This window comes from Capricornis sumatraensis, chromosome 4 (assembly GCF_032405125.1).
Source record: "Capricornis sumatraensis isolate serow.1 chromosome 4, serow.2, whole genome shotgun sequence".
NCBI classification, from domain to species: Eukaryota; Metazoa; Chordata; class Mammalia; order Artiodactyla; family Bovidae; genus Capricornis; species Capricornis sumatraensis.
The window spans coordinates 75,697,095-75,841,273 of record NC_091072.1 but is presented as its reverse complement, the minus strand read 5'-3'; the positions used below and the strand labels follow the sequence as shown (position 1 = coordinate 75,841,273).

Here is a 144,179-nt window from a genome sequence, read left to right as displayed (position 1 = left end):
ATGAAACTTCTATATAATCTGGCTTCTCCCCTCACCTCCTCAAAGCAGTTCTCTCAAGGGTTACTTGAGATGCTGTCTCCCGGGCTTGAAGGCCTAAAAATTCCCACCAACTAAAGCGTAACTCGCAGGTTTTAGGTTGTGACTGTTCTTTAAGTCAGCAGGTGATTCACTGCTGCAGGCACACAGCACAGGTGGGGAAAGCGGGCAGGACCTCATATGGCAGTTTCTGCCTGGAGCAGCACAGGCCCTAGGCAACAGGGAGCTACTGAGAGGCACTAACCAAGGAAGTGAGTGCACAGCACATGGAGAATTGTGGTGTGTGGAGGCCCCAGTGCCTAGGAGCTGAGCAGAGTCATTCTGTGATGGGCAATAATGTCATTAAGAAACTCCAGAGGCTTCTGTTCAAACAGATGATTGTAACTGATGAGAGAGCAAACATGGCCTTAATGGATTTGCTTGTGGCAACTACCTGTTTCTGGATATTAAAATCCACATGCTTGGCCAGTTCTTAGCTCTGCTCTCATGCCTGCTACACCCTCATCTTTCCTCTTCCATCTGCCCTCTGCCCAGCTGTGGGACTGCACAACCCAAGGTGCCCAAAACACCCAGTACTTTGTATTATAATGTACATAGTGGTCAACCACTTTACAGAGGAGAGAGCAGAAGGTGGATGTGGGTGAGGCGCTTGCTGGTGAGTCTAGAGCAGAGGGATCCCAATCTACCATCCACTTTATGACTTCAGAACGGGGCAGCTCCTCTACCCCCAGCCAGGCTGCTTGCTGAATGGGGAGGCTTCTGCTCCACATGATGCTCATTCCTGCAGAGGGCACACGTGTGACCGCACAGACATGCCATTCCTTCCTTATGACCTGAGGCCAGGCATGAGGAGCACCCTGCCCTGTAGGGATTGCAGTCATGGGTCCACATGTGGGTGGGTGTGCCTATAACTGAGAGGAAAGCACCCCCAGTCAAAGCCCCCCAAAGCTGAGAGACAATCACATCCCAGAATTGAGGAATGCCCAAGTGTCATGTGGCCAATCTGGCCTTAAAAGGCAAACTGCTATCATCCAAGTGTTGATTTTTTTAAATTAAATTACACATTTACAATCCAGTAGTCAAGCCCCCTTTTCAGCAGCTTGTAGCCCTCAGCCTCAGCTTTTTTTTTTTTTCTTCTCTCTGAGATCTAGTTTTTAGCTTCAGATTAAGTCCCATTATGGACATAAAGACTGTCCCTTTCATACCCCAAACTCCCTCTCAGATTCCCTTTTCAAAGCCTGCACACACACGGTGAACAGGGCTTTATTAACACAGTTCTGCAGATCTGTGAGCTAAAGATTTAGAATAATGAGGATAGGAGGGGCCTGCCCCACGTGGCAGGGAGGGCAGGGGATGGTGATGATTCACCTAAGTGTCAGGCAGTAGCCGGAGGGCAGCCGCCAAAGGGCTGAGGGGGTGCAGAGTAAGTGGGTTAAATGGTTAATCCAGCAGCCTCGGGGAGGGCTGGCCCTAGAGCAAACCATCAGTGTGGGAGAGGGATAGTCTCCAGTGCCTGGACTCCACCGTCTAGAAATCGGGGCTTTGGAATAAGAACACGGGTTCAAAGCTGCTCCACCACTTGGACGGCTGTTAAAAGCAAAATGAGCCTGTTTTCTCATGTGTAAAACGGGAGCACTGAGACTTCTCTCAGGGTGTGTGTGCTAAGTCACTTCAGTCATGTCTCTCTGAGACCCCATGCACCGTCTCAGGTCTCCTGCATTGGCTGCCGGGTTCTTTACCGCTGGCCCCACCTGGGAAGCCCCCTCTGAGGGTGGGGAAGAGAATTAAAAGTGAAAGTCGCTCAGTCACATCCAACTCTTTGCAATCGCCTGCCAATCTCCTCTGTCCATGGAATTCTCCAGGCAAGAATACTGGAGTGGGTAGCCATTCCCTTCTCCAGGGGATCTTCCTGACCCAGGGATCAAACCCAGCAACTTTCAAACACACAACACTGGGTTGTTAGCTACAGTCACCCTGATGTACATTACATCCCCAGGATTTATCATATAGCTGGAAGTTTGCACCTTTTGACCATCTTCACGCATTTCACCCATTCACTTCAACACCCTGCCTCTGACAACCATCAACTTGTTCTTTGTTTCTGTGAATTCAGTTTATTTTGTAGATTCCACACATAATTAAGATCATAAATATTCGTCTTTCTTTGACTTATTTCATTTATCCTAATGCCCTTGAGGTCCATCTATGTTGTTGCAACTGACAAGATTTGCTTTCTTTCTTTATGACTCAGTGAGATTCCATTGTATCTATATACTGCATCTTCTTTATTCATTCATCTGTTGATGGACACTTAGGCTGTTTACATATCTTGGTTATTATAAACAATGCTGCAGTGAATATGGTGCAGGTTTCTTTGACATTGTTTTTGTTGTCACTAAGTCGTGTCCAACTTTTTTCGACCCTGGGAACTGCAGGATACCAGGCTTCCCTGTCCTTCACTTCAACAAGGGAAGTCTCTGCTTTTTAATATGCTGTCCTTCCAAGTAGCAAGCATCTTTTAATTTCATGGCTGCAGTCACCGTTCACAGTAATTTTGGAGCCCAAGAAAACAAAATCTGTCACTGTTTCCACTTTTTCCCCTTCTATTTGTCACGAAGTGATGGGACCAGATGCCATGATTTTAGTTTTTTGAAAGTTGAGTTTTTAAGCCAGTTTTTTTGCTCTCCTCTTTCACCCTCATCAAGAGGCTCTTTAGTTCCTCTTCACTTTCTGCCATTAGAGTGGTATCATCTGCTATCTGAGGTTGTCGATATTTCTCCTGGCAGTCTTGAGTCCAGTTTGTGATTCATCTAGCCCAGCATTTCATATGATGCACTTTGCATATAAGTTAAACAAACAAGGTGACAACATACAGACTTGACATACTCCTTCCCCAATTTGGAACCAGTCTGTTGTTCCATGTCCAGTTCTAACTGTTGCTTCTTGACCTGCATACAGCTTTCTCAGGAGGCAGGTGAGGTGGTCTGGTATTCCCATCTCTGTAAGAGTTTTCCACAGTTTGTAGTGATCCACACACTCAAAGGTTTTAGCGTAGTCAATAAAGCAGAAGTTTTGTTTTGTGATCCCCTTGCTTTTCCTATGATCCAACAGATGTTGGCAGTTTGATCACTTGTTACTCTGCCTTTTCTAAATCCAGTTTGTACATCTGGAAGTTCTCAGTTCATATACTGTTGAAGCCTACCTTGAAGGATTTTGAGCATTACTTTGCTAGCATGTGAAATGAGGGCAATTGTATGATAGTTTGAACAATCTTTGGGATTACCTTTCTTTGGTATTGGAATGACGACTGACCTTTTCCAGTCCTGTGGCCACTACTGAATTTTCCAAATTTGCTGACATATTGAGTGCAGCACTTTAACGGCATCATCTTTTGACATAGTGATTTCACTTCCTTTGGATATATTCCCAGGAGTGGAAATGCTGGATCACACGGTCATTCTAATTTTTTGAAGAAGTTTCATACTATTTTCCACAGCTACTGCACAAATTTGCATTCCCACCAACAATGAGTTTCTCTTTTCCCCACATCCTCACCAACACTTTCTCTTGTATTTTTGATGACAGTCATCCTGACAGGGGTGAGGCAATACCTCGCTGTGGTTTGGATTTGCAGTTCCTTGATGATGAGTGATGTTGAGCATCTTTTCATGTGTCTGTTGCCCCTCTGTATGTTTTCTTTGGAAAAAACGTCTATTCTGTTCCTCTGTGCAATTTTGAAACAGATTTTTTTTCTTTTTTTTTTTTTTTTTGCTGTTAAGTTGTATTTCCTGATGCTGTGTTGCTGCTACGCTTTCATGTGCGACTCTTTGCGACCCCATGGACTGCAGCCCGCCAGGCTCCTCCCTCCATAGAGTTTTCCAGGCAAGAATGCTGGAGTGGGCTGCCATTTCCTCCTCCAGGGGATCCTCCCAACACAAGAATCGAATCAGCGTCTCTAGTGTCTCCTGCATTAGCAGGCAGACTCTTTACCATTAGCGCCACCATAGATGAGTGATGAATGGGCCACATTTAACACACGGTTTTAATTATTAAAATATTACACACACATTATTGAAACATGAAATTTCACCTAAAGGAGAAGAGATTGGTAAGTCCCATCCCCAGAAGTGACCGCTATGACTGTTTTTGTGCATATCTCTCAGGCTCTGCTTCTCTCCTCTGTCTCTCTCTCTCTCACACTCAAGCAGATTCATTTATATCTATGCTGATGTCACACAAAGGTGGTCTTATAGATAGGATCCTGGGTGCAGACAATTGGTCCATGTACATACACAAAGAGAACCCTGAGGTCTCCTTGTCATCAGACAGAGACCCTACACCCACTTTCGTAGATGCACAGGATTCGTCCATCCATGTGGACTAAAACTGATGGATCCCATCCCCATCTCCATGAACATCAGTGTCGTTGCCAATTTCCTACTATTTCAACCAGTACTCTGATGTATCTTTGAAAAATTGAGCAAGAATTTTAGTGGGGCCAGCTCTAAGGGTGAGCACTGCTATACAAAAATGTACGGTGGGACTTCAATGGGTCCTGCACACTGTTCCTTCAGAGGAGTGTCTATTCACTCTTCCATCGAGGGGATCTACCGTGGCCTCTGAGTCTTCTTCACTTTGTCACCAGGGCTGGTTGGCCAGACTAAAACTGATCCAGTGTTCTTTTTCTGGAACCATGACTGACACTTTACCCCATTTTTACAATCTTGATGGATTTAAAGTCCACTAGATGAGTATGATCAAACTACTCTTTATCTGTGTGGCTTCTTTCACTTGGGATGTTCATCCATGTGGTAACATGTATCAGTACTTCATTTTTTTCATTGTGCTTAAACATAGATAACATTTACTATTCAAACCATTTTAACTATGCTTTAAATTCAATGGCATTAACAACATTCACATTGTTATACAAATATCCTCACCATCCATGTTCAGAACTTTTCAGTTTTCACTAGTGAAACTCTGTAGCCATTAAGCTCTACTTTTCCTCAGCTCCTGGCAACCAACAGCATTCTATGTTCTGAATTTGACTTTTCTGGATACCACATACATGTGAAATCACATTCTTGTCTTTTTGTGAGAGTTATTTCACTCATCATCATGACTCCAAGGCTCATATACATGGCAGCATGTGCTGGTATTTCCTTAGTTTTGAAGACTGAACTACATTACTTTGTATATATGCCACATTTAGTTTGCCCATTCATTCATCAGTGGATACCTGGGTTGCTTCTACCGTTTGCTCTTATGATTAATGCTGCTATGAATATGACTGTACCCATATCTGTTCTAGTCTTTGCTTTCAGTCTTTTTGGTATATATCATGTGAAATTGATCATACATTAATTCTGTGTTTAAGTTTTTAAAGAACTACCATACTGTTTTCCACAGAGGCTGAACCATTTTACTCTATTCCTCCTATGACAAATAATAATGCTGTGTATGGTATCTATCCCATTTTTGTTATCTTTTGGCCACACTGTGCAGCACGTGGCATCTTCGTTCCCCACCAAGGAGTAAACCTGCACCCCTGCACTGGAAGTGTGGCGTCTTAACCACTGAACCATCAGGATTCACTTAACCTCTGGATCTGCTCCATTTTGCTGATCTATTTACCCACTGATGGGCATCTGCACTGTTTCTGCCTCTGGGCTCTTGTGAACAGTGGTGCTATCAATATACATGTGTACAGCTGTTTTCAGTTCTTTGGGGTATGTATCTGAGAGCAGAGTTGTTGAACCACATGCTAATTGTACATTTATGTTGTAAACATAGGTTGTGCCTTTTCCCATTTCCACAGTTTTTAAAGTTTCCAATTTCTCTACATTGTTGCTAACATTTGTTATTTTTAGTTTTCTTGATTATAACCATTTTGGAATATGTGGAGTTGTTGAATACTGATTTTAATTTGCACTTTCATCATGACTAACGATATTTGACATCTTTTTTTCTGCAATGACCATTTATATCTCTTGTGTGAAGAATGGTCTACTGAGGTCATTTATCCATTTTAAAACTGGCGGTTTTGTCTATGTTGGCATACTCTGGATAACGTTTCATCATATATTTAATGGGCAAATATTTTCTTTCATTCTATGGGCTATACTTTCACTTTCTGAATTGTATCTTTTGATGCAAACAGATTTTTAATTTTGAGGAAATCCAATTTATTTTTTCATTGCTTGTGCTTTGCTGTCAGATCTACAAAACTGTGGCTAAATCCAAAATTATGATTTATCCCCATGTTTTATTGGAGCGTTTAACAGTTATCCCTTCGTGTCTGTGTAGAGTTGATTCAAGGACACTTGGGCATACCAAAATCTGCATGGTATTTGCATATAACCTAGGGACGCCTTCCTATATGCTTTAATCCAGCCTTCAGTGAAAAGAGAAAAACATCTCAGTAGATGAAGACGTGAGCAGTGCACTCGGCCATCTACTTTTTGTGGAAGGAGACATGGCCGGAGGTGAGAATATACACAGATTCTTAAGCAGCAACCAAGGATCTGGCTGACTGGTCAGGAAATTGGAAGAAAAGGGATTAGAAGACACAAAGAGGGTGAGGTAAAGATACATGACAAGACATGAGAATATGAATCAAACATGAAAATGTTTCTCTGTCACTTGTTAACACCCACCAGAAAGCATTCTCCACTTAAAAATGGCACTGGAAAACCAAATAGACAAAGTGGCTTGATCAGCTGATGTTAACTATCCTTCATCATCACCCTAGAACTAGGACAGATACACAAACGAAGCAGACAAAGATGGAGATTATACTGAAATGGACTCCAAGTTATCACCTGGCTACTGTCCCCTCCAAACGTCTAACCAGCCACCAACAGAGGCAACACTGAGCCCCTGTTATGCACTACCCCTCAACCACACCACCTTCTTGGTAGTAAGCAGAATATACCAGGCCCTTTCAGTCCTTCAAGAGCAAGTGATACATCCTCACAGGGATGTACCCTATTTCAGGTACAGGTTTTGCCTTTCCTGTTCACAGGGCTTCAGGCAGCACTTCAGGCAGCACTGCAGGCATGAAATTCCACATGACATATCACCTAAGGAATCCACTGCACAGCAGAGAATCAACTGACCGTATCACACACTGCACCATCCAGGAGCAGCTGGCCTTAGACAGCCCTGGAACAGCCTACTGAAGGTACAGTTGAAAAACACCAGCATGGAGGAAATACTTTTCAAGGATGGGTGCTATCCTTCAGGACACAGTTGTTCATTATTTTAGTCGCTAAGTTGTGTCCCATTCTTATTGTGACCCCATGCTCTGTAGCCCACCAGGCTCCTCTGTCCATGGGATTTCTCAGGCAAGATTACTGGAGTGGGTTGCCATTTCCATCTCCAGGCGATCTTTGCAACCCAGAAATCTAACCCGGGTCTCCTGCATTGTAGGTGCTGAGCCTCTGTGGAGGCCCTCTTCTTCAGTACGCACAACATGCACTAAATAAGAAATCTCTATAAACTGTTATGTTCCTCTGGGAATTAAAAAATGGGCTTGGGACCAGGAGACAGAAGCAGAGTAGCCCTGCTTATTACAACCATGACCTGCTGGGTATTTCCACCTGACTTTAGGCTCTGCAAGATTATAGGTCCTGATCCCTAAGGCACTCTTGCCGGGAAAGATAGGATCTATTCGTTGTTCAGTCAAGTGTGTCCAACTCTGCGACCCCATGCTAGGCTTCCCTGTCCTACACTATTTCCTGGAGTTGGCTCAAACGCCTCTTCACTGAGTCAATCACGCCCCCAACCACCTCCTCCTCTGAAGTACCACCAGGAAACTTCAAACTCTGTCCAGGATAAGGAGCTCCATATCAGGATAACTGACTGAACAGCTGAACAAAGTAGGGCTCCAGCTCCATCTGTAGATCTACGCTGAGGCCACAGCTGCCTCAGGATGCTGCCACTAAAGGCAGGCCATGTCTTCTGACAGGTAACCTTTGCTTAGGGACTACCATGCAACAGCTATAAATGCAGCCCAAGTAAGTCTCTTCCTACCAAATCTTAATTACAGAGGATAAAACCTTGGAGCGTAGTAGCTATGTGTGGCCTTTTCCAAACACTTCACTTTGCATTTGCAGACAAGTGGCCATCAGAATCTCTGGGTTCTAGGATACAGGTTCCATGGCCTCTACTCCACCCTCCGGCCCCCGCCAAAGGTACCTGAACCTGTTAATTTATAAAACCACCAGACTGAGTGATGTGGATGCTAGCAGTTTGCCAGTAATTTTTTAAAACAATGCAAAGACGGGACTTCCCTGGCAGTTTAGTGGTTAGCACTGTGCACTACCACCCCAGGAGAGCGGGGGTCTTGTTGGGAAACTAAGATCTTACATGCTGTGTGGTGGAGCGAAAAAAAAAAAAAAAGGGAAGAAGATATGTTAATCCCTAATCTTGTTGCAGAAGTTTTTCAATCTGCTTAAGGGATGTTCGTGAATAGTGTAAAAAGTACTAGACAAGAAAGCAGTGGGAACAAATAAACTGGAGTATACAGCAAGCCCTATTAAAGGCGATCTCAGGATTCATCTGACAGGTCTTCTGAGTCACTTCTTCACCATTCCCAGTAAATAAACTAAAGCCAAGGTGATAACGTCACTATGTAACTTTTCTCCATTCCAGTTTTTACAAAGGGTAACTTTTTGGCCTCCCTGTCATATTACATTATGGTGAGATCACACACTCCTAGCTTTACACACACACCCACACCCACCCACACCCACTCCTAGCCTTAGAGGATTTTGAGACAACAATCAGCCATTAATTGTGAGAAAAAAATGTGAGTGGGAAGAGAGAGCACAGAGGATGAAAAATTCCTCCCATTTGGGAGGAATATGCAGAAATATAACTAGACAAGTAGGTTTTAATAAGGGAGCCCTTTCCATTTACTTATTACAGGTTTTTAAATCTTTTAACTGATATCTGTCTTTTCCCTTTCCCATCAGACAGCTCCCAACCCACCCCCACCAACATATAGACACCACACTCTCAAACACAAACAAAACATGCATTCAACTCCTTGTTTTATATTTTCATAACACTTTAACATTTAATAGAAACTATGTACAATAATTTTTTATTGTATCTTACATAAGATAGCCACTACAGAAAGTTACACAGGTTAGAAGCAAGATGGATGGTTTAGGAAGGCCCAGTTCTGTGGGCTATTTTCTCAAAGACTATGGGTCAGACAGAGTTCACTGAGGAGAGGAGCTTCAGAGTACCCAAGGATGAGAGGTGAGGAAAGGCTAAAATACAGGCTGCTAGACAGAAATAACCAACCACTGGGTCCCTCAACATCCCAAGACTTGGGAAACAGCATTACAAAAACCTCTCTTCCCTTAGGCACAGTCTCCAGGACGCTCAATCCCAGCAGCTCTGATGGGAATCACCTACCTCTCCCCCTTGCATGGAGTGGGAAGACAACCACAGCCTGTAGACACTATTGGTCCCTGCCCCCAACATCTGACTAGAGCACTCGATAACCCAAAAGAAAAACAAGGTAGTCTGGACTGTCCTTTATAGTGAGAGACGGGTCAGAAATACTTGTTTAAAGAATGGGAAATACAAATCCTCCGAAGTCAACTGGTTCCCAGAACAAGCTATCAACTAACAGAAGTGGGTTCCGGCTTCCCATTTGCAGTAGCTATTCCACTCTGAGACAATGGTGCAGGGGCTTTCTCAGAATTTCGAGGTCCCTGTGATCTGCACCCATCTCCAGCCATCTGCATCTGGCCCTGTTAAAACAAAGTCAGTTTGGTTACAAACTCATCCATTGTGGCCTGCAGCATGAATCTGACTTATATAAAGCCCATGTACAGTAAGCAACCAGAACAAGACAGCAGATAGAAAATAACTATGTAGTTGCTCTTCCCCATACTTGACTATTCCTGGCCCCTGGAGTCACAAATCATTACTGGTAGCGTTCCCGAGACTCTCCCAATGCAAAGGAAAGCTGTGGGTTGTTTCTTCCAAATGAAATAGCCATTCCCTGCTGAGGTTCCAGAACAGCCGACAGATCACACAGGAAGACAGTGCTCTGGGCCTCTGTTTGAAACCAACAGCTATAGTGTAACTGCAGGTCTTCAGTCAGGGCCATGAGTGTCCCAGCCAAAGCTCAAAGAAAACAAATCACACTGCTTGTGCTTGACTTTATGCTGAAAACAATTCTCATACTGAACTCTCCCTTAAATCAACAATTTACCTACATTCCTTGCCTCAACCTTCCCTGGTTAACCAAATAAATTTATGTCCTGCTCTCCCAGATATGGGGACCAGGGGCTAGTAAATGTTCTAAGGCCCATCTGGAAAACTGCATCCAGGGGCACCTTCACAGCTAGTGGTGACAACCTCAACCCCCGGGAGTACATGCCAGCCAGAGCCAGCATGGAGCTCTCTGCCCGGCTGAAGTTATTCTTCACTTGCCAAAATATCCACTGGGCCTTCGGCAATTTCTTTGACTGGATGATCTTCAAGGGTTAGTGAAGGATCAAAAAGCAAGGGTGAAGGAGGGCACTGCATACCGTCACCCACAACATCCAAATCCTAAGAAAAGAAAAAGAAGAAAACCTATCAGCAACACCAAGTGAATCAACAAGCTAGAGTCTGCCTACTTTTAGCAACTCTCACAGCAGTTCTCCCATCCTTCCCTCACCCCTTGTCTACCTTTAAACAGTAACAAATGTGCGTGCAACAAATGGGAGGAGATCGAAAAGTACTGATTCTTGTTGCCAAAAATAAAGCACAGACCACTATAGTAGCTTTTAAGAGTATTTTTTAAACAAGAAAATTCAGGAACAGAAAGTAGAATGGTAGCTACCAAGGGCTAGAGACAGAGGCAATGTGGGAGTTACAGTTTAATGGATACAGTCTCTGTCTGAACTGAGAAAAGTTCTGTGGAAAGTTCAATGGAAATTGATCGTGGTGATGACTGCAATATAGTTTAAATGTACTTAATACCACTGAATAGTATGTTTTAAAATGGCAAATCTTACATTATAAATATCTTACCACAATAAAAAATATTTTAAAGAAACATATACTGGGAATTCCCAGACAGTCCTGTGGTTAGGACTCTATGCTTTCCTTCACTGCCAAGGGTGTAGGTTCAACCTCTGGTTAGGGAACTAGACCTGTGCAGCACCCGGCCCTCCCCACTACAGGCATTACTTCTAAGACTAGCTGTAGTCAACCTCTAAGTTCATGAGCGATGCATCTAAAATGGACAGCAGCATAATTATAAATTAAAATGAAATACTGCCTTAACAGATTGGACAATATGAGACCACTTGATAAATATTCTAACAGCCACAAAGCCAGCCATTGAGTAAAACAGGAAGAGGTATAGGGAAGAAAGAAGGAAGACAATAAAACTCGAAAGTCCTTCTGAATGGCCAGGAAACATTCTGGTTAAGTCATTATGCCACAGAGAGTAAATTCCTGATTTTTAAACCTAACATAATCCAACTGCCTTTTAAAATACACACATGACATTATATTCTACAGACTATGTTTCTTCCAGTTGAACTGGCTATTCCCACTGGAGGGCTGACGCCAAGAGACCATAGGAAGACAATGCTCTCGGCTCCTGTCTGAAACCAACAGCTACAGCAAACTACTGGTCTTGATTCAGGGCCTAAAGCGCTATAAAAGCTCAGACAATGTGTCAAATTCACTTTCATGCCTCTGCTTTCTAAGCTTTACTGCTAAACTCTGCTTCCCAAGAGCGAAAACTATCCAAGGGTTTAAACTGTCCTGTGTTCAAGGCCCTTTACAGAGAATCCATGTCTCCAGTAATTCAGCTTCTTCAGAAAAGCGAAGTTCTATGCTAAAAATAAGTCTTAAGAATTCAAAATCCTTTCCATTGGTTTTGATCACCAAAACAAAGAATCATATCCTTAAGGTAAAGGAAGGAATATAACTTTGAAGCCTTTGACTGTGTGGACCACAACAAACTGTGGAAAATTTAAGAGATGGAAATACCAGACCACCTTACCTGCCTCCTAAGAAATCTGTATGCAGGTCAGGAAGCAACAGTAAGAACTGGACATGGAACAGACTGGTTCCAAATTGGGAAAGGAGTATGTCAAGGCTGTATATTGTCACCCTGCTTATTTAACTTATATGCAAAGTACATCATGTGAAATGCTGGATGAAGCACAAACTGGAATCAAGATAGCCGGGAGAAATATCAATAACCTCAGATATGCAGATGACACCACCCTCATGGCAGAAAGTGAAGAACTAAAGACCCTCTTGATGAAAGTAAACAGAGTGAAAAAGTTGGCTTAATACTCAACATTCAGAAAACTTGTCATGGCATCTGGTCCCATCACTTCATGGCAAATAGATGGGGAAACAAGGGAAACTGTGTGTGTGGGTGTGTTTTTGTCACTTAGTTGTGTCCGACTCTTTGAGACCCCATGAACTGTGACTTGCCAGGCTCCTCTGTCCACAGGATTCTCCAGGCAAGAATATTGGAGTGGGTTGCCATTTCCTTCTCCAGTGGAAAAGTGATTTTGGTGGCTCCAAAATCACTGCAGATGGTGACTGCAGCCATGAAATTAAAAGACACTTGTCCCTTGGAAGAAAAGTTATGAACAACCTAGACAGCATATTCAAAAGCAGAGACATTACTTTGCCAACAAAGGTCCATCTAGTCAAAGCTATGGTTTTTCCAGTAGTCATGTATGGATGTGAGTTGGACTATAAAGAAAGCTGAGCACTGAGGAATTGATGCTTTTGAACTGTGGTGCTGGAGAAGACTCTTCAGAGTCCCTTGGACAGCAAGGAGATCCAACCAGTCCATCCTAAAAGAAATCAGTCCTGAATAGTCATTGGAAGGACTGATGCTAAAGCTGAAACTCCAATACTTTGGCCACCTGATGTTAAGAACTGACTCATCTGAAAAGACCCTGATGCTGGGAAAGACTGAAGGAGAGAGAAGGGGATGAGAGAGGATGAAACGGTTGGATGGCATCACTGACTCAATGGACATGGGTTTGAGTAAGCACCAGGGGTTGGTGGTGGACAGGGAGGCCTGGCGTGCTGCAGTCCATGGTCGCAGAGTCGGACACAACTGAGCAACTGAACTGAACTGATAAAGGATGTGCTAGACTTAAAGCTGCTCAATCTGAGCAGAAACATAAGGAAAAGGATATAGCTGGCTACCTAACATCTATTTCAGATGTGTTAAGAAACTTCTGTACACAGAAACCAGTGTTCTCACACCGTTAAGACTATTAACTACTGGGACTCCCTGGCAGCCCAGTGGTCAAGACTTCATGCTTCCACTGTAGGGGGTGCAGGTTTGATCCCTGTACTTGTTTCAAGGAACTAAGATCCTGCATGCTGCAGACAGAAGGGGGGAAAAAAAAAACTGTGAACTGTTCTATCCAGTTCTTTTAGTATGCACAATTATCATGCACTTGATCCTTGCACAATGCAGTGGTCAGGGGCCACAATGTCCAGTCAGAAATCAGTGTCCATGGTTCTGTACCCTCAGATTCAATCAACTGCAGATCATGAAGACTGTAAAAAGTATGCACTGGAAAAAAAAAAATCTGCATAGTAAGTGAACCCACACAAGCTCAAGCCCATGTTGAAGAGTCAACTGCATAATTAACTAATGTGAAATTTAAAACAACCCACATAAGTAATGTGGCAAAATGTTTCAAAGTCTCGAAATGACAATGGCATAGAACGTTTTCAAAGAAAAATAGATACTAAAAAGGCTTTCTTCACATATTGAGTGTTGTCCGTTATGAGAATTAAAATTGGGAACAGGAACCTAAAATAAGAGGAAGAAAGGATCAGCAGAAACGCCTAACATAAGAGGAATATGTGGAGACATACCAGAACATAGGATAGAATCCACATTTTGTTCTGATGTCAAATACAGAACTCAAACAAACAAACAAACACAAAAAGAGAGCAAGCTCAAAGTAACAGGATTAAGGTATTAAATTATTATTTGTCAAATATCCTTAGATCAAAGGACAGAAAACAGGCAAGTGTTAATGTCTGATACCTGGTCCTCCCACAAGTTACCAGAAATTATTATTAAGTTACAGAAATGATATCTAAGAAAGAACATAGGAGGATTGCTGGGTGGAATTCACATAATTAAGAAACTATTTTTTCCCAGTAAGACTACAATATTCAGAATTTATGGGAAGACAAAATTTCTTTTATAAAACTGAATTTGAATGTGTTTCAACATTTTCTGGAGAATTTTTACCTCCAAACAATAAAACTACTTTTTAAATGACCAATGTGGTTCATCTAAAGTACAATAATACGGACATAATAGATGATCAAGTACAAATAGCTAATTATCACTTTTAAGCCTCTAACAACAAAGGTCCCTCTTAAAAACCCATTAGATTCTCAAAAATGAAGTTACTTCTCGTACATTCTTTCACATCTCATAATCACTAACATTTTGTGTTATTATTCTCTGAAAATCAAACAAGAATATAATCTTCAACAAACAGTCATATTTTCTCAGATCTAAATCATCAAGTTTGAGAGAGAACACTTTAAAATTAATGACAAAAACAAGTGAAAGGGGAAACAAAAGGGTCAAAACAGAAATGGCTCTAGAAATTAACAATCACATGAAATAAAAATTAACAATAATCTAGTACATGTAAATAAAACAAGTGCTGATTTCTACATATATACATTACTATGTGAAAGGAATCTGGCAACATAGTACTTGATCAGATTGTTTTCAAAACAGATAAATCTGTTCATGTTACTAAGTTTTTTTTTAAAAAAAGGAAAGATAGTACCTCTTTGGGTTTTCTTTACATGTAAAAATGAAGAAAAGTGGACAAAAATTTGCCCATCAATCTAAGGCTATCTATTCAACACTCTCTTCAACACAATCTCACTGGAAAACTTTGGAAAGCACTAGAGTATAATCTCTAAGATTCTCATATCCTAAGAATCTGTTCGAAAGAAAAAAATTTTTTAACTGTTTTTACTTTTTTTAGCTGTGCCATGCACCTTGCCAAATCGTAGTTTCCCCACCAGGGATCAAACCAATGCCCCAGCAGTGGAAGTGGGGAGTGCAAACCACTGAACTACCAGGGAAGTCCAGAAAGAAATGTTTTAAAAAGAAATCATAATCAAGATTACAACCAAAAGTATAATTTTATTATCATAAAGTGACAAGCATTAATATACTAAGCCCACAGACAGTATACAATCAAAAAAGAGGGTAAGGAAATTTATTCAGTTCACTCTTGTTTTCGGGCCACACCACTTGGCTTGTGCGAACTTAGCTCCCCAACCAGGGAATGAACCCAGGCCACAGCAGTGAAAGCACCCAGTCCGAACCACTGGACCTCCAGGGAATTCCTTGGAATCAGCTTACTGATTCACTGAATCTGTTTACTGAATCAGTACCACTTTTTAAGATATTAGCCTTTCCTGATGTATCTTTTTAATGAGCAATACTGTAGGCCATCCAAATCCTGCTTCTACTCCTACACAAACAATACTGCAACCTTCGCTAAATTTTCTATTTAGATTTGTCACTTTAAATATGCCATGGTTATATACAAGACATCTTATTAAAATCAGAAGATTTATCTTCATAATAAATAATGGAAACCTTTACTCAGAAAGCTAAAGATTAAGCCAAGTGCTAAAAAGAGAGAGGGAACGTCAAATGATCCCTAAAGTGAATAACATAGTAGGGTAGTGCTAATTAGGCAAGCAAATACAATGAGAGATGCGTTTAAGAGCGAGGAGCAGACTGAAAAAGGCAATGAAGTGTATACACTTAGAAGGTTGTCACAGTAAATATTTAAAGAGTTCAATGATATCCAAGTCTGTTCACAAAAGAATCTTTAATAACTATCAAAAATGAAAAACAGTAGGCAGAGCTAAGTTTAGGGCTGTTTTTTGGGGGGGACACATTAATCTAAAAATGATAACCCTGACTACACAACCAAAACACTTTGCACTGCTGAGTAGATATTGAAATTCATTTGTATTGTTAAGATTCTAGTGAATTACCTCGTGAATGGGCACCAAATTTCCCAGCTACATAAATCCCATCACAAAGAGCCTTTCCTCCAACTTCTCTTAGTTTATAATTTCCCTTATCATGCCCTCAGAAAAACTTCTGTAAATTTAAACTGTCTCCAAATGAAAGTGTTAACATACAAATATGACCATACATATCATTTCAAAAACTTATCAGTTTTTTTCTTTTTAAACCACAAATGACTAACCTAGTCTCACCATTAATAAATAAGGCCTTGCCTCAAGGGCCAACCAGAGCAGAGCTTCTCTAACTTACATCACTGAACTCCAGAGGTAAACTCTCAGTGGGCTGAAGCTCGGCAGCACTCAAGTACAGATCCATGGGGCCGGCTTCCAGATCGTCTGGCACAGACAGTACCTGCTCGGGCTTATACATCTGAGGAGGCAACTGGAAATGCAGTGGGCAGCAAGGATCCTCAGAAAGGCTTACAGGAACTGGTTTGTTGCAGGGTACCTCTTCAGACCCCTGGCAGCATTTGAAGAGAACCTGATTCGTGTCCTGACAAATATCTGTAGAAAAATGGTCAAGGGAAATAAAATGGATCTATCCAAGGTACAAAATAGCTGTCTGCCATGTAAAATTCAAGGTCTGGACTACACAAGATTATTAGTTACATTTGATACAGAATCAAATGCAGGTAACAATTTTTAAAGTTATTTCTCAAACTTTCATTTCCTAGAGTAATTCTAGCTCTACCACTAGTGTAAAGCTAGTCCCCAACCTCCATTTCAGGGTCTACACTTTAGAACAGACACTAATCTCATTCTCTCCATGAGGGTCAAATATGAAACATTTAAAAACACAGTGCTAAGTGTCAACAGTAATGATCCTAGAGATCTATACCTATCCAGAAGAAACATGTCAGGGCAAAAGCAAATAGCTTGCAGAGGCCCCTGCCTCTGTAAGACTCCTTCCAAGAGTCAAAAGATACAATGTTATTTCTGCTGTTAAGCAGATGGGCAGAAAGTTGTTTCTATTTTTTTAAAAAAACATTTTGAACTGTGTTTCCAAAATGTTTATTACATAAATTTGTTTAAAAGAAGCAGTGTACTGGGGAAAACAGAAGCTCTAATAATGTAATTAGGTATCATACTCTAACAGGAAATACTTTGCTTTAATAAGGGCCCATGGAAAGAAGTACTCCAAGTACACTCCAGGAGCCCTAACAACTTCTATTATGGGTAGAAGCATAAAGGGGCTATATTTCCAAGTTGGCAAAGAAGCGCTGTAGGATGAACGAACAATGAAATCATGATTAGATAGCAAAATTTCAGAAGTCAGTCTACAAAATCTATTTTTCTCAAGTTTTAGCATTTCCTGATATCCTAACTACAGTTGTTTTCCCTAAATTAATAGACAACTGTCATTTCAAATTTGGGCTCATTTTTTAAACAAGAAAGCACAATTTTCTATAAATTGATTGTACCCAATTTTCTATAAACTGCTTATGCAAGTATGGGTAATTTTTAATCCTCCAAATTTTAAGGTAACTTTTTACAGGTAAAAAATCTAATGTACATTACAATTTTTAAGCCAAATAAATCTCTTGAAGAAAGTTACTTTTTTTAATCCATTCTTAGAACTTGCTAAACTCTCTAAAACGGAGTTGGCACAGCACTGCCACCACCGGCATTATGGCCATCTGTGTGCTGTAGGATGCTTACTAGCAGCATTCCCGGCCTCTGCCCACTCGATGTCAGCAGCACCCCCGCCAGAGCCATGACGGACGAATGTCTCCACACGTTGCCAAGTGGGGACAATGGCCCCAGCTAAGCACTACTGCTCTCAAGGTACAGGATATAGCTCACTGTAAACAAGTAACTATCGAAATGAAAACCAATTATCAAGTGAACAACAAACTGCAATCTCTGTGTGCTTAAGAAGCCCAACCTTGTTTAAATTATCAAAATCTTAAATGTTAATCCATTAAATGTTTTAATTAGAACTTTTCATGTAATTCAAAGGACTTTCACAAGCCTCTTAGTTACTATCACAATATCCCTGAGAAACCTTCTACCCCCCTCCTCCCACCCTTTCCTTTCAGATGGGGACAACAGACAAAGAAGGGAATGGTTGACCTACAACTAGAGACTGGGTCCTTCACTTTCAGTCCAGGGCTCTCTCCATTAGACCAGAGTAAAGAGTTAACAGGTCACCAATGGCAGTCGCATCCTTCTCTGGGATAAGGACTTAAGGAAGGGTAAGTGACTTAGGCAACCATGGAGCAGAAAGGAAAAGAACATAAAAGAGAAAAATACTTCCCTTCTCTTTTCAAATACACTTTATGTTCAACTTTGCTTTTTTAAAATATTAAAATTCTAATAAACTGAGTATAGTGCAGTAAGAAAAAGCCTAGAATATTCTTTAATATCCATAAGTTGGGTTTTTGCCTTATAAAGTAATTCAAGGCCACTAAAGAAAACCTTAAAGTACAAGGCAGAGGGAAAACGGCATTCATAACCCCACCATCCAAAAATAGTCACATTTCTGTCATATTCCCTCCCAGTATTAGTTTCATGCAGTTAAAACCATACTCTACTGAATTCCATATTCTATTTTTGTCACTATCATTTTCTGGTCATTCATAAACTTTAAATATGTTAAATTCCTGAACATATTCCATATTACATTTTATCAAAATTTTCCTATTTTCCATCCCTGAAAATTTTAAGGCTGTCTCCAGTTGGAAGAATTTTATGTAAAAATATCTTCTTAAATTCCCAGAGATGACATCAAAGAACATGAACATTAAAAAAGAAAAAAAAAATTTATGAATATTGTCAAACTGCTTTCTAAAAAGCCTCTACCACTTTACAGTCTCACTGGCAGTGTTTAGAAGGGCCCATTTCACTATTTCCTCACAAACTTTTGAAACTTACTAATTATATTTCATACATAGATAAGTATCAAATTTCTAGATTAGGGGATTCCCAGGTGGTCCAGTGGTTAGAACTCAGCACTTTCACTGCCAGGACTTGGGTTCAATCCCTGGTCAGGGAACTAAGATCTCACAGGCTGTGGCAGTGCAGCCAAAGAGAAAAACAAAATGCATAGATTAAAAAAACTTTCTTGTTTTCTTACTTCACTTATTTATAGTGAAGATGAAAACTTTTCAACTATCAACCACTTCTTTTAATCTGTCCATAGATAGCCTTTGCCCAATTATGTTTTCAGTATTTATCTTTAGTTTTTAATTACTCTGTATAAAAATTTTATATACTGATATCAAGGACATAATCCTTTATCAGACATTTGTTACAATAATAAACTCGTATTTAATAAACAGAATAGAAAAAAATCAGTTTTCCTTTCAAAAAAGAAAGTTTTCCTTCCATTCTTACCAAAGAAAATACATTTTACTTTCCAAATATTTGTGTATTTTGCCAGGCAAATGAAATCCAGCAAGATTTATGCTTTTCATATAATAAAGATTATATTTTAAAAGCACATTAACTATGAAAGTTACTTTTCTCAATGTTCATAATGTAGATCCACTTTCACAATCTAAGACACAACTCAAAAAATTTTACAACCGAATTATAAATGTAAGTTTCCTGTTTGAATGAAAACTAAAATATACAAGCCATGGCCCTGACCACACAAAAGGATAATATTCAAAGACGGCTCACAGTTCAGAATCATCCCACTGTTTTCGGATACACAACAATTTTCTTTTATAGTAACTGGACTTAACATTATAATTTTAATGAAAAAGTTAAACCAGGGATCTCTAAATTTTGGAATCCTAGTATTAATCAACTACAAATAAGTATTAGCCCCTATCACCAATGACTGAGATGTTTCTTTCTAATGAATTGACCATTACATTTCCAAGATCCGAAATGGCCAACAGACCATAGAAAGAGACTTCTTTAGGCTCCTGTTTGAAACCAACAGCTTCAGCAAACTGCTGGCCTTGATTCAGGGCCAAAAGAATACAAAGATCTTCAATTAACTAAACTATCACAGATCCCCACTAGCCTTCAGATTAGCTAGCAAACTAAACAGAGCCAAAAAGATACGGGTAAGGCAGTGTCTGGTCATTGGAAGAGACTGATTGGAACAACGAACATCATCCACAAAGGCCAAGCATCTCTGACTGGAACGAGTGGTATGGGCCTAAAATGAGAAAACGCGTTAGTCAAAATAAATTATCTATCATTTAACAATTTATTCACCGATGCTATGCAAAAGGAAAAAAAAATTCAACCTCATGTCCAAATAACGAGCCAACCACAATCTGAAATACAACTCCTCCGTATTACAAAAGTGTGATACACAGGCCTAGCATTTTTCAAACTACCTATCTTTTACTTATCTTAAGTTGTAGTCTTATGCTGAGCCTCAAAAAATATGAGAAAAATGGAATTACTCTGACATTTTGTTTAAAAATAGTTTTAAACAAATTTAAAAATGATCACTTAACTTGTTTCATCAAACTTACTGACATTCATTGTTATTTATTCTACTTATTTCTCTGCTTTCTAAAACAAGTGTCACAAACTGTTAGGTGTTCTGTGCCTATTTCTGAAGTGAAGATTTCTGAACCAAGTAACTTAAGAAATCTATAAAAATCCTTCAATATGCAGATGAAAACAAGAGTCCAGGGAGGTTCATTTATCAGAGCAGGCACAGAATTGATCAGAAGGGAACTAAAACCCATGTCTCTGGACTCCCAGGTAAGTGCTCAATATAGCCCATGTCCAATAAGTTAGATTTCAGAACAAAACTTTTGAAAGTGAGAGTTAATCGTTCAGTCACATCCAACCCTTTGCGACCCCACAGATTGTAGCCCACCAGGCTCCTCTGTCCATGGATTCTCCAGGCAATAATACTGGAGTGCATAGCTATTTCCTTCTCCAGGAAATCTTCCCAAACCAGGGATCAAACCCAGGTCTTCCATGTTGCAAGCAGATTCTTCACTATCTGAGCCATCAGAGAAGCCCTATAAGCCTAGTAAGTTAGATTTTAGAAACAAAACTGTACAACAGCGTTCACCGTAAAAGCAAAGTGTTCTCTGTAAAAGCAAATGTATACACCTTAGAGGTATATACACAAATTACCTGTTGGGCGGCACCATCTGTGGCCAGCATTCTGCGCTCCTTCAGCTGCCTGTGTAGTAAGGCTTCCACTCCATAGCGCTGACGATACCGACGAAGACATTTTAGACGCTTTAAGTTTTCTCGTTCTTTGGCCAAAAGTCCCTCTGGGCCAGTCAGGAGACTACTACCTGGAAAGTCAAAATAGTCAAGATGTTATCTGCCAAGCAACCAAGGATGCATCTTCAAACAGTTTCAGAAGCAAATCCTTCTCCAGTCCAGGTAACAAAAAAGAAGTAAATCTAACTACCAAATTCACATGTTGATTAAACCCATGACAGGTTGTTGGAACTGGCATAAAACTTGCCTAGAGCTTCATGTTCCACTTTGCGATTGTGTAAGTAACGCCGCTTCTTCTCTTTGAGCAGATGCTGAAGTCGTTTAAACTGATCAATGTACAAAGATTGCAAACGAATAAGCTTCTCACGCATAATCAGGGCCACTTCTTCTGCTGTATAGACACCAGCATGTCTAGAATAAGATGATTTAAAAAGGATAAGAAGGCACAACAATAAGACCCAAGCATAAAAGAAGCAAAGAGTAAAGGTTAGACTTAGGTTTGCTATTCAACAAGCAGTCAGTGCTAAGATAATCACCTTACTAAATAAAAATGTTTTCACAGAATTTTATTATCGTTATTAAAAAACAAACTACCCAAGAATGGATACTAATGTATGATCTCAAAATGTGGATAAGGAAAAATGTTTCATTATGCTCCCCAGTTATTTCCATTATGTTTAAACAGGAGTAAAGATACAGAACACTCAAAACTTCTATTAATCTAGTCTTGTTCCCTTTAATAATTTAATACAGAAAAAAATCACTTACCAGTAAATTAAAGTGTTAATTTAGTAGCATGTATCTCAATATATTTTAATTAAAGTACAAAAGATCACAAACAATTACAACTTCTAATTTAAAAGTACACTTTTAATTGGTGGTCCAGTGGTTAGGATTCTACGCTCTCACTGCTGAAAGGCCTGGAATCAATCCCTGTTCAGGCAACTAAGATCCCATAAGCCACAAAGCATAGCCAAAAATAAATAAATAAAAATAAGCTACACTTGTATTTTGGAGTTTATACCAGCCCTCAAAACACTGATCCCAATGGCTAGTCAATGTCCTCAGCTCATTCTCTTGACAATATTCTGAAAATATAGTACCCTGGAGAAACCCTTAATTGCCAAAGACCTAGATCCACATCAACTTTATTAAGCTTTGCCACCAACTATGAATTAACAAAACTTAAAAAAAAGAACTTATTCTGGAAAAAAAAAAAGCTAGATATATACCTTGACTTGATACTCTCCTACTTTGATCTAGTAAAAATTATTTCTATTATTTAAAAGGCAAAATATACATGAACTGTATACTAATTTTAAATCCAAAAAGTATGTGCTCTTTAAAATTTAACTCTTAAATCACTGAAATACACAGAATAAAACTATTAACTTTAGGACTGAGAGCAAATAATCTCTGCCAAAAACTTCTCTTAAATATAAACAGGAAATAATACCTGTGTATAAGAAAAGTACAACTACAAAGTACTCTGAAATTATAAAAACAGCAAAATCTAAGACTCAGAAAATGTGAAAATTTCAAAACTATCTAATGTTTAAACAAGGTGATGAGGTTATTCATATTCAAGAAAATGGGGCATATCTGCATTAATGCCTGAATCCCTAAAATATTGAGGCCTTAACCTAACATCATTTGTTAAAATGAAATTAATTTCATTGTACCCTCAGAAGAGAATTTAACTGGGGACTACAATTTACAACAAATCATTTGGGGAGGCAGATGAGCATCCTAACTAAGGTAAATGCCTACTGCTGCTGCTAAGTCGCTTCAGTCGTGTCCGACTCTGTGCGACCCTATAGACGGAAGCCCACCAGGCTCCCCCGTCCCTGGGATTCTCCAGGCAAGAACACTGGAGTGGGTTGCCATTTCCTTCTCCGATGCATGAAGGTGAAAAGTGAAAGGAAAGTCACTCAGTCGTTTCTGACTCTTAGCGACTCCATGGACTACAGCCTACCAGGCTCCTCCGTCCATGGGATTTTCCAGGCAAGAGTACTGGAGTGGAGTGCCACTGCCTTCTCCGAGGTAAATGCCTATCATGTGACAAATGTGTCATTTATTTAAAGATGGAGCCACAAATATTCACAGCTGGTTTTAATTTTAAAAATCACGTACTAACTCTTCTTGCTCTGATACGCACAACTATAAGTCTAGATTTATTATTAGACCAATTTCAAAAGAGGGAATCACTTATTATATCGTGTTAAATTGTTTTTGCCCTTTGTTCCTTTTAGGGGAAACTGACATCTAGCCCTTTTACCACTTATTATTTCTCATAAAATTAACTGGTATTTTGTTTCATGTAACAATCTCCTGTAAGGGCTTCCCTCCTAGCTCAGTCGGTAAACAATCTGCCTGCAATGCAGGAGATCCAGATTCAAATCCTGCGTTAAGAATCCTGGGAAGAATTCCTGGGTTGGGAAGATCCCCTGGAGAAGGAAATGGCAACCCACTCCAGTATTCGTGCCTGAAGAATTCCATGGACAGAGGAACTTGGCAGGCTACAGTCCATGGGGTCGCAAGAGTTGGACACGACTTAGCGACTAAACCACCAATCTCCTGTATGTAAGTCAGGTTAGCGTAAATGTGGATCAGTGAAGACTGACCCACTCTAGATTAGCAGAGACAAAATAAAGTTTCTGGACCTTACAAACTGAGTGTTTACCACACCCAAAGACAATCACTTAAACAATCAAGTATGGCATTTCCAGAAGCACAATGTAACTATATAAATTACATCTATATCTATCTATATCCACATCTATATATATATATATAATATCTGTATCTATCTATCTGTGGCTTAGTATTAAGTTTCTACTGTGAAAATATCCTGCTAGAAACAAGCATTTCTTCTCAAACTACTTACATGGACTTTCCAAACAAGTAGTTCCTGAATAGCTCTCTAAATTCAGATTACTTAAAATAGATGAAACTATTCTACTCAGAAAATAGAACCCTAAATGACTTCTTATAAAGTTCAGAATCCAAGGAATGAAGATGCTATTCTAAGAATTTGTCAAACACAGTCAAGTCTAGAAATGCATCACCCCTCCCACTATTTAAGAGTTCTTCCACCTAAACTGTCAGTGGGAAGTATCAAGAGATAGAAGTCAGGAAAAAACAAAAACTAAACCCAAACTATGAGACACAGAAACATTAGACTTCTGAGTGGCAATGTTCTGTAACTCCAAAGCGATTGTGGGTTAGGTAAAGAGCAGAACCTTAGTAAGATGTAATTAGGACAATTACCCCTAGGTTTCTAAATCAGTTTCTCTTTCTTAGGCATGAAACCAAAGGAAGCTCTTAAACACCTTTTTTCTTAAACATATAAAGGTAAATAAAATATAAATTAATCAGAACTTTGGGGGTAAAAAAGTTGTTATTCAAATATAATCAGTTTTTTATTCCTGAGGTTTAAGTCAAGAACAAATTCTCATCACTCTTCTCTGATCTCTACCCACCTCTCAACTCCTATGTCCAAGAAATCTATTTCCCCCCTGCATTTTCTCACATGTAGAATTTGATGTCCAAAAATTTTCCCAAATTACAAGACTTCTAAAAAAAGAATTGAATCCTATTCTGAGGCAAGATGGTGATGAATAATGATACTTCAATATGCAGAAGCTATTACTGCTCACAAATAGCTAAGCTATCTTCAACCCTCCTAGCTTATTAATCTATTAACAGCATGCAGTACTACAATCCACATACTACCTTCTAAAATATGTTAAAGCCCTATGTGGAGTTACAACTTACTTTAGGGGATCTTCTTGATCACTGTCTATGCTATCAGCTTCACTGTCAGGGTCACCTCTCCATGTCTGATCCACAGTAATGGGTTCCTGCTCCCCATCACTCCAGCTGTCTTCATCTGAGGCAAGGAAGGGAGAGCAGCCATTAAGACTTCCCACCTCTGTAACTCCACCACACAAAACTAGATTACTTAACACACCAATCCAAATCTTAAAATTAAAAATGCTTAATACAGAAGCACTGGCAAAGAAATATACTTCCTGAGTATAAGTACTTATAACACAAATGAGTTAACCATAGCCTCAAAAAGACAGAAAGGTCAACTCAAAATTATTCTGTTTCCTGAAATTATCTTACCTCACAAAGTAAAGTATAAAAACAGCACTGAAAGAGTCATAAACTCAGGATAAAGTAAACCTAAGCACACACTAATTAAAACCAAAAAGACTGGTGAACAGCAGCAGTCCTGAATTCTCCCAAACTGGCAATGAATTAATAATAATATTGTACTTTCAAGTGCCACATATGTTCAAGGCACTGAGATAAACCAAAGTTCTCTGTTAACTTTCTTCCTGTTTTTTCATTATGAGAAAGAAGATCCTTACCCAGAATTCGGCTGGCTTCACTGCGGCTACTTTCTGGAGTCTGAGACCCCAGCTCTGTCTTAGCGTAGGAGCTCAGCTGGCACAAGAGTGTTTCACCCACAGGCCCTGGATTAGTCTTTTTCATTTGCGCATGAAGTGCCAGGGCGTTCCTCCGAGCATGTTCAGCACAGAAGGATACCCTAAGGAGACAAAATATTAACGTTTCATACTCATGCTCCCTCTTACAAGAGTTCAGTGATTTCCACAGACAGTGATCTTTAGATCATTTTCAGGCAAGCAAAATGACTATTATCTTCATTTATAGATTAAAAATGCTAGTGAGGCAGAGTAATTAAACGGGCAAGGTCAACTCATTTGGTATTACTGAAGGGAAATGCAGGTTAACATATCCTAGTGATCTATCCATCTAAGGAAATATTCCAACTATAAAAATGCTGGTATCATTTTGCAACAAGTCACACTGATCTACTTTCATCTCTCAAAATTGGTTCTGGGAGGCAATTTTACATTCTATAACACTTCAAAATCAATCCACTGTAGGTAGTAAGATGTGGGACACAATGCAGAATTATCTAGCCAAATTATTTGTGCATGGATAGTTTAAATGATGAAATCTTTTCCTAAAAAAAATACACATGTATACAATTTTGCATTACCTAAGATTCAAGGACAGCCAGAAGAGCCATGGAACGTAGGCTTAAGAATTTATTTTACAGGGCTTCCCTGGTGGCTCAGCTGGTAACGAATCTGCCTGCAATGCCGCAGACCTGAGTTCGATCCCTGGGTTGGGAAGATCCCTTCGAGAAGGGAAAGGCTTACCCACTCTAGTATCCTGGCCTGGAAAATCCCATGGACTGTATGGTCCACGGGGTCGCAGAGTGGGACACGACTGAGCAACCTTCACAAGGTAAAATTGCCAAAGAGAAAATAAAACGGCCCAACTAGGAGATGTCTCCTCGTTTTCACCATTTAAAAAAATTTTCCAAGGATATATATATAACTTCAATTTTACAAACACGTGGCCTAAAAAACTTGGCGACTTTTTCCAAGGCCACATCCTGCCACATCTTCCTCTCACTTAAAAACTAAAAGTACATACGACAGTATCTATCTATCTGTCTCTCTCTCTCTCTCTCTCTCTCTCTCTCTCTATATATATATATATATATACACACATACCCATCTTTCTTCTCAGGCTTTGGGGCAGCACTGGGACATCTTTTTCCGTTCTTCGTCGATATATAACTACACTGCTTGAAAGGCGCATTCTTGTCTTCAAGGATATGCTTAATGCAAAATTCCTGCCCCTCCAGACGAGGTTGCGAACATGGACGATGAGTAAACGAACAAGACAGGGGCTCCTGAGATCTGGGCACTGGGGTGATCCTCCCCCGATTGGTCGGCAAGACGTGAATCCGAATCCTGTTCATACCAAAACCTGCAGGGCTGCACAAAGATCAAAAAGCCCTTAACCTTCCCGAAAAGCCCAGCTCCACAATACCCGGGCAGACTGCGCGCGGCTTCTAAAACGCCAGGCCGAAGTCACGCTCCTTAACTGCCTTCCGCCCAAGTCTACCAAGATGTTACTGAATTTGCCTCATCTCAAGTTCTCTGTCCAAGCCCTCCCCCAACTCAGACCACAGCCACGTTGAAAGTATCTCAAGGGCTCGCACGGTCGCCACACGAGGGAGAAGCAGCAAGAGGCGGAAGCGCCAGCTCCTGCCGCACGCCGCGGCGCAACGCCGCAGAGCCACCCGCCCCACCCCTGGCCTCCGCCTCCCCGCATGCCGCCTTTGTCCCGGCCCGCCTCAAAGCTGAACGCTGGGCCCTGCCCATCCTCGGAGGCCAGTGCAAGCGCCATTTTGTCCTAAGACTCCAAGCACAGGCGAATCTGGGTCCTGGAAGCCAAGAGGAGTAAAGCGCCCCTGACGCTGATTGAGACAGAGTAGCAGCTCGGAACAAACAGAAGGGGCGAAGCAGCAGCCTAACTCCAAAACCGAAGAGCAAGCACAGCCGCCATCTTACCCCTGCCGCTGCGCCGCGCCACTCGCTTTCTGCCAGCGCCAGCCACTTCTAACCATGCCTTTCCGGGCTCCCAGCCACTGATTGGATACTGAGCCTACGACTCTGTGTCACCATTGGCTATCTATCGAGTTCAGGGGGCGGGGCGCTGGGAAAAGGCGAGGCTGGGTGGCTAGAAGAGGTGTCTGTCAGCAACTCAGCTCGGGAGAGAGTGAGGCGGAGGGAGCGTGGGTTGTGGGTCGGCGGGGACAGCTCTTTACATTTCCGACCATGGCTGATGTCTAGGCGGATTTGGGGCGCTCTGTGTGTGATCTTAGGCCGCAGCTATTTCACCACCCCTACACAGTCGGTACAACAAAATCGACATGTAGAGGCCAAAGAATCACTGTACATTTGACTCTCATTGTCTATACACGAAAAGGCTTTAGTTTTCTTTCGTGAACACTTCATTTTTATGGAAACATTTTTTTCAAGTATTTACTGAGCCTGGGAAATTACACATATAAACTTTTTAACTTTCAGAACCCTAAGAAGTTAGAAACTACGAATAGAACGGGCCCATATCTAGTAAATAGGGCGAGGTGAATTTGAACCCAGCCCTTATTCTGAGTTTCCCCAGTGGCTCAGACGGTAGAGAATCCACTTTAAGTGTAGGATACCCGGATTCTATCCCTGGGTCCGGAAGATCCTCTGGAGAAAGGAAAGCCAAGCCACTTAAGTATTCTTGCCTGGAGAATCCCATGGACAAGAGGATCCTGGCGGAGAGGGGTAGCAAAGAATGGCACACGACTGAGTGACTAACTCATTCTTTATCCCTTTCTTCTCTCTTCTACAGTGAAGTGCATTGGACTGAGAGGGCTTCCCAGATGGCTCAGATGGTAAAAGTGTCTGCCAGCAATGCGGGAGGCCCAGACTCGATCCCTAGGTCGGGAAGATCCCAGTATTCTTGCCTGGAAAATTCCATGGACAGAGGAGCCTGGTAGGCTATAGTCCAGGGGGTCTCAAAGAGTCTGACACGACTGAGGGAGTTCACTTTCACTTTTTTTCACTTTTTGGACTGAGAAAATTGAGTTCTAAGAAAATTGAGTAAATGAGTTCTAGTTGCGGCCTTGCTTCTCTACAATTCCATGCTAAATAACGCAGGTATATAGAATGGCAGATAAATCCCAATCTTATAATCCTTTAAGGAATTTTTAGTTAAAAGCACTTCATCTCACCAGGACTGTTACATACATAAGCAAACACTCCAACCCTCAGAAGTACAGAGATTTGTTATAAACATCCTATAACTTAAAACTAGTAGAGGCAGTCACATTACAGAAAACATGGGAATCTTCAACCAAATGCAGTGATATCAAAAAGGAAAATTAAAACTACTATAGAGAACAATGTAAAGAGGCATTAGGGACTAGGTAGAGATGCAACAAAGGCTTTAATTAGGGAGTCTAGAGAAGGCCTTAGTTGTGGGAGCAGGGGAAAGCTGTGAAATCCTACTGAACTTGAGAAGACAAAATATGCTATTTAGAACCACTTCTAAGTTGAAGAGGGATAGAGATTATTAAATGATCAAGATATTGGCAAATTCTTTCTGCTTTTTATCATAGATGGCTGTTTTTAATCCGAGGAGAACTTTATTAGCTACTGAACAGGTTAAAGTAGACCTGAGGCTGTTCGTAGAGGTTAGGAAAGATGAATTGAAGGATATTTTTAATTTGGAGTTTTGGGGGCTAATCCTAGAGGAAGTGAGTGTTGGAGGGGGAGGAGGATAAATGAGTGCTAAAATCCTGTACTTTCTATAGTCACTCTCATCTATTTTCCTCCAGCTTATCAGGCCAAACACTGGGAGTCATCCTTGATTTCTCTTCAAACCTTACAGCAGATCCTGATAAGTCACTTCAGTCGTGTTCGACTCTATGCGACCCCATAGACAGCAGCCGCCCACCGGGCTCCCCCATCCCTGGGATTCTCCAGGCAAGAACAGTGGAGTGGGTTGCCATGTCCTTCTCCATACAGCAGATCCTACTGGCTCCAATTTCAAGATATGTACTTCTCGTTACCTTCAGCACTTCCAACCTGGTCCAAGCCACTTTCATCCTGTACCTTAATTACTGTGAGTGTCCTTACCTTTGACTTCCTGTAGTCCACTTTCAACACAGCAGCCAAATGAATATTTTGGGGGTGGGGTGGGAGTCCACGCCTCACAGCTTCCAGCAGCTCACAATCTTAGTTCCCTGACCTGAGACTGAACCTGGACCCTTGGCAGTGAAAGTCCTAACCGTTGCACCACCAGGGAATTCCCCACCAAATGAATACTTTAAAACCCAAGCTAGATCATGTCACCTCTCAACACTTGTCAACAGCGCTCCATTTCACTGTCTTTATAATGGCTTACAAGGCCCTACTTTATCTAGTCTTCTGCTTTCTATAACCACATTATCCTACTACTTACCATCTTCCTCAGTCTGTAACTAGCCCCACTGGCCTCTTTGCTCTTTCTCAAACATGCCACTATCTTCTCACCTCACAAACTTTGCAACATAGAATCATCTTACAAATATTCCTGTGGCTTGCTCTCACCTCTTCAGGTCTTTGATGAACTGTAATTTCATAAGGCCTTCCTCCCTAGTCATGTTATTTCCAATTTCAACCATCTTACCCACACATATGAAATCCCTCTCCTTCCCTGCTTTACATTCTCCAAAGTACTTATCATCTAGCATGTTTTGTCTCTTCAACTAGAATATAAGTTGTATGAGGGCAAGATGCTTGCTTTGTTTACTGCCATCAGTAAATGGTATATAGTACTTAGTAAATACTATATTCTAACTAAGGAATAAATGAAAGGCAAGGGAGTGCCTAAAACTACTTTCCAGAAAAGATGTAATCTAGCTTTCAGTTTTAACTTGTTTTCATCACTGGGGTTCTTTGGTTTTGAGTGTTATGTGAATCAAGAAAAGGGTCAAGATTCCACAGTGCAAAAAAGGTAGCACAAGACAAGTGACAATCCACAAACTGGATGAATTCAACAGAAGTAGCCCCAGAGCTAGAGATTACAATAAATACAAGCCTCTAAGGGAATCCACAGAAGTCATAGAGAGGGCTTCAAACTTTCTACAGAATGTTGAATGATAGAGATCAAGCCAATCTTACTGGTTTTCAAGTGTCAGAGACCAGGATGATTTAGGCACTGAACCGTAACCCTATACCAGTTAGTTTAACAAACCTCTGTAACTAGGTATCCAGCTGTTTGGAAGTTTATATTGATTTATACCTCATCTATTCCCAAGGATGAAACAGTTGACATCTCTTTTAACAAAAGCAAATCACTAAATGTATGACTTTATAATAAATTTATATCATCCATTCTCACACTGTTCATTTACTACTTCTCTGTTCTTCCATTTAAGTCAGACCAATATTCCCAAAATATCAGCAACTTTATCACTAAAGTTTCAGGAGGGGCACCACCAACAAAAATGTTCTTGTAGTATTTCAGAAAATGGGAGAAGAAATGCACAGAACTCGATTATTTTTTAAGAAGTGTTTAACACTGTTAAATTTATCTTTCCTTTTAGAGCTTTTAAACTATAGCTACTTCTAACTTTTTAAAAAATAATTTTAAGCATTATAGCATAAAAATTCTTTCCATTTAAATGTATAATTTACAAGAATTACCTTGTGTGTGTGATTTGATTATTTCCCAGGAAAAGGTTGAGTATTCACTATCAGAGGCTATTAATTTTTTTTCTTATAAAAGCACTGCTTTTATAAGATTTCAGATTTTTTCAAAGAACCAAATATACAAGTATGAATCACTGAGAGTGCTCACTAAATAAGCAGTACATGTTGCTATCTTCTGTTAGAGCTGTCTGTTTCTCTGTGTGCCAGGCATCCTTCCAGGTATCCACGTGACAGTGTAGAATGAGGGCTTTCTCCCCTCAGCCACATCATACTTACACTGTTAGCTTCACTGTGATGATCAAATCTTAGGTATTCCCACTGAATTCAATTCCCACAGGATCCTGTGCAGTAAGAAAGTACATACTATACTACCAAAACTAAGACAACTATTATTTTATCAATGAAATGACAGGTAAAGACTAACTTGAAGACTCAGCACACATAAATGATCATCAGATGAGTGTTTAACATTTATTGATGGGATGGATAAATACAGATTGAGAAACATACTTGACAGCAAAATATCAAATTGATAGCCAGACTATAAAATGTATACAATGTACATTTTTCATTTTTAAAAACATTTTTTAAAATTTTTTACAAAGAGCCCTTACTGTAATGGTCACTTACGTCTTATCATTCACATAACAGCAGTAGAGATCCCAGGAGTAGCATCCAGAACTGAGGTGCCCCAAGGAAGACAGAGGCAAGAGCAGAATATTATGCTGAGAAAGGACTCTTAAGAGCAATACAAAAAAAAAAAAAGACAAAAATATCACCACAAAATTGTACCTGAGTGACATAGATTGGTAAAGTGTTTCATTTTTTTTTCCTTCTTTGCTCTTTGGTCTGATAAGAAAACAGTTTTAGGTGTGGGGAGTAGGGTGAGGAGGTGGTCAGTTTCAAATCCAGAAACCTAGGTTAACACTAAGTCAAGTCAGCTGCATTCTTTTGTGTGCTTAACCCAGCCAGCACTTCTATCTTGTAACCAAATCCAATGTGATCAACCACTAATCAGTTAAGGCCTCAGCTTTCAACTGAAGAGTTCCTGATAACTTGATGGAGACATACTTGCTCTGGCTTCAATTAGCATGCTGTCAAGCATCCCTCTCCATGCTTAATATGGCAACAGAAAACCCAAGTCTTTCTCTTCTTTTCATTCACCATGAATACACACTCAAAAACAGCAAGAGTAGACACCACTTTTCAGTAAACATTCCTTTAGAGACATTAAAATGGAAGGGTCTCCCACTTAAAAATAATTCTCACTCAAGACCACTCTATCAGGCAGGATTATAGTACCAGGCTTTTTATCCCACATAGGGATAAAGAGATAAAACTTGACAGTGTGATACAACATGAACATTCTTTAAACCAACAGGAACAGATACTCAGTTAAAAGCTGAGTGTTGACAAGCAGCAACGCAAGGAATCTGGGGAGACATCAGTCACGGAAAGTTTAGTGGGACTGCAGAGGGCTTACTTCTCACCATGTGAAGGGTTGCATAGGCTGCTTAAATTCTCCCAATCCCAAGACAATAACACTTGTATTCCAACTTCAAGATGTTTGAGAATCCCTTTTCCCTGGCATTAAGATCAAAACAGATCATCAACAAAGGAATAATCCTCCTAAAAGTTAATCAGTTCCCAAGTTCCCACAGTCCCCTGTTTCTGTGGGAAATACAGGTATCTTTAGAATCCAACCATACTGGGATAAGACCCCTCTAATTGGCCTTTGTCCAGGAACAAAGAGGGGAATGGATTTTCAATGTGGGGAATTAGGTAGCAGAGGTGAAAGTAAACCCAGCACTGATGTTACCATGATTTTATTTCTATATTCTAATCCACTGCTGTTCCACCTGGAGATTTAATTTTTCTATCAATACTGGTGAAGCCAATAATACAGAACTATGTAAAAGGATACATTAAATGAAAACACTAAAATCATTAAAAAAAAAAGAGGGGGGGGCTGAGGGTCTCAGATATGGAAACACACTGATTCAAGTATAAAGACTAGACTAATTCCCAGTATTTTCTAAACCCAAAAAGCATAACTGATACTTCAGACCAACGTAGCTTTAGATTAATGCTTCACTAAAGGTAAGTGAACAGCAGTACAGGTATCTGATTAAAAGTCCTAAGGATAATTCACAGATAATCGTTTCTGCCAACATGAGATTCAAGCAAAGTTTCAGGAATGAGATTTATAGAACTTGAGGCTCCAGGCCTGCTTATCACCACTTATCCTTGATAGTCTAGGTTAAAAAGCGGGGGAAAGCCATGTTTACGAGACTAACTTTGGATGCATAAATCCTGTTTCTCACCCTTTGAAGTGGTGAGGGTAAAAGACGACACAGTGTTTAGAAACCACACAACCTTGTGAAGCCTAAGTTTATGGAATTTGGACAACACGCATGCTAGTTGACAGGGACATCTGCTAACCCAAAGACAATGCAGCGAACACTTCATGCAGAGCCCGTAAGGAGGCTCATAACGTACGCACAGATATAAAAGCAGACACTACAGGTATCTTAAAACAGTATCAGGAGGCACTAATACAGAAAAGTCTCTAAACTGACCTGTATCAGCAATGATCAACTAGTGCAAAGGCCAGACTATGCAGCAGAAAGCAGCTTTTAGGCTCTAGTAAGCACTTTTTTCAAGGTCACTCCTGACAAAGTTCTAAGGAACTAACTACAGACTGCCATGGAGAACTGCTGAGGCCAGGTGAATATGTATCTCTCTGGTGAGGAAGCGAATGTGATTAGAAAATAAGCGACATTTCACGAGAAAAACTTAAAGCTGTAAGAGACATTTTCATAATCAAATCAGTGATCATCACTTCCACAAAGATACGAAAGCAAACTAAATAACCTTTAAAGGTCAAGGAAGAAAGCTGACTCCACCAAACAAAATCTAAACTAACAGCCTAAATTTAGTAAACACATCACGCATCTACCAATTACCAAACATAACTCAGAAAATATCAAGGAAAAAGAGGAAAATGTCATCTGTAAAAGTGACATTCCAAGTCAAAAGTATTACTGGTGTGTCGATCAGCAGAGAGCTCACTTTGCACAGCAATGGCAGGCACTCTAGACAGTTAAAATATGAAGAAACGTAGGACACTAATCACCTTCGGTTAAGGTTTATTGTACAAATTCCCTCCTGTATTAGGCCAGTGCATCAGCAATTCCAACTGCCTCAGTTTTCTCCCCAACCTGTCCCCGGCAAGCAGCAGCACACGCAGAACTCCTATCTCCCTATGACTTCCAATGAAAAAATTCAATTTATCCATAAAGAATATTTGGTGTGAAAAAAGCTGCATTAAAATCAAGAAGACAAATTCAAACTGCATCACCTTTTCCATAGCCAAAAACACCATGAAGACTGAAGACTATCACAGTAAATGATCTGTGACTTGGTGGCATTTTCAGCTGGACAACTGGGTTTAGAATTCTTTCTAGCCCCCTGAAAGATTTCTTTCCTCAACAAAAACATTCACTCCTAAAATATGGGACAATTAAGTACCCATAAGAACAGGACTCCTGATCCATTTTCCTAAAGGACTTTTAGAAATCTCCAGAAGAACTTCTGCCTAGAATTAAAGCCACCAAAGATGGACAATCTAAACATAACAGTTATCTGTAGGCTAGGCTTGCTCACCCTCATGGCATCAGCACTGCTAAATTCGTAAGTTTTGGTCTCTGAAGTCATATAGGCTGCAAAAATTGAGGATGCAGCTGCTTCCCTTCAGACATACAGAAAGTCTTACATTCATAATATAATTTAAAATATAATGTCCTAAAAATCCCCAATCACAATTTCCATTGTTTTCAGTATCCTCTAGCTCCATGGCTTCTCCCAGAACTATTCTCACATATGGTCTGGGCTTCACAGAAAGGACAGCACACCCCACTTCCATTCAGGGACCCTGAGACTGCTCTCACTTGAACACTTTGCTAAAGCCCAACGTGGGGGGCAAAAAAAAAAAAAAAAAAAAAACAATTCGGTAGGGCCGAAGCCAGCCTAGCTCTCCAGCCTTCTTCCTCAATCCCATCTTTGTTCTTTATCAAAAGGAAAAAGAGGGTAAAAAACGAAGTCCGTGTAAGAGTTCAAAATCAGACTATTGGCTGCACCTGCCCAAACTAGAATTTAGAAGGCTACTTTCAATTACAACATAAAGAATAGGGGAAAACATCATGCCAAATATATGCCTCTTCCTCCCCTTATGCTCAAAAAGGCCACACCGTGTTCTCTCTAGTAGACTGTCCAGAAGCAGAAATGGTGAAGGACAGGCAGGGGAAGATAAAACATGATTTTTAAACACACACATACTTAATATCACACATACCCACACTTATATACACACTTACAGGTCGAAACACTTCAAGTGGCCAGAGTCTGTCTCAGAACTCATGGCCAAAATCCTATCTTCCCATCCCGCCTACACACACCCCCAACCCTCCAATCCCACCCGGAAGGACTCATTACTGTGTATCTCATACACACAGCAAAATCCCTCCCCCTCCCCCAATTATATATATAAAAAAAACTAAACAGATAACTTATTTTCTTTAAATTATTTTTTAAAAGTCTCTTAAAAGATTCTGACATTTAAATACTTCCTCTCTTCTGATATATTAAACACCAAAAGGATCCACAACTGTTTGATAAAACAAACCCTCCATATTTCAGTCCTGGCAAGAAGAGGGAAGATATCAACTCTAATCAACCTAATTAGGAAGTGGAGAGGCCAAGAAGAGAGAAAGTATTCTGAATCATTCACAGCTTTAACACATTCTCACCTCTCCAATACCAGTAAAAACTATAATAAAATAGTTAAATTTCTGAGGCAGGAGATATTAACAACCAAGGCCCTCAACCATCCTCCCACCTATGTCTCATTATTAATTTATTTCCTAGTCCAAGACAGGCGACATATTTCATATGAGAAGTAATTTTCTTAGTCCAGAATCAGTAGTTTAAAAACAAATGTGTTTTTAAAGAAGCTTTTTTCTCTTCTTTTTTACTTGGGAAGGGGTGGAAGTGGTGGAGGAGGTTCTGATGGTAGAGGTGGTGGCCGGGGTTTGTCTGTGTTGCCAGATCTGGAGGACATGCCACCAGCCCGTGGATTCATATATTCTCCGTAAGAATGAACATATTCAAATGCCGGGGGCTGAGTGGGCTGAACACCCTGGGCATTGAGAAGGGAGTTAAGCATATTCACAGTATCTTGATAGTCTGTGGTCTGGGGTGTATTGTGACTATTGGCCCCAGTGGAGCTTTTATCCAATTTCATGTGAGGAACTCGGGTTTTACAGCTGGGCTGTGAAAAATGAAGGCCACTTGTGTCTGAGCTATGCCCAGGCAACTGGGCCATTGTAGGAAGAGGTGGGAAGGAGAAATTTATGGAAGAGGATTTAGCACTCTTGGCAGTCTTTGTTGAATGATCATACATCACCCCTCCAGTCTCTTCAGGGAGGGGCCTTTTACGAGAAGAACTGGAAGAGGAGAAAGAGCTAGACAAGCTATAGGGTTTGTGTGCTAAGGTGCTTGTCTGGCTACTATGTTTTGGATCACCCAGACGTTTGTTCCCAGTACCAGCTGGAAGCTGTGAGTGAGAGTGTTTGTGTGAGTGGTGATTATGATGATGATGATGATTAGATGGGTGAGTTTTGTGCTTTTCTTTGTGCTCTCGGTTCTTTGTGACACTGTCATCTACAGAATTGTGCTTGTCAGCTGCAGTGTGAACTTTAATGCGCATTTTTATCTCCTCTGGTTTTGTAGAGGCAGCTTTATCTCCACCTGTCATTGGGATTCTCATTTTGAGAGCTGTTTTGTCAGTTTTTTCCAGAAAAGGCCGCTCAGGGTTTTCTGAGCCCTCTATGGGCATTTTCAGAATGACCGAAGAATGGCTGTCATGGTGAGACAGGAGATTCTGGGCAGCATATGCATACTGTGACTTCACATTGGCCTCCATGTTCTCCAGTTGCCTCTTCTGGGCAGCCAACTCTTCTGCGTGCTTTGCACGGTATTCTTTCAGTGATACCTTAGCTGACGGCACACTTTTACTATTCTGTTTCTGGGAAACAAACGCATTTGAACCATCCTGTTGTAAGGAATGATCAGCTCCAAGTGCTAAATTCTCGCTCTTCCGATAACCCTGAGCAGGTTCTACCTTGAAAGGAGGGTGGGAGGACAGCCAGCGCTCACTTGACAACATCTCCACATTGCTTAAGTTGCTCTTTGAGTCTTCAGTGGCTGGAAGGGAAGGCACTGCACTTGTGGTAGAAGAAGCTGACATGCTCATTAAACCTGCAATAGTTGTATCTGAAGAGCTCTGGGAAATCATATTAAGGATTGTCTGCTCCGAAGAGTTTTCATCTGCTCCTCGGTCATCTGCTTTTGTTTTCCTGTCAGCCTGCCATGCCTAGAATGAAGCAAATAGCATTTTTTCACTTCAAGTAATTCATCATATGGGAAAAAAACAGTGAAATGAGTAGACTTGTGTCTGCTGTGGCATTAGGAGTTGGGATAGCCCATAACCAGAAGGCTACTCTAACATGACACTGATAATTATTACCATCAGGAGATTTAAGATTTTTTAAAACTTCAATCAAGAATCACAAGATCGCAAAGAGGCACAATACCTAAGGTATAAAAGCAAACCAAGTGTCCAGCAAAAAAAGAGAACGGATTTAAAAAATGTGGCCTATACATACAATGAAATATCATTTAGCCTTAAAAGAGAGCAGTTCTGTGAAGACAGCAGAGTAGGAAGCCCCAAGAATCTGTCTCCCACCTAAACAACAACTGTACAGGCAGAATCTTTTTGCTATAACTATTTTGGAACACTGTAGTCTGCTGAAGGCTTGTAATTTCCAGGATAAGTAAGCCATGGGCAAATAATTGGGTTTAATTTCCCTCAATTTCAGCTCTCAGACCCAGGTAGCTGTGCATCCGTTTCTACAGTAGCTTTCTCACCGCTTGGGGAAGCCTGACTGGCAAATGCTGGAGATGCTGCTCTGATCACTGACTGCTGCTTTCAATCACAGAGGCACACAGAGGCAGGAGACCACTGCTGCACCTCCCTCCATTGTTGGGATCCCCTCCTCCTCTGGTTGAAGTGAATTCCCCAGATACAAAGGGCCAATACCCTTCCTCCCCCACTTCATTTTTTCCTTTTCCCTCTTTGGGAGCCAGACATTATGGTAGAACATTTAGAAACTACTAATACAGAAATGTCTAGGAGAAGGCTCAGAAAAGAGAAGTCCACAATTTTATACATCAGGCTAATCTTCAGCACAGAGATATCCCTCAAAATCAAGCCACCAGCCCAAATATACAAAAACAAAAAATAACAAACCCCAGGAAAGTGAGGGAATCTGATTTCCAGAGTTACTGTGTTATTAAGATTTAAACATTCGATCTTCAACAACAAAAATTCACAAGGCATATAAAGAAGCAAGAAGTATAGCCCATTCGAAAGGAAAAAAAAAAAAAAAAAAACAGAAACTGTCCTGAAAAAGACCCAACGGCAAATCTACTACTAGACAAAGACGTTAAAATAACTGCCTTAAAGACACTTAAGGAAACGAAGTTGAAATTTAAGAAAACAACATGTTAACAAAACAAGATAAAGAGATTTCAAAAGAAAATAAAATTTTTTAAAGAAACCAGAAAGAAATCCTGGAGCTGAAAAGTACAATAACTGAAATGAAAAATGCACTGGAGGACTTCAAAGGCAGATCTGAAAAGGCAGAAAAATCAGCAAATTTGAAGACAGCACAATGGAAATTATATCAAGTCTGAGGAACCAAAAGGATAAAAAAAAAATCAGAGTACTATAACTTTAGGATGTTCAAGATAATCCCATGATAAATACGAAGAAAACAGCCTAGACTACAAAAAACAAGCAAGAAAGTTTAAATTTTTTCACTATGAAAAATCAACTAAGTACAAAAAACAGTAATGCAGGAAATGGACAAAAAGCTCTAAGGCATATAAGCATACTTGTGGAGATGTTGTGGGTTCAGTTTCAGACCTTCTCAATGAAGCTAATATCACCATAAAGTCAGGGAATTCCCTGGTAGCTCAGTCGGTAAAGAATCTGCCTATAGTGCAGGAGATCCAGGTTCAGTCCCCTGCTTTGGAAGATCCCCTGGAGAAGGAAATGGCAACCCACTCCAGTATTCTTGCCTGGAAATCCCATGGACAGAGGAGCCTGGTGGGCTACCGTCCACAGGGTCACAAGAGTCAGACTGAGCAACTAAACCACCACCATCACAATAAAGCAAGCCACAAAAAATTTCTCATTACCCAGTGCATATAAGAATTATCCTTATATTGTCTATTAAATATGCAGTAGTATTATTTCTTAAAAAAAACAAGCACATACCTTAATTTAAAATACCTTATTGCTAAAAAATGCTAACCATCATTTGAGTTGTAGTAGTATTAAGGATTACCGATCACATATCACCATAATAGGAATTTCCAAAATATAACAGACACAAAGTGAGCAAATACTACTGGGAGAATGGCACAAACAGACCTTTTCATTGCAAGGCTGCCACAAACCTTCATTATAAAAAGTGCAATATCTGCAAAGTGCAATACAACTAGGCATGCCTATATAAAAAAATACCATAAGTGACAGAAATAAATCTCCCCGTATCTGTATTTACTTTAAGTGTAAGTGGACTAAACTCTTAAGGAAAAGATAGATTTGTAGAATGGATAAAAACATATGCCTGAACTCCAACTTATGGTTATCTATATGCCACTGAGATCCAAAGACCCAAACAAGCAAAGTGAAAGGATGGAAAAAGAAATACAATGCAAACAGTAACCATGAGAACATGCCTGCTATTCTAAGAGCAGACAAAATAGACTTTAAATCAAAAAAGGTTTTAAGAGACAAAGAAAGACATTATGTATGTCAGACCTAGTGACAGGCCATCAAAATTATGAGGCCAAAACCTAAAAGAATTCAAGAAAAATAGACAGCTCTACAGTAATAGTTGAAGACTTCAATACCCCCTCACAATGGTAGATAGATCAGACAAAAGATGAGATAGATCAGACAAATAGGACTTAAATAATAAACTAACTAGATCCAACAAACATATACAGAACACTCTCCCCCAAATCAGCAACATACATTCTTTAAGTGAATATGAGACATTTTCCAGGACAGACCATATGTTAGGCCTCAAACTTAGTCAACAGATTTTAAAAGACACATATCATACTAAAAATCAAAACAAGATAAAAGTTAGTGAAAACTGGGGGGAAAAAAATCACAATGGATCAAAGAAATCAAAGGGAAATGAGAAAATACTAAGAGAAAAAGGAAAACAAAAGTACAACATTTCAAAACGTAAGGGATGTAGCAAAAGTGGTGCTAAGGGAGAAATTTACAGCTATAAACACACTAAAATCAGGAAACTAAAATCCCACAAGCTGTGAAACACAAAAACAAATCAACAAACATCTCAAAATAACAAACTTTTACAATTTAAGGAACTAGAAAAAGAGGAACAAAGGTAGCAGAGAAAGATACAATAAAGATTAGAACAAAGAATGGAAAAAAGAAAAACAGAGAAAAATCAAAACAAAATTTGGGGACTTCCCTGGTGGTCACGTAGTTAAGAATCTGCCTGTCAATGCAGGGGACACAGGGTCAAACCCTAGTCCAGAAAGATCCCACATGACGTGGGACAATTCAGCCAGTGCACAACTACTACTGAGCACGGGCTCTAGAGCCCTTGACCTGTAACTACTCAGCCTGTGTGTTCCAATCCCTGAAGCCTGCACATGTAGAGCCCGTGCTCCAGAACAAGAGAAGCCACCAAAAGAAGCAACACCAATCCTTTTCAAACTCTCCAAAAAATAAGAGGGATACTACCCAACTCATTCTATGAGGTGAGCATCACCCTGATAACAAAATCAGACAAAAACACTGTAAGAAAGGAAAACTACAGGCCAATATCCCTTAAAAACACAGATAAAAAATCTTCACCGAAATACTAGCAAAATGAATTTGACAGCCTATTTTAAAACCTACATATCATGACCAAGTGGGATTTATTCCTGGAATATAAAGACAGTTCAACATACGGAAATCAATTGCTATACTATGTCACAAAAAGGGAGACACGACTGAGCACGTACACAAGCACATCACATAAGCAGAATGAAGAGGAAAAAACCAATACATGATCATCTCAATTTATGAAGAAAAAGCATTTGACAAAATGCAACACACTTTCAACATAATACTCAACAAACTAGGGATATAAGTAAACTTTCTAAACATAATAAAAGCCATATATAAAAAACCCACAGTGAATATCATATTCAATGATGAAAGACTGAAAGCTTTCCTTAATATCAAGATAAGGAAAGGATGCTCACTTTCAACACCTGCATTCAACACACTTCTGGAAGTCCTAGCCACAGCAATCAGGCAAGAAAAAGAAATAAAAGGCATCAAATTGGAAAAGAAGTAATATTATCGGTCTGCAGATGACATGAACTTATATGTAGAAAACTACAAAGATTCCATCAAAAAATTATTTTCTCTAATTCTATTAGAATTAATCAATGAATTAGGCAAAGTAGGAAGATAAATAAAATTCAGTTACAATTCCCTGAATGAACAGTAAACAATCTGAAAAGGATATTATATGAAAACAATCCCATTTCCAACAGCATCAAAAAGAATAAAGTACTTAGAAATTACCAAGTAAAAGACTTGCACGGGCTTCCCTAGTAGCTCAGAAGGTAAAACACCTGACTGCATTGCAGGAGACCCGGGTTCAATCCCTGGGTTGGGAAAATCCGCTGGAGAAGGAAATGGCAACCCATTCCAGTATCCTTGCCTGGAAAATCCCATGGACAGAAGAGCCTGGCGGGCTGTCCAATCCATGGGGTCACAAAGAGTCGGACATGACTCAGCGACTAATACACAAAGACTTGCACAGTGAAAACTGCAAAACACTGGTGAAAGATATTATGGAAAACAACCAGAAACTCATCCCGTGTACTGGATCCAAACATTAATTCAAACATTAGTATTGTTAAATGTGCATACTCAAAGCAATGTATAGATTCCTGCAATCACTATCAAAATTCCAACGCCATTTTTTGCAGAAATAAAAAAATCCATCCTACAATTTATATGGAATCTCAAAGGACCCTGAATAGACAAAACAATCTCGAAAATGAAAAACCAAGCAAGAAGACTCACACTTCCTGATTCCCAAACTTACTACAAAGCCACAGTAATCAAAACAGTGGGGTAATGACATATAGATGAATGGAACAGAAGTCCAGAAAAAACCTTGTCATACATGGTCAAATGATTTTTGACAGGGATGCCAAGACCATTCAATGGGGAAAGGACAGTTTTTCCAACAAATGGTACTAGGAAAACTACACATCCACATGCAAAAGAATGAGATTGGACCCTTACCTAATACCATATACAAAAATTAACTCAACACAGATAAAGGATCCAAATCTGAGATCCAAAACCATAAAACTCATATACCCTGAGAAAACCATAATTCTAAAACACTATACCCCAATGTTCAATGCAGCACTACTTATTTACAATATCCAGGACATGGAAGCAACCTAGGTGTCCACTGACAGATGAACGGATAAAAGAAATTGTGATACCTATATACAACGGAATGTTACCTAGCCACCAAAAGGAATGAATTAGAGGCAGTTAAACTGTGGTGGATGAACGTAGAACCTGTTATACAGAATAAAGTAAGTCGGAAAGAGAAAAACAAATATCATATATGAATGCATATATATGGAATCTATAAGAATAGTATTGATGATCCTATTTCCAGGGCAGGAACAGGCACCGAGTACAGACTTGTGAACCCAGAGAACTTTCCCTTGTGGGGGAAGGAGAAGGTAAGATGAATTGAGAGTAGCACTGAAATATATACATGACCACATGGAAACAGTGACAGATTTTATTTTCTTGGGCTCCAGTATCACTGCAGATGGTGACTGCAGCCATGAAATTAAAAGATGCTTGCTCCTTGGAAGAAAAGCTGTAACAAACCTAGATAGTGTATTAAAAAGAAGAGACATCACTTTGTCAACAAAGGTCTGTATAGTCAAAGCTATGGTTTCCCCAGGAGTCATGTACAGATCTGAGAGTTGTACCATAAAGAAGGCTGAGTACCGAAGAATTGATGTTTTTGAATTGCGGTGCTACAGAAGATTCTTCAGAGTCCCTTGGACGGCAAGGAGATCAAAGCTGTCAATCCTAAAGAAAATCAACCCTGAATATACATTGGAAGGACTGATGCTGATGCTGAAGCTCCAATACTTTGGCCACCTGATGCAAAGAGCCGACTCAAAGGAAAAGACCAATGCTGGGAAAGATTGAAGGCAGGAGGAGAAGGGGACGACAGAGGATGAGATGGCTTGATGGCATGAATGGACACAAGTTTGAGCAAACTCCAAGAGATAGTGAAGGATAAGGAAGCCTGGCATGCTGCAGTCCATGGGGTTCAAAGAGTCGGACATGACTTTGCAACTGAACAACAACAATGGCTGGTTCACTTGTTGTAAGGCAGAAACCAATACAACACTATAAACCAATTATCCTCCAATTAAAATATATATATATATACAACTCTTAGAAGAAAGCAAAGAACAAAAGGTTCACAACACTTCATTTAACAATAACTTCTTAGATATGACAGCAAAGGCCAGGTGACCAGACCCCTCCCCAAAAAGGACTCCATGGAAATATTTAAATTTTGTGCATCAAAAGACACTATCTGGAGTAAAAGGCAACACACATAGGAGAAAATATTTGTACAGTATATATCTGCTGAGGGATTAGTATCCAGAATGTGCAGAGAACTCCTAAAATTCAACAACAAAAACCAAACGACCCAATCTGAAAATGGACAAAGGACTAGAACAGACATTTCTCCAAAGAAGATACACAAATGGCCAATAAGAATATGAAAAATGCTTAACATCATTCGTTATCAGGGAACTACAAATCAAAGCACATCCTTTAGACAGCTACTGCCAAAGAAACACACATTAACAGCAAGTGTTAACAAAAATATTAAGAAATTAGAACTCTGTGGAACTAAAAAGCCTCTTGATAAAAGTAAAGCAGGAGAATGAAAAAGTTGGCTTAAAGCTCAACATTCAGAAAACTAAGATCATAGCATCTGGTCCCAACACTTCATGGGAAATAGATGGGGAAACAGTGGAAACAGTGGCAGACTTTATTTCTCTGGGGTCCAAAATCACTGCAGATGGTGATTGCAGCCATGAAATTAAAAGACGCTTACTCCCTGGAAGGAAAGTTATGACCAACCTAGATAGCATATTCAAAAGCAGAGACATTACTTTGCCAACAAAGGTCCATCTAGTCAAGGCTATGGTTTTTCCAGTGGTCATGTATGGATGTGAGAGTTGAACTGTGAAGAAAGCTGAGTGCCGAAGTATTGATGCTTTTGAACTGTGGTGTTGGAGAAGACTCTTTAGAGTCCCTTGGACTGCAAGGAGATCCAACCAGTCCATTCTAAAGGAGAGATCAGTCCTGGGTGTTCTTTGGAAGAACAATGCTAAAGGTGAAACTTCAGTACTTTGGCCACCTCATGCAGAGTTGACTCCTTGGAAAGGACTCTGATGCTGGGAGGGATTGGGGGCAGGAGGAAAAGGGGACGACAGAGGATGAGATGGCTGGATGGCATCACTGACTCAATGGACGTGAGTTTGAGTGAACTCTAGGAGTTGGTGATGGACAGGGAGGCCTGGCGTCCTGCAATTCATGGAGTCACAAAGAGTAGGACACAACTGAGCAACTGAACTGAACTGAACTGTTTGGTAGGAATGTAAAATGGTACACCAGTATGGAAAACAGTGTAGTGGTTCCTCAACAAAATAAAAATAGTACTAGCATATGACCCAGCAATTCTACTTCTGGGTATATACCCAGAAGAACAGAAAGCAGGGTCTCGAAAGAGATACTGTACACCAATATTCATTGCAGCATTATATACAAAAGCTAAAATGCAGACACAAACCAAATGTCTATCAATGGAAGAATGGATAAATAAAATGTGGTACAAACACACAAAAGATCATTCAGCCTTTTAAGAGAACAATTAGAATTCTACAATATGCTACAACATGGATAAACCTTGAGGACGTGCTAACTGAAATACGTCAGTCACAAAAAAACAAATAATGTATGATTCCACTTACATGAGGTTTACAGGTACTAACAATAGTCTAAATAATGAAATATAATTGTGGCTGCCAGAGTTGGGGAATAGACAGTCACTGTTTAACGGTTATAGAGTTTTAGTTTTAGAAATGAAAAGTTGTGGGGATAGACGGTAATAATGACTGCAGAACAGTATGCTGCTGCTGCTAAGTCGCGTCAGTCGTGTCCAACTCTGTGAGACCCCATAGACAGCAGCCCACCAGGCTCCCCCGTCCCTGGGATTCTCCAGGCAAGGACACTGGAGTACAGTATAAATGCATGTAATACCTGTATACTTAAAAACGGCTAAGACAGTAAATTTTATGTTATTTGTATTTTACCACAATTTAAATTTTTTAAAAAAATTTTTAAAGAGGGAAATTCTGCCATTTGCAACAACATAAATAAACCTAGAGGACCTTTTGCTAAGTAAAATAAGCCAGACAGAGAAAGACAAAGTATTATGTGATCTTACTTATGTGAGGCATCTAAAACAGTCAAACTTGTAGAGAGTAAAATAGTGGTTTCCAGAGACTGAGGGAAGGAGGAAACAAGGACATATTAGTCAAAGGGCAAAAAGTTTCAGTTATCCAAGATGAATATATCTGAGAGATCCTCTGTACAGCATAGTACCTATAGTGAAACATATAATACTGTGGGAATTCTCTGGTAGTCCAGTGATTAGGACTCGGTGCTATCACTGCCAGGGTCCCAGGTTCTAACCCTGGTCATGAAACTAGGGGCTTCCCAAGTGGCACAGTGGTAAAGTATCCACCTTCTACTGCAGGAGACGCAAGAGACGTGGGTTCAGTCCTAGGGTCGGAAAGATCCCCTGGAGGAGGAAATGGCAACCCACACCAGTATTGCCTGGAAAATTCCACAGACAGAGGAGTCTGGTGGTCTATAGTCCATGGGGTCGCAAAGAGTCAGAAAACAACTGATCACACACACACACACACACACAAAACTAAGATCCCGCTACAAGGCAATAAAAATAATGAAGTTGTATGCATTCATGAACATCCTTGTCTTAAGATTACAGTTAGTCTAAAACTCTAGAAATTTTGGTAAAGTTTTACACTAAAGTAAAAGATAAGACTGTGTACTCTCAAATCTCCTTTGAACCCTAGGCAAACTCATTTTCTATAACTCAACTTAGGAGAAAGAAATTAAGCATCCTCAGTCTAGAATTCTCAGAAATGCAAGCAATACTTTTAAGCTTTCTAACACTGAAAAAAAAAAAAAAGAATAATTTCGTTAATCATAAATAAGACTTTCAAGAATACCCGAAATATAACTTTGAACTGTGATCTATATAAAAACAAAATTCTAAAATCCATTTAAAAGCAAGTAATGTCAAAGATAAAATTACAATACCAGCTCTAACCTAACTCTGTCTCTTTCCTATATAAGAAGCCAACATTCTGTGTCTCAGAAAAGCCAAATTTTCCCCCTTAACACTCTACACACAAAAAAATACTCAACCAATGTTGCTAACCAACTAAAAACCAAGAAGAGTTGCAAAACACAAAATAAACCCTGCTGTTACCTACATCAATGGATTTCTGAGCCAGTATTCCAGCTATGAAGCTGACATCGTAACTACTGCATAACTATAAAAAGTAGAAATTCCAAACCTAAGGTACATATCCATATCTGGTATCTCACTGGTGCAGTCAAAAGAAAGTGACAACAATAATTCTTACCCTCCAATTCCAAATTCGTTTGAGCCTGTTGGGGGTTTTCTCCAGAATCTGTAGAAATTCATGTGTCAGTTCTACAAATGAAATTAGAACATTTAAGAAAAATTCAGAGAGGCAGAAGTAATGAAACAAGAATAACCTCAACTAACTGTATTTATCTGAAATCAAGTCACCTTTGGCCAGGTATGTGACAGATCAAGAGCAAGTGCTTTCCAAGGTCCCTTACTCTAAAACTTACCATCTAAAAGTTCCAAGGTCACAGTGGCGTCAACATACTCCCACCAGTGCTTCCCATCAGTTGAGACTGGGATCTCCCAGTTGGACCACTTGCAAGCCAGATGAATGCAGACACAGGCCACCACAGGAGGTGTGTACTGCAGGCTAAATGTGGTCAAATGCAGGCTGACATCAGAGGGAAGGAAACAAGAGAGTGTCATGAGCTCTCAATTCTGAACCCAAAGTTAAAAAACTCTCCATTATTTAAAAAAAAAAAGAAAAAGAAAAAAAACACTGGAGAGCAAGAAAGGCAAGAAATAGCCAGTGCTCTGATCCAACACCCAACCTAATCTTTCCATTAACCCATCTGCTCAGGTAACAACTTGTCTAATTTTTTTGACTATACATCATTTAATCCACACACTGATGAAGGACCAGAAAAAATAAAAACAAAAATAGACTGAGTACTCAGTTTTTTTAAATAAGGATTAATCAGCCTAAGAATAAGGTCAGAACAAAAGAAAAATTTCAACATTTTTAATATGTACAATCCCTAAATCAAATACTTAAGGAACTATCCTAAAAATTATCTTATTTCTTGCCAGTCATAGGTCTGGTCTCTTTTAAACAATGAATAGATAATCACTCACTCAAGTGTGAATATGCTTGATAGTTTATTTTTAAAATCTCTCCCATCAGGCTATAAAAATGAACTTCTTAGCCTTGACAGTCATTAGGAGTATCTTTGGTTTCCAAGAACTACAGAGTAGATTGGAGATGAGAATGAGCAAATAATTTGGTAATACATGTTATGTGTTAACTTTTTCTTTAAAAAGGGAACGAGAAAGAAAAAGTATCACAACTCTGCACACATATATGTGCCCATTTATCTGGGAGTGAATGAAGACAAAGAGTACCTTTTAAAATACCACAATTACAGCAGAATCCTCCAAACTAGATTTTAGTCACCAACTGGCAATGAAATCCAAGTTTAAATAAACTTTCAAAACTATGCTCTTGGATATTTAAATGTAAAGTAACAAATGCAGAATTAAGTTGGCTATCAATCAGCAACGAAAATATTTTATGACCTTAACAAATTTAATAAGCAGCATGGAAATTTTAAGGCACGCATGACAACTGTGCAGAAAAATCAACATTTACCATGGACTTGTCTATAACACATTCTATTAATATCAGAGATCCTTGACTAGATCTTTGGCTCCTAGCTTACTAAGTGCCAGACCTATCATCTTTCCATATACCCAACAAAAAGTGACAATTCCAACCCAAGTAAAGTACTATCCCAAAAAGAGAAGAGAAAAATATTAAAATATAAACCTGTTGGTTGCCATGAAGTAAGAAGTTTGTGCTAAGTCCTTGCTTGCTAAAAAAAAAAGGGGGGGGGGATTATTAGTTCCATTCATTCTCAATAATTACTTAGTAAGCATTTAATATTTGCAAGGCAGAGAATACAGTGGCAAATGAGACAGACATGGTCTCTGACCACCTGATGCTTACATTCCACTGTCAAATGAAGCAGTTTAAGTGATTTTTTAATTATATTAACAATTATGCTGCTTCCAGACTTAAGGACTCAAGCTTTATTCTGCACACCACATATAAGGGTTACATATTTAAAATGCAATTCCTGGGCATCCTCCCTAGTCTAACTCAACACTTTTGGAGGATGTAGTAACAATGAGCATTTTTAACAAGTAACTCAGAGATCCTGATATAAGAGACCACTAAGAAATTCTAAGCTAGGGGATGAACTAATCTGGAGGCAAGATCAGAAGACCTTTACATATTTGGAAAAAATTAGCAAATGACATAAATTATTTAAACATATTACAATTAAAAAACTCCTCCTTCAAAAAAAATTTGTCTGGGTGACAAAGTAAATTTTAATCTTCCTTAGATGAAATATTAACATATTTAACCCATCTCTGTTTAACACTATGCTTGCTCAATGTAAACCTTTTAATGTTCTCAAAATATAAAGAACTCAAAAAACTCAAATTTTCAGATGAAACACACGATAAGGCCAATTATCAGTGAAAATCTACAAAACAAGAAATTGTGTTTAAATGCACAATGCTATTAGATATTCTTTCTTGATATTAGTATTTGAATAAAAAGAAGAACTAGGTTTAATGCAATCATGGCTACTAAAGTTAAATTAGAATAAAAAGCAAGTCTGCCAAGGAATTAACAAAGATGAAAGTTAAGTTCAAATCAATTCTACATGGTCTTCTGGGTGGCCTTTAACAGTGTCCAGGACAACCAACCCTAGAATCAAATTAAGATCACTTCCCTGGTGGCTCATACCATAAAGCATCTGCCTGCAATGCAGGAGACCTGAGTTTGATCCCTGGGTCAGGAAGATCCCCTGGAGAAGGAAATGGCAACCCACTCCAGTACTCTTGCCTGGAAAATCCCATGGACACAGGAGCCTGGTAGGCACAGTCCACAGGGTCGCAAAGAGTCGGACACGACTGAGAGACTTCACTTTCATTTTCACTCCCAAGATATCTTTAAAATTGCTATTGGATACTTTGATTTTAGTGACTTTTCAAAATCTGCCTCCAGCTTTGATAAACAAGAAACTCACTCACTTTATCTGGAAGTCACCTAAAAACACTACAAGAACTCAACAGAAAAGCTCCAACCACTCATTTTGAAATTTAAAAGCCAGAGAGGTTTTTTTAATTTAAATTTTGGCCAAAGCAGCTGTATTATGTATTAGCCCACAGTAAATCTTAGCCTCTACATGGTAAAACAGTTTAAGATAGCATCTCAGGTTGGGATTGGGATTCCTTACCTCGAACAAGCTGAGTGCACTTTACCACGTGTGTATGTGGGTGATCAATTGTTAATTCAAAGCCTAAAAAAAAGTAACTGGTTAAAAACCTAAAGATACTCAAAATATTTTATACTGCTTTTATCTGAGTCATCACTGAAGGCTTCTCTCATTTTCTGGTCCCAAAACTGCCTATTGAGAAGCTGAGACTCACATAAAGTATGGAGCACACTCTTAAGATTATCTTCAAAGGCACCACTCAGATTAATGAAGTTAATAGAGTCTCAAGTTCCCTGAACCATCAGTAACATCTGAATATAAAACGTGTTCTTAGGAACAACAGAATATATGACTGGAAAAGATGCAGTTACACAATGATTATCTGTGAAAGCTTAACCTTTAGAAAACATTTTTAAAACCTATTCCTCTCTTACTTCAGTCTTCTTCCTTTTCATCATCTCAATCATCATTAAGTACTGATCATTTTATCTAACTTTAAATGATCTTAACCAAAATGCAGTATGTCTATAAAAATTTTCCAAGAAATTTCTTTTTGTGTACGTAAATAAAATTATCTAGTACGAGTAAAGAAATTCTAGGGAATTCCCCGGCAGTCCAGTGGTTAGGACTCCGCACTTGCACTGCCAAGAGCCTGGGTTCAATCCCTGTCAGGGAACTAAGATCCCACAAGCTATGTGCAGCAAGCCCAAAAAATAAAAATAAAGTCTGAGGCAAACTGATTAAAAAAAAGAAGAAAATTCTATTGCAAAATTTACTTGATGCAAATTATTCTAAAAGCACAACTGACTCTTACAAGTTAGATTTTACAGGTTTCCACATTAAAATATTAAAATGTATCCCACCAGAAAAATATCATTGCCCCCTAAAGTATGGTTACCTTGAAGATAACTAACTTAAAGTAAAAATTAGCAGAAACTAATTTGAAGAATTCATTGTGTGTATAGGTGTATATGCAAAAAATACAGGCTGATCAGCAACTTTCCCACATGACTCATGAAATACTCTATCTAAAGAGAAAAATGAGAGCTGAAAAGAACAAGAAAATCTTTATTTTCCATATTTGCTAAGCTTTTAAAGGCAGTCTTATGAAAATAATACTAGATAATAAGTACATCATCAGTTCTTTAGCCCATCAATTTAATTTAGCTTGAATTCCTCCATCTCCACTCTACTGTTTTGAATGCTGATTACCAATTATAAAAACAAATACTGTTATTTAAATATAAGGACAGACTATGAAAACTCCTGGAAGGAAAAAAGTTAGATAGTTTCTGCTATTATTTATCAGAAAGTTAAACACTGCCAAATCTTATCAAGCAAATCATGAATCCTAGAATAAAAACAAGCAGAAAAAGCCTGCTAATGGCTATCTCAAAGGTCGGTGGTGCCTTCATTCTCTCTGTGGCAGGGTTAAGCAATCTCTACAATGTACAAAAACCTTCCCAAGAAATTCTCTTCCTGTTTCCTATTTTGCAAATTAGAAAAACATTCTATTGCATACATATTTCTTTAATGTTTTAAAGGAAAATAAACTTACCTAAAGTCTGCAGAATTATGCTTTCTAGTATCACCAGATCTTGAACTTGCTGCAGGTAAGCCTGCAGATGTGAGAAGACACATAAATTATTCCCCAAAAAGACACAGTATATAACATAAAGTATAGACAATTCTATCATAACAACCTCCAAAGGAAACCAAAGCCACAAAAGGCAAGGGTGCAGTTATGAGGGAAAGTAGGAACTGAAATTAATCCTTATCCCTAACGGATTCTCCTTTAAAAAAAGAAATAGATAAATAAGTGGTACAGCAAAAGATGTCAGTTTATTTATAAAGGGCTACAGTATAAACACCAGATATCTGGTTCATTTTCAGACTGACATTTTAGGTTATAATGTTCACATGATACAGATTAAAAACTTTTTTTAAATTAAAATATTAACATACCTTTTTTTAACATCATCAAAACACACTGCACAGCCTTCCCACAATACTGCATGCAATCTCAAACATTTGATTCCTGTTAAACTTTCCTTTTAGAGTAATGCTGCTGCTGCTTCTAAGTCGCTTCAGTCGTGTCCGACTCTGTGCAACCCCATAGACGGAAGCCCACCAGGCTACCCCGTCCCTGGGATTCTCCAGGCAAGAACACTGGAGTGGGTTGCCATTTCCTTCTCCAATGCGTGAAAGTGAAGTCGCTCAGTCGTGTCGACTCTTAGCGACCCCATGGACTACAGCCTACCAGGCTCCTCCGTCCATGGGATTTTCCAGGCAAGAGTACTGGAGTGGGGTGCCATTGCCTTCTCCATTAAGAGTAATGCTAGATTTTTTAAATTCACAGCGGAGTTCACAAGAAAATAGAACAAACAAAAATCCTTCAAATTTGTACAGCCATTACTGTAGCCACTATCCATACACGGCCATCAGGCACCTGAAATGTGCTATGAATGTATAATGTACAATGAATTTTAAAGACTTAGTTGAAAAATAATAATGTTAAAAAACATTAATAATGTTTTAAAACTGACTATATGCTGAAATGACTATATTTTGGGGTTTAACAAAATGCTATATAAAATATGTTAATTTTAAATTTAAATAAAAATTTAAAATAAAAGCTTAATGAAAAGCTTAATAATTTTAATTACATATGTGACTTCCCTTATATTTTTATTAGACAGCACTGGTATAGAGCTCTAGGAGAATGAAGCTTGAGCCAAGAGCTAAGAGACTTATGTTGCTGCTAACTTTCCACTGAACTTTATGATCTTGACTGAGGCCAATAAGGACTTAACCTATGTATGGTAGCTCTCCTTTCCACATAATGAAGAAAGCATCTTCTCCGAGTCACCTCATAAGACAGACTAAAGTGAGAAGTCATGTAAATATACTTTAAAGAAAAAAAAAGTCAGGATTTTACTTTTCATTTCATTAAAATTTTGTTATTTGGTCAATTCTATGGACCAATGGCAATTAGCAGTCTTAAACATAAATAAAAGTTCAGACCAACAACTTTTCAACAAAACTACTCTGGTGCAGCCCAGAGAGAAAATGTCAAGACACTGCTATTTTCAACACTTGACTCATATAACTAGGAGCTGTGGTTCCACAATTTCACTTATCTCTTACATGCATCCACTGTAACAGACAAATAACCTGGTACAGAAATCTGTAGTTTTTCTTCAAACTCATTGCTCCCCAATCACTGAATTCTAAAGCCAGGAGAGTTTCCCCTCTTCATAAGGGCAAGGAAAGATGGAAGGGAGGAGGCAGGGGAAGCTATATGTAGACACAAAGGATAAAGGGGCAGAAGTACATATATCTGAATTATAATCAACAGTATTCTCCTAGGCGAAGAAGGGGAGATGAGCTTCGACTTTTACTTTAAATGATTCTTTAGTGTCTGAGTTCTTTTCTAATGAGCATACTTGAATTTCTTAAAAAGTTAAACATATAAATGACAGGATCCATTTTTTAAAAATTCATTAACAAAAATAATGTTCTCCATAGAGATATTTACAGTAAAAAGCTGGAAATTATCTTGAGATAATGGTTAAAATATATGTATGTACATGATGAAATTCTGTGTCAGTATTTAAAGAAAGTAGAGAATTGATGGGGAAATATTTGACATATAGTAAGTGAAAAAAGTAGGTATAAAATATATACATGTATAGCTACTTATAGAAAAGAAGCTGGAAATACTGGTTCATTTATATGTCTGTGGTACAAATTATACCTAGTTAATATATTTTCTTCTTTTTATACATTTTCCAATTTTACCAGAAAAAATACAACTTTTACCATAAAATTTCTATGTTTTAAGGAAAAAACAAACACTAAAAATTCCTTTAACAATCCCCATTGAGATTTCAGTAAATCAAAGTTGCAAAATTAAGTTATGATCAAAATAAATTAAGAAAAACAGATGTATGTAATTAATCAACCCCCTACCTCACTCCTGGTATCAGGAAGTGATTCCTGTGGATGGAGACAAGTGTGTGCTACCTTGATGACGTGCTCCAATTTTTTTGGCTGCTCCTCTACTTTGGCTGCTAAAAATAAGGCTGCTGGAGCCACAGACTGGATGAAGAGAAAATAAATCATTTTTATTATTTATTTCTAGAGCAAGATAGTTCTAAAAAAGAACTAAGTTTTAAACCAACTTATTTGCTTACCTCAATTTTCATCACCTGTTATGCTTTCCCTTCTATTTAAAATATCTTCTCTCCTATCCATTAACCCAAGCCCACTTCCTAAATCAATCCTCCAATGAACTCTCATTAAAAGCTACTTTCAAGTAGCCACTATAAATGTAAGTAGACAGCTTTCTATTTAAAACGAGATTAAGTTTCATCAAAGCACTCTATATACTTTTTAAAAGGATTGTTAGGGAAATTAAAATAGAGGTAACCTTGTTCTCTTGTTCTAGAGAAGGAAATGGCAACCCACTCCAGTATTCATGCCTGGGAAATCCCATGGAAAGAGGAGCCTGGTGGGCTCAGTCAGACACGACTTAGTGGCTAAACCACCACCACCAGTCTTGTTCAGACTTCAGAAGTAGGGCAGCAGGCCTCTAACTGACTTCTGACCTTGCCCGAACTCTGCCTGGACTACATGTCTGCCTGGCAAGGACATCAACCGTTACCAGCAAGTCAAGAGGCACTTTAGAGAAGAAAGGGAATGTGACTTGAAATCTCTAAGCCCCTAAGGGCCTGGCCAGCCCAGTCCCACCTCCAGGGTCTAAGAAGTCTTATGACTAACGAGATGAAATAAACAGCATTGTAAAGTTACAGTAATACCACAGCTGCTTTTTCGCTAGCAAACTGATGAAGATATCAGTTTGCAGCATCGGACTATAATAAGCAGGAGCCCCCAAAACTGCAATCTGAAGTCTCACCCGTGGGGTAGATGTACCACCCTGATCTTTTCCAACTGGGCCTCCAGATTGCTGTTAACTTCTCACGGCTGTTCAAGTCTGGATGTAGGTTGTCAGCCCAATTTGGTGATGTATACACTGTTACACTTCTATTTCTTTTCTTTTAATGACTGTGTATTGAAATTAAGTCAAATAATCTTCTATAAAAAAATGAAATTGTTTATTTGTGTGTAACGAGTGGTTTCTTTTGTTAATGAATCCTTCGAACCTAAAACGAAAGTAAAACTTTTGGCAAAACATAAATTGGCGCTGTAAGCAGGATTCGTGAAGCAAAATGCCACTCTTAAGAAGACAGACATTAAGGTTAGTGAAGTCTTTATTTCCAGATGGGAAGATGCCTTACTTCTTGTTGGCTACTGAATGGGACATATGCACTGGACTGTGTGAGAATTGGGACCCCAAATTAAAGAGGGCTGAACCTTTAAAAGTTATTGAATGTTTGCAGCTCTTGCCAAGTGAGAAAGAACAAGAATGTACCATGATGGATCAGAGAGGCTGGATCCTCTCTGCCTACCATAAGGTTCAAGAAGCCAAATTAAAACTGGTTGAAAAGAAGTCAAAACTGGAGAAAGAATTATGCGACCTGCAAGGTTGATTGTCCACGTTACAATGTCAAAACTACACTTTAGCTGACAAAGTATCCATTTTCCAGTTGGTAGCTGAAAAAGCTGCTGTAAAGGCTGCACAAGTTAAATATCGAAAGGAGCAAGGCACGGTTAACAAAAAGAAGTTCATTCTCAGGAAATGACGGGGGGGGCGGGGGGGGAGAAGAGAGACCAAGAGACATTTTAAATCTCAAACAGAAACTAAAACCACTGCCTGTCTGGATATATGTGTCTGTCTCAGTATGTGTCTTTGTCCTTGGATAACACTGCTAAGGTTAACTTGTAAATGAGCTCCATTTAACTGACTTAAAAGTGCGTGCTTACAAATTAAAGCTAAATATCTAGAAAACTGGCCAAGATAAATTTTAGGACCACATGATCTGGGAAATATTTAGTACGAAGCCAATATCTGCTATTGAAGATGGTTTAAGTCTGTTGAGTTAATCAGTATAGATGTCTCAATATGTCTTATAGATGTCTAATATGTCTTAGAGTCATCGTATAATAATCAGTAGAATACGTTCACTGTGCCTAGGCTTAATAGAAGCTAAATAAAATCTTGCTGTTTCCTTTACAAATTTGTCAGCAACGAAAGTAACTCAATGTGTAGAAATTTTTAAGGAAAGAAAATGTAAATAAGGTAAGAGCTTTTTTAAGAATAATTATGTTTTAGGAAAGTCTCCCTAACATAACAGGGCTTTGCTGGTGACTGAGTGGTAAAGAATCCACCTACCAAAGCAGGAGACTTGAATTCCATCTCTGGTCTGGAAGATCCCACACGCCACACAGGAACTAAGCCTGTGCTCGAGTCGGAATGGCAACTACTGAGTGCTAGCACTGCAACTACTGAAGTCAGCAGGCTTTAGAGCCCTTCCTTCACAAGAGAAGCCACCACAATGAGAAGCCTGTGCACCACAACTACAGAGTAGCCCCCACTCGCCACAACTAGCTAAAGCCCACACAGCAATGAAGACCCAGCACAGCCAAAAAATAAGTAAACAAAAGTATTAAATAAAGTCTTTTGTCATTTTAGTTATGGCTTTATTCTGATGCCTTTGTAAAAAACAACTGAAAGACGCTTGCTCCTTGGAATAGCTATGATACACCTAGACAGTGTATTAAAAAGCAGAGACATCATTTTGCCAACAAAGGTCTGTACGGGCAAAGCTATGGTTCTTCCATAGTAGGTCTGGTGGTGCTAACGGTAAAGAATCTGCCCGCAATGCAGGAGACCTGGGTTCGGTCCCTGGGTTGGGAAGATCCCCTGGAAAAGGGAATGGCAACACACTCCAGTATTCTTGCCTGGAGAATGCCATGGACAGAGGAGCCTGGTGGGCTACAGTCCATGGGACTGCAGAGCTGGACACAACCAAGTGACTAACACATACACCATGGTTTTTCCAGTGCTCATGTATGGATGTGAGAGCTGGACCATAGAGAAGGCTGAGCACCAAAGAATTGATGCTTTCGAACTAGTGCTGGAGAAAACTCTTCAAAGTCCTTTGGACAACAAAATCAAACCAGTCAATCCTAAAGGAAATCAACCCTGAATATTCCATTGGAAGGACTGATGCTGAAGCTGAAACTCCAATACTTTGGCCACTTGATGCCAACAGCCAACTCACTGTAAAAGACCCTGGTGCTAGGAAAGACTGACGGCAAGAGGAGAAGAGTGAGACAGAGGATGAAGTGGTTGGATGGCATCAATGGACGTGAGTTTGAGCAAACTGAGGGAGATAGTGAAGGACAGTGAAGTCTGGCGTGCTGCAGTCCATGGGGTGGCAAAGAGTCAGACATGACTTAGTGACTGAATAACAACTTTGTAAAAATATCACCTCTTGAAGATTTACAGAAATCTTGAAGATTAAATTAAAATTAACTATTAATAAACAAATTTTGTTATTAACAGTTAGCTGGTATCAGACTGGAACTTGGTTTTCTCTGTTAAGAGAACAGCTTTCTTGGGATGTGGCTTTTGATAAGACTGAGAATTTCATTGCCTTTAAGTGATTTATATTTGTTTTTAAAATCTTTTGCAACTTTGGTAAAGTAAATAAATATTTCACAATGATCTATGAAGAATGTGGCACACACAGATAAGCTCATTTTGCTTCTACAAAAAATTAATCCTTCATTGTCAGACTTTTGCTATCCTGATGTTCTTAGAATATGGCAACTGTCTACTTCTAAACCAAGGAATTTAAAACAGGTAAACAAAGGCTATAAATCAAACAGTCAGGGGACTGGGAAATCCAAGATGGCTGCTTGACTTTTCCTGGCTCCCTGATAAACCGCATTTCTTATTTGATGGGACTAACCATTAACCCTGGCTAGAGGGTTAATGCCTTCACAAAAAACTGTTTCACTTAATAGTAAATTCTAGTTTTGTTAACTGAGATCTATGTTGACCAAGACTTATTTCCCAGACAGCTCCTTGCTGTTATATTTTATTGCTAAGACATTTAACTTTTCTAAAGCTTATCTCAGTAATCTATCTTTGGATGGAGAGCAGATACCCTGTGACATAAAATAACCTGTATCAATCAATCAACTATATGCCAATTGGAGCTTATGGAAAAAAAAAAAAAAAAAGAGCCCTTGGGTTTCTAGCACAGGAAATTTCCAGAGGCCGGAAAAAGTCATACTAAGAATAGTCAATTTGCTCAATTATACACAGTATGTCAGGCTCTAAAACAAGAAAATTTAACAGAATGTCGTATTTATACAGATTCTTGGTCAGTAGCCAACGACCAAGATTGGCCACTTGGCTTCCCCTAAGCATAAAGAATAACTGGCGAATTCACTCCAAAGAGCTATGGGGAAAGCAATTATGGTCTGACATTTGGGAAACTGTTCAAACTACTACTGTTTCAGTCTCTCATGTAGATGCTCACAGTGTCCCAAATTCTAGGAAATAATGGTATAACTCTATTAGAAATGAACAAACCTGAATTCAAGCAGCAGAACTTGATCCAGACTCCAGCAACTTAAAATGTTCGACTTCATGCACACACCAAAAATGGGGCCATTTGGGAGAAACAACATACAGGTGGGCTCAGGATCGAGGTTATTTCTTTAACTATAGATCTCATTAAATGTGTTATTTTACGATGTCCAATTTGTCAACAATTAAGCACAGAAGCTTGCCACAACCAGTAAAGGACAAGTGGCACATGGCAAGCTGCCTGGGCAAATACAGCAAACTGATTATATTGGTCCATTAATTTGGGAAGAAGGATGCCAATGTGTGTGTACTGCTGTGAACACCTATTCTGGATATTTAGTGGCCATTCCCTTGGGGAAAGCCAATCAGAGTAATACTATTAAAACACTGGAGATAATTCATCTATATTATGGTGTTCCACTTCAAATTCAGAGTGACAATGGATCACATTTTAAAATAAGTTAATACAAGAGTTTGTCCAGGAACATAATGTACAATGGATTTTTCATATTTTATTATCCTCAAGATGCTGGCTTGACTGAAAGAATGAATGATCTGCTTAAATAGCAATTAATTAAACTTGGAGAGGGTTCTTATAAAAACTGAAGGACTAATTTAAATACTGCCCTCAATATTTTAAATAATAGACCTATAGGAGAATTAGAAACTCCTTTGATGAGGATGACTATTCTAAACGTACAGATTCATAAAACAGAGTTCCATCCTGAGACAGCTAGAATTAGAAAGTCAGCCCAGGAGCACCAGTTCCTTTCTGAGCTAGTCTTGAGGCCTCAAGACTGGATTTGTCACCTACATGTGAACAGAGACCTTCTAAAGGAGTGATATGTGCTATTTCAACTGGTGTTGCAATTAAAATGTCTCCCAGACACTTTCAATTAATCCAAGAATGCTTCAGTTTAGCATTAACATGGATTTGTGTCCATGGGGAGTTACAGACCTAGACTACCAAGGAGAAATTTGAGTAATTTTACTAAATGAGGAAAAGGATGATCTACTTATTAATAAACATAATGAAGTTGTCAATTGCTGATTCTTCCATTTGTAACTGACAAAGTACAAAACGGAGAACCTCCCACCTTACTAACGGTCAGAGGTGATAGAGGGTTTGGGTCCACAAATGAAATACATACTACTGAAGCTTAAGTCTGGGTGAGGCAGCCTAACCATCCTCCCATACCTGCGGCTGATATGACTGCACAGGGGAAGGATATCATCATATAATCTCCAGACAGGAAAAATGGAAATGTGCCATTAACATACTGTTATTCTCTAGAAAAGACTCTTCTTGGAGACTTACTGTAATGTGGATTGTTATTCATACCTCAACTCCTGATTATCTGCTACTGTTAAGAAAAGAACATGACGAAAAATGTTGGAGAATCTTCAGATGGAGAAATAGGAGCCAGACCCAAACTCAGGATAACTTCACCTGCCTTGCAAACAAGGCTTTGACTTTCTATGGACAAAATTTATCTGTCTGCTATATTACATCAATTTCATGTGTTACTCATTTTATCTGGGGGAGAGTATTAGTTGTGGCATTTTACTGGGAATTGTTTGGACTTTAATAATCACACCACTTACTGATAGACTATGATAAGCCTACCAAGAGACTGCTAAATGGACCAACATCTCACATTTGGGAACCCTACTTATCACAGAACTTCATCAAGTATTGTGAATGGACTATCTTCCCTAAATCCTATGTTTTTTTAAATAGCCCCTCAACTTGTATGTATTGTAACCAGTTATTTAGAAACTAACTTCTATGTATCAGTTAGGAACCCCTTTTTCCAGATGCCTAACACATATTGATCATTATTACTTTTCCTCCATGAGAACTTAGGTATTGTGGACTCAAATCCTATTCCTTACTCTCTCTATTCCCAGTATTAGCTTCCCCTTAAAACCTTTATGAAAGATTTTGCAAGGAATCAGAGAGTTACAAAATTTCACAGATAAACATAATCATACCTTAATAGAACACTTTGTTGTTACTACTGTAACTGCCAATAACTTAATGGATGTAGGAGCTGATGCACAAAAACGTACTTCTCATTCATGGTGGGTCTTTTTCTTTACTAGATCCCCTACTGCTCCAAGATTCTTTTCTGCACTGCTTAACCCATTACATATTTCTTTGATCACTTTATTTCTGTTGACTATCTGGAACTGTTATTTGACTTATAGAATTAAACAGACTGTTCATGTTACTCTGCCTTATTCCTATGCTCTTCAGTCTGAACAATTCTGAGGTCAACTGGTAAGGATGAGTCTTGTTCAGGCTTCAGAAATAGGGGAGCAGGCCTCTGACCCACTTCTGACCTTGCCCAGACACTGCCTGGACTACATGCCTGCCTACAAGCACATCAACTGTTACCATCAGGTCAATCGGCACATTAGACAACAAAGGGAGTAGGACTTGAAATCCCTAAGCCCCTGAGGGCCTGGCCAGCCTCTCTTCCCCATCTAAAAATTCTTAAGACTCAGGAAGATAAAACAAACAGCATTGTAAAATTAAAGTAAAACTAGAGCTGAATCTTTTTGAAGTAATCTTTTAAAATTATTTTTACTATCAGTCACCAAAAACTATGCAGAGATGATATTTACAATGTTACATTCTCACAAGAGCTGATTTTTTGCACACAAACTGACGCTATCAGCTTGCGGCCTGAGATTACAAACAGGAGCCCGCAAAATTGCAATCTGAAGTCTCACCTGTGGGGTGGATGTACCACCCAGGATCCTTCCAACTGGGAATCCAGATTGCTGTTAACAAGGGACTGGCCAGTGCTGTTCAAGTCTGGACATAGGCTGTTGGCCCAATTCTGTTACTTGTCTCTACTGTTTTTTATTTTTTTTTAATGATTGTATATTTAAATTAAGTCAAATAACCTTCTATAAAAAAACTGAACTTGTTTATTTGTGGTAATGAGTGGTTTCTTTTGTTAACAAATTCTTCAAACCTAAAGCGAAAGTAAAACTCTCGGCAAAACAAGGAGTAAATTGAAATGTCCAGAATCAGCAAGTTCTTAGAGACCAAAGTAGACTAGTGGTTGCCAGGGGCTGGGAAAAGAGAAATGGAAGTGACTGCTGAAGTATAAGGCGTTTCTTTCTGGGGTGATGTAAATGTTCAGAAATTAGATCATTGTGATGGTTGTTGACCTCTGAATATATCAAGAACCAGTGAATTGTACATCAAAAGAAGGAATTCTATCGTATGCAAATTATCTCAATTATACTTACATATGGAGAAGAGCACAAAACTGGAATTAGTGCTCTCACTGCTGGGAACCCAGGTTCAATCCCTGTTTGGGGAACTAAGATCCCACAAGCCATGCTGTGAGGCCAAAAAAAAAAGTCAAGCCAATACACAAGAAGACAGAAAACTCAGAAGCTAGAAAAGAAATCAGAATAGGACATAAACATACCCTGGTGATTTGGGAAATCTCAGGAAGCAGAACTTCTCTAGAATCTTAACAAGAATGTCAGTGAATCAAACACGGCAATGGCATGAACTAGACAGAATTCACCAGAAGTTAAAGAAAACAATAAAAAATTTTATTGAAGTGAAATATTTATTTACTGAGTATAACTGATAAGAATTCTAATATTTATTTGTATTACTTTGTGAAAAGGTTTTTCTCCACAAATTCAATACAGAATATTCCTCTTCCTTTACATCGGCTGCAGCTGTATACGGAGCTTGCCACAAATATTCTACTAGACCTCAAAACAAAGAAAATCCTGAGGAAAATGGGTGTGAACAAAGACGTGAGAAATCAGGGCATCAGGCACATTTTGAACAGTACATGAGTAAAGGATATAAATAAAAGGATATAGGTCACAAAAAATTTTTAAGAGGAGAGTGACATTAAACATTTTGGGCAAAAAAATGTAGAGTTTAAGAAATAATTAGAAAGATTAATCCAGTGGTAGATGGAACTAAAAGGAAGAAAGGATAGATATATTAAGTTACTTTTTCTTAGAGAAAATTTTACTAATACAAGCACTAGGAAACAAAGTTTAGAATAGGCACTAGCAGTAGAAATAAAGTAAAAAAGAGATACAGTTTTCACCTTGGAAAAATGAATAGGTTTTCAGTAAATACACACACACACACACACACACATAATTGCATGAAGAGAAAATTCTAGTGGAAATACACGCCAAAAGGTTAATAGGATTATCTCTGAAGACCATAGTTACAGAGAAATAGTCACCTCCTTCAATTTGTCCTCTTTAATTTTATGATAAAAATATATATTTATAGGGTGAGAAAAACAGAATAGTACCATTACAGAAATTAATAGGACTTTATAACTGATTGGACAAAGGGGAAAAGGAAAAAGATAACTCAAAGGCAATACTAAGATATTAAGCCTACAACTTTGCCTTCAAGGATCTAAAAATACACTTGAAAGAATCTAACATATATATATACGTAAATATATAATAAAAACAATGTCTAACAAGGCACTATCTCAGTTAGGTGAAAGACTGCAACAGATAAATTTCAACCTAATTGTTGTGCAATCAACCATATACTCATTGCTCCTCACGCAATCATACACCAAGCTAGTTTATCGAAGTATTTTCCTATCAAAGGTAGTTTCAAAAGGAATTCTTATGCCAAGTAAGAGTGTAAGATTTTTTCCATATTATAAACAGTAATAATGCCAGCTAATACTTGCTATGTGCAGGCATTCTGCAAATTAATTCACCTATATCCTATGAGGTAGGCACGATTTTTTACTCCAAAGAGATGAGAAAACTGAGGCCCAAGGTAACTTGCCCAAGGCCAAAGAGCTGTAGGCAGTGCAGCAAGGATCCAAATTGAGATGTGTCTGACTCAAGAGATCATCCTCTTAACCACTCAGTTCAGTTCAGTCACTCAGTCCTGTCCGACTCCTTGCAACCCCATGAACCACAGCATGCCAGGCCTCCCTGTCCATCACCAATTCCCAGAGTTTACCCAAATTCATGTCCATTGAGTCGGTGATGCCATACAACCATCTCATCCCATTGTCCCCCTCTCCTCCTGCTTTCAATCATTCCCAACATCAGGGCATCAAGTGGCCAAAATATTGGAATTTCGGCTTCAGCATCAGTCCTTCCAATGAACACCCAGGACTGATTTCCTTTAGGATGGACTGACTGGATCTCCTTGCAGTCCAAGGGACTCTCAAGAGTCTTCTCCAACACCACAGTTCAAAAGCATCAATTCTTCGGCACTCAGCTTTCTTTACAGTCCAACTCTCACACCCATACATGACTACTGGAAAAAGCATAGCCTTGACTTGATGGACCTTTGTTGACAAAGTAATGTCTCTGCTTTTTAATATGCTGTCTAGGTTGGTCATAACTTTCCTCCCAAGGAGTAAGCATCTTTTAATTTCATGGCTGCAGTCACCATCTGCAGTGATTTTGGAGCCCAAAAATATAAAGTCAGCCACTGTTTCCACTGTTTCCCCATCTCTTTGCCATGAAATGATGGGACCAGATGTCCTAAAAAATAAAGTCAGCTACTGTTTCTCCATCTATTTGCCATGAAGTGATGGGACCAGATGCCATGATCTTCGTTTTCTGAATGTTGAACTTTAAGCCAACTTTTTCACTCTCCTCTTTCACTTTCATCAAGAGGCTCTTTAGTTCTTCTTCACTTTCTGCCATAAGGGTGGTGTCATCTACAAATCTGAGGTTATTGATATTTCTCCCGGCAATCTTGATTCCGGCTTGTGCTTCCTCCAGCCCAGCGTTTCTCATGATGTACTCTGCATAGAAGTTAAATAAGCAGGGTGACAATATACAGCCTTGATGTACTTCTTTTTCTATTTGGAACCAGTCTATTGGTCCATGTCCAGTTCTAAGCGCTGCTTCCTGATCTGAATATAGGTTTCTCAAGAAGCAGGTCAGGTGGTCTGGTATTCCCATCTCCTTCAGAATTTTCCACAGTTTATTGTGATGCACACAGTCAAAGGCTTTGGCACAGTCAATACAGCAGAAATAGACGTTTTTCTGGAACTCTCTTGCTTTTTCCATGATCCAGCAGATACTGGCAATTTGATCTCTGGTTCCTCTGCCTTTTCTAAAACCAGCTTGAACATCTGGAAGTTCATGGTTCACATATTGCTGAAGCCTGGCTTGGAGAATTCTGAGCATTACTTTACTAGCATGTGAAATGAGTGCAATTGTGCAGGAGTTTGAGCATTCTTTGGCATTGCCTTTCTTTGGGATTGGAATGAAAACTGACCTTTTCCAGTCCTGTGGCCACTGCTGAGTGTTCCAAATTTGCTGACATATTAAGTGCAGCACTTTCACAGCATCAGGATTTGAAATACTAAACTTGACCTTTTAAGAGTCGGTTAATGAGAGTAATATACACCCAAATTTGTCAGCTATTACAACACCTGTGTAACAAATATTAGAAAATGCAACATAAATACACACATATCAAGTTGCTCACCTTTACTTTTACATTCCCCCACTTGAAAACATTTAAGATAGTAAATATAAAAATTCAATTCAGTTCAGTTGCTCAGTTGTGTCCAACTCTTTGCAACCCCATGGACTATAGTGAGGCTTAATTTCTTCTCAAAAAATGAATGCAATGCCAGGATTTAAGTAAAAATAAACCAGTCATTTAATCATGTCCACTCTTAATTTCTTCTCAAAAAATGAAAGCAATGCCAGGGTTTAAGTAAAAATAAACCAGTCATTTAATCATGTCCACTAAAGGAATACAATTTATGCAATCATAAGGTAAGTTCGCTTCAAAGGTACTGGAAATACACTATATCTTGTTCTGTGTGGAGATTATGTATAAATAAAATGCAAAAAAGAATTGTGCTGCACCTCAGACTTGAGTGCTTTATGTTGCTGCTATTGTTGTTTAGTCACTAAGTCCTGTCTGACTCTTCTGGGACCCCACAGACTGTAGCCTGCCAAGCTCCACTGTCCATGAGATTTTCCAGGCAAGAATACTGGAGTGGGTTGCCATTTCCTCCTCCAAGGGATCTTCCCAACCAGGGATTGAACCCGCATCTCCTGCACTGGCAGGTGGATTCTTTACTACTGAGCCACCAGTGAAGCCCATGCTTTATGTTATACCTCAATAAAGATTTTAAAATTTTTTTTAAAAAAGGCAAGAGCTTTAGGCTCCAAAACACTATAAAAGAATTACAACAAAACAAGAAAAGTATTCATGGCACATGGCACACAGCTTTGATAGATGAGAAAACCAAAATAAAATAGGGGCAAAAAGAATCAACTGAGAATTTTTAAGTCAATTCTTCAATTTCACAAGAAGAACAATGACCAACAGGCATAAGAAGTTCAATTTCACTAACTGAAGAAATGTAAATTCAGAAATAGGACTCCCACTATCTTGCTCACCACTCTATCCCTAGTACTTGACAAATAGTATTTCCTAAAATAATGAGTATTTGTTATTAGTGAGGATGGAGAGAAAAGAAGAGTCTTCCACAGTGCTGGAAACAATGTACGCTGATATAATCTTTCAGTAGAACAAACAGACACATAAAAATCTTTTAAATGCATACCCTTGGACACAATTCCATCTATAGGAACTTATAAACAGTCATGTGTACCAGACTATTTTATATAAATTATTTATAATACAATAAACTATAAACAACCCAAACATCCACCAATCAAAAGCTGGTAAAATAAACTATAGGAACTACTCAAATACTATGTGTCCATTTAAAATAACAAGAAAATGCCCAATACATAAATACTGTTAAGTGATAAAAGGCAACTGCATAAGAGTCATATAGTAACAAGTGATTTTTATAGAAATACATAAATGCTGGTACTACAGGTACAAAAAAAGGTCTGAGACACTACTGTCAAAATGTTTATCAAAAGTTACTTTTGGAGGATGGGATTACAGATGAGCTTTTACTTTCTACATTGTACATGCTTGTATTAATTTTTACCACAAGCATTTATTACCTTTGTAATAAGAAAAAATTAACAAGAAGAATGTATGAGCACTTCACAGGACATACTATGTATCAATGCCACAATGTACTAAATCCCCTTAAATTTGAATTTGGACTTACCACAGCTAAACCCTTAGAATTAACATCCTACAGGAGTCATATTTTTCATCCATTAATTCCAGAATGTTCCTAAAATCAGTTCTCTAAAGAGGATCAATAACCCCAAATTAAAAGAATCACTGAATTCTCGAAAAGGTACTGAAATCCGAAAGAATATCTCTATATTGGATAACTACCAGATCATTCATTCATTCATTAAGTTTACTGAAGCTGCTTTAGAGGATACACAGAAGAGTCTCTGTCCTTGCTAAGATAAATACACAGAAAATAAGACAAGATGTAATTTAAAAGGTAAAGCAGGGGAAACACACCCACACATGTTGCTGTTTAGTCACTGAGTCGTGTCCGGCTCTTTCCTGATCCCATGAACTGTAGCCAGCCAGGCTCTTCTGTCCATGAGATTTCCCAGGCAAGAATGCTGGAGTGGGTTGCCATTTCCTTCTCAAGGGGATCTTCCTGACCCAGGGACTGAAACCGCATCTCCTGCATTGGCAGGTGGATTCCTTACCACGGAGCCATCAGGGAAGCCCATACATACACACACACACACACACAAACACACACATATAAATACACACACATGCACAGAGTGGACAAATTGATGTGAGATGTATTTCACCCTGGATTTCAAATCTTTACCATAATAAAAGAAATGTAGAAAACTTTTAGAATGGGCAAGACAGCAATAGACTTCCTCTTAAAATACCATTTTTTATCCACTACTTTCTCTTCTAGAGCCATCAGACAGCCTCAATAAATGCTTCTCTCTCTTAAGAAGAATGTGCTCCTGGCAATCAGAGGACGTAGAGGAATTAAAGATAGGAGACAGCCAAAATGACTGAATAATCTGCAAAAATTAGGAATATTTAATCCACAAATCTCAAGGGTTTCCTGTACAATTATTCCCAATAATGAGTCCACTAATATCTTGCTTTTTAATTTCTTTTCCTATGGCATAAAAAAGAGAATTCAAACCCTATTATCCTGAGGGTAAGTCTGAAACACCTTACCTCAAAACATAACCTTTTCTTAAAAAAATGTGAAATATTTGACTCATAAATCCATATGAAGTAGTCATCAAGTTCAGCCCTATTATCTTGTGATTTTATTAAACAAATATATTCTTACCTGCAATTGGAATATCACTATTCACTTGCTTCCAAGTCATTTACAATAATGTTAAATAGGACCATTTCAGGTAGCAAAACTGAAAATAGCATTATTTACAATTCTGTCCAGAAAAAAAAAATCCCTTTATTACTATTATTTTATTTTTCTCCTCTTAAAAGTCATCACCCAGTCATCACATAATGTACCTTCCCCTTCCAACCAGACACTGATTGGACTCTTTTCAAAAAGATTTTTAGAAAATGTAAATGACTAACATTCACTTGTTTTCCTGTGCCCGTATTATTAACCAGTTCAAAAGTTACACTTAAGTTAGTTTCCCCTTTAACACTACTCTCCCAAACCAAAAATGTTAACTCTAAGTGTTCAATGATCTATTAGAGAATCCACCTACGGTAAGAATGCACTAAAGCTAAACAAGTAGCTAGACACTAAACAGAAAAACTAGAAGGCTGGATTCAGAATAGCAGTGTCATACATAATGAAAGTGATCAATACTAAATTCTAAACTTCAAACCCCAGTTCAGCAGCAAACATCAACCACAACAAAAATATGAAGTTGAAATTAATCACAAAAGAATTATACCATATAAAAAAATTATACTTACATTTCGATGGAACTGTGTAAAGGACTGAATCATGTAGAATCGATGCATGTACACTATAGCAGTGTTGATCGTCAATTGTGAGCTAAAATGTTCAAGTTAAGGACCCAAAACAGACAGTACAATCCCCCAAAATACAATCTCTATATGCCCCCAAAAGGACCATGCAGCCAAGCACAGTAGATGCTCTTAAATGAAAATCATACTTACCTCTTTGCGGTGTGGAGAAAGGGAATTCTCTACCCTATTGGTGGGACTGTAAACTGATGCTGCCACTATGAAAAACAGTATGGAGGTTCCTCAAAAAAACTAAAAACAGAGTTGCCATATGATCAAGCAATCCCACTCCTAGGCATATATTCATAGAAAATTCTTCTAATTCAAAAAGATACATGCACTCTAATGTTCACAGCAGCACTATTTACAAAAGCCAAGGCATGGAAACAACCTAAACGTCCATGGACAGATGAATGGATAAAGAACATGTGGTGCATATACGCAATGGAGTATTACTCAGCCATAAAAAAGAACGCAACAAGGCCCTTTGTAGCCACATGGATGGACGTAGAGATTATCATACTTAGTGAAGTCAGAAAGAGAAAGACAGAATACCATGATACCACTTTTATGTGGAACCTAAAATGACACAAATGAACTTATTTACGAAACAGAAACAGACTCACAGATATAGAAAACAAACTATGGTTACCACAGAAGAGGGCAGGAGAGAATAAATTAGGAGCCTGGCATTAGTATACAAACAACTATATATAATATATACATATAAGCAAACAGATAACAGCATAGGGAACTATATTCAATATCCTGTAAAAAACCATAATGGAAAAGGACATTTATATATACATATAACTAAATCACTTTGCTGTACACCAGAAACTAACACAATGTTGGAAATCAATAATTATAATTCTTCAATTTTAAACAAAGATATCATACTTGCCTCTCAGAATTAAAAAGCAAATCTGTTTTCCTCAAACTATTGACACTTAACACAATGCCTTCTATGAAACAGGTATCACTATAAACTTGCTGAATTAATAAACAAGGTCTCAATATGTGTGGGTCAAGGACTACAAACAAAACTACTTAAGACCTGTCACCTGTCTACTGAAAATCCTGCCAAGGTGATCCATTAGCACAGAATCTCTCTTCACACTGATTCACAACACCCTTCCCTGATCTGTCCTCTAGGTATGCTTCTGCTTATCTCATCTTCTCAAGCCCTCCCCGATCTGCCCCCTAGGCTGCTGCTCAGTTGTGTCGCCAGGCTTCCCTGTCTTTTACCATCTCCCAGAGCTTGCTCACACTCATGTCCACTGAGTCAGTGATGCCATCCACCCATCTCATCCTCTGTTGTCCCCTTCTCCTCCTGCCTTCAATCTTTCCCAGCATCAGGGTCTTTTCAAATGAGTCAGTTCTTCACATCAGGTGGCCAAAGTATTGGAGTTTCAGCTTCAGCACCAGTCCTTTTAATGAACATTCAGGATTGATTTCCTCCTAGGAATGTTTCCACTAATCTCATCTTCTAAGCTCCAGCAATTAACTTTTCAGTTTTACTTCCCTCTGGCAACCAAACCTTCTCATTAAGGTGATCCCTGGGACCAGAAACACTTTGATATTTAATGAATTTATTTGATATTCACTGAAAAGAAAAATTTTAATTTTAATTTTTAACACAATTTTTAAAGACTATGCTCCATTTCCAATTTCTACAGAATATTGGTTATATTCCTCTTGTTGTAAAATATACAATACATCCTTGTAGTCTACCTCACGCCCAGCAGTTTGTACCTCCCACTCCCACCCTTACATTGCCCCCTCACCGCTCCCCACTGCTAACCATTAGTTTGTTCTAGATCTGAGTCTACCTTTTTGTTTCCACCAGTTGTATCCCTTAGGTTCCACATGTAAATAATATACATTTGTCTTTTTCTTTCTGACTGTTTCACTGAGTATGATAACCTCTAGGTCCATCCACATTGCTGTAAACGGCATTACTTCATACCTTTTTATAGCTAAATAGTATTCCATTGTCTATATATACCACCTATTCTTTATTCATTCATCTGTCCATGAACATTCAGTTTGCTACCATATCGTGGCAACTATAAGCAATGCTGCTATGAACAAACTGAGTGCTCATATCTTTCCAAATGAGTGTCTTTGTTTTTCCAGATATATACCTAGGTGTGGAATTGCTGGGTCATACAGTAATTCGATTTTTAGCTTTTTGAGAAACCTCTATTTGGTTTTCCACAATGACTGCACCAATATACACTACCACCAACACTGTCCAAGGGTTCTCTTGAAAAGGGAAATTTCTGAATGCCTTACTTAAAAAGACCTCAGAAAACAATGTGGGATATACACAGATGGGGGCTTCCCAGGTGGCCCTAATGGTAAAGAAACCACCTGTCTACTATTGCAGAAGAGGCAATAGACACAGGAACAACCCCTGGGTCAGGAAGATTCTCCCCCTCCACCCTCCCCGTAGGAAATAGCACCCCTCTCCAGTATTGGCAACCCACTCCAGTACTCTTGCCTGGAAAATCCCATGGACGGAGGAGCCTCATAGGCTGCAGTCCACGGGGTCGGACACGACTGAAGCGACTTAGCAGCCAGTATTCTAGCCTGGAAATTTTTATGGGCAGAGGAGCCTGGCAGGCTACAGTCTATGGGGCCGCAAGTAATACACACACAAGGAAAATACTAGGATGCACTAAAACAGAATTTAAAAAATTTTAACTCAGTACGGACTGGATGCTTAGGAAACACACTGAATATGGGCACCAAAGACACCTTTTTTCAAGTGAGGAAAACCTTAAGAAAGAAACATACAGCCAGCAACACATTTAAATGGTAGTTGCGCCCAAAAACAAATTTTTTACTTCCTAAGTGGAAAGAACTTCAAAACTCTACAGCTTTGTCTGCTACAAAATGAGTAGGTTTTCTGACCAAAACACTTAAAGGGGAAAAAAACCCCACTAAATCTTTTAAATATGAGAAAAACGAATATACATTAGCATTTTGAGTAACTTAAAACCCCAGTATTTTATAAAAGATTTTTCAGAACATTAGATCTGTAAGTCTACTTGCCTACAAACTAAACTGACATCGTTCCTTCCTCTGAAATACTGTAAAACTCTTAACAGAAACTACTTTTTGAACATATAAGTGCCAAATATTCTGCTGGGCATAGAAATCAAATTCAAGAGGTATCATCCCATTTTATAAACCAGTCTTCAACAACCAGTAAGTGGAAGGAACGGATTTTAAGCCAAAGCTGGGGTATTAATTCTAGGCCACCCTTTTAATAAAGACCCTCAGGTACTGAAATTTCTCAAAACTCTCTTTACACAGTAAGTTTAAGGCAGCCACCAGCAGTGAAACCTCCACTAGACACTTTGGGCATAACAGAAAAGCAGAATCTCAAAGTCACCAGAACAGGAGATCACAACACACCGAAATGGGACTACTACTACTTTAAAATACAAAGCGGGAAGGAAACGCATTCCCACCAAGGCTGGTGGCACGGGTGAGCGAGCGGGAAATTAACTCCGCCTCGCTTCCCTCTCGCGAACACTTAACTTTGGCCCATCGTAGGCTCTCCTAACTAGACACCCAGTCCCTGCCCACCCTCTTCCCTTCTTGTCTAACAGACCTTGAAGACTGGAAGCAGAGCAGGGCGGGACCGACTCCAAGGCCGAAGGCCTAGGCCGCAAGGATACACGTTAAGACGTTGGCCCATGTCCTGGAGCAGATTGGCCGCCTGCTGGCGATTAGAAAGTTCTTTATCTGGATCTAAGCCAAAACGACGAGACGGGCTATTTTCCAGTTGTTCTCGAGTAAAATACCACCGTTTATTGTTGTTCTTCCTCTCTCCCTCCATAGTGCTTCAACCAGAAGGCAGCGGCGACGGCTGCAAGCACTTCTCGGCGTCACCTAAGCGGCGACACACATCCGCTGTGCGGGGGCAACTGCGACGTGACGAACTTCCGCAAAGGCCGGACGGCTAGGTTGTGACACGCTTCCGGGGAGGAAGTAAAGGATTTACTTCCGGAATGGAGCCCTGGTCAGCCTGCAACCGAGTTAACAGCCAGTAGGCGATCAGAAAAACCTTGGTTCTAGGACGCAGGCGCCAGTCATGTGACCCTGGAAGGCACGGTGGGGTTAGGAGTTCTCGCTAAAAAAAAAAGTCTCCTCTCGCGAGAACTATTTTGAGCCTTCGCGCCCTGAGCGAGGGGGCGAGGCAAAGGCTGTGGGTGGGTGAGGCTCCCGCCCTCGCGCCGCGTGGCGGTTTCTCGGAGAATTTCGCATGTGACGGAGGTGGCTGTACAAAATGAGGCAGATAGAGAACTTGACAGAGAAAATGGGTAAGAGTGTCAAAAACTGAAAAAAGTAATCAAAGCGAGTAGCCCTATCGTATATCGTAACATAAAGCCACCGGAAGCTCTTGAATTCGTTGGTAGCAGTATAAATTACCCATTTGAAAAGCTTCAACGCGTAGCTAAATCCTCGAAAACACTGATTCGCCACGCTGAACCAATTTAAAGGAATAAAATAAATTAATAATTTCATTTTATTAATAGTTTAGTGCTTACCACATCGCTGACTCTTATTCAATCGGAACAACCCGAAAAAGTGGTACTATCTTAACCCCATTGTATGACCGGATGAACTAAAACTGCTCCTTCCGTGTGGAAAACTTCCACTACCATCCTGCGCATGCAGATTTTTAAATTCCTGTCCACTGTCAAGCTATATCCCCGCTCCAAGCTTGAGAGCTGTTTGTTCCTAGGCAAGATACTTAACTTCTCTGTACCTGTTATAAATGGTATGCTGCTGCTGCTAAGTCGCTTCAGTCGTGTCCGACTCTGTGCGACCCCATAGACAGCAGCCCACCAGGCTCCCCCGTCCCTGGGATTCTCCAGGCAAGAACACTGGAGTGGGTTGCCATTTCCTTCTCCAATGCATGAGTGAAAAGTGAAAGTGAAAGTGAAGTCGTGTCCGACTCTTAGCGACCCCATGGACTGCAGCCTACCAGGCTCCTCCATCCATGGGATTTTCCAGGCAAGAGTACTGGAGTGGGGTGCCATTGCCTTCTCCTAAATGGTATGCAGTACATACGATTTAGGTTCTGAAAAGGATTAAGTGATTTGATAAGTTACAAACAGTTATAGTATTACTGGGCACATAGAAAACATTCAGTAGGTTTCCTCATAATATTTATTACATTATGTGAAGTTGAGGGTAGGAACAATACCATCTATGCTTTTATATCCTTAACACCTACCTACTGTAGTCCTGGCCCTAGTAAATGAATGTTTGTCAAACAAATGGTCACTACAACCTATAATAAAGAAACTGAGGCTTGGGAGATTAGGTAGTTTGCCCTACACTATACCACTTGTAAATTTTAAAATCAAATATAATTTCATTGTTCTTGCTTTCCTGGAACAGTCAGTTCACCTTGATTATATTTGAGTAATATTAGAACCTTTTGTCTTTTATAAAAAATATTTTGAGTTTTGTCATTTCTAGACATGGCGTTTCCCACTCAGTTTGATTCTAATTCATTCTCAGAAGTATTTTCTTTTACTGCAAGCCTTCCTCTGCCATATACTGCCTATAGTTAGCATTAAGTGAAAGAGGAGAGTGAAAAAGTTGGCTCAGCATTCAGAAAACGAAGATCATGGCATCTGGTCCCATCACTTCACGGTAAATAGATGGGGAAACAGTGGAAACAGTGTCACACTTTATTTTGGGGGGCTCCAAAATCACTGCAGATGGTGATTGCAGCCATGAAATTAAAAGACTCTTACTCCTTGGAAGAAAAGCTATGGTCAACCTAGATAGCATATTGAAAAGCAGAGACATTACTTTGCCAACAAAGGTCCATCTAGTCAAGGCTATGGTTTTTCCAGTGGTCATGTATGGATGTGAGAGTTGGACTGTGAAGAAAGCTGAGCATCGAAGAATTGATGCTTTTGAACTGTGGTGTTGGAGAAGACTCTTGAGAGTCCCTTGGACTGCAAGGAGATCCAACCAGTCCATTCTGAAGGAGATCAGCCCTGGGTGTTCTTTGGAAAGAACGATGCTATAGCTGAAACTCCAGTACTTTGGGCACCTCATCCGAAGAGTTGACTCATTGAAAAAGACTGATGCTGGGAGGGATTGGGGCAGGAGGAAAAGAGGATGACAGAGGATGAGATGGCTGGATGGCATCACTGACTCGATGGACATGAGTTTGAGTGAACTCCAGGAGTTGGTGATGGACAGGGAGGCCTGGCGAGCTGCGATTCATGGGATCGCAAAGAGTCGAACACGACTGACCGACTGAACTGAACTGAACTGACTGAAGTGTTAGTCACTCAGTTCTGTCTGACTCTTTGCAACCCCATGGACTATAGCCTGCCAGGCTCCTTTGTCCATGGGATTTTCCAGGCAAGAATACTGGAGTGGGTTGGCATTCCCTTCTCCCGGGGATCTTCCTGACCCAGGACTTGAACTCAGATCTCCTGCATTATAGACAGATTCTTTACCATCTGAGCTACCATTAGCTCCATTTTACTCCAGAAAAATTGAGGAAATGATGATAGGTGTGGAGTACAGGGATAAAGTAGATGATTGAATAGTTAATCCCACTAGGGGATTGTAAGTAGAAGTAGTATGAGAGACCCTTGTAAGTTAATAATTACTTAAGAAAGCAGTTTTACTTAACCACAAAATCAAGCAGGCTTGTTTAGCAACAAAATCATGCAACAGAAGCAAGAGACATGCCCCAAAATAATAAAACAATGGTGGCATCAGACTCACATGTGGCCCAGTGAGCTCAGTAAGTTAATGATCCCTAGGACATGCTCTCTGCACACATAAAAAAACAGTAATTTGTGCACCTAACTTGACCATGTAAGGGCAAGAAAACCCCCCTCCTCAACCTGGAGCAGAAGCTGATGATGGAAGCATGATGTCTACTCAAAGATAACGAAGTTCTGATCTTCCTGCCCACTTTTCCTTTAATTATAAAACTAGCCCAGTAAACTCTTGGGGCATGGCATCCTTTTTATAAGCCTCACAAGCATCCAATTTTAATAAATCACTTCTTATCTATCACTTTGTCTCTTGCTGAATTCTTTTTCTGTCCTGAGATATAAAGGACTGGTACCAGAGCTCTTCAGAGCCCCTGAAATGACACCAAACGGTTTCAAAAATGCTTACTTCAAATTATAACATTAAACATTTTTTATTTCAAACTTCTTCCATGGCAGACTTTTTCTGTTAATAGAAAAAGCACTTTTCAGTCATGTCATCATGAATTTTGTCTTTTAAACAGCCAAAATAATTTCTCCCAGATTCCTCTTGCCTGTTTCTCTGACCAGTGTTTGGTTCTCCGCTAAATCTCTTGGATTGATGACTCCATTTTGAATTTGCTACCGTAACTGTGTACCAGTCTTCCAAGAAAAAGTTCTTGTGTTTGACAGGCTTCAGGCAAAGCAAATGCTAGCCAATGGTTTACTACCCTGTCATACAGAAGAGGGGGACCTGTGTAAATCAGAGAAAGGAAATGTTCTTTGACTGAAGATGAAATTATTGAAAGTAAGCAGCAGTGACTACATAATTGCTAAACATAGCTTTTTGACTCAGGCCTGATATCAAACCCCAGTTATTTTAAAACTGTCTTAACCACTTTGAAGTGTATAGTGCAGTGTCAACTGCATTGTTATATAACAGGTATCTACAGATTTTTCTTTTTGCATAACTACAAGTCTATATCCATTGAAAAACTTCCCAGTTCCCCCTCCCCTAACCCTGACAACTCCCATTCTGCTTTCTGTTGCTTTGAATTTGAATGCTTTAGACATTTCATATAAGTGGAAAGGTATTTATTCATATTAGTGGACAGGTATTTCATATATGTCATATGAGACAGTCTCACAGGATTGTCTTTCTGTGACTGGATAATGTTCACTTAGTATAATGTTTCACTTATTATAATGTTCTAAAAATTCCCAGTTATGTATTGACTAGCTGTGTGATCTTTTTTTAAAAAAATATTGATATTTTTTTGCGAACTTTAAACTTCTTATTTTGTATATGGGTAAAGCCGATAAACAGTGTTGTAGTAGATTCAGGTGAACTGTGAAGGGACTCAGCTGTACATATGCATGTATCCATTCTCCCCCAAAGCTGTCTCCCATCCAGGCTGGCACGAAAACTTTGAGTGGAGTTCCATGTGCTATACAATAGGTCCTTGTTGGTTATCCATTTTGAATATAGTATTGTGTACATGACCTTCCCAAACTCCCTAAATGTCCCTCCCCCCCAACAATAAGTTTATTTTCTAAGTCTATGAGTCTCTTTCTGTTTTGTAAGTAAGTTCATTTGTATCATTTCTTTTTAGATTCCATATATAAAGGATGTCATAGGATATTTCTCCTTCTGTCTTACTTCACTCAGTATGACCATCTCTGGGTCCATCATGTTGCTGAAAATGGCCTTATTTCTTTGGCTGAGTAATATTCCATTGTATATATGTATCACTTTTTTTCTTGAAAGAAAGCTCCTATTTATTTTTTATTTTAATTAAAAATATTATATGGAAGTATAGTTGATATATAATATTATATAAGCTACAGATATATAATATAGTGGTTCATAACTTTTAAAAGTTATACTCAATTAATAATTATCATAAAATACTGGCTATATTCCCTGTGTTCTCATTCTCCAATTTTTTCTACACATGCACACCCGTACTACCCATTAATAGAGGAGATAATAAATGTTAATCTAATCTGGTAAAATTTTAGATCCAATAGTTTAATTATTTCATTAAGATAGTTCAGTTTCTTCTGGTTTAACAGTTTCTTTTCAGTATTTTGAACTGTATTATCCTTCCCCTGCTCCTTGTAAAACTGTTGTCAGAATATATGGAAGAATGTAGCTAATATGACCTAGTGTCCGTGCTGAGGAGGTAGAATCTATAAATAATCCAGTATCCTCTGTACGAATGGTCTGGTCTGGTCTGTTCTATTCCATGAACTTGTTCTGCGCAGGTACAGTACTTCTCTCTAACATTTTTGCCTTTTTTTGAGAGTGAGAGTCTAGTGTTCCTTGCCAGAGTCCACAGTCTCAACCATTTAAACCCATTCCCCTCATTCCCAGCTCAGCATCTTCTGCTCCATTGCCTCCTCATCCCAATTTCTGGCAGTCCTCTGGCCACTAAAGGCTTCTCCATCCCTGCACCAGGCCAATTTTCCTAAGCCTTACAAAGGCCAAGGGCAGCCAGTGATGCTCTCTAAGGCTCATCCTGGAGTGATGGAATCTTTTTTCTTTAAAGTTTTTAATCTTCTCCTTTTTTTAATTTTAAATTTATTTTTTAATTTAAGGTTATTACTTTACAGAATTCTGTTGGTTTCTGCCAGATGTCAATGTGAGTCAGCCATACGTATACCTCCCTCCTGAATCTTCCTCCCCATACCACCCCTCTAGGCTGTTACAGAGTCCTGGTTTGAGTTCCCTGAGTCATACAGAAAATTCCCATTGGCTATCTATTTTACATATGGTAATGTAAGTTTCCATGTTACTCTCTCCATACATCCCACCCTCTCCTCACCCCCCCACCACTGCCTGCCACACTGTGTCCTTAAGTCTGTTGACTATGTCTGTGTCTCCACTCCTGCCCTGCAAATAATTTCATCAGTACCATTTTTCTAGATTCCATATATATGCATTAAGTATACGATACTTTTTTTTCTCTTTCTGACTTCACTCTCTATAATAGGCTCTATGTTCATCCACTTCATTAGAATTGACTCAAATGTGTTCCTTTTTATGGCTCAATAATATTCCATATAAATAACCTCAGATATGCAGATGACACCACCCTTGTGGCAGAAAGTGAACAAGAACTAAAGAGCCTCTTGATGAAAGTGAAAGAGGAGAGTGAAAATTTGGCTTAAAACTCAACATTCAGAAAACTAAGATCATGGCATCCAGTCCCATCACTTCATGGCAAATAGATATAGAAACAATGAAAGACTTTATTTTGGGGGGCTTCAAATCACTGCAGATGGTGACTGCTGTCATGAAATTAAAAGACGCTTACTCCTTGGAAGAAAAGCTATGACCAACCTAGACAGCATATTAAAAAGCAGAGACATTAATTTACCAACAAAAGTCCGTCTAGTCAAACCTATGGTTTTTCCAGTAGTCATGTATGCAAGTGAGAGTTGGACTATAAAGAAAGCTGAAAGTGAAAGTGAAGTCGCTCAGTCCTGTCCGACTCTTTGCGACCCCATGGACTAGTAGCCTACCAGGCTCCTCCCTCCATGGGATTCTCCAGGCAAGAGTACTGGAGTGGGTTGCCATTTCCTTCTCCAGGGGATCTTCCCAACCCAGGGATTGAACCTGGGTCTCCCGCATTCCAGGCAGACACTTTAACCTCTGAGCTACCGGGGAAGCAAGCTGAGCACTGAACAACTGATGCTTTTGAACTGCGGTATTGGAGAAGCCTCTTGAGAGTCCCTTGGACTGCAAGGAGATGCAACCAGTCCATTCTAAAGGAAATCAGTCCTGGGTGTTCTTTGGAAGGACTGATGCTAATAACGCTGAAACTCCAATACTTTGGCCACCTGATGCAAAGAACCAACTCATTGGAAAAGACCCTGATGCTGGGAAAGATTGAAGGCAGGAGGAGGAGGGGACAACAGAGGATGAGATGGTTGGATGGCATCACTGAAGCGATAGACATGAGTTTGAGTAGGCTCCAGGAGTTAGTGATGAACAGGGAAGCTTGTCATGCTGTAGTCTTTGAGGTCGCAAAGAGTCGGACATGACTGGGCAACTGAACTGAACTGATTTTATTCTTTTTGATGTGATGGCAAGTGGAATTGCTTCTTGAACTTCTCTTTCTGATCTTTCGTTGCTAGTGTATGTAAATGCAACAATTTCTGTGTATTGATTTTGTAACCTGAAACTTTACCAAATTAATTGATGAGTTCCAGTAGTTTTCTGGTAGCATCTTTAGGATCTTCTATGTATACTCTCATGTTATCTGCAAGCAGTGATGGTTTAATTTCTTCTTTTCCAGGTTGGATTCCCTTTACTTATTTTTCTACACTGGTTGCTGTTAGCTGTGATCTTAAATGTCATCCTGAACAGAACACCATTTGGCACACGGTAGGTGTTCAACATATGCTTATTGTCAGAATAGTGTTAGCTTTCAGACGCATGGCCCTTAAAGAACAACTGGCAAAATCTTAGACCAGAGAAATTTCCCTCTTTTTTTTTAACATTTTAAATAGGACTCTGTTTCCTGTCACACTTACAAGGCTATTCATTCTGAGTATAGGATGATATTTCTTGCTTTGATCTTATTTTGCATTGTGCTTATGAATGTCGTATTTCAGTCGTGTCACACATTACCATTTACTGCTTTTACAACTATTTCTCCACACATTCATGTAGTTTCCAAACAAACATATGAAAAGATGGTGTGCTATTCATAACTATCCCCAGCTCCACGTTGAGTGATGTGTATATTTATATAAGTTTATTACAAAATTTACTGATAGGATATATAGCATGTAATTTATAAAATTAAAATATATAATTTTCTTTATTGTAAATTTTTTATAGCCAGCTGATCCTCATGAAATGCTTTCATTGAATTTTCCCAAATCTTGAATCAAGAACCAAATGTGTAGTGACATTTGACAGACAAATACAGGCATACCTTGGAGATATTGTGGGCTCGGTTTCAGACCACCACGATAAAGCAAATATTGCAATAAAGTGAGTCATGAATATTTTGGTTCTTAAGTGTGCAGTAGCATTATATCTAAAAAACAATAATACATACCTTAATTAAAAAATATTTTGTTGCTAAAAAATGCTAACCACCATCTGAGCCTTCAGTGAGTTGTAATCTTTTTGCAGTAGTAGCACAAAAGATCACTGACCACAGATCACTATAACAAATGTAATAGTAAGGACAAAGCTAAAAACATTGTGAGAACTACCAAAATGTGACACAGAAACACAAAGTGAGCAAATGTGGTTAGAAAAAAGTTTACGCTGGTAGAGTCACTCCAACCTTCAGTTTTTAAAAAGCACAGTATCCGCAAAGTACAAAAAAGTAAAGGGCAATAAAATGAGGGATGCCTGTATAGCTTTGATTGCTAGTTGACATTTTCATATGCATTAATAAGGTGACAGTGAAGCAAAGAGACATGTTGGAACTTCACTTAATTGTCAGTGACTTGAGCAACATCTTTGCTGAATTGGATAATAGTTTTTGAATACTGGAAAAATATTTCAATTTTTTGTGCTTTTGACAATTTAATGGCTGTAGATATTATATATTTTTAAACTTAATGTACATTATTAACATTTTCTTGATCACTTTCTTAAGTCTAAACAGTTGACAAAGCAAATAAATTGACTGTAGTATTTACCAATTTCTATAGTGTAATTCTTTCACCATAGTTAATTTCAAACTACCAGTGTGACATCACTGATCATGAAATTGGGAAGAGATGAACATACCATCACGTAGTATTTCCTCCACACAGATGTTATAGACAGGGATTCTGGTTTCCAGTATGACATACAAAGAGCTTAGACGTTATCACTCCTGTTCTCGCAACAAAAAAGTTGAACAAACTGAAAAGCAGTAACCCTTCTTAGATCCATCAGAGAATCAAGGTGACAGGGCAAACCTCTACCACAAAAAAGAAGAATCAGAACAAGCAGAACACAGAATCGTGGTTTACTAGGAGCAAAATCATGGAACCAGTAACTGATGTAAATATTTAAAGGACAATTGATTAACTACTGGAGACTGAACATGAACTTGATTGAAAGATTTCCAGAAACAAAAACTCCTTAGTGCCCAGCCTAAGTAGATATCCACATTTTTATGAGTTTTACCCCTCAGAGCCCCACAGGTCTTACTATGAAGATAGGAGAAAAATCCTTTCATCCTTCCAATGGGGAGAGTGAAAAGTAGCCATTTTGAAATATACTAGAGCATTCAGTTCTTAAAAAAGCCCTTCCCTCAAGGGAAACTATTCAACAGAGCCTGACCAATGTGGGAGAAGGAAAATAAGCCAACTCCAGTTTCCTGTAGCTGTCTTGTTTCATGTAAGAGGGAAAAAAGACAAAAAGCATCTATGAAGGTCAGAGTACGGGGACACAATCTCACTAAAAGAATGAGACCCACAGGACACTTCCCTTCCCCACCCTTTACCAACACATCAGTTGAGTTCCTGTTAACAGGTGATTCCGTCCAAAAGAACTATAAACTCAGACCCTATTAAGAAGGAATTTCTAGGGAAACCCAAAGACATCAGAGGAAACAAGGACATCAGAGGAAATTTGACACCTACAGCTTTAACAAACAGGAAACATAGCCTAACTCCCAGTCAGACAAACACAGAACCTCAGTTCCTTTTACCAAATATATCATGTCTCACTTTCTACAAAAAATTACAAGGCATGCTAAAATGCAAAAAATACAGTCTGGGTATTTCCCTGGCAGTCCTGTGGTTAGGCTCCATGCTTCCACTGCAGAGGGGCCCAGGCTCAACACTTAGTCAAAGAACTAGGATTCCACATGCCCTGGGGCATGGCCATATATACAAATACATATTGGGCAACTGGACAAATATATATTGGGCCATGCCCAGGGCATTCAAGATATACATATAAATATATGTACACATAAAGCAAGCTTTAGAATCAGACTCATATATGGCAGAAACTGGAAATGTAACTGATTAATATCCTAAGGACTCTAATGGAAAAAGTGGACACCATGAAAGAATCAGTGAGTGATATAAGCAGAGAGATGAAAACTCTTAAGAAAAAATCAAAAGGCTAGAAATCAAAAGCACGATAGCAGAAATAAAAAATGCCTTGATGAACTAATCGCTACTCTGGATATGACGGAGGAAAGAATCAGAGAGTTTGAAAATATGTCAGTAGAAACTTCCCAAACTGAAAAGCAAAGAGGAAAAGTAATGAAAACAACAGAACAGAATATCTAGATACAGTAGATGTAAATAACTTCATAAACATAGATAATAGTAAAATGTAATAAAATAATTAGGAAAAGATGAATTTTTAGGATTCACTACTGGCATGCTGCAATCCATGGAGTTGCAAAGAGTCAGACATGACTGGGCAACTGAACAACCACCACCCTTATTTTTAATAAGTATGTTTTATTCAATTGTAAGTCTAGATAATCTGTAGATTATCTGTAATAGCAACAACAATAATAATAATGGGTTAACCAGCTCACAAAATTCCTGAAAACTTAGCAGGTAGTTCTCAAAAGTCAGTATGAACTGGCACAGCACACTACTCTTGAAATAACTTAAAGACTTATTGAAAGTACCATATTCAGATTTATTAATGCATTATATACACATATAAGGTTCTATTATATGCAGAACACATGCTGAGGAAGTTTGCATACATTATTTAATTCTGTTAACTATGAAGTAGATATCATAGCCCTTAAAGTCAGACACCTAGAATATGGCATAACTAAGATTTGAGCCCACATCAGTGGCTTCCCTGGTGGCTCAGACAGTAAAGAATCCACCTGCAATACAAGAGACCTGGGTTTGATCCCTGGGTCAGAAAGATCTCCTGGAGAAGGGAATGGCAAACCACTCCACTATTCTTGCCTGGAGAATTCCATGGACAGAGGAGCCTCGCAGGCTATACAGTTCATGGGATCACAAAGAGTTGGACACAGCTGAGCGACTAACACTTTCACTTCACTTTTTTCAGTGCTCTTTCTACTCACTGCTTTCTGAAGCTTACAGTATAAAGACTAGGACAAGAAAAAGGGTAACAAGCACTTGGTTCATCAATTTTTGTGAAGTTATTTTGTCCACTGCCATTCCATCCCTACTGTGAACCCATAAATCCTGTGCCTCCTCAGACAATGGAAGTTTCAGTCATAGTAGTTCTTCAGGACATTCAGTTCAGTTCAGTTCAGTTGCTCAGTCGTGTCCAGCTCTTTGGAACCCCAAAGACTGCAGCACGCCAGGCTTCCCTGTCCATCACCAACTCCTGGAGCCTACTCAAACTCATGTCCATCGCTTTAGTGATGCCATCCAACCATTTCATCCTCTGTTGTCCCCTCCTCCTCCTGCCTTCAGTCTTTCCCAGCATCAAGGTCTTTTCCAATGAGTTGGTTCTTTGCATCAGGTGGCCAAAGTATTGGAGTTTCAGCTTTAGCATCAGTCCTTCCAATGAATATTCAGGACTGATTTCCTTTAGGATGGACTGGTTGCATCTCCTTGCAGTCCAAGGGATTCTCAAGAGTCTTCTCCAACACCACAGTTTAGAAGCATCAATTCTTCAGTGCTCAGCTTTCTTTATAGTCCAACTCTCACATCCATACATAACTACTGGAAAAACCTTAGCTTTGACTAGACAGACCTTCATTGGTAAAGTAATGTCTCTGCTTTTTAATATGCTGTCTAGGTTGCTGTCCAGCTTTTCTTCCAAGGAGCAAGCATCATTTAATTTCATGATTTTGAAGCCCCCCAAAATCAAGTCGCTCACTGTTTCCATTGTTTCCCCATCTGTTTGCCATGAACTGATGGGACTGGATGCCATGATCTTAGTTTTCTGAATGTTGAGTTTTAAGCCAACATTTTCACTCTCCTGTTTCACTTTCATCAAGAGACTCTTTAGTTCTTCTTCTGCCATAAGAGTGGTGTCATCTGCAATATCTGAGGTTATTGATATTTCTCCTGGCACGCTTGATTCCAGCTTATGCTTCATCCAGTCCAGTATTTCGCATGAGATACTCTGCGTATAAGTTAAATTAGCAGGGTGACAGTATACAGTCTTGACCTACTCCTTTCCTGATTTGGAACCAGTCTGTTGTTCCATGTCCACTTCTAACTGTTGCTTCTTGACCTGCATACAGATTTCTCAGGAGGGAGGTTAGGTGGTCTGGTATTCCCATCTCTTTCAGAATTTTCCAGTTTGTTGTGATACACACAGTCAAAGGCTTTGGCATAGTCAATAAAGCAAAAGTAGATGTTATTCTGAAACTCTCTTGCTTTTTCGATGATCCAGCGGATGTTGGCAATTTGATCTCTGGTTCCTCTGCCTTTTCTAAATCCAGCTTGAACATCTGGAAGTTCACGATTCACATACTGTTGAAGCCTGGCTTGGAGAGTTTTGAGCATTACTTTGCTAGCATGAGAGATAAGTGCAATTGTGCGGTAGTTTGAGCATTCTTTGGCATTGCCTTTCTTTGGGATTGGGATGAAAACTGACCTTTTCCAGTCCTGTGGCCACTGCTGAGTTTTCCAAACTTGCTGGCATATTGAGTGCAGCACTTTCACAGCATCATCTTTTAGGATTTGAAATAGCTCAACTGGAATTCTATCACTTGCGCTAGCTTTGTTCATAGTGATGCTTCCTAAGGCCCACTTCACTTCTCATTCCAGGATATCTGGGTCTAGGTGAGTGATCACACCATCATGGTTATCTGAGTCATGAAGATCATTTTTGTACAGTTCTGTGTATTCTTGCCACCTCTTCTTAATATCTTCTGCTTCTGTTAGGTCCATATCATTTCTGTCCTTTATTGTACCCATCTTTGCATGAAATGTTCCCTTGGTATCTCTAATTTTCTTGAAGAGATCTCTAGTCTTTCCCATTCTATGGTTTTCCTCTATTTCTTTGCATTGATCACTGAGGAAGGCTTTCTTATCTCTCCTTACTATTCTTTGGAACTCTGCATTCCCATGGGTATATCTTTCCTTTTCTCCTTTGCCTCTCATATCTTTTCTTTTCTCAGCTATTTGTAAGGCCTCCTCAGACAACCATTGTGCCTTTTTGCATTTCTTTTTCTTGGGGATGGTCTTGATCACTGCCTCCTATACAATGTCATGAACCTCCATCCATAGTTCTTCAGGCACTCTGTCTATCAGATCTAATCCCTTGAATCTATTTGTCACTGCCACTGTACAATCATAAGGGATTTGATTTAGGTCATACCTGAATGGTTTAGTGATTTTCCCTACTTTCTTCAATTTAAGTCTGAATTTGGCAATAAGGAGTTCATGATCTGAGCCACAGTCAGCTCCCAGTCTTGTTTTTGCTGACTGTATAGAGCTTCTCCATCTTTGGCTGCCAAGAATATAATCAACCTGATTTTGGTGTTGACAATCTGGTGATGTCCATGTGTAGAGTCTTCTCTTGTGTTGTTGGAAGAGGGTGTTTGCTATGACCAGTGTGTTCTCTTGGCAAAACTCTGTTAGCCTTTGACCTGCTGCAGGGGCAGGGGCTCTGGGTGCAGTAGACCTGGGTAGGGCATAAGCCCTCTTGGAGGAGGTGGCCTTTAACCCCACCGTAGAGCCACCAGAACTTCCACAGGACTAGGGGAACAGACACTTGGAGGGCACAAACAGAACCTTGTGCACACCAGGACCCAGGAGGAAGGAGCAGTGACCCCACAAGAGACTGACCGAGACTTGCCCGTGAGTGTCCAGGAGTCTCTGGCAGAGGGGTGGGTCAGTGGTGGCCTGCTGCAGGGTTGGGGGCACTGAGTGCAGCAGTGCCTGCATGGGACCTTTCAAAGGAGGTCGCCATTATCTTCATTACCTCCACTATAGTTTGGCCTCAGGTCAAACAACAGGGATGGGACATAGCCCTGCCCATCAACTGAAAATTGGATTAAAGATTTACTGAGCAAGGCCTCTCCCATCAGAAGAAGACCCAGTTTCCCCCTCAGTCAGTTTCTCCCATCAGGAAGCTTCCATAAGCCTCTTAATCCTCCATCAGAGGGCAGACGGAATGAAAACCACAGTCACAGAAAACTAACCAATTTGATCACATGGACCACAGCCTTGTCTAACTCAATGAAACTATGAGCCATGACGTGTAGGGCCACCCAAGACGGATGGGTCATGGTGGAGAGTTCTGACAAAACGTGGTCCACTGTAGAAGGGAATGGCAAACCACTTCAGTATTCTTGCCTTGCAAACCAATAAACAGTATGAAAAGGCAAAAAGATAGGACACTGAAAAATGAACTCCCCAGGTCAATAGGTGCCCAACATGCTACTGGAGATCAGTGGAGAAATAACTCCAGAAAGAAGAGATGGAGCCAAAGCAAAAACAACACCCAGTTGTGGATGTGACTGGTGATGGAAGTAAATTCCGATGCTGTAAAGAGCAGTATTGCATAGGAACCTGGAATCTTAGATCCATGAGTCAAGGCAAATTGGAAGTGGTCAAACAGGAGATGGCAAGAGTGAACGTCAACATTTTAGGAATCAGTGAACTAAAATGGACTGGAATGGGTGAATTTAACTCAGATGATCATTTATCTACTATGGTGAGCAAGAATCCCTTAGAAGGAATGGAGTAGCCATCATAGTCAACAAAAGAGTCCAAAATGCAATACTTGGATGCAATCTCAAAAACAACAGAATGATCTCTGTTTGTTTCCAAGGCAAACCATTCAATACCACAGTAATCCAAGTCTATCCCCCGACCAGTAATGCTGAAGAAGCTGAAGTTGAATGGTTCTATGAAGACCTACAAGACCTTCTAGAACTAACACCCAAAAAAGATGTCCTTTTCAGGACATTACCATGGTTACCAAACAGACTCCACTGCTCCCGCCTGAACATTCTAGAAGAAGGCCGGGAGGACCTGAGATGGCCTTCTTCAACTTATATCTGTTAGGATATCAAAATTCCTTTCAGAACAAGAAGAGGGACAAACCTGAAGAAACAAGTAAGGGAAACATAGACTAGAGGGTTAGAAGGGCCACTTCTTAGTCATTTCTTTTCCTACCTTGGGTTAGAGTTTTATCCCCCCAGATTAACCACTACAGTAGTTAAAATTATGGAGTAGAGAAAGTATCCATTCCCTCTCCTGTCATTTAATATCCTTGTTAAAACACCCAGTTTGTTCAACTGAATGAATTCATTTGCTCATTTAATCAATATTTTTTAAGCACCAACTATGAGTCAGACTTTATGTTGGTGACTAGGGTTACAAAGATAGATAGGATTAGACCTCTCTCTGCCATAAAATGGCCAACTATCCAATGAAGATAAGTATGCAAACAAAAAAATTTGCAATATGGTGTATGATTCAGTTAAATATGGAATGCTGTAGAACCACTAAAGAGGAAGTACCTAATGCTATTAGATTGAAATGAGAATACAAGGATCCTTTAGAGAAGAACTTCCACAGGAAATGCTTCTAGAACTCAATATTAAAGGATGATTGGAATTAACCGAGTAGACAAGAAGGGAATACAGCACAGACAAAGGAACAGAGAATTGAGAGTCTTATTAAATGAGCTCCAAGTCCTTGAGTACAGACAAACGGTAGACAGGAGCTAAGAAGCAGGTGTTGAAAACTAGGCAGGGGCCAGATAATTGAGGATTATGTTATCCATGCTAACCTTTTAACTTTATAGGAACTATTGAAGGAATTTTAGTAGGCAGTGAGTAAATAATCAGACCTGTATTATATCTGCAATACCTAGCAGTACCTCATATCTAATAGAGGTCTCATAAATGTATTTGTAGGGTGAATGAATGAATAAGTGATACTGAATGACTAATTCTAAAGGGAGGATTTACAGGAGATGTGACAAGATTAAGATAGTAAAAGATGAATCGCTTGAAAACGGAAATAAAAGAGAAAGGGTACTCCAGGCAGAATGAATAACACACGTGAAGGAAATTAAATGTGGGCAGGAACTGTTGCAAAAGTTGTATTGGGGTAAAAGGAGGGGAGGATAACTGGGGAAGGATAAAGCACAAAGTTAAGGCTGAGAAGGACTGAGCTTGTGTAGGACTCCATTGGGCACACTCTGTTCTCTAATCCTATCATAGAAGCTCTGTTTCATGTATTTAGCATTCAGGTAAGATTTGTACAAAGGGTCCCACTAATAGACCCTGCTGCTGCTGCTGCTGCTGCATCGCTTCAGTCGTGTCTGACTCTGTGCGACCCCGTAGACGGCAGCCCACCAGGCTCCCCCGTCCCTGGGATTCTCCAGGCAAAAACACTGGAGTGGGTTGCCATTTCCTTCTCCAGTGCATGAAAGTGAAAAGTGAAAGTGAAGTCGCTCAGTCGTGTCAGACCCTCAGTGACCCTATGGACTGCAGCCTTCCAGGCACCTCCGTCCATGGGATTTTCCAGGCAAGAGTACTGGAGCGGGGTGCCATTGCCTTCTCTGAATAAACCCTAGGAATCCCTTAATAGCCCTACACCCTACTTGCCCCCACCCAGCTGGGTCGAAGCATTGTGCCCTGGTGAGGATAGTTTTGTCTCCAAATTAGTTCATCACCCTCTCTCAGAGAAACACACTTGGCCTACTCACTAATTTCCCATGTTCCATTTTGGTTTATATATTGCCCTCCTGTAATGACAGTTGAGAATTTAGCTTCCCCTCTCCCATCCTAGTTCTTCTAGTATAGTTATGTCACAATTTTAGGTTTATGGTAAGAAAAATTCTAAGAATGACCCTCAATGAATGTTGGCCTTATATCATCCCCTCCCCTTTGAATGTGGGTAGAACCTCTGAATATGATGGAAAACACTCCGGTGATTGTTACTTTACATAGAAAAAAAAGGAGATTATGTGAGTGGGCCTAATCTAATCACACAAGCCCTTTAAAATCTGAGTGGTTTTTTCCAGTTAACAGAAAAAGTGGAATTTGGAGATTGGAAGCATGTGGGGCTCTGAATATGGAGGGGGGCTGCATGCCAAGGAATGTGGGTGGCAGTTGCTGCTGTGGCTAAGTCGCTTCAGTCGTGTCTGACTTTGTGCGACCCCAGAGACGGCAGCCCACCAGGCTCCCCCATCCCTGGGATTCTCCAGGCAAGAACACTGGAGTGGGTTGCCATTTCCTTCTCCAATGCATGAAAGTGAAAGGTGAAAGTGAAGTCACTCAGTCCTGTCTGACTTCGCGACCCCATGGAATGCAGCCTACCAGGCTCCTCCATCCCTGGGATTTTCCAGGCAAGAGTACAGTACTGGGTTGCCGTTGCCTTCTCCAGGGTGGCAGTTAGGAGCTGAAAAAAGTGTCCCAGCTGACAGTCAGCAAGGCATCAGTCCTATAACAACAAAAACCTGAATTCTGTCAATAACCTTAATGAACCTGAAAATAGATTCTTCCCAGAGACTCCAAATAAGACCCCAGCCCAGCCAAGACTTAGATTTCAGCCTTGTGAGACTAAGTAGAGACTGCAGACTTCTGACTTACAGAAGTGTCAGACAGTGAGTGAACGATGTTGTTGTTTTAAGTATTTATTTATTTTGGCTGTGTCCAGTCTCAGTTGCGGCAGATGGGCTCTCCCATCTTAGTTGCAGCCTGTGGGATCTTTAATTGCTGCTCACGGGAATCCTCTTCTAGTTGCAGCATTTGGGGATCCAGTTCCCTGACCACGGATTGAACCCTGGCCAGCTGCACTGGGAGAGTGGAGTTTTAGCCACTTGGACCACCAGGGTGTTGTTTTAAGCCACTAAATTTGTGGTCATTTGAGATGTAGCAGTAGACACCCTAATACAAGCTTCTATCTATAGTCTTGTAGTCTTAAAATATGTAAAAATTGTTTACTTCTAAGGCAATTAGTTTGACTATAATAACTTTTTTGTTCAATTTTTTGTTTATTCCTAGAGTTAAGAACTGCCACCATTGTTTTTTCCCCCCGCATTTGCTTGGTTCTCTGCTATTACTTCAACAACTCTATCCAATGCCCAGTGATATTTTTTCCAGTCATTCAAAACACAACAACTAATCTACCAATTCCTTTTTTCCCAAACTTCTCTCTGTTACTCCTACATTCTGCCTTCTATTCCTGGCACATAGCTCTTTCCTAAAACTTGCTTTTGCCTCTCTCCAAGATTTTATTCCCTATTTCCTGGATTCTTTCTTTCTTGGTTTTACTCTCTCCTTTTCCTGGAATATATCCTTGACTAGCTTTCTAAGGATGTATCGGAGGTATATTTTTGAGTGAAGAATGGTTTTAGACTACCATCACACTTGTCAGCTTTTCCAGATATGGAATTCTAGGTTGAAAGTCATTTTCTGAAAACTTTGAAGGTATACTTTATTGCCCTCTAACTTCCAGCTGTATTCTTTTGTGTAGGATGTATTTGTTTCCAGAAGCTTTTTATTTTCTTTTTTGTACCCTAAGTGTTCGAAATTTCATAATGTTGGAACTTTCTATATGGGTCTTTTTTAATTCACTGTGATAGACTTTCCATGAGCTTTTTCAACCTGGACATTTGTACCCTTCATTTCTGACAAATTTTCCTCTATTACTTCTTTATTAATTTATTCTCTATTTTCTCTCTTCTCTCTTTTTGGAACTTCCATTTATCAGCTGTAAAGCCTGAGGTGATCCTCTAACTTTATTCATATTTCTCTATATTTCCTTTGGGTTTTAAAAAATTTACTCTTTGGGAGCCTCCTCAATTTTATCTTCCAACCTTCTGGGTTAATTATCTTTTGCTGTATAAGAAATTACCCTAAAACATAGAGGCTTAAACCAACAAAACATGTATTACCTTATAGTCTCTGTGAATCAGGAATCTGGAAGGAGTTTAGGTAGGTGGTTCTAGCTCCGGGTTTCTCATGTGTTTTCAGACAGGGTGTCAACAGGGGCTCCAGTCATCTCATGGCTGGAGGCCTCAGTTCTTATCAGCAGCTGGGCATCTCTGGCTCTTGACACGACACCTCAGTTTCTCACCACATGAGCCTCCCCATAAGCTGCTTGAGTGTTCTAACCTGGCAGCTAACTTTCCTGAGAGCTGATGATCAGAAAAAGAGAGGAAGGAGGAAGGAAGCCAAATGTCTTTTTATGACCTCGTCTCAGAAGTGACTGTCACTTCCACCTTATTCTTTTTGTTAGAAGAGAGTCACTAAATCCAGCCCACACACAAGAGGAAGGGTAATGAAGAAGCTGTGGACGTGGGCAAATCACCATGTCTTTGTATCAGAATATTTTGGTGACTATATTCTTAATTTCCAAGGACTGTTTTTGGTCCTCTGGTTTTCCTTTTCCACATCTTTTTTCTTCCAGGATATTTATACTTTATTTGAAATTCTCTTCTGTTCTCTGCATTAGCTCTTTTTCTCCTGCTCTTTGCTTTCCTATGAGTTTATTTTGGTCTCTGTTTTCCTCACTGATAACTATTGTCAAATAACTGGTTATCCTTGGCTCTTTATTGTAAGAGTGAGGAACTAAAAAGCTGACTAGAAGCCTGGAGGGCAGGGTTGGTTATCCATTTGGGGCTTCCCTAGGAGCTTTCCACTGGCTTTCTACGTGTTCTCCAGGGAAGAACACCATACTTGCCTCTCTGGGGATTGTTATGTGTTTGTTGCTAGCATACTGGGAACAAGACTGAGGGTCTCACTTTTGAGGATCTTGGTTTTCACTTAATCATGGTATTTTTAGTCCTACACCATGTGCCATCCCTCACAGTAAATCTTGTCCAGGAGTGCAGTGCCTCCAAGATTGAGTTCCTCCAAAGACATCTTTCTCTTTTTTCCTCATTTTTATTGAGATATAATTGACATATAACATTGGTAAGTTTGGGCTTCCCTGGTGGTGCAGCAGTAAAGACTCCACCTGCCAAGCAGGAGACATGAGTTCAATCCCTGGTTAGGAACATCCCCTGGAGAAAGAAATGGCAACCCACTCCAGTGTTCTTGCCTGGGAAATCCCATGGACAGAGGAGTCTGGTGGGCTACAGTCCATGGGGTTGCAAAGAGTCGGACACAACTTAGCTACTAAACAACAACAAGCAAATTGTGTAAGTTTAAGGTGTACCGTATGTTGATTTGATACATTTAAAATATATTGCAAAATGTTAACCACTGTAGCATTAGCTCTAATACCTCCATGACATCACATAATTGCCATTTCTTTCTTGTGGTAATAACATTTAGGATCTACTCTCTCAGTACCTTTCAATTATATATAATACCATTTAATTACCTATAATCACCATGCTGTACGTTAGATCCCCATAACTTATTCATCTTATAAATGGAAGTTTATACCCTTCGGCCAACATCTCATCCGCTCACCTCCAGCTCCTGGTGACCACCATTCTACTTTCTGAGTTCTACTTTTATAGATTCCACATATAAGTGAGATCATAGAGTATTTGTCTTCTTCTGTCTGACTCACTTACTTATCTTACTTAGCATCATGCCCTGAAGGTTCGTTCATGTGGCAGCAAATAACAGGATTTCCTTTTTTCCCACGACTGAATAATATTTCATTGTATATGTATTTATACTGCATCTTCTTTATCCATTCATTCATTGGCAGACACTTAAGATTCTGTAAATGGCTATTGTGAATAATGCTGCAGTGAACATGAAAATGAAGATTTCTCTTCAAGATCCTGTTTTTATTGCCTTTGGATATATAGCCAGAAATGGGGCTTCTGGACAGAGAAATCTTTTATCTCCTTGCTGGGGCATGGTGAATATGATGAGCCTGGTTGTGCCATGTGCTCTGTAGACAGAGTTTCAGTGAATACCTCCCTGTTCTCAGACCTATTTTTTTACTCCTACCTTCTGTGGTACCTGCTATATACCAAAGTTTGAGATTCTCAAGCACATTAGGTCAATTCTAGATATATCCTCCATTGCAGAAACTTGAGTTAAAACTTTTCCTATTCTGATAAACTGGGGCTTCCCAGGTAGCATTAATGGTAAAGAACCCACTTGCCAATGCAGGAGATGTGGGTCCCATCCCTGGGTTGGGAAGATCCCCTGGAGGAGGGCATGATGCCCCACTCCAGTATTCTTGCCTGGAGAATCTCATGGACAGAGGAGCCTGGGGGACTGCAGTCCATGGGGTTTCAAAGAGTCAGACAGGATGAAGTGAGGTAGCACACACGCATGCACATTCTGATAAGTCAGCTGCTACCCCTTCATCCACTTCCATTTTTCAAAAGATGTTTCCAGTGAACTGTATCATCTTGCTTCTGTACCCTTACTCTCTCTCTGCCCCTGAAGGTTAGTGCCATTTTCATCATTGTGTTTTTGCTTGTTTGTTCTGGCGGCAGCACTGGGTCTTCCTTGCCGTGCACAGGCTTTCTCTAGTTGCCGCAAGCGGCGGCTGCTCTCTGGTTGCAGTGTGTGGGCTTCTCACTGCAGTGGCTGCTCTTGTGGAACATGGGCTCTAGGCACACTGGTGTCAGTAGTCGTGGTGCATGGGCTCAGTTGCCCCGTGGCATGTGAAATCTTCCCAGACCAAGAATGGAACCTGCGTCCCCTGCATTGGCAGGCAGATTCTCAACCACAGGACCACCAAGGAAGTCCTTGTTGTTGCTATTTTGATGTCATTTTAGGAAATTTAGGAGGGAAAGAAAATAAACTTTATGGTTAATCATTTTTAGAAGTGATTTTTGTGATGTATTTCCAAAATTATAGAAAATTTGTAAGACTGGTACAAAGAAATTCCCTATACCCTTTACCCAAATTAGTCAATTGTTAATATTTGGCCATATTTGCTTGTTCTCTCTCCCCTCATATATATATAATTTATATATTAGCATATCTATATATAAACATCTATTTTTTTCTCAGCTATTGAGAATCAGTAGTTCATATTATGTCCTTTACTCTCAAATATTTCAGTTTGTATTTCTTAAAAATAAAAACACTTTTTTAGGGGCTGCCCTGGTGGCTCAGTGGTAAAGAATCCACCTGCCAATGCAGGGAACATGGGTTCAATCCCTGATCTGGGACGATGCCACAGAGCAACTAAGCCAGTGTGCCACAACTATGGAGCGTGTGCCCTAGAGCCTGGGAGCCGCAGCTACTAAAGCTACTAAAGCTCACATGCCCTAGATCCCATGCTCTGCAACAACAGAAGCCACCAGAAAGAGAAACCTGCACACCTCAACTAGAGAGCAGCCCCTGCTCGCTGCAACTAGACAAAAGCCCAAGCAGCATCAAAGACCCAGCACGGTCAAAAACAAATAAATAAAATTATTCTTTAAAAAGAATAAGAACATTTTTTTAGATAATCCACAGCATAAGTTATCAAACTCAGCAATTTTAACACTGATACAATACTGTTATCTAATTACCTACAGTCTATATTCCAATTTTTCCAGTTGCCCTGTTAATGTCCTTTAGAACAAAATTTTCCCTTTTAGGATCCAATTAAGGATCAGGCATTGCATTTAGGTGGCATGCCTCTTTAGTTTCCTTTTATCTGGAAAAATTCCTCTGCTCCTTTGTTTCATGACATTGACAATTTTAAGAGTACAGGCAAGATATTTTATACAGTTTTTCTTAATTTGGGTTTATCTGACGTTTATTAAGATTAAGGGCTTCCCTTATGGCTCAAATGGTAAAGAATCTGCCTGCAATGTGAGAGACCCAAGTTCAATCCCTGGGTCGGGAAGATCCCTTGGAGAAGGCAATGGTAACCCATTCCAATATTCTTGTCTGGAAAATGCCATGGCCATGGGAGCCTGGTGGGCTACAGTCCACAGGGTTGCCAAGAGTTGGACACGGCTGAGCAACTAACACTTCCTTTCTCTAGATCAGGTTTAAATGTTTTTGGCAGGAATAAGCAATAGTACGTCTTTAATACATCACATCAGGAGGCTTGAGATGTCATTTTGTTCCATTATTGGTGATGTTAACTTTGACCATTTGATTAAGGTGGTGTTTTCCAGTCTTCTTCACTGCCAAGTTGATAGTGACAGAGTAAAGGGACAAAACAGGTGAATAAGTAGTTAATCCCACTGGGAGATTGTACGAAACAGTATGGGAGACCCTGTAATTTAATGATTACTGAAGAAAGCAGATTTGCTTAACCACGAAACCAAGCAGACTAGCTTAGCAACAGAACCACACAGCGGCAGAAGACATGACCCAAAACAATAAAACAATGGTGGCATGAGACTCACATCCTGCCCATTGAGCTCAGTAAGTTAATGATCCCTAGAACGTGCTCTCTGCACACATAAAAAACAATAATTTGTGTACCTAGCTTGACCATGTATGGACAAAAAAAACTCCCTTGCCCAGCCTGGAAGAGGAGCTGATGATGGAAGCATGACATCTACTCAAGAAAGACAAAGAAGTCCTTCTCCCTCTCCCCACTTTTCCTGTGATTATAAAACTAGCCCAGTAAGTTCTCAGAGCATGGCATCCCCTTGCCCACCTATTTGTAAGCCTCCAAGTGTCCTTCTCTAATCAGCTACTTCTTATCTATCACTTTGTCTCTTGTTGAATTCTCTTCTGCACTGAGACATAAAGTACTACAGTATCAGAGCTCTTCAGAGCCCCTGAGACGAAACCCAAACAGTTTCAAAGTTGCTATTTTTATTTTGTAATTAGTAGTGATTTCCAGGAAGATATTTTGAAGAAATGTAAATACCCTATTTTACATCAAACTTTTTCTTACTAGTTTTAGCATCTACTGATGATTCGGTTATCTCTATGATAGTTCCAAAATGGTAATTTTCTAACTCACATCCATTTTAACTCCAAGTGTAAAATTTAGGCATGAGTTTTTCCAAAGCATTCTATTTCATTTTTATACAAAATCACTGCTCTTTTTTTAATATCCCAGAAGTTTATTTAATTCTTGCTTGATACATTTTATAGAGAAAGGTTGGGACTATTTGCTTGGGGTGCCCCTAGTAAATCTCATGGAGGCACCCACTGATCCTTTTTTAAAAATACATATTCCATTAGTTTAAATAATATATCATTAAATTGCAATTACAAAGTAAAACTGGAGAAAATTTTGCGGGGAGAAAAATCACAGCTGACTCTTGGTATGCATACAGTTCAACTGGTGGGAGCATAAGTATGCAGGTATGCTAAAGAGTGGCTCTTGGCTGCAACTGGAGTGTTTCAGGCATCTTTTAATACGTTTTTCAGAGGAAATGCAGAACATTAATTAATCTAGCAAACCTATTCAATGGAGCTTCTTTAGAAGAGCTCCTAATATTTATAATATTGAGCTATTCACATTTAATATTCTAAAATACACCAAGGAACTAGGGCATTGTAAAGAATTATTGATAAAAACTTAGATATGCTTGTCCTGGACCAAGCTAGAGGTTCCTGAATATTTGCCAAATTCTATATGTGAGTTAAGATACGGGGGGGAATAAATGTGAGGTCCCTTTCCAGACATATTTTAGAAGCTTAGAATTCCTTATAGTGAAATATCACCCAAATGAGACTAATGTAATATTGTATGTCAACTATACTTCAGTTAAAAAACAAAGAAATATTACCCAAAGATAATGATATCTGATAGAAATTGACAAGATACTCTAAAATTCTTATGGAAATGTAGGGTATCCAGAATAACCAAAGCAATCTTGAAGAATAGGAATGATGGAGGACATACTTCCCAATTTCAATTCTTCTACAAAGCTTCTATAATCAAGACCATGGTGATGTTGGCATAAGAATTGCCATATTAGATCAGTGAAACAGAATTGAGAGTCTAGAAATAAACCCTTATATTTATGGTCAATTGATTTGCAACAAAGGTGCCAAGACAATTCAATGGGAGAGAATAGTTTTTTCAACAAATGATGTTGCAAAAACTGGATAATCACATGCAAAAGAATAAAATTGGACCCCACCTCACACCATATGCAAAAATAAACTCAAAATGGATCACAGACATAAATGTAAGAGGTAAAACTTTTAGAAGAAAAATCTTCATGACCTTGGATTAGGCAATGTTTTGTAATAAATGACAGCAAAAGCATAAATGACAGAAGAAAAGATAGATTGGATTTCATAAAAATTAAAACCTTTTGTGTTTCAAAGAACACTGTCAAGTAAGTGAAAAGAGGTTTATGTGTTTTTGTAAATGTTTGGATTATAAGACAGATTTTAAAATAAATAAGTATAAACTTATTAAATCAACAGTCATAAAATGAAAGTTATTACAGTTGTGTAGAACAAAATGTGGGCTCAGACAATTTTGATAGGAAATATTTTCAAAATGTTAACAGATAATTCCATTCTTAATAGAAAAAAGTGAAAATAACCAATTAATTTTACAATACTAACACAAACTGATAAAATAACATAAAACAATACAAAATACAGTACAAAAGAGGAACCCATAGACCAATAAATGGACAAATTCACTAATAGGTTAAGTTCAAGAATAAAGACAATCATATACCATCAAGTAGGATTTATTCCAGAAATGCAATGATGATTTACTATTAGGAAATAGATAAATATAAATACATCACACCTGTATGTCCAAAAGTTATATCCAGCTATCACTAGGAACTAAAAAGGCATTTGATACTTTTAGAAAACACTTTGTAAATTAAGTAAAAAAGGACATCATTAGCATAATATGATATCCACCTCATATTTATACACAAAAATAAATTCTTGATGATGTAAAGACCTAAGCATATAAGACAAAACTATAGAAATATTAGAGGAAAATGTAAAATATTTTCACAATCCTAGGATGATTTCAGAAAACTTTCTTATAGGACATAAGGCCCAGAAGCCTAAAATTAAAGATTGACAACCTTTCCTAAATAAAAATTCTGTATCAAAAGACATCATAAAGTTCAAGGTAAGAAAGCAACTAAGAGAGGAATTCCCTGTTAGTCTAGTGGTCGGGACTCCACACTTTCATTGCCAAGGACCTGGGTTTGATCCCTGGTCTGGGAACTAAGATCCCACAAGCCGTGCAGCATGGCCAAAATTAAATAAATAAAAGACTAAGAGAAAATATTTGCTATTTATAGATATGTATGTGTGTATACACATATTTATATATATACACACACCTCTATATAAACACACAAAAATTTATAATTCACACATACATATAAAACACACATTTATAATTCATATATATAATATTCAGAGTACATAGAAAACCCCCAAGTAGGGCATCAATCCAGATTCCCCTTCTCATTCAACATCAGATATTTATTTTTTGGGAACTGACTGTGCCAGGCACTGTGTTAGATGCTGGGAATACAAAAGTGACTAACACAAACAATAAATAAACAAATAAGATATTCACAGATTATAACAAGTATAACAAGTATGGAAAGGATATAAGGGTGGGAGAGTTGATGCAATGGCTCAGGAGTTATAAACTGCTGGCCAGAGGGCCAGACTCAGCCTGCAGAGTGATTTCTTGAAAAAATTTGGACCAACATAAAACTCAGGAGATTTTATGTAAATTCCACATTTCTGACTTCTCTTAAAGATCTCTGACCACACTGGCCCTAAGTTCCCACATGAGCACAAATGGCCAGAGTAAAGTAGCAGCTGCCCATTTTGATTGGACAAGTTTCTTGCTCAGTTTGTTTTATTCATTATCTGCCTGACTCTTGGAGGCAACTGAGTTCATAGATCCCATGATGGAGAGTAACTTGGAGAGGTCCACTTTAGACAATAATCAAGGAAGTAATGTTTGAGCAACTTCATGAAGAATGAGAACGAACCAGCCATGTGTAGAGGTAAGGCAAGAACTTCATAAGAGCAAATTTCAAAATCTAGAAGCAGTTCAAGGCCAAAACTATAGCAAAGCACTTCCAACTCCCACTTTGATCACAGACTACTTTCACTGAATCCCAGTCAGAGACCTGTGACTCATCTCCCATTTGTAACAAGGATTTTTTTCTCCTGTGGTTGATTTCTAGTTTCATACTGCTATGGTCAGAAAAGATGCTTGAAATTATTTCTCTCCTCTTAACTTTGTGTGAAATTATGTGGTCTATTCTAGAAAATGTTCCTTGAGACTTGAAAAGAATGTGTACTCTGGTTCTTTTTTTAAAAATTATTTATCTATTTTTATTTTTGACTGTGCTAGGTCTTCGTTACTTTGTACAGCCTTTCTCTAGTTGCAGCGAGCAGGGTCTACTCTGCATTCTGGTGCATGGGTTTCTCGTTGTGATGGCTTCTCTTGTTGTGGTGCACAGGCTTTAGGCACGTGGGCTTCAGCTTTTGCAGCTTGTAGGCCCTAGAGCATGGGCTCAGTAGTTGTGGTGCATGGGCTTAGGTGCTCCTCAGCATGTGGAATCTTCCCAAACCAGGGATCAAACCCATGTGCCCCCTGCATTGACAGGCAGATTCTTATCCACTGCACCACCAGGGAAGTCCTGGTTCTTTGTTTTGTTTTGTTTTGTTTGGATGTAGTGTCTTGTATTTATAAGTTAAGTCCAGCTGTTTTATTGTGTTCTTTAGGATTTCTGTTGCTTTACTGATTTTCTGTCTGGAAGATCTGTCCTTTGATGTCAGTGAGGTGTTAAAGTCTCCCGCTGCTGCTGCTGCAGTCACCATCTGCAGTGATTTTTGGAACTCAAGAAAATAAACTCTCTCACTGTTTCCATTGTTTCCCCACCTATTTGCCATGAAGTGATGGGACTAGATGCTATGATCTTAGTTTTTTCAATGTTGAGTTTTAAGCCAGCTTTTTCACTCTCCTCTTTTCACCTCATCAAGAGGCTCTTTAGTTTCTCTTTGCTTTCTTCCATTAGGGTGGTGTCATCTGCATATCTGAGGTTATTGATATGGCTCCCAGCAATCTTGAATCCAGCTTGCAAGTCATCCAGTCCAGCATTTCACATGATGTACGCTGCATAAATAAGCAGGGTAACAATACACAGCCTTCTTTCTCACCTTTGAATTAAGTCCATTGTTCCATGTCTGGCTCTAACTGTTGCTTCTTGACCTGCATACAGATTTCTCAGGAGGCAGGTAAGGTGGTCTGATATTCCCATCTCTCTAAGAGTTTTTCACAGTTTGTTGTGATCCATACAGTTGAAGGCTTTAGATTAGTCAATGAAGCAGAAGTAGATATTTTTCTGGAATTCCTTTGGGTTTTCTGTGATCCAACAGATGTTGACCATTTGATCTCTGTTCCTCTGCCTTTTCTAAATCCACCTTGTACATCTGGAAGTTCTCGGTTAACATACTGTTGAAGCCTAGCTTGGATTTTGAGCTTTACCTTACTAGCATGTGAAATGAGCACAATTGTACAGTCATTTGAACATTCTTTGGCATTGCCCTTCTTTGGAATTGGAATGAAAACTGACCTTTTCCAGTGCTGTGGCCACTGATGAGTTTTCCAAATTTGCTGGCATATTGAGTACAACACTTTACAGCATCATCATCCTTTAGGATTTGAAATAGCTCGACTGGAATTTCATCACCTCCACTAGTTTTGTTCATAGTAATGCTTCTTAAGGCCCACTTGACTTCACACTCCAGGATGTCTGATTCTAGGTGAGTGAACATACCATGGTGGTTATCCAGCTCATTAAGACCTTTTTTGTACAGTTCTTCCATGTGTTCTTGCCACCTCTTCTTAGTGTCTTCTGTTTCTGTTAGGTCCATACTGTTTCTGTCCTTTACTGTGCCCATCTTTGCATGACGTGTTCCCTTGGTATCTCTAATTTTCTTGAAGAGATCTCTAGTCTTTCCCACTCTATTATTTTCCCCTATTTCTTTACATTGTTCACTTAGGAAGGCTTTCTTATCTCTCCTTGCTATTCTTAGGAACTCTGCATTCAGATGAGTATATCTTTCCTTTTCTCCTTTGCCTTTTGTTTCTCTTCTTTTTTCAGCTATTTTGTAATACCTCCTTAGAGAACCATTTTGTCTTGTTGGGTGTATATTGGGTGTATATATGTTATTAATAACACATGTAATATCTTCTTCTTGTAATATAATGATTCCTTATCATTATACAGTGTCCTTGTCTTTCTTCATGGACTTTGTTTTAAAGTCTATTTTGTCTAATAAGAGTATTGCTACCCCTGATTTCTTACTGTTTCCATTTACATGAAGTATCTTTTTCCATCCCCTCACTTTCAATCCATGTGTGTCTTTTGCCATAAAGTGGCAGCATATTGTATGTTCTTCACCAGTCATTTTAATTGTGCACATCCTGAAATATCTATGCACAAAGACAGGGAACTTGACTACCCTCTGCGAAGTTTGGTTTCAGTTATATTATTCAGAAACTTCTATGTAAAAATTCCACTCGATAGCAATTATGTTCTGTTTCTCGTATTCCCTTGAAGCCACTTCAGCTGCCCCAGAACTGAAGTCCGGGCTCATGTGACCAAGCTCTGGGGTACATAGGCTGACTCTAGAAGCTCAGGATAAGGCTATGAAACTCAAGGGAGTTGGAGTGTTGAACTCCAGGGCAATCTATCAAGACAAAGGTATGTGTATATGGCTCTCCTCCTAGAATATCTAGTCTTCCTATAATGATTAGGAACAATAACCACAAATCTCAAGTGAGCACTTGGGACTTCCTGATAATCCTGTTATATTTCCCTAGCCACTCTCCTACTCCTCAAGGCAACTTCACATCTATTCTCTCCTCAAATCTCTAAAATGCCCTCTCCCATCCTCACTCTGAGGATCCTCACAACTTCCTTGTTCCTTATTTAACTAAGTAGGAGTAATCAAAAGACACTGTCCATCATCACATCTAACATTCCACTGCATTTCTGTCTTCCCTCTGCTACAATGAATGAACTAATTCCATTTGTCTGCTCTATCTCATCCACTTTTTTTAGGTTTATTTATTTTTGGCTGCACTGGATCTTTGCTGCTATAAGTGGGCTTTCTCTAGTCGTGGCAAGTGGAGGCTACTTTTTGTTGCAGTGCAGTGGGCTTCTCATTGTGGTGGCATCTCTTGTTAGGAAGCACGGGCTCTGGAGTGCGGGCTCAGTGGTTGTGGCACATAGGCTTAGTTGCTCTGTGGCACGTGGGATCTTCCTGGAACAGAGACTGAACCTGTGTTCCTACATTGGCAGGCGGATTCTTAACTACTGGACCACGAGGGAAGTCATGGATCTAATCCACTCTTAACCTCAAGGATTTTGCTCCTGTAATTATCCCCTTCTCCCTCAGTTTTGTCCCTCTTCCCAGATCATTCCCATAAGTATACACATGTGCTGTAATCTCTTCCATCTGGGAGAAAAGGGAATCCTCTCCTGATCATATGATCCCCTCAAGCTGTTATCGCCATTTCTTGCTCCACCACTCTCCCCCCTCCCACTCCTGATTATACCAAAATGCCTAGGAAAAGTAGTTTATACTCATCAACAGGAGAAAAACCACCATGCTGATTGACCTCACTTTAAAATTCCTGATCTCTAAACTCAAGTGGGTCTTTATGGCTGCCCAAATGTCAGACTACATTTCTTTGTTCTGTGCATTTTCTCACTCTGCTGAAGGCCTCTTCATATCTTCTCTTCCCTCATACCTCCACCACTTCCTCCCCTATCCTCACTCTCAGATAATGACTTTCCTTCTATTTCACAGTGAAAATGGAAGCAACTGGAAGATAATTTATATAACCTCTCACAAACCATATCTATCCATCTACCTGCATCTGTGCCGATATATGTCTTATAATAACAAGTGAATGTTCTACACACTTAAGACCAACCTCTCCACTGGTGCATCAGATTTTTGACTATTCAAAGATACTACTCCAACTGTTGCCTCAGTTTTTCTGTGTCTAACCATTCCTGTCTACATACATACATGCTACAATTTTTTCCATCTTAAAACCTTACATCCTATTTCCCTGCCTACCCCCTCTACAGAAAAGCTTCTCAAAAGAATTGTCGGGTCTTTCTGTCTCCAAATGTCCTGCCAGTCTTTCTTGAACCTACATCAATCGGGCTCTTGCCCCGACCAGTCCACTGAAACATACCTAGTCACCAGTGCTCCTATCCATGGTGATGTTGCTAAATTAAATGGTAAACTCGTAGCTTTCATCTTATTTAACATATTAACAAGAAAGAGCAACAGAGCTCACCTGGTTCTGAATCCTGATGGTGCTAATGTTGCTTACAGTATGTCAGCTGGTAGAGGTTTGGGAATCTGGACCACCATAATGGGGAACTTGCTTCATACCCTTCTGTTACTTCAGAACTGGTTTGGGAAAAGTATGTGTGGAGAAAATACTGCATTCTGTTTGGCTCTTACAAAACCACATCCATCCACCACGCTTAACCAGGTCTTTCTAATCTCAATTTCTACATTCATTAATTTAAGGAACACACAGTTCCTGACTGTGCTCACCCTTAGTTCCACAACACAAGTGATCTTACAGGACTGTGAGTTGTATTCAGAATGATTCTCTGGCCCCGCTCACTTTCTGACTGATTTCACCTTGTTAATACATTCACTCAAGTGGCTTGACCCTTTTCTGACTGCCTGTACTAGCACTTCAACCTGTTCTCCATGCTCAGATCAGCCACACTCTTACCTGGCTCTTCAGTGAGAGCTTTAACAGCAACATTAAAATGAATCTATTAACACTTCACATTCTTAACACATACTATAATGATATTTTTTAGTTATTCACAATTTTTCTTTGAAGAAAGTTTTTTTCCCCTTCTAGTAGATATGAGGGCCCACTCAACCTTTCCTTATTATAGTCATAATGAGAACTTGTAGAAGTGAGTCAACACAGGTAACTAAATATTCTGCCAGTCTCTGCCCCCTTCCTTTCTTTTCCTCCTGATAAAGAACCAAAATAGAAAAGCCAAAGGGGAAAACTAGGTGTGGAGAGCATATTTTGGTTTATCCTTGACTTCAGAAACTCATTTTTATCAGGTACTCAAAGCTAACTCACACTAAGAAAATTCAGAGTGCCCCATTTTCCTCACCTGTAAATGGAGATAATAATGCCTTCCTTACTGATCTGTTTTGGAGAGTAAATTAAACATACAATGTATGTAATACACCTAAGACCTAGCACATAAAACTGTATGACAGATGATTGGAAGAAAAGTTAAAAACCATAATTTTATTTACATAGGGAATATATACCTTTCCTCTGACTGGAATATATTTGCTACTCCAAACATACTTGCCAGGCTAGAGAGCCTGAAAAGCAATATATATATTTGGGTCATATAGCTTATAGGATCTTAGTTCCCCAACCAGGGGTTGAACCTGGCCCCTTTGACAGTGAAAGCGCCGAGTCCTAACCATCAGACCACCAGAGAGTTCCCATGGAAAGCAATATTTTTAACCATAAGATTTCTTGAGAAGCAACAAATGCTAGCTGGCATCAAAGGATAGCTCATCCAGACCCTGAAAGAGCCTGGTCAATTGCAGTTGCTCACAGAAAAGCATCCCTGACCAGTGACCAGAACTCTCTTGTCCACCAATCAGTAATTCCTACCCCTCCCAGACTCACCTTACTGATCCCGATTCTACTAGTTGCCCCTGCAGGTTCAGCCCAGCTTCCTGAGTTCATTCACCTTGAGTGCCTAAGCTTTCCCTTCCCTATCCTGCCCAGGAGAGCCTGGCCACATATCTGTCCTTTCCTTTGCTCCATCTGTCTCACCAGTTGCTTTTAGTCCTATTCTCCTATCTTCTTTTAGCATCACACCTGGACTCTTTTCTTGGTTCAGAAGTGTCTTAGAATTTCAGAAAAATTCCCTTATGTGGCTCTTTGCTAAGACAGCTTGCCTTGTTATATGAAAAACCTAGGTCAAGCTAGACATAATCCCAACACACATCTCCACTCAGGGCATTGCCCACTGACAGGCGTCTCAGAGGCAAATTGATGGGGATTGGTGGTAAAGAGTGCTTATGCTTGCTCTTGATTGGAAACAAATGGAGGAGTCTGCCTGCCAGACTCTAGTGACTGCCCTCCAGCCACAGACACAGTGACCTCCGAGCTCTGCATATCCAAAGGGCCTCACTCCATCTTCCTCCACTGCAGCCTTTATCATTCCTCCTCCCAGAGGAATTCCATAATGAGTCCTCCTAGTTGCTCTTACTTCCAAATGAATCTCTTCAAAGAAAAAGTACATCTTTGGTAAAAACTGAGTATGTATCACTTGTATTCTCATTTTCTGGATCTTGTCAAAGGGATCCCATACGTGGTTTTCCCCACCCTTGCTGGAAAGTACTCTGCTCAGTCTCCTAGTTCTCTTGACCTCTGCTAGCTGCCTGTTTGATGACCCGCTATAAGACAGCTGGATATGCCATTCTTAGACTCCAGCAGAGGGCACTGTAGTTCTGGCTTTTCGAACAGGGGCGTGAATGGCACAATGCAGCCAAGAGTGAACTGGCCAAAGTCTCTGAGCCCCTCTGCCTTTCTAAATGGATAAACGTACTGAAATTATTATTTTTGGAAACACTCATACATCTCATAGCTGCTGGAGACCGTCATCCTCATCCACCTGAAACTAGAGGGACAAGATACTCAAGCTACTCACAGTTAGATAATATCTAATAGACATTACTTGCAGTTGTCTTGAAGTTGGTATAACTGCGAGCAGAGTAATACCACCCTGCCAGAGCCTCAGGAATGGGCACCTCCAAGGTAGGTGACTGTGTATTGCAGCAGACAGACCACTTTTTTCACAAGGGCTTGGTCTTTCCCTGCTGGTTCTCCCCACTGAGGCTGGTCTAATCCACTGAAGAGTGACCCACCAGGTTCGTCTTCTCTGTTCGCTCGATGCTAGCCATAGGAAATGGTGTTATGCATTTAAGTGACACTCAGGGAGGCAAAGATGTGCTTCTGGAACAAGGTAATATCATTACTAAGTCCCTTATCCAACACAGGCTTCTTCAGGGTGAGAAGACACCCTTGACAGGGCCCTCATTGAGCTATACACAAGAGAGCCCACTAAGAGGGTAGTTCTATCAGTTCATCTTTTTCCTTAGCCTTTGGTCTTTCCTGGAAACCCTGATGATATTTCAGAAGCCAATTTAATGTGGTTAAGAGCATGGGCAGTTGAGCCAAAGTGCTGGGTTAAACTCGTGTCTTGGCCATAAGCTAGTCATGTGATCTTGGCAAATCACTAAACTTCTCTGGGCCTCCGTTTCTCCATTTATGAAATAAGGTAATAGTACCCACGTTTTACACTTGTGCCAAGCACATTCATTGCATATCAGCTTTTCTTCTTGTTGTTTTCACTAGAAGATTCATGCAGTCCATTTTATATCAGCAGTCTGCAACCAGCACTGTCTCCCTCTTATCTCATGCACCCCCCAACTTTCCCTGTGTTCAGAATTCTGAAGAACTGCACCACTTTAAGGAAGATATTTTCAGCAGTAAAGGAACTGCCCCCATGTGTAAAATGTGCCCTGAGAATTGGTCTGGTTGCCTGGGTTTATGTTCTTGTTCACTTTCTCCCAAATCACTATTTCCTGATGTCAGGAAAGACTAAGTGCAAGATAGCTTCCAAAAATACTTCAACCAGTTTCAGTCTGTGTTAATACTCCAGTCAACTTGCCTCATATCTGATACGACCTCTTAGATAGGAGTCATATTTTATGTACAATACCATAACATCTAGAAATATTGTTTGCATTTCTACAAGTATGTTCTACAAATATCTTGTATGCATTTCTAGTCTGGGTGGTATTACTCTGCTTACAGTGACACCAACTTCAAGTAATATCTGTTAGATATTATCATCACTATGTACTAAGAATCTGGAACAGACAGGCAAATACCTTAACTTAAAATTCAGAATTCTGGGAGCCACTGAGGTAGCGTACATGCTTAGTTGTTCAGTTATGTCCAACTCTTTGTGACCCCATGGGCTATAGCCCACCAGGCTCCTCTGTCCATGAAATTCCCCAGGCAAGAATACTGGAGTGGGTAACTATTCCTTTTTCCAGGGGATCTTCCTGACCCAGGGATCAAACCCAGGTCTCCTGCATTGCAGGAAGATTCTTTACCATCTGAACCATCCTAGGTAGACCCATTCTAAAAAAACATTGTGGCAAATCAGCCCCAGTTCCAACTAACAGAAACAGTGGGCAAAGCAGTGGGAAACTAAGATTTTGTGACCTTCTTAGGAGCCCTGGGAAGCTTATACTACTGAGAAATCTGCAACATAAATTTGGAAAAGTAGAAGATCCAGCCATACTTTTGCATTACCCCATATATCCTTCACAGTCCACTCAAAGCATTAAATCTGGTCTTTTGGCAATTCCTAATTTATGGCCTGGTTCTAGAAGAAGCTGTCAGGGCCCTTCCTATCTATTTACCACAAAAAACCATATGGAGTATAGTATTAACTAAGTGGATGAAGAACCTCTGTTATACCATCTGCCAAAAAAAATGATGAATTTTTCCCCCTTGCCACAGTGGAATTTGCTTATAAAGAGTTCATTGCATCACGCTATCCAGAACATGCTCTTTCACAGTAGCTGTGGCATGATTCTTACCTACCCCTCACCACCCTTCACCTCGGGTGGCTTCCAAAACTTGGCAAAGCTATGGGTTACCAAAAATATCTTCCAGCTTGCCAAATACTGATCCGAGGAGTAGGCCAACTGGTGCTTGATTCAAGAGGAAGGCATCCAAGTGGGTGACACTGTCTAATATGCCTCCAAGCACATGGTAACCCACACAGGAAACTGGGCACCCACTACTCAGAAACTGACATAACAGTTATCTGATAATAATCATATGGCTATACTTTAAAGAACTATCAGCCTGAGGCCTCAGGACCAGAGAAAGAGTTCCCTCTGTCACCTGCACCCTAATCAATACTTGCCTGCAGTCCAGGTCCCATTGCTCACTAGGAATATGCTCTTGCTCTTTCTTGGTCTACACTTACTTGGCCATGGACATTCTGCCACCCTCACTTAGCCCAAAGTCAAACAACCAAACTCAAATGACACTGTTTCTAGGAAATGTAACCTGTGATGAAGTACAAAGCCAACCCCTGGTTCACTCCAGGGTTCCACCTGTCCCAGCCCTCAACTGTCAGTGGAGGGGACTCAAACTTTGCCCCACTCTGGTGGTGTCACTGTCGCAGAGAATATTAAGGATGTCCATGGGAGGGCAAAAAGGAGGGTGGAGGGACAGAGATGGTGAACAACGTGTGGGGCCAAGCAGAAGAAAGGGGAAAGCAGGAACTGCGAAAGAGCTACAGAACAGCAGGCATCCCCGCCACCCGCCCAAGATGAGTCCGCAGTCTCAGCAGTTTCCAGAGAGAAGGGCAAGCTTTGATCCAGTTCACGACAAGCTCAGGATTCTGAGATGCAAGCCAAATCTAGCCTATTTAAGTAGAACATGAATTTTTTTTAAAGATAGTGGTAAGACTACACCAAACTTAAAAGCTTCCATGTGGCAAAAGAAACAAATTGAAAAGACAGCCTACAGTATGGGAGAAAATACTTGCAAACCATATATATGATAAAGGGTTAATACCCAAAACACATAATGAATTCCTATAACTCAACAGCAAAAAAAGAAAGAAAATCCAATTAAATGGGCAGAGGATCTGAATAGACTCCTCCAAAGAAGACAAACGAATGGCCAACAAGTATATGAAAAGATGCTCAACATCTCATTATCAGGGAAATGCAAATTAAAACCACAACGATGTATCACCTCACACCTCCTAAAGTGGGTATAATAAAAAACAAAATCCACAAAAGATAACAGCATTGGTGAGAAGAAAAGGGGACCCACATGCATTGTGGTAGGTAAGCAAATGGGTACAGCCACTGTAGAAAACAGGGCAATTTCTCAAGAAATTTCTCAAGAAACTAAAATAGAACTACCATATGATCCAGCAGTCTCACTTCTGGTATATATATCCCCAAAGAAACTGAAATCATGGTCTCAGAGGGATGTCTGCACTCTCATATTTGTTGCAGCATTATGCACACTAGCCAAGACATGGAAGTAACAGAAATGTCCATTAGGGCTTGGATGGGTTTTTTTAATGTGGTAAATGCATACAATGGAATATTAGTTGGCCTTAAAAAAAATAGGGAAATCCTGGCATTTGCAACAACATGGATGGACCTGGAAGAGATGCCAAGTGAAATAAGCCAGACAGAGGACACATATTACATGATACCACTTATGTGAGGAATCTAAAATAATTAAACTCAATAGAAGCAAAGAATACAGTAGTGTTTACCAGAGGCTCAGGGGAGGAAAAAACAGGAGGGCAGTAATCAAGAGTACAAAGTTTCATGCAAGTATTCATGCAAGAAGAATAAATCCTAGAGATCTACTGTACAGCACAGTATAGTTAACACTATACTATATACTTAAAACTCTACAAAGAGACTAGAGTTTATGTTAGATGTTCTTGTTGCAAAATAATTAAGAAGGTGAGAGGAAGTTTTTGGAGGAGATGGATATGTTTGTGGCATAGATTTTGGTGATGGTTTCACAGGTGTATACTTATCTCCAAACTCATTAAGTTGTATAAATTATATACATACAACTTTTTTATGTGTGTTACACAACGAAGTAATTTTTATTAAAATTATTATTCAGGTGTGTCAGGTCTTCGTTGCAACACGTGAGATCTTTCACTGCAGCCCACAGACCCTCTAGTTGTGGTGCGTGTGCTCAGTTGCTCTGTGGCGTGTGGGACTTAGTTCCCTGACCAGGGATAAAACCCAAGCCCCCTGCATTGCAAGGCAAACTCTTAACCACTAGACCACCAGGCAAGTCCTTGAAATAGTTGTTTAAAAAATATTAGGAGGCACATAAAAACTGTAGAAGGGACAGAGAACCACGTTGGGCAGATAGTAACCAGAAACAAGGTTCACAGTCATGCCATAGACCTGGCTGTGCAGCTCCGCCAGTGCATTCAGTGCTGTGGTGGGCGCTACCGGCACCGAGGACACTGGGCCCCAGACAGCGCTGCTGGAGACGAGGCAGCTTCACTGCCCCAGCCTCCATCAACAGAAAAAGACTTCACGTGGTCCCAGCTTCTTTGCAACCCCAATCTTTGATTCAAAATCTGAAGAAGACGTGTTGATTAGCCTAGCCAAAACTCTTGGCCCTTGGCCTTCCTACAAGAGAGGCTGGGTCCTGCTATAACAAAATACCATAGACTGGGTGGCTTATAAACAAAGATTTATTTCTCACAGGAGACTAGCAGTCCAGGATCAGGAAGCCAGGTGAGGGCTCTCTTCCAGGTTGCAGACTTCCTGTTGTTCCCTCACAGGGCAGAAGGGGCCAGGAAGCTCTCTCAGGTCTCTTTTTATAAGGGCACTTATTCCATTCATGGGGGCTCCATCTCATGAATCACACCCCAAGAGCCCCACCTCCAAATGCTATTACCTTGGGCATTAGGTTTTCAACATATGGATTTAGGGGGAGGATGGAGTGGAGGCAATTCAAACATTCAGACCACAGCATTGGGTAAGGAAAATCTCATCTTTTCAGTCACTATAAGAAGATATAGATTTTGCATCTGAGAGATTTCTAAACCGTCATAAGAATGCTAAGACTACACTATCCCACTCTATACTGCCTTTCCAGCTCCTGGTCCTGTCCCTCTCCATTTGACCCAGCACCAGTCCAGCTCTAAACCAATAGCAAGCTGAGAGCTCTTTAATGCTCCTAACACACTTGATGCCTGCTGCCCAAAATGCTCTTCCTGATACTACTGTGTCCCATGAATGCCTTCTTACCCTGCAGCACTTGGCTTGTGAGGGGCTTGGAGGGACCCCTGCCTGTGCCGGGTTAGCGTGGAGACCAGAGACTGAGAAAGCCAAACAATCCCATTTGCTAGGCACTCAGACCAAGTCTGCTCTCATTTCAGACCAGAAGGATCCAGTGCCCATGAGGCTTCCCCCTATTTCCTCAGAAGATGGGAATTATTCTGTGCACCAAAATAGCCACACAAAGTACCACGAAGCTGTTCGGAAGGTATCGTTAAAGACATGTAAGTATCTTGGATTCGTCACAATTCTAGGGGCAGAAAAAGTGTGTCTGAGTTGCTAAAGTGGCTGGGATGTGGTGGGCGCTGTTTTAGAGCAGGCGGCGAGGTCAAAAAGAGCCAAGAAGAGACTGAGAAGAGGGAGAAAGTGGGCTCCAATAGTGAGGTAAACAAGATAAGATAAAAACTGAATCAGAATTGACAGCAGAAGATCTACCTGTGAGTACTTTCTGTCTCTTTCAAGTGTCTCACCGTGGATAAGTCACTTATCCTTTTTAAACTTGTTTCCTCATTCATTTAAAAAAAAAAAGGCAGAAAATGCTGACTCCACCAATCTTACAGGATTGTTATGAGGATCAAAGCTTGTAGCTGAGAGGTTAAAGCGTCTGCCTGGAATGCAGAAGACAGGGGTTCGATCCCTGGGTCGGGAAGATCCCCTGGAGAAGGAAATGGCAACCCACTCCAGTACTCTTGCCTGGAGAATCCCATGGATGGAGGAACCCGGTAGGCTACAGTCCATGGGGTCGCAAAGAGTCAGACACGACTGAGCGACTTCACTTTCTTTCAACTCCAAACAAGCTGTGTGACCTTGGGCAAAATCCTTTGATCACGTAACTTCTCTGAGTGAGTGAAGTCGCTCAGTTGTGTCCAACTCTTTGCGACTCCATGGACTGTAGCCCACCAGGCTTCTCTGTCCATGGGATTCTCCAGGCAAGAATGCTGGAGTGGGTTGCCATTTCCTTCTCCAGGGGATCTTCCCGACCCAGGGATCGAACCCAGGCCTCCCGTATTGCAGGCAGACACTTTAACCTCTGAGCCACCAGGGAAGCCTCTAGACGACCTGAAAACTGGAATAACACTCTAGTGTTTTTTGAGAAAGAGAAACTTACATTTTAAAAAGTACCTAGGACAAGCTGCAGTCCATGGAGTCGCTGAGTCAGACATGACTGAGCGACTTCACTTTGACTTTTCACTTTCCTGCATTGGAGAAGGAAATGGCAACCCACTCCAGTGTTCTTGCCTGGAGAATCCCAGGGATGGGGGAGCCTGGTGGGCTGCCATCTATGGGGTCGCACAGAGTCAGACACAACTGAAGCGACTTAGCAGCAGCAGCAGCAAGACAAGCTACTGATATAGGCAGATACTTGCAGGAATCTCCAGGGAATTCTGCTATGTAAAGAAAGCCAGTCCCCAAAAGATCCCATACTGTATGATGCCATTTATACAACAGTCTTGAACTGAGAAAATTACAGAACTGAAGAACACATTACTGATTACCAAGGAGTGGAGGGAGGAGTATGTGACTGTAAAAGGGCAACTCTGGGATCCTGTGGTGACAGAACTGTATCAGTATGTTAATAGCCTAGTTGTAACAGTGAAAAGTGGAAGTGTGGTGTTTTGTTTTGTTTTGTTTTGTTGCTTAATCGTATTGGACTCTTTGCAATCCCATGGCTGTAGCCCCCCAGGCTCCTCTATCCATGGGATTTCCCAGGCAAGAATACCGGAGTGCACTGCCACTTCCTTCCTCAGAGGGGCTTCCCAACCCAGGGATCAAACCCGAGACTCCTGCATTGGCAGGCAGATTCTTTGCCGCTAAGACACCTGGAAGGCCCCAATAATATAGTAGAGATTTTTTTTAAAAAATAATAATTATAAAGACTAGATAGCCAGAATATTAGGCTATAATTCTAAGTTTTAAAACATATACAAGTTTTATACACTGGTATAATTAGATTTATACAATAGTGAAAATCCAAATAAAGAAAATCTAGGTAAGTCTGATATTCAAAAATTTTTAAATATCTAATGCAACATTTAGAATTTAACAGGTACTGGATAAATTATAGGACTTCCCTAGTAGCTCAGACGGTAAAGCGTCTGCCTACAATGTGGGAGACCCGGGTTCAGTCCCTGGGTCGGGAAGATCTTCTGGAGAAGGAAATGGCAATTCACTCCAGTATTCTTGCCTGGAAAATCCCACGAATGAAGAACCTGGTAGTCTACAGTCCATGGGGTTGAAAAGAGTCAGACAGGACTGAGTGACTTCACTTTCACTTGATAAATTATATGTTGCTGCTGCTGCTGCTAAGTCGCTTCAGTCGTGTCCGACTTTGTGTGACCCCAGAGACAGCAGCCCACCAGGCTTCCCCATCCCTGGGATTCTCCAGGCAAGAACACTGGAGTGGGTTGCCATTTCCTTCTCCAATGCATGAAAGTGAAAAGTGAAAGTGAAGTCACTCAGTCATGTCTGACTCTTTGCGACCCCATGGACTGCAGCCTACCAGGCTCCTCTGTCCATGGGATTTGCCAGGGAAGAGTACTGGAGTGGGTTGCCATTGCCTTCTCACAATTATATGTTAGCAATACCTAAATATAAGGCAGTATCACTGCTAAATTTCAGAGAATTTCCTGAAATAATCAAAGAGGGAGGGGAGGAAGAACCAGTAGACCCATCTTGCACATTTTCCAAGCGGGATGTGTGGTTAGGACTCTGCACTCTTATTGCTGAGGACCTAGGTTCAATTCCTGGTTGGGAAACTAAGATCCCACAAGCCATGTGGCATGGCCAAATAGAAAAGAAACCAAGTAGGTAGACCACTTGTTTTTGCACCACCTTAGCACTTGGGGAAAGAGCTCTTAGAGACTGACTTGTGGTAAACACAGGAAGAACCAAGACTGATTCCACTGACCATGTAGGGTGTAAGATGCTGAAATCCAGAAGTGGAGCTGAGTGTGGTGACTACATTTCTGGGACTTCTCAGCATCTGGTCAAGCCTAGTTGCTACGCTGGGCTTGTGGTGCCCTGAGGCACAAACTCTAAGAAATCTGATAACCTGCCCAACCATTCAGTCCCTAATCAGGTCTTCAGGGTCCCCCTGACTGATGCTCAGAACTTCAGCTTCTGGCGGTCCAATGCTGCAGGAGTGCGCCCAGAAGAGACCATGCCGTGGATCCGGAACCCCCGCCACTGCCTCATCAAAAGCGCAATGACCAGGTTAGGCTGGGAGTGGGGAGGGTGGGGAGATCACTTAAATCCTTGGAGATGCTTTCCATCTTATTCAGAGTTGGGAAATGGAACAGGAGGTTTTGGTCTTTCCAGGGAAAACTGGCCCCGGAATCTGGGCAGTAGTGGCTACTAGTAGTGGCTATTCAAAGGAGCTAAAGATTCATCCATGTCTTTGTGTTTCACCTTATGGCTATGACTTCTGAACACTCAAGAATCTACAGCATTCCTGTGGGAGGCCTGGAATGTTTCTGCTCCCTTCGCTGCCACCTCCCACCTCTCTAAGCACCGCCCATTGGCAGCAGCTCCACTTCTTCATCACTACCCCTGCCCATTCAAGGTTTAAGCCCCACCCCACCCCCAGTCCAGCCTAACCTAGCTGAATCTGAGACTGTCTCTTTCCAGGTTTATGGATCACTCTATTCTCAATGACAGGAACTTCAGTCTGTATTAACCAGGATATGTTTGCAGAAGGACAAGATAGTACTGCAGATGGAGCGGTGAAGAGGTGGTATCCTGGTTCCGATGGCTGACTAGTGGGGAGAGGGGACTGAGAAAGTGCAATAAATAGACTGATCTAGAAGTAACTTGTGTACACAGGAAATGAGTGGGTGGGAAATTATTCCCCAATTCCTGTGAGATCAGGATTGTGAGAGATTCCTGAAGGAGTCAGAGCTTGGTGCTTAGTTTGGGAGGGGCCAGGACAGACCACTACAAGGGGTTCTGAGCTCATGCATGGCAGGAGTCAGAGTAACGAATGCTGCCGGGCCTCAGAGGGGTCACGTTCCCTGCAGACTCTGCAGCTTCATCTTAGCAGATGAGAGAGGTCTACAGAACCCCCGGCAGGGGCCTGCCCCTCCACCAGGCTTTGCCACTTCGGACCCAACCCAGGGCCCAGAACAGCTGCAGAGAACAGGGAATTTTACAAAGAGTTTGATTTTTATTGATATTTAAATATATTAAATATTTCACTGAAATACAACGATATGCCACCCTCCCCCCGGCCTCCACGCTGGTTACATTATAAAACCAAAGTCCATGGGCCTCCCATCTACTGACTCCCCCACCAACTGGCAAGGAAGGGGGCAATATCAGCCTGGGGGAAATGCATGGCTGGCACTGTGGTGCAGGGAGCCAGGGTGCAGACAGGCCCCTTCCACTAGCAAGAAGCAGACACAAGTCACTCACTTCCGCTGTAAGTGAAGCAGTCTTCCACTCTGGCCTCCTTACAGCCTCCTCCCCACCCCAGGACCCCATGCAGAACCTTCCTGTCCAGGGCTGTGGCTGAGGGAAGGGGAGCTGACTTCATCTGGACCACCTAATCTTTTCTCTTCTCCTGCCTTGGCTAATGAAGTGACTGATGGCCCACTTGGTTGATACATGAAGATCCCCCAGAGCAGTCAGTACGAGCCAGAAACAACCTCTGCAAGGAACTAGAGTCAGAAAGGGCATGAGGAAGGGCAAGAGTACCACCTGCCCCTTCCAGTCCCCAAAGTCAGCAACTCTGGGACCCTCTCCCCTCTGCCTCTTAACACCTCTGAGGCAAAGCGATCTTCAAGCAAAACTGTGGCCACTGCCTCAGCTTAAACAGGTACAGAGAAACCAAGGCACCGACTCATTCAGGCCAGAGGCAAGGCTGCAGGGAAGCGGGTGAAAGGCAGGCGCGGACAAGAAGGGAATCTAAGGCCCAGCCCTCCTAATCCTCCTGCCAGCCCCCCGCAGGCTTCATGGGGACTGGGGAGCCTGCAGCACGCTGGGCCCAGGCTGCAGACTAGGGACGGCCGAGGTCCGGCTTCCCCTCCCCTTTCCCCTAGTACCAGAGTCTGGGTCCTCGGGGGTCCCATGCTACCTAAGCCCCAAGGCTTACCACATCCCAGGATACCAGCTGGGGAAATCCAGGGGACTCCTGAGCCTCTGCCCACCAAACCCCAGAGCGTTCAAGTGCAAGGAGCATGGGGGCTCCAGCAGGCGCTTGGGTCCCTGCCCTAGCAAAGCACACGTGGTCCCCACAAGGCAATTAGGGATTTGGCACAAAAGACCTCCTCTCTCCAGTCACCCTCCTCTTGTTACCACACCCCATCCCGCTCCTGTGCAAACTGGGCATCTGTCTCCATCCCTTGAAATCAGACATCCTGCCTTATTCCCAGAAGACAGAGGCCCACAGGAAAGAGGCAACCCAGGGTGGAGAGTTGAGGAGCAGGAGCGTAAGGACACATAGACCTGGAAAACACACACACGGACCACCATGCACACACAGTTACACAGACACACAGGCCCTCCCCAGTGCCAGAGGTCTGGGAGGACGGGTTTAGGATCAAGGTCGTCTTCCTCCAGGCCCTGGCCCTTTTCTATTTGGCAACAGAATGGGTAGAGACGCTCTGTGTCTCTTGCAGCAGACAGCAAGAGTGCGCGGGGGCAGAGTGGCCTGATCCTGACCTTCAGAGTCTGGCACCACCCCCATCCCTGGCCGGCCTGCTCTCTTTGGCACCTGCAGGCGAACGTCCACCTTCCAGTCTTCTAACACCCTCATGCACGTGCCTGCTCCCTGGCTGGGTCTTTTCACAGTACCAATGAGACCAGATGCCCCTCTCCCTGGAGCTGTGCAGGAACTGAGGCTAATCTGAGCTGTCAGAAGTCCCTTTGTTCCCCTTTGGGGACAGATCGTGGGACTAGGATTTGGCAAATGGAAACGTTCCCCTGAAATATGAACAGAGCTGGGTCTCCCGAGCCTCTCCCTCCTTGGCCCTGTGTCCCTGAGGGAGACCTGGCGGGGTGGGGAGGGCCCAGGACCCATGCTGGGGGTGCAGGCACAGCAAAGGCAAGCGTGGAACAGGTACTCTTCAACCCTGCCCCAGTCTTTGTACAAAAGATTCCCAGGAAAAAGGGAAAGAAAGGGCCCAGCCCTAAGCGTGTTGCCCAGACAGACAGGGAAGGGGGAGGTGTGACAAGCTGCCATTTTAATCTCTCAGGCAGGAAGGGTCCCCCCACCTTTGCTGCTGCCCCCTCCCCTGCTCCCAAAAGCTGGAAGAAAGGAGGGAAAACAGCCCTACCCTAGATTTTAAAAGTTACTTGCATAATCCTCTTGGTATCCCCTCGTTCACCAGCCTGAGGACGTAGTTGAACAGCCTGCTGGGGTGTTCCCTTTGTGATCAGCAGGGTCTGGAAGCTCAGTGACCCCTGCCACAGCTTCCCCCAGCAAGCACAGAGTCCACCCAAATGCCCACCTTGGTCCTTTCAGTTGATCTGTAGCTGGGCCCTGCTAACTGCTGGGGCCCCCATTGAGGAAGTAGGTGGTCATCTCCCCCTTGCCCTTCACCTTGACCACCCCTCGACACTCCAGCTGGTAGCCCTTGGCCGCTAGAACCTGGTACAGGTCCGTGGTCACCTGGGGGGGTGGGGCGGGAGGGGAACCTGCTTAGGCCAGGATGCTTCCTGCTGCATTTGCAGGAGCCCAGGGGTTCTCTGGTCATGCTACTATCTCCCCCTATAACCCCCTCCACCAAACACAGAATATCGCCACCCTACCCCTGTCCTGGCTGACTGCAGAGGGGGCCCTGTGGAAGCTCCCCACACCCAGACCCCTCCCAGCTTCCGCTTACAACCCCCTCACCTGGATGCGGTCGGGGACCCCGGTGCTGTCCATTCGACTTGAGACATTCACTGTGTTCCCCCAGATGTCATACTGTGGCTTCCGAGCCCCAATGACGCCTGCCACAACTGGGCCCATGTTCAGTCCTGGGGTGGGCAGGGATAAAAGTAAGAAATTGAGAGCAGTGGATGTTCCCCAGTCAGCCCAGGGAGGCACCACCTCCTGGCACCTTTAGAAGGACCCAGAGAAGAAAGTGGAGAAGGGACAAGTCTCCTGGTTGTAAAGAATGCCAAGGAGCTCCCCTAAGTCAGAAGGGCTATGCCAGAACGGCAGCTAATCCACCAAAGGCTCATGCTATGCCAACCGCTCTATAAGCCTTCTACACTATCTCAGCCTCTCAACAGCCCTACAAGGTAGGGCTCATCATCCCCATTTTATAGAAATGGTACCCGAAGCTTACAGAAGTTAGGTGACTTGCTAAATAAGCCCATAAGTGGAAGAGCCAGAATTCAAACATTCTGACATTCTGACTCCAGAACCCACACTATTAACAACTCCCATCCACCAGCTCATCTGGGAGGAAGTGCCTCTTACCAGACCAGCCACAGATAGGGACATAGGTACTGGTATCTACATAAACCTGGTCTTGAATCCCAGTTCAGCCGTAACTAGTTGTATGACCTTGGCTGAGTTATTTACCCACTCTGAAAATCCAACTCTTTTCTGTAAAAGGGGATAATGTGAGGATTGATATGTGTTAAAAACCAAAAAGAGTCTGAGACAATGCTTAGCACATAGGAGGCCCTTAATAAATGGTATCTATTCTTAACATCAGATGATATAGGAAGCGAGAGAAAAGGAAACCCCCACAGGACTCCTGATGGGGAGTCTGAGACACCATCCCTAGCCTGCTGCCTCAGCTTCACCCCAGAAACATCCCTGGGAAAACATGCCATCATCCAGGCCTTCTTACCAATCTTCATCTGGAAATTGTTGAAGGAGTGCTCATTGATGTGCTTCATCTGCTCCATGAGCCGCATGGCATAGTCAGCGAGGGCAGTGATGTGGGAGCGGCCCACCTGATCATAGGTGCTGGCATTCAGCCCAGAGGCAGCCATGTAGGTGCTACCAATTGTCTTGATCTTCTCCAGCTGCCGGAAGCGCTCCTCACTGATGATCTGGACAGCAGAGGGGGACCTGGCTGTCAAGGCAGAAAGGCCAGACCCAGTCCTGCCCCAAGGCTCCTTCCTGGCCATGCTCTGGCCCCTGCCCCACTTCCCTGCCTCATACTTCCCTCCAGTATGTGAGCCCCGCTTCCAACTACTGCTCTTGGTGCTGGGCTAGGAACTGGGAAAATGTTTCCTTTACTAGGCAGCCGTCAAAACCCAAGCAGGGACTTGAGCACACAACTCCAGGACAACTTCGACAGCCCGCTACAGAACCCAGAACCACAGGAGGGATATCAGGCATTAATGATTCCAACCCTCACCGCTGGAGAGAGTCCCAGACTGAGGAAGTGCCTTCTCTCCAGAGCTGACCTGGATGCTCAGGACGCTTCCTCATATTTTACTTCAGTTCTCTCTATTCAGGGCATCATCTGCATTACTCGGCCTCTTGAGGCTGTAGTCTACAGATTGCCAGCTCCTTCTTCAATGACGTCCACTTGCTAATTCTACTGGCCCCTCCACAGATCACGTCCTCCTTTCCTCCTCAGTAACAATGACCCTGCCCCACTGGAGCTGACCCTGCTGCCTGTGACACATTCATATCTGTCCCTCACTCCACGGTGCCTACCTTTACTCCTGCCCTTCACATCTCTGGGTCTCATGAGATGAGCCCCTCCAATCCTTGCCTTCTTATCCAAAGTTCTCCCACCTCTCATCCCCCAACCCTCTGCCAGCACCAGCCTAAGGGACAAGTACCTCATCAAAATCAGCAATGATCTCATTGAGCAGTCGCAGGCACTCGACACCCTCGTTGTTGGCCTCCAGCTCCACGTAGAACTCAGAGAAGTTGGCAATGGAGGCGAACATGACAGCCACACATTCACAGGACTGGTAGTAGAGCTCGTCGTTCCGGCGCTCCCGGGCCAGGAAGTGGGCGGCCACATCCTTGGGCAGAATGTTATGTAGCAGCCGCCGGTTGTAGGCCTGGAGCTCCTCCATCTCCTCCTTCTCCCCTGTTGCCTGTGGACACCACACCCATCACCCACTGCCCAACATCACAAGGCGTGGGTACAGCAGCCAACACCTGGAGAAGGGTATCTAAGGGAACCGCATGGGAGAAGAAAACCAGGGAGAGATGAGGCCGAAGAACAGGCAGAGGGGCCGAGGGGGCAGGGACAGGATGAGGCGGGGGATGGGGGTGGGCACAGGGAAAGCATGGAGCCAGGGTGGCTCAGGGCAGGCTGAACCTTGACCAGACTAAGAGATGCCTGACACGGCCCAGGCTCCGCCCCCAGGAACCACCCACCCACCCCGGAGGCCTGCCCTGTCACCTGCAGCTTCCAGAGGAAGTCCAGGCGGGCGGTGGACTCCACCTGCTGGGCATGCAGGTACAGCGCCAGTGCAAACACCAGCAGAATCACGGGGGTCATGTATTTGAGTGCCACCCTCCCGGCCGCTGGGCTGAGGGAAGCAGAGGTGGGCTCAGTGGCTGAAAGAGGCGTCTGGCAGCCCAGCCCTTTACTGCCCTGGAGCCCTCACTCACCAGTCCAGCCCATCAAAGGTCTCATTGGAAGAAGCCCTGGCAAGAAGATACAAGAGACAAAGTCATTGGTTCTTCCTGGGTCGCCAGTCAGGGCATGGAAGAGGAGACAGAAACTGCATTTACTGAGCACCACAGATCAGGGACCAGGCCAAGGCATTTGCTTATATTAAGAGCAGAGATTCCACTCCTGGCTCCTCTACCCACCAACTATGTGACCTGGAACAAGTTGTTTAACTCTGTAAGCCTCAGTTTCCTCATCAATACAAGAGTGATCAGATCTAAACAATGTGAGCAAAAGGCTTAGCACATCCACAGCTATAGAAAGCCCAAGTAGCACCATAAAGACACAGCACAGTCTAAATTCTTAAAAAATGCTTTTAATTAAAAAAAACAAAGACTTAGCACAGTGCTTGGCATCAGCAAGTCTTCGATAAATGTTAGTTACTATAATCTTTACAACTACCCTGTGATATAGATGGCACTGCCATTTTACAGATGAAGAAACTGAGGCTCGGAGAAGTTAACTCACCGATCTAAGGTCACACAGCTAATAAGTGGCAGAGTAGGGACTCAAACTCAGCAGGCTGCAGAGGCTTTTTCTACCACACCGTATGTTTCTGCCACATAAGGTGTGGGCTTTTACAGAGGAAAAGCCAGTGTTGTCCCAGGCAGAGCCCTAAAGCAGGAGCCCGAGTTTTGGTTCCTTTCCTAGCCGGGGCTCTACCCCAAGCAGCTATGTGACCTGCAAGTAGTTAAGAGTGGATATGAAACATGCAAATGCAAGAGGGAGTTTTTATTGTTAATGTGTACCCTAAAGACAAAGGGATTTCCCAGGTCTGGGGTTTCCTTGAGGTGACTGTTGGGGGTCAGTTGCTACCTCCTTTCCCCCCATGTGAGGGATGAGTGGTAGCATGCCAGGGCACAAAGGGCTCTCAGCGACCTAGCAGGGTCAAGAGGCTCCTGGGGGATTAAAGGGGTTGAGAATAAACTCACAAGCCATGGACGCCCAGCAGGAGGTCATAGTTGTCAAAGATGGTGGCTGGGGGACCCAGCAGAAGAAGCACCAGATAGACGAGCCCCAGGACAAAGATCATGGCCAACTTCCCGATACTACTGATGTGCAGGAAGACAGAGCTGGCCAAGAGACTCAGCAACACGTTCCCAATGAAGTACTGCGGAGCGAAGGCAGAGGAAGTCTGGGTGAGAGGGCAGAGCACAAGGCACGCCGCCGCCTGAGACCCCTCCACCGCCTCAAACCCAAGCCTCCTTCGCCATCCACACACCCTGACACCACACCACGCCAGGGCTGCTCCTGGAGCTGGAGACTCTGGTGAGATCCTGGGTCCCCAGTGCCCACCACCAAGCCTGGCACAGAAAGGTCAGGAACTGGCACTGATCAGGACCCCCCCACCCCGCCTGACCACTGCCTGGACACCTCGGGGAAGCTGCAGGTGGGTGCGGTGCCCTCACACAGGGGAGCATCCAGGCCCAGAGAGTAATTGAGCTGCTGCAGGTGGCAGGCGGTAATGTCGGCAGGGGTTAAATTCAACATCCGGGCTGCACAAGTTCGTATGGGGGTGTGGTTACAGGTGAACTGCAAAAACAGGGGGAGAGGAGGGATATATTAGGGTAACTGAGGGGGGGAGGGGTTACCAGGGCCTTGCCCAAGTGCCTTATATGCCAGAGGCCCAAGTTCTCACTGAGGGATAACAAGAGGCAAAGGGAGAAAGCCAGGAGGACAGGGGTTAACCTCACTCCTGCTTTGAGGAGGAAATGTGTCTCGTTCCTCTCTGTAGCCCCAGCACCCAGAACAGTGCTTGGCACAGGAGGAGCAGGAGAATTCTCCCTGGACCCTTACCATGCTGGCGACGGCAGAGGTGAACACAAGCAGGACAGAAAAGATGCCAACTGCGGTGCTATGTGCCCTCGAGCGGACGATACTGCGAGACACACGTCGCAGGGCCTCAGGGAACAGCTGTCAGGAGGCAGGAGACAGGCCACGTCACCCAATGGGTAAGGCCACCCAGGGCCAGGCCTAGTGGCAGAGGCCTGGCCTTCTCCTCCCTCCCCACTCCCAGCCTGGCCTCCCCGACCAGCCCCGGAAGGTCCCCCACGTACAGAGCCACAGGAGTACACGGCGCAGGTCAGCACAGTCACCAGTAACAGCAGGAAGATCCCGGCGTGGATGCCAAGCATCAGGGCTGAGCTGGGCGGGAGAGGGCCAGGGAAGATGTTACTCTGGGAGATCTGGGGGTCCTTTCCCACTCCCTGGGCAGGCGGGGGGCAGGCCCCAGGACTGTGTGCTTGCGAGGGTGTTTAAGAAGGGCCTGGGAAGTGGTAGCAGGAAGAGAAGCCCAGCAGGGAGGGGCAGAGCTCTCACCGTGGGAAGACGACAAGCTGGATGAAGCAGATGAAGCAGAAGACCAGCAGGGCACAGGCCACGTAGGCTCCAAAGCGGGGGTCCACCTTGCGTGAGTACTGAGGGAGAGGAGACTGAGCTGGCTGCCACTGCCCTCGGAAGGCAGGGTGCTGCCAGTTGGCCCAGCTGAGGTGAATCCCCAGTGCCCGGTGGTCACCCCCCGCTCCCTAGAAACTTCTCCTGTTCCCTCACTTGTGCTCAGACCACCCTGCCAGGACCTCCTCCTGCTGCCCTTGCACCCCTCAAACCTTCTTTTCAAGATCCTCTCTCTGGAAGGTGAGCAGGAACCGGCGCACGTGGTCCTTGCGCAGCTGATCGATGCTGCGGGCATCAATGGCCCGGCCCAGGAACTCGTCTACCTCATCCTCAGGGTTCAGGGCATCCTGAGCACCCCGGCTGAGGGCAGAGGACATGGCTTCACCAGGCGCCTGACCACGGCCACGTGACAGGTGATGAGAAGGGAGGGGCACGGGCAGCACTCAGAGGGGCAGGTGGCACCCGGTCCCACGCGACACGTCTGAAGTCCAGGGAAGAGGGGGATCTCAGCTCCCCACCACCTCACCCCAGGCTGCAAGTGCCTTCACCCACCCGCCCTCCTCAACAACTTGACTTACTTGTCTTTGCTGGAATCATCGATGCCCTAGAGAAAGGGACAGTGTGTGAGTGAGGTGACGGGCAGGCCACCTTCACCTCTACAGTCCCTTCCCCACCCCCAACACTGTTCTGAGGGCTTTCCCCATAGACTCTGGGGAGCTTGGGACCCCTGGGATGAAATCAGCCCTCCCATTCCCAATTCCAGAAACTAGAGAGACAACAGCCTCCACAAGGGAGGCGGAAGAGGGCAGGGCGATACTGAGTGTTGAGGGAAACAAGAAACCAAGGCCCAGGCCAGGCGCGGCAGGACCCTACCATCTGGCGGAAAGCCTTGGAGTCCTTGGTCCGGGAGAAGGCACGGTCAGGCACCCAGCGTGGCATCAGCCCCTCCATGGAGTTGGCCCGCGCCCGCTGTAGCTTGGCCAGCATGGCCTTCTCCTCTTTCTGTGTAGACAGCACAGGTACAGGCTGGGAAGAGGCGCCCAGAGAAGGCCTCTGCTTGCTCCCTCCATCTGCCCCTCTCCCCAGCCACCTTCCCCAACCCGACCCTGACCCGTTTCTGGCTGGCTCCTAGGATGAGGAAGGTCTCAATGTGCTGCTCCTTGAGGTAAGCGTTGCGCTCCCCACCACGGCCCGGCTCCACCTCATAGTCCCCATTCAGGTACTGCAGTGTGGCCCGGGTGATGTGGATGCGGCTGCGTGGGACAGGTGGGTAAGACCCCGGCTTACCCGATGGCTCCCACCCCTTAGCCCTGGACCAGCACTCACCCGGCCCGGCCCCCGGCCTCCATGTGGTTGGCCAGAGTCACGTCATTGGACCACACGTCAAACTGCCATTTCCGCAAGCCAAGGACGCCGCAGTGCACACGCCCGCTGTGGATGCCCACGCGCATGTTCACGTTTACACCTGTCACCTCGCGCACCAGCCTGGGAGGAGGTGGCCTGGCTTAGCTCTTGGTAGTCCTCCCCACCCCCTGCCCAGAGCCCAGGCCTTGAGCTCGCCTTGGAGCCAAGTGGGCAAGGACAGACCCAGCCACAGGGCACACGGCACACCCTTGGCAGGACACACCCTTGGCGGGACACAGGTAGGAGGCTGCACAGGGCTCAAGGACAAACCTTTGGGAACCCTGTTCACCAGCAGGGGTCCAGCAGTGTCCTATGGGACTGGGCGAGGAGATGAGGAATCGCCACCCGCCCAGCAGGCCTACAGCTGGCATTCTCTCCAGCATAAATCCCCCCTCACCCTGACTCCCCCTGCCCCATCCCAGCCGCTGGAGTCTAAGGTGCACGTGGATCTTCACATGGGCTGAAGCCTCTCCCCTCCCCAGGCATGGATCTCCAAGACAGAGAGACAGCCAAGACTGACGAAAGGTCCTAAGGGCATATCGAAGGGCAGGGGCAGGCGGAGCCCCCTCAGTCCCAGCAAGCCCGGGAGGGAACGGTGCTCACGAGATAGCCTCGATCATGTCCACCCCCATCTCCACGCAGCAGTGGGCATGGTCTGCCCGGGCCTCTGGCAGCCCTGACACGCAGTAGTAACAGTCCCCTAAGATCTTGATCCTGAGGCAGTGATTTTCCTGAAGCAGAAAGAGTTGGGGGAGAGTCAGTCACCTTTACTCTCTTACCAGCCAGCCCGCCTAGCCCACTGCTCTCACTGCAGACTCCATAGGCTCTCACCCCCAAGCTGCTGCCAGAGAGGTGTGCCCCACCCAGTCACCCCTGCCCCCTAGCCCCAGCACCCTCACCGCAGCCAGCTTGTCGAACCGGGCAAAGAGCTCATTCAAGGTCATGACCAGCTCCTGCGCCGTGCACTGGGATGCCAGGCTGGTGAAGCCTTCAATGTCTGCAAACAGGATGCTGTGGACGATGGCAGAAGACGGAAGGACAGTGTGGCCCTCAGAGACTCATAGACCGCCCCCACCTCTCCCAGTATCCTCCCCACCCCCACCCTACCTGACATTGTCGTGCTTCTGAATGTAGATCTTATGAAACATCATGTCTTCTTTCTTTGTGTTGATGTCTTCTTTCATCTCCATGGCAACATGCTGGGGCAACACAGACAGCAGCAGCCGCTCCTAGACCAGTGGTTTCAACAGGGCACCAATATCTTCCTGGCCCCACGCTTTAATCCCTCCTGGTCCCTCCACATCCTGGAACCCTCCCTGACCTCTCTGGAGACCTGAGCTTCCCTCCTGGACCGTAGCGTGACCCTCCTCCGTTAGAGCCCTTGCCAGACACACACCCCAGTCTTCTCTGACGACACCCCATTCAACCCCTCAGGTGCACTGCGTCTATTCCCTCCCCTCCTCTGACAGGCCAGCAACTCCAAAGTCAGAGAGCCTCTGTGCTGCACAGTCAGGGGGAACCATTCACACTACTCCATGGCACAGGTGGCAGATCCAACCTGCAGGCTACTGGCAGGGGGCTGGGCAAGGCCGTGACGAGGGAGAGCAGCCCCACCTGCTGCCGGTTCTCATGCTGCAGGTGCAGGCGGGCCTGGATGTAACCGCGGGTCTCTTGAAATGCCTGGCGCTGAGACACCTCAGCCGGATAGTGTGTGCAGATCCCAATGACATTGGTGCAGAGGAACAGCAGCATGTTGGCACCGAGCTGCAGAGGGGTAGCAGTGGCAAATGGTGACCACTCCCAACACACACAGCTGCAACTAGCTAGGCTCTCGGTAGACGCACTGCTTTGGGGAGGAAGCCAGGATCCTGTGCCTTGTCTTCCCCAAGCCAGCCCCACCCCTGCAGTCCAGCTCCCCATTCCCCACAGGGGTCCAGCTCCCTGCCTGGCTCACCCGTGGTGAGAAATGTGATCTTCTCACAGCTCCTGGGAGTGGAAGCACCAGCCAGGGCCAGGTAGGTCACAGGGCCTGGGCCCAGCACTCTCTGACTCCCTGCCCCACAAACACCCCAAACAAAAGACATGCTGCTGCTCCAGCATGTGGTTCTCCTCACAGGACGACACCCAGGAGACCTGAGCTCCAAATCTTCCTGTGTGTGCCCAGGACAAGTCACCTCATCTCTCTGGGCCTGTCTGCTTGTCTAGAACCTGGAGATGGACAGTAAGATCGCCAAGGTTCCTCCCTACCCTGACATAATATGATAATAATGACTACTATTATTACTGGAGCTAATTTGTTGGCTATTTACAACATGCCTGGATTCTATAGGTGTGCTTTATACATTAACGGATGCATTTCTTACAACTCTTATGAGATGGGAGCATGATCTTATTTTAAAGGTGAGGGACTCAGGTGCACAGAAGTTATATAACCTGTCCAGGATCTCACCGCTGGTAGTAGCTGGCATGGGACTCGAGTCCAGGACAGTCAGACTCCAGGCTGTATCCTAACCCTACCGTGTACTACAACCCACGTTCCCAGGACTCCAACTCAGTCCACTCACCAACGCTCTTGAGGCCCACCTCAGAACCCAGGCTTGGGAGTCATCAATTTCACAGACACGAAGAACCCTTCTGAGCTGGGATGGGGTGCCACCACGCCTGGCCACTCCCAACACTTGGTCCAGTCAGGTCCCTACACCCTAGGACCCCAAACCAAGGGTGTTCCATCCTCAGTCAGCAGCAGCAACAGTGATTAGAGAGCGAGTCTAAGGGAAGCTGGGCTCAGTGATTCTGGAACTTCAGGAGTTAACTTGGCACTCGTGGCTCCACCCCAGAGTTGGCTGGGGCAGGGCTCTGGTTTTGGGAGAAGGGAGGGCAAGAGCACCAACTGGAAGCCAGGAGTTCTGGGCTCTGCCTGGAACCAAGACTCATCCTGCAAAATTGGGCCTGTCACTCAGTCTCTGGGACCTCGGCTTCTTGTTCCTTGGGTAAGATGGAGGGTGGGCCAGCTAACCCCCGCCATTCCCAGCTCCCGCCCTCTAGGATTGGTCTCCCAGCTTCCCTTCTCTGTCTAGCTCACAAGACCACCCCCTTCCCAGCAGCAGGGATGAAGAAGGGGGGCACACTATCCCTCGGGGGTTTCTAAGAATAGCCCCCAGTGGGGGAGAAGAAAAGGGGGGGCAAACCAGGCAACTTCCCTTCCTGGCCCCAGGAGCCCAAGAGGAAAATGTGAGTCATGGTGGAGGGAAGGGGAAGGGGGACAAGAGACTGAAATAGATCTGTACACAGACCCCAATCCGACTGTGAGAAAAAATGGCTGCCAGGACACTGCAGGACACGCCAGGCTGGACTGGGTCACCGGGTGAAGCTGCTCAGTGTGTCTGGGTGAGCGGGTCAGAGGAGGATGAAGGGCCTGGATCTGGAAAGGGGCTGCCCAAAGACCATAGAAAGGAGGCCAGAGCCCCACCCAGAAACCTGAAAGCCAACTGGGTGCAGGGAATCCTCAGTTCAGAGAAGGGGTATGGGCTGCCCTGGCCCCAAGGGCTGGCACAGGCCATGGGCAGCTTCCTCCACTCGCCCCAGGAACGTGCCCACTGAGCCCCACTGGTTGGGCACCCTGGAGAGGCGGGAGACTGGTGCAGTCCTGGCCTCCATGGAACTATGCCTCCCTAGTCAGGCCCTGGGCTTGGCTCTGGGCACCAGGCCAGCAGAGAGCAGGGAAGAGACACCTATCTACCCTAGAAAGGATGGGGGATGGGAAGTCCCACCTCCAAGCTCCTCCTTCCCCAAGAGGGCAGTCCAACTCCAATGCCCAGTGTGACAGCTCCCCTGGAGAGAGATGGGGGGCTAGCAACGGCAGAAGGACCCTGGCCCTTTAAGAGATCTGACAGCGCCCTGCGGCTATGTGCTCTACAAACAAACTGGCTATACAGTTACTCTTAAAAAGGTACATTCTGTTCCACAGGCAAGGCAGGGAAGGGCATCATGCCAGAGCACCCAGCTTCTCACCCTGGGAGCCCCAGGCAACTTCCTCTTTGTGGGTGGGGCTGGGTGGGCTACAGGCCACAGGCTCTGGGCAAGGCAGAGCAAGAAAGAGGACAGCGCCACCTAAAGCAGGGGCCACTGGAGGGACCACAAGGAGTGTTGGGGAACTGTATCTACAGCAACCCCGAAGGCTCGGCTGGGCAAAAGTGCCTGTGCCTGGTCAGGGGACGACATGAGACAGCCGACTCCACTGGCTCATGCTTCTCTGCAACGGACGTCCCGGAAGCCCTTTTACTGGGTACCGTCCCCTCCAGCCTCCCCACACCTCGCTGCAGGTGAGGACACCACCCTATGAGGCAGGGTCCTCAGCAGCATCACGAGGTCGACGCCATTTGCATCTTCCTTTTACAGAATGGGAAACTAAGACTGGGAGAGGCAAGATGTGCTGTCTGCACTCTCACAGAGAAGATTTCAGCCCCTTGGACAACCAGGTCTGCCCGCAGCCAAGCTCTTACGAGAGCCTCACCTCACATACCGCTCAGAACCCAGAGGCAGAAGCCCACATGGGCAGAGAGCCTCAAGGCAGTTGCCAGAGCCCTGGTCCTCAGTGGGAAGTAGGCGAGATGAGGTCGGAGCCTAATGCCCCTCTTGTCCACAGTCCCACCCCAAACTACTCCCAGTCCAGGAGAGGAGAGACCACCCATCACCTCCCCTGTGCTCTTGGAGCTGGCCTCGGTCCAGGAGACAGGTGACTCCCCCCTTGCTAACTCCATCAAAAGCCTACTCGGTCCCCCCGCATCACCGCTGAGAGCTGCCTAGAAGGCAGGCACCAAGCCCGGAGTCTCAGGCTGGGGGTCAGGGGTCAGGGTAGGATGTAGCCTCCCCTGCCCTCTCAGCCTTGCCCCCACCCAGGGGCTAAACATCACCTGCCCTTCTCCAGCCCTCCACAGTGTCTCTGCAGATGATACTATTTCAAAAGCCTCAGGCTAAAGAGCTGCGGACAGTGGCCCATGGGAGCAGAGCGCAGGGTCTGTAGCCTTCCTCCCCCTCAGCAGGGCCTTCTGCCCCAAACCCCTGATGGAGACTGACCCCCGCAACCAGGCCTCCCGACCCCTGCCCCCCTTCCAGATCCAGCCAGACATCCCTCACCCAGTGTCCATCCAGGGCTCACCCACTGCCCTGATCACCAGACCCCTTCTCATTCCTGGCCTGATGCCCCAAGGCCTACCTCCCTGACCACCCACCTGCTTCCAGAGGAAGGCATCACCACGGTTGAGCTGCCAGGCCAAGACCAAGTGCAGGGTGGAGAGGCCCAGGCCGCTGAAGACAGCAGCCCGCATGCGGATAGGGAGGAGCGTGTAGGTGATGTAGACAAAGAACACGGGGCACCAGAGGCCTGCAGATGGGCTGTGCGGGTCGGCTGCCAGGGCGCCCCCGACCTGCACGGCCGCCAGGATGCCCAGCACCACGTAGCTCACCACCCACATGGAGTCCTGGCGGAAGCTGTGGCGGTTGCACACCACCATGAGTGCCACGAAGAGGGTGGCGGCACAGGCCAGCAGGGCCACATAGGCGGGCTGAGGGCGGGCGGGCGCTGCGTGGAAGGCCAGCAGCACGGCCGTGAGCAGCACGAGCGCCGCCATGAGCAGCGTCAGGCTGCTCTGGTTCATCTGGAAGAAGTACCGCTGGTACAGGCGCTCCAGCTTGGCCGAGCGGAACTGCTTCGACTGGAACACCTGCACCAGCTGGCGCCAGCAAGCCCGCCTGCTCCTGGTGGCCACGGCGGGGGCCGCCTCCGCTGCTCCGATGGCCACGGCCACCTCAGGGTCCTCGAAGCCCAGGGCCACCGCCCGCAGCCCCAGCTCCGGGCCCTTGCCTGGGCCGCCCCTCCGGATGAAGGCCTCATCCTGCCAGGGACACCGAGGAGCAGTGGCGGGGGTTGGGCTGGGCGGCTGCGCACCCTGGAGGCAGCTCATGTAGCGGGGCGTGCAGAAGCCACTGGTGCGGGTCCCGCGGCGCGGCCGCTGCTGCCCATTGCGCTCCCCCCAGGCTGTTTTCCGTTCATCCACTTTGGGGACCAAGAGGCCGCTAAACCACGACATCCTGCGGGGAGGAAAGGAATGAGACGGTGTCAATACCCCCATCATGGGCCGCCACCACCAGCAGCTCTCACTAACTGAGCACTTTCTGCTGCCAAGCTGAGCGCTTCAGGGACATCCTCGTCCTAAAATGACTCTGAGGAAGATCAGGGTAGCCCTAGTCAACAGGTGAGAAAATCGAAGCAGAGACGGGTAGGGTCACCTGCCCAAGGTCAAGCAGCCACACGAGTGTAAGAGCTGAGATTCTAACCCAGATCGGTCTGACTCCAAAGCAGTTCACTTAAACATCCACCTCTTCCTTACAAGGCACTGATTTGGTGTGACCTGTCAGTGAGAAAAGCCGCCTGGCTCAGGAGAGAGGGCACACCCTAGACAGGGGCTAGCACCACCCCGCACTGGGGGACTGGTGCCACTGGCGTCCCAGTGGCATCTGATCTGATTTTTCAACAGAAGCTTTAAAAAAAAAAAAAAGTAGACTTTAACACGACATCTCCTGGTTTTACATGTTGGCAAGGGACTTCCCTGGTGGCTCAGTGGTTAAGACTCCACTCTCCCAAAGCAGGGGGCCCAGGAGCCATTCCTGGTCAGGGAACCAGATCCCACATGCCATGTGGCGCGGTCAAAAGATTTAAAAAAAAAAAAATTAAACTTTGGCAAGTAACCAACATTTCTCAATACTGCGAGCCAAATAAATCACATCTATGGAATGAATTCAGCCTGTGAGCTACCAATTGGTGACCTCTGTACATGGGGGGGATCTTGCATGCGTGCGCTCGTGCACACACACCGCTCACTTCACTGAGTGAAAGTCAAACTCTCCCTCAGGTCCCAGCTTAAATGTAACTTCCTCAGGAAGGTGTCCCAGTGCCCCCACCCAGACTAGGTTTGGTCCCGTATTCACTCTCCATGAATTCCCTCCGTAGTACTGATCACAACTGAAACTAAACCATCCCTTGGAAAAGACCCTGATGCTGGGAAAGACTGAGGGCAGGAGGAGAAGGGGGCCCAGAAGACAAGATGGTTGGATGGCATCACTGACTCAGTGGACATGAGTTTAAGCAAACTCCAGGAGATGATGAAGGACAGGGAAGCCCAGTGTGCCGCAGTCCTTGGGGTCACAAAGAGTCGGACAAGACTTAGAGACGGAACAGCAACCACAACAGCCCTTGTTTATTGTGTGACTCTGCCCCCAGACTACAATGTTATGAAAGGACAGACGACACCTAGTTTGTTCAGCACTTTATCCCCACCCCCAAGTACCCCGAGCATTGAGCCTGGCTCATAGCAGGTACTCAACCAATTTATATGTTGAAAAGATAGGAAAAAAGCAAGCTCAAGGGACTAGTTCAGAGAAGCTAACGTGAAATAATAACTAACAGTGATAATCCTATGATTCTCCATCTCTCTTTCTGCACTCTGCTTCACTTAGCCTCTTTGCTGTTCCCCAACACACCATGCACAAGCCAGCTTGGGACCTTGGTGCCTGCTGTCCCTTTTGCCTAGAACAAGGGCTCCTCCAGGTCACAGCTCAAACACCCCCTTATCAGTGAGCTTTCCCTAACCACTCTATTAAAATAGCAACCCCCTTTCCTGGCGCTCCCTATCTCTCTTCCGAGCTTTATGCTTTATTTTTCTCTACCACTCTTATCGGCAACCGCCATTATATATATTTTCTTATTTGTTCATTGTCTGTCTCTCCTAACTGGAATGCCAACTTCACGAGGGCAAGGATTTTGGCTGGTTTTGCTCACTGCCACATCTACAACACCTAGAAGGGTCTAAATGAATGTTCGCTGAGTGGACAGATGGGTTGGGGGACGGATGGATAGATAACACTTCCATGCACTTTCCCTCTGCTTTGAACTACTATCTGATCATCACCAAAACCCTGTGAGGCTGGTCCTGTGGCCACCCAGTGCACAGGACAGATTTGACAGCCAAACAAAACAAAATGCAACTGAGGTCCACTGTAGTCTTACACGGCCGGCCCAGACTCTAGAGATCACGAGTAACCAAGTCAGCCCCAGATCTCACGTCTCCGGGAGGGAAGTGTCTCGACCTGGGCCGGGAGGACTCCCTGACAAAACCGTGGACGTGTCTCCAGCTGAGCCCAGCTCAGAAGGTGAGGGTGAGAGCCCTGCCACCACGGATGCCTGTGTCCCCCTCCAGGGCTACACTCCTCCATGGCCACGGGGCACCCTGAGGGGCTCCTCATTCTTAAACCTGCAGAGCTAGCAGCACTGACATTCGTATTCACGAGAGGAGTACCCAGCACTTGCCCCAGGTGGCCACAGCAGCAGTGCTTCAAGCTGACAGCCAGGGACCCCCAGAGCAGAAGGCAGCCTGGGGACCTCTCCGCACATGGGGAACCCCCATTCCCAAGCACACTCCGCTAAGTTCCCTCGGTGTCCTTCAACCCCTTAACATCACCAACAGCACCATCTGGAGAAACAGATCCAAAACCTAAGACTTCTGGTCAGGCTGGCGTTTGGAAAAGGTCACCGAAGAAAGCCTGGCTCTTCAAAACACTTCCCTGGATACAGGGTCTTGGGAATGAGACCAGGCTTCAAACCGTACTATGATTATTTGCTAGCTTCACGGCCTTGGAAAAAGTTACATCACCTCCCTATGTCACTTTCTTCATCCGTATAATGGGAATAAGAAGCGTTGCGAGGAAAGAATAACAGCCCCTGCCACACACATAGTACACACTTAATAAATGTGAGCTCTTCTCCCCGCCTTCCACCACTTTGAACCCAAAAGCCTGTCAATGTCCAAGAGATGGAAAGAGAGGAAAAATCATGAGCAAAACCCCATGCGTGCCAGCCAGTCACATGTTGCTATGTCCTCAACTGTCAGTCTCCAGAGCTGCATGAGACACAGCCCAGAGCGAGCAGGTTGCCCACTCCCTGTGATGTTTCGCTTCAGTCTCACCCTCACCCGTCCCCTGACCTGTCCTTACCACCACCACCCCTCGCCACTGGCCAGACCTCTGTTCCCAAAGGACCCGTTTCTGGCCATGTTCCCGCCCCCTGGAAGCACATTCTAGCATGTGGCTTGTACTCACAGAGGAAGGACACACACTGTCCAGCAGAACGCATGACCCTCCCAAGAACACTCTGACCCCACAAGCGGATAGCTTTGGAGATCTGTAATTGTCCAACCAACTGCAACCATCCCACCCTGGGCTTCACTCCAGGCGCTGCCCAACTTGGGAGAACTCACTCCTGGCACCCCATGCCAGGCTGGTACGGCAGGGAACAGGGCAGGGTACTGTTCAAAGCCACAAAACTTCCCTATACGGGCCCCCACCCCTACATGTCCAGGAACCCAACTCTGTGAACCACAGACCACCCGCTCCTCCCCAGATGCAGGCTCCTGAGCCTGTGCCCGGAACCCCTCCTCCCCAGGCTCCTGGTCTCTTTGCTCTCTCTCACCGATCTTCTGCTCCAACACAGATACAGGCACCTCCGGCTCCATCTGGGAGCTGTGTCCATGCAGCCTGGCAGACCCAGGCCCAGGGCCCCTGACCCTAAATCTGGATCCTCCGGTGGGTCTGCAACTTGGAGCCTGAAGCAGGCCACGCCCCAGCCCCAAGGATGGCTGTACTTGCTGCTTCGCCCTACACCCTTCACTCTACACCCTCTTCCTGGCCACCTCCTGTTCCCAGGACCCCTCTGCCCCTGCCCTCCTTGGCAAAAGGAAGCTCCGGGGGGACTTTAAAAGGACTTCAGAAAGTTCATGGCAGAAGGCGCTGCCCAGGCTGGGCACTTCAGTGCCAGCACCACCCATCAGGCTGGGACGTGGGCCTCAATTCCAGGCCTATCCAGATGTGGATGAGCCTGGCCAGGGCCTGTATCAGGAGGTCCGGGGACCCTATCCCTCCCTTCCTTAGCCCCTGGTCTCCCTGAAGATGGCACTGAGCTCCGTCCTCCGCCACAGCCAGAAAACCCCCATCAGGCTCCTCCAGTCACAAGGCACTCGGGGCAGGGGAGGCTGGGGAAAGAGTCCACCGCCTGACTCTTGATTCGAGCTTTTCAGTCGGGCCCCAGAGCTGTTCTGAATAAAGTCTGCCTTAGCAGCCAGCCAGCACACCAACCCTTTCTGTTCCCAAGGTCTGGGGTGAGGTGGGTGATTGCAGGCAGAGGGCACCCCTCCCTCCCTTCTGCCCCAAGCACAACCACACTCTACCTCAAACTCGGAGACGCACCCACAGCCCGGCTGCAAAAACCTCAGGACAGCCCCTCCCCGCTGTACATGCCTCCCCCCATCTTCCCCGCCAGCCGGGAACTCACTCCGGGTGGAGAAAGAGAAGCGCCCAGCGAGGGGTGAGGGTGGGAGGCTGCAGCCCCGGGCCTGAGTCCACCGTGCCCCATCCATCCCCTCCCGGACTTCCCTCCGCCAGTCCCGAAGTCCCGGAGCTCCCCGCTCCTCCGCGACCACAGACCTCTCGGGGGGCTGCGCGGGAGTCCGCCCGCCGCCGCGCCGAGACCCGAGCGCCGGGCGCCGCCGCCTCCCCCGACGCTCCTCCGCGCGGTCTCACCTGCCGGCCGGGGTCGGCGCGTCCCCGGGGCCCCCGCCCCGCCGTCCCCGCGGGCTCCGGCCGGCCGGCCGGCAGTCCCGCGGTCCTGCTCCGCGCCCGTGCGTCCCGGCCGTGCCGCCCGCCGTCCGCCGAGCGCCGGGCCCGCGCCCCCTCCCTTGTTGTCCAGCGCAGCCGCCCTCTACCCCGGATCCAGAAGTCCCCTCCCCGCCGGCTCCCGGACTCCCCGCCTTAAAGGCACAAGCTCCTTTTGTCTGGGCACCCCCTCCCCCCCGCCACCACCCCGGACGCCCGGCCGAGCGGCCCGATTCCCTTCGGAGGAGCGGGGTAGGGGCGAGCGAGCCCGGAGAAGAATGGAAACCCTCCCTCCGCGCGCCCCCTCCTCTCCTCCGGCCGCTCCCTCCCCCAGTCTTGGGAAAACAGGCGGCTACTGTTCTGGGATCAAGACCCCGGGGAGGAGCCGGCCGGCCGGCCCTCTCCCCACTTCCCTCCACCCCCGGGCTGCCTCCTCTAGCATTCTCTTCCCACCCTCACTCCCGGGGTCCCCCCACGCGCAGGGGAAACGCACTCTCCAGCAGCGATTACCCGACCCCCTCCCGCCCCCGTCCCGCGCCCAGAGGGTCAGCTTCCTTCCTGTCGGGGTACCCTGGGACTGAACGGGTGCCCAGCACCCACTCCTCACCCCTCCTCCCTACCCCAGCCTCCACCCCGCCATTCCCGCCCCGCCTGCCACGGCTCTGCTCGCTCCCGAGGGAACTCGGTTTAATAATTAATAAAGATTTCATTCCACAAGGCGCCAGGTGTGTGCGGCCTGCTTCCCCACACACCACTTTTTTCCTCTTCCTCCTCCCTCCGGAGCGTTGGCCCCACGTGAATCTCCGGCACCCAGAGCCCCAGGGGGACTGAGGGAAGGGGCACTCACCACGTGGCCCCACTCTCTCTGGGAAGCCGCTCCCCAGCACCTGCCCATATGTAGACACACACCTGCACCTTTCACACACACACTTTTTACCCAAAGGGTTGTCCTTCTCTGTGGAGTGGGGGTTGGGGTGAAGAGAGGGTGCATTGCTAGGGTACTGAGAAATTGTTTGGGACTTTTATTTATTTCCCAGGTTTTCAAGCCGGGAGCTGCAGCCCAAGTAACCTGGATGATGGGAAAATCACGTGAAAACCGCTTTAACCCTTTGATGGTTAGAAAGACGGTGTAGCCAGAAAGGAGAGGAGGGTGAGTGACCTCACCCAGGATGTAGGTGATTCTGGCTTTAGAGGGGGTGCCAGTCCTCCCGAGCTGGGGAGAGGGCGGCTTGTCAGCCTTCCCCTGGAGGCTGCTCGCAGGGTCCTCAACCAGCCCAGTAGTTCATCCTTCCTTTGGCAGCACCTTCCCCACCCGGAGGTCCCAGCCTAGATATCGGAAGCTGCTCTTCAGACCCAGCCCTCCTGCCCTCACTTGCACTGTGCTTCAGGGCCCAACTCTTGTCCTTGCCAAACTCCTACTAGGATCCCGAAGCCCGGGACAGAGCCTGAGGCCAGAAAGAGAGGGGAAGAATTAAGAAAATCCCTTTCAGGGGGCTTCCCTGATGGTTCAGTGGCTGAGACTCCGTGCTCCCAATGCCTGGCTTCCATCCCTGGTCAGTGAACTAGATCCCACATGCCGCACCTAAGACCTGATACAATCAAATAAATATTTTTTAAAAGAGAAAAAAAAGCCTCTTTCAGTCACTTATCAGGCATATATAATTGGAAACTCTTCATCTGTGGTTAATCATCACTTACTCTCTTGGCGCCTCATCTATAAAATAGGGATAAAACTATCTGTCTTGTCTTACAAAATTTTCAGGATAAGCTAGAAAAATGTTGGTTAAAATGTTTGAAAATTGAAAGTGAGAAAGGGACAATTTATTCTTCCATGTATGAGTCTCAGTGGTGCAGGCCTGGCCTGTAATTTGACCTTTGGGGCCTTTCTGCCTGACTTCTCCCTTCAAGTAGCCAGTGTTCTGATCACTGTCAAAATTTCCTCTCCAATCTGAATCTAGTATCTGCCATTTATCTCTTAGAATAATATGTTTACAGACAGTATTGGGGAAATACAAAAGACATTGAGGGAAAGAAGTGTGTGTGTTATGAAATTTTATATTTCAAAATGGAAGCCTTGATCCTTCATTTTATTTTGGAATGAAAAAGAAAATTTGGGGGACATCAACCAAGTAAGCTGGAGAAACATGCTAGGGACGCATCTCTGGCCCCCTCTGCCTCCTGGGAAGCTGCTATGGCGGTCTGGCCTCCTGCAGTCCTTTTCTGGTTTCTGAAGGGCAAGGCTGGCACCAGCATGGTCCTTTGATCCCTACTATCTGCACCTTACACAGAGGATCTGTTTCTAGCGCTATTGGGGCCATAAAAATGATTCCAGCCCTTTACTTCACAGATAGGAAACGTGAGCTAGTGCTAGGCATGTGGGGAATATTCAATCATTAAACATTTTAATCTATACGATATTAGAGCAGGAAGAAATCTTTATGTAATGCAGCTGCTATACTTTCCATAAACAAAATAGCAAGCACATTCATATCATTTGCTGTGCACTGAGTAGTCTTCTAAGCCCTTGACTTAAAACAATTCATTTAATCTTCATAATTGCGTTCATGATGCTGTTACTATCCTCACCTTGGAATGAGGATGAAAAATGAGGCACAGAGAGGTTCAGTAGTCCCAGGATCACAGAGTGGTAGGTCCAGATTCTGAGCACGGGCTGCTTGGCTTCAGAGTCTGTGTGTCACCACTGTCCTCTGCTGACTCTGGAAAACCCAGCCCCTGAGATGGGAGTGGACTTGCCTATGATCACCCAAACCTAGACAGCATATTAGAAAGCAGAGATATCACTTTGCTGACAAAGGTCCGTATAGTCAAAGCTATGGGCTTCCCAAGTGGCACTAGTGGTAAAGAACCTGCCTGTCAATGCAAGAGACATAAAAGACGCAGGTACAACCCCCCTGGGTTGGGAAGATCCCCTGGAGAAGGGCATGGCCACCCACTCCAGTATGCTTGCCTGGAGAAGTCTATGGACGGAGGAGCCTGGAGGGCTACAGTCCATGGGGTCACAAAGAATTGGACACGACTGAAGTGATCTAGCACAGCAGATGGTTTTTTCAGTAGTTGTATACAGATGTGACAGTTGGACCATAAGGAAGACTGAGTGCCAGAGAACTGATGCTTTCGAATTCTGGTGCTGGAGAAGACTCTTGAGAGTCCTTGGACTGCAAGGAGACCAAACCAGTCAATCCTACAGGAAATCAACCCTGAATAGTCATTGGAAGGACTGATGCTAAAGCTCCAACACATTGACCATCTGATGCAAAGAGCCAACTTATTGGAAAGGACCCTAATGCTGGGAAAGATTGAGGGCAGGAGAAGCGGGTGGCAGAGGATGAGACAGTTGAATAGCATCGCTGACTCAAAGGACATGAGTTTGAGCAAACTCTGGGAGATAGTGAAGGACAGGGAAGGCTGGCGTGCTGCAGTCCATCGGGTCACAGAGTCAGACCCAACTTAGGGGCTGAACAACTACAACAACGAATGGTCACACAACTGACTGGCGACAGAAGAGGACAGGCACACAGCCCTGGCCCTGGTTCCTTTCCCTCTCCACTCAGCTTCCCTGGGCGGGCCCAAAAGTTCGTTTGGGGTTTTCCATACGATCTTAGGGAAAAACCCAAATGAACTTTTAGCCAACCCAAGATCATATAGACGTGAGTTGTTCTCATCCTTCCCTATATTCCCTCGGAGGCACGACGTTCTTCTGCTGGCAGGCGGCAACATTTTTCTCCCCTTTGGCTGTGGGGAATGCACTGAAGGGTAGGGACAGTGGGCCCCCTACCTGCAGCTTCCTTACCCCGGAAGAGTGAGACCTGATGCTAGTGACTGACTGTCGGGGACCAGGGACTCCAGATTAGAGCACGGGTTAGAGTCTGGGCCTTCCACCAGCCCCTCGGTGAGAGAAGGGTGCACGTGTGGGACATTTTTAAGTCAAATCACCTCCCTCTGAAATGCATCAAGGCTATTTAAAAGAGCTTGCATAGCAAACATGGAATTTTTGAGACGGTGGTTCTCAGACTTAATCCTGAGCCCCTGGAAGAAATGGTACTCTTAGCAGACCAGGATGAAATATTAATATATTAAAATACATAATGTTGTACATTGCCAGGTCTAACAGACTCTAGAATCACGGGCACCTATGTTTTACAAAAAAATATTGGAGAAACTTTAAAATTGAGAAAATTCTATTAATTTTTAGTCCTTGAGCCAGAACACAATGGCTATTACTCAATTTTCATGGCAGAACACCTTGATCCAGCTGAGGGAACACCAGCCCTGCTGAGCCTGGTTTGAGAACCACTACAATAAGTGAAATACTCAGAAAAGACCTTCTTATCCCAGGGTGGGAAATAAAACCAGTCGGGAATCAGTTGGAAAGTTTTAACCCTAACAAAGAGAATTAAAAAGAGAGAGGCAGCTGGCATGAACTGTTTCTGTCGTCCAAGTCTAGCTTAATGTCAATGACTGTGGTTTTCTTCTAATACAGACCACAGTCACAGAGTGATATACTCTCAACCCCTCATTTTCACAAAGAGGAAATTCCTATGAGAAAAGTGCATCATATGTAAATGCAAGTTCCATATCACTGTAAGTGTATCTGGACAGTGCTATAAATATCCAGCGTTGAAAGCACCCTGGAACATAACTAATGGAAGAGCTTGAGTCCCCTGAGCTTTCCCTGGGTTGTTTGGGAAACAGCTAAGCAAGCCTCTGCCTACTCCCTTTTACAAGGCAAGGATTCCTTTACAGTGCAAACAACCATTCCCTGACTTTTCTCTCTTCAAGATCAGATTTCTGTGTATTTCATTTCTGGAAAGTAGGAAAGATGTGTCAAGACATCCCACATTCGTATATCCCCTGTCCACTACCCCACCAGAACATGGCTACTGCCACCATCACCACCCCAGAGACTCTTGGCTTCCTCTAGGTCCCAGATTGGAGGAGCCCTTGGGTGCCACCAGTCCCACAGCCACTACCATCTATGGGAATGGAATGGTTAACTGTCAACCCAAGATGGATACGAACTTCCTCATTCCTTAGCTCCCCATCATTCATTTATTCTTTCTTTCTTTCCACAAATACTTATCCAGTGCTTACTAAGGCCCGGTACTGTTCTGTTCATAGGTACTGGGGCTACAGTCTCAGCAGACTGGGTCCTTATTCTCATGGAGCTTTCCTTCTAGTGGGAGGAGACAAGAAACAAATGAATAGATGAGAAGATATGTTGATGGTGATAGGTGTGATGATAACCGTTAGAAATGGGGACAGGGACTTCCCTGGTTCCAAGGGTTAAGAATCCACCTTGCAACGCAGGGGACCCAAGTTTGATCCCTGGTGGGGAACTGAGATCCCACATGCCTCGGGGCAACTAAGCTCATGCTGTGCAACTACTGAGCCCACGTGCCACAACTAGAGAGTCTGTGAAATTCACTGAAAGGTCCCCAATGCTGCAACTAAGAACTGACACAGCCAAAAATAAATATTAAAAAAAAAAAAAAAAAAAAGCGGGGACAGATAGGAAGTAAGTTCCTCTCTGAGGAAGTAATGTTTTCATGGAGACTTGAATGACAGGGAATCAGCCGTGCAAAAAATATGAGTAAAGAGCATCCAGGCAGAGCGGACAACTAGTGTAAAAGTCTGGAGGTAAGAGCAAGCTCACTGGGTTCAAGAAACAGAAAGCAAGTCAATGAGGTTGAAGCCCAGTGTGCTGGAGGAAGAGAGTAAAGATGAGGTCAGAGAGGGAGGCATGCCCTAGCTAGTGCAACAGCTCGGAGGCCAGGGTGAGGAGCTTGGATTTCATTCAAAGTGTAATGAGAAGCCTTTGGAATATGTTAAGCTCAGAAGCGGCATGATCTGATTTATGGTTTTAAAAGATCATGTTGGCTGCTAGATGAAGAATAAATCAAGGGATCAAGAGATGCAAGGGAAACCACTTAGGAAGCTATTATAGTGGTTCAGGTGGAAAACAGCAATGTCTTAGACAAGGATGGTGATAATAGTGGGCTATTGAGAAGTGAAAGGTTTGGAGTTGAAGTACCCTGATGACCTGTCTTGGTTCCCTCTGCATGGTTGATCCACAACAAATAATAATCCCAAACTGACAAATGTGTATTGAGTAGCCACTGTATGCCAGACACTGTGCTAGGCGCTGGAAGTTACAGTCCAGCTGCTGCTGCTGCTAAGTCGCGTCAGTCGTGTCCGACTCTGTGCGACCCCATAGACAGCAGCCCACCAGACCCCGCCATCCCTGGGATTCTCCAGGCAAGAACACTGGAGTGGGTTGCCATTTCCTTCTCCAATGCGTGAAAGTGAAAAGTGAAAGTGAAGTCGCTCAGTCGTGTCCGACCCTCAGTGACCCCATGGACTGCAGCCTTCCAGGCTCCTCCCTCCCTGGGATTTTCCAGGCAAGAGTACTGGAGTAGGGTGTCATTGCCTTCTCCGTACAGCCCAGAGAAGATAAACCTACCCTCTGCTGCCCCTCATATCAAGCTCTAGGCTGAGCAAGCCACTGCCCACCCCAGGCCCTGTCCCACCTTCAGGGCCATGGCCACACCCTCACCTCACCCCTGCACTAGACTCCAACGCTGAGCTGGAGTTAATGGCATGGGGGTGGGGGAAGTGTTAACAGCTGGAGAATTGATGCCATAAAAAAATGAGTCCAAAGTCCTCCCAAGATCTCAGAGCAAAGATTGAAAGAGCCCAAAGCTCCAACAATGGGGAGATGGGGCACTCAGGGCCATGAGGACAAGAGAAACCAGATGGTGCCCACACCAGTGCTCGCGCTTCTCTGAACCCCTACAGCCTCAACACACCAGAGCCCCAGCCAAGCCCGACTTCTCTCTACCCCTTGGTTTTACTGCTCCCAAGCTCTCCAGCTCCCTTTGATTTCTGAGTCTTGTGTGCCCTCTGGTGGCAGATTCCTGACACTGCAGCCCACAGTTAGCCTCTCCAGTTTTTCACCATGCAAGCTACAATCCGTGCTGGGGCAGGGCAGGGGACACTATGGGAACCAGACTCTTCCATGGTGGTGTGTGTGTCTGTGTGTGTGTGTGTGTGTGTGTGTGTGTGTGTGAGCACACACGTGCAGTCTCTCAGTCGTGTCTGACTCTGTGACCCCATGGGCTGAAGCTAGGCTCCTCTAGGCTAGGCTCCTCCAGGCTAGGCTCCTCCGTCCATGGAATTTTCCAGGCAAGAATATTAGAGCAGGTTGCCATTTCCTCCTCCAGGGCATCTTCCTAACCTAGGGATCAACCTGCATCTTCTGCACTGGCTGTTTAGCACTGAGCCACCTGGGAAGTAATTTCCCTTTGTCCCTGCCTGTTTTTTAAGCCTGGTACTCTGACCTTTCCATCAATTCTATGAGCAAGTTATTCCCTGTTGTTAGTCGCTCAGTCATGTCCAACTCTTTTGTGATGCCATGGACAGTAGCCTGCCAGGCGCTTCTATCCATGTGATTTCCCAGACAAGAATACTGGAATGGGTTGCCATTCCCTTCTCCAGGGGATCTTCCCAACCCAGGGATCGAACCCAGGTCTCCTGCATTACAGGCGGATTCTTTATCATTAGACACCAGGGAAATTCAAGATATTTCCTAACCTTCCAGTAACCTTCTAATAAATATCTCTTCTGTTCACATTAGTCGAAGTCTATTTCTGCTTTTACAACCAAGATGACTGATACATTGATTGGACAATTGATCCAGCCTCTCTCAGCTCTAGTTTCCTCTTTGGTAAAAAGGGATGAAAGTGAATTCTTTTTCCAAGGCTGTTTTACTAAATGAGTGTATTAGTTATCTATTGCTGCCTAACTACCACACATTTAACACCTTAAACATGTTTACTAGCTCAGTTTCTGTGGATCAGGACTCAGGGCATGGCTTAGTTGTGTGCTCTGAGCTGTAATCAAGGTGTCAGCCAGGGCTGCAGTCTCAACCGAGGCTTGGATGAGGAAGAATCTAATTCCAGGTTCAGGTGGTTGTTGACAGTTCCCGAAGGGTGTTGGACTGAGGGTCTCAGCTCTTTGCTACATGTATCTCTCCAGCATGGCAGCTTACTTCATCAAAACTGGAGGGAGAGAGTCTGCTAGCAAGATGGAAGTCACAGGCTCCTGTAGCCTAATCAAAGAACTGCCATCTCATCCCTTTTGCTTTGTTCTGTGAACTAGAAGCAAGTCACAAGGCTGGCCCTTATACCAGAGGAGTAGATACCAGAAGACAGGGATCCTCTGGGGCCAGCTTGGAGTCAGCCTGCCACAGCAAGCTAGCTCTTAGTTTTCATTCTAGGCCTTGTTCAGAATCACACTTCCTTCTTTTGGGGGGTGGGGGGTGGGGTGGGGAGGGTGTGTGCCATGTCCCAAGACTGGCAGGATCTTAATTCCACAACCAGGGACTGAACCCCGGCCTGAGGCAGTGAAAGTGCAGAGTCCTAATCACTGCATCACCAGGGAAGCCCCAGAATCCCACTTCCTTCTTGAGGGCTTGTCAAGTCCCTCCTCAACCCAAACTCCTCCCAATCAGCCTTTCTTACAAAAGAGGAAGCTTGATGTACTGGGTGTCACATGGGATTATTTTTAATTGTGTTGGGGGATATATGTAATTTCAGTGCTATGAGAAAATGTTCTTTTTGAGAAATACTACTGAAGTTTTTAGCGGTAGAATATTATGATGTCCATACTTTTGTTTAAAATATTTTCGAGTAGTAAGGAGAGAGTCATAAGGCCATTCTCCCACTGCTTCCCCATCTCCCTGGCTGAGTAGTTGCCATGGAAAAAGTTGCTTTTGCTCTTGCCAAAAATGGTCTAGAAAGTCAGCTTTATACATGTGCTCAAGATGGGAGTGGGACTAAAAGGAACAAT

The 144,179-nt window shown here is 42.9% G+C and overlaps 4 protein-coding genes and 3 non-coding genes across 9 annotated transcripts; 1 reads left to right on the top strand and 6 right to left on the bottom strand.

Annotated features, from left to right (window-relative positions):
- Positions 1-9,185: 9,185 nt before the first annotated feature.
- Positions 9,186-27,384, bottom strand: KANSL2 (KAT8 regulatory NSL complex subunit 2). Of its 2 annotated transcripts, none has more exons than XM_068970647.1 (9): positions 26,850-27,384; positions 25,671-25,849; positions 25,069-25,183; positions 21,535-21,702; positions 21,196-21,358; positions 20,155-20,251; positions 16,388-16,641; positions 10,498-10,617; positions 9,186-9,809 (listed from the first exon to the last, which is right to left on the bottom strand). In XM_068970647.1, the coding sequence occupies exons 1-9, from the start codon at positions 27,098-27,100 to the stop codon at positions 9,678-9,680; spliced, it is 1,479 nt and encodes a 492-aa protein (XP_068826748.1). In that variant the 5' UTR covers positions 27,101-27,384; the 3' UTR covers positions 9,186-9,677. The 2 variants fall into 2 exon arrangements, with proteins under 2 accessions (XP_068826748.1, XP_068826749.1); XM_068970648.1 differs by having other exon boundaries at positions 16,490-16,641.
- On the bottom strand, positions 10,033-10,171 carry LOC138079419 (small nucleolar RNA SNORA2/SNORA34 family). Its single transcript, XR_011144891.1, has one exon. It is a non-coding gene; the product is annotated as a small nucleolar RNA SNORA2/SNORA34 family (small nucleolar RNA).
- Positions 11,579-11,710, bottom strand: LOC138079418 (small nucleolar RNA SNORA2/SNORA34 family). Its single transcript, XR_011144890.1, has one exon. It is a non-coding gene; the product is annotated as a small nucleolar RNA SNORA2/SNORA34 family (small nucleolar RNA).
- LOC138079417 (small nucleolar RNA SNORA2/SNORA34 family) lies at positions 19,928-20,063 on the bottom strand. Its single transcript, XR_011144889.1, has one exon. It is a non-coding gene; the product is annotated as a small nucleolar RNA SNORA2/SNORA34 family (small nucleolar RNA).
- Positions 27,385-36,321: 8,937 nt separating the features above from the next.
- On the bottom strand, positions 36,322-72,624 carry CCNT1 (cyclin T1). 2 transcript variants are annotated; one of them, XM_068971588.1, is made up of 9 exons: positions 72,464-72,624; positions 68,718-68,799; positions 54,340-54,468; positions 51,926-51,986; positions 50,389-50,451; positions 48,906-48,951; positions 47,587-47,750; positions 47,352-47,422; positions 36,322-37,806 (listed from the first exon to the last, which is right to left on the bottom strand). In XM_068971588.1, exons 1-9 carry the CDS (start codon positions 72,622-72,624, stop codon positions 36,403-36,405), a joined length of 2,181 nt encoding a protein of 726 aa, XP_068827689.1. In that variant the 3' UTR covers positions 36,322-36,402. The 2 variants fall into 2 exon arrangements, with proteins under 2 accessions (XP_068827689.1, XP_068827690.1); XM_068971589.1 differs by lacking the exons at positions 47,587-47,750; positions 48,906-48,951.
- A 14,817-nt stretch (positions 72,625-87,441) lies between these two features.
- Positions 87,442-114,934, top strand: SPMIP11 (sperm microtubule inner protein 11). The gene is made up of 4 exons (XM_068971810.1): positions 87,442-87,520; positions 111,333-111,455; positions 114,300-114,444; positions 114,859-114,934. Exons 1-4 carry the CDS (start codon positions 87,442-87,444, stop codon positions 114,905-114,907), a joined length of 396 nt encoding a protein of 131 aa, XP_068827911.1. The 3' UTR covers positions 114,908-114,934.
- Positions 114,935-115,500: 566 nt separating this feature from the next.
- ADCY6 (adenylate cyclase 6) lies at positions 115,501-135,286 on the bottom strand. Its single transcript, XM_068971809.1, has 22 exons — positions 135,240-135,286; positions 129,842-130,700; positions 126,225-126,374; positions 125,718-125,839; positions 125,510-125,621; positions 125,214-125,341; positions 124,533-124,691; positions 124,318-124,459; positions 124,080-124,208; positions 123,785-123,810; positions 123,419-123,566; positions 123,132-123,229; positions 122,870-122,957; positions 122,610-122,726; positions 122,187-122,345; positions 121,745-121,923; positions 120,752-120,787; positions 120,540-120,669; positions 119,965-120,228; positions 119,016-119,220; positions 118,064-118,188; positions 115,501-117,838 (listed from the first exon to the last, which is right to left on the bottom strand). Exons 2-22 carry the CDS (start codon positions 130,697-130,699, stop codon positions 117,713-117,715), a joined length of 3,501 nt encoding a protein of 1,166 aa, XP_068827910.1. The 5' UTR covers position 130,700; positions 135,240-135,286; the 3' UTR covers positions 115,501-117,712.
- Positions 135,287-144,179: the final 8,893 nt, after the last annotated feature.

Bases quoted from the DNA above. Each gene is read 5' to 3' on its own strand.
- CCNT1 (XM_068971588.1), bottom strand. From the start codon at position 72,624: ATGGAGGGAGAGAGGAAGAACAACAATAAACGGTGGTATTTTACTCGA. The intron at 51,987-54,339 runs GTAGGGGGTTGA...TCACATCTGCAG, and splicing joins TTCCTGATACCAGGAGTGAG to GCTTACCTGCAGCAAGTTCA. The intron at 47,423-47,586 runs GTAAGTTTTAGA...TTTCATTTGTAG, and splicing joins GACCTTGGAACTTTTAGATG to AACTGACACATGAATTTCTA.
- SPMIP11 (XM_068971810.1), top strand. From the start codon at position 87,442: ATGGCCTTCTTCAACTTATATCTGTTAGGATATCAAAATTCCTTTCAG. The intron at 111,456-114,299 runs GTAAGTATCTTG...CCAACCATTCAG, and splicing joins GAAGGTATCGTTAAAGACAT to TCCCTAATCAGGTCTTCAGG. The intron at 114,445-114,858 runs GTTAGGCTGGGA...GTCTCTTTCCAG, and splicing joins ATCAAAAGCGCAATGACCAG to GTTTATGGATCACTCTATTC.
- KANSL2 (XM_068970647.1), bottom strand. From the start codon at position 27,100: ATGAACAGGATTCGGATTCACGTCTTGCCGACCAATCGGGGGAGGATC. The intron at 25,184-25,670 runs GTAAGGATCTTC...TCCTTGCCTCAG, and splicing joins TGAAGCCAGCCGAATTCTGG to ATGAAGACAGCTGGAGTGAT. The intron at 10,618-16,387 runs GTAAGTTAGAGA...TTCTTTTCTTAG, and splicing joins TACCTCTGGAGTTCAGTGAT to GATTTGGATGTTGTGGGTGA.
- ADCY6 (XM_068971809.1), bottom strand. From the start codon at position 130,699: ATGTCGTGGTTTAGCGGCCTCTTGGTCCCCAAAGTGGATGAACGGAAA. The intron at 126,375-129,841 runs GTGGGTGGTCAG...ACCCCTCTGCAG, and splicing joins ATGCCTTCCTCTGGAAGCAG to CTCGGTGCCAACATGCTGCT. The intron at 122,346-122,609 runs GTAAGGGTCCAG...CTGTTTTTGCAG, and splicing joins CCTCTGCCGTCGCCAGCATG to TTCACCTGTAACCACACCCC.